Consider the following 144,179-nt stretch of genomic DNA (forward strand, 5'->3'; position numbering starts at 1 on the left):
CGCTTATATAGCCCTAAACCCCGCCCATTTCGGCGGGAATATTCGCGCGCTCTGTCGCCATAGGTCGCGCAGCTATGCCGCGCCATCATTGGTTCAACAACTTGTCTATGAGTGAACCAATGACGATGCAGTTACACTGCGTTATTGAAAAAGGCTTCAGTAATGGGGAAAAAGGAGACCTATCCCCATACGCAGTACTCGTTCCGTATCTCAAGGAACCGAGGTTACGTTAGTCACCGAGTACGTTATCACATATGCAACAAATGCCCCATTCTCATTTTTCAGGCAAGCCTACTTGGTGTTAGTTTTTAACTGGTCTTTTTCTCCGTTTGATGGTGTCCTTGATGAATTTATTACACAAAAGTTATTTGTGTCTCGCGAAGAGAAGCACAGACTGCAAATATTTGAAATAACCAAACAAAACCAACCAACCAAACAAAAACACTTTCTTTGTGTTGAAGTGTTTTCGAGAGACGCTCTCTCGCTGATGTACCTGATGATCAGTAAGTGTTCACTAAATAAAATAATTTAATAAATATCTTTTTACAATAAGTACTTGACTGAAGAGCACGAAATTCACAAGTGAAGAGGACAAAGTTTAAGCGTGCACACATAAGACTACTGTAAATTTGAGAGCATGCGAGTTTTGTATATTTTTATTTTTACAGAGTATAGAGTTTTTATTATTACAGAGATTTATTTGAGCGCCAGTTACATGGATGCGCTCTACACATTGTCATTACAATAATGTCACTATAAAATATGAACTATGAAAATAAAAAAAAAGCTGTAATCAAATTTTTTTTAATGTTTAAAAAAAAATGAATGGACAATATTTCATATTTTTCTGTGCGTGCTCAAGCCTATCAGCGCCTATGCATGTTACCATATGTCAAACACTTTACATGATGAACAGATTTAGTTTAAGATTTTAATTCACATATAAACATTGATCAGGAAACAGAAATAGAAGCTCAACAAAGCCTGCTTGAGATGCAAGAACAAACCTCTTGCTGAAGCTCAAACGTGCTGCGTAACACGAGAATGAACCTCATTGGTTCTTGAGGAAGCTCAAACGTGCTGCGTAACACGAGAATGAACCTCACTGGTTCTTGCTGAAGCTCAAACGTGCTGCGTAACACGAGAATGAACCTCATTGGTTCTTGCTGAAGCTCAAACGTGCTGCGTAACACGAGAATGAACCTCATTGGTTCTTGCTGAAGCTCAAACACGCTGCGTAACACGAGAATGAACCTCATTGGTTCTTGCTGAAGCTCAAACGTGCTGCGTAACACGAGAATGAACCTCATTGGTTCTTGCTGAAGCTCAAACGCGCTGTGTAACACGAGAATTAACCTAATTGGTTCTTGCTGAAGCTCGAACGTGATGCGTAACATGAGAATGAACCTCATTGGTTCTTGCTGAAGCTCAAATGTGCTGTGTAACACTAGAGTGAACCTCATTGGTTCTTGCTGAAGCTCAAACGCGCTGTGTAACACGAGAATTAACCTCATTGGTTCTTGCAGAAGCTCAAATGCGCTGCGTAACACGAGAATGAACCTCATTGGTTCTTGCTGAAGCTCAAACGCGCTGCGTAACACGAGAATTAACCTAATTGGTTCTTGCAGAAGCTTAAATGCGCTGTGTAACACGAGAATGAACCTAACTGGTTCTTGCTGAAGCTCGAACGTGATGCGTAACACTAGAATGAACTTCATTGGTTCTCGCTGAAGCTCAAACGTGCTGTGTAACACGAGAATGAACCTCATTGGTTCTCGCTGAAGCTCAAACGTGCTGCGTAACACGAGAATGAACCTCATTGGTTCTTGCGGAAGCTCAAACGCGCTGCGTAACACGAGAATGAACCTCATTGGTTCTTGCTGAAGCTCAAACGTGCTGCGTAACACGAGAATGAACCTCATTGGTTCTTGCTGAAGCTCAAACGTGCTGCGTAACACGAGAATGAACCTCATTGGTTCTTGCTGAAGCTCAAACGTGCTGCGTAACACTAGAATGAACTTCATTGGTTCTCGCTGAAGCTCAAACGTGCTGCATAACACGAGAATGAACCTCATTGGTTCTTGCGGAAGCTCAAACGTGCTGCGTAACACGAGAATGAACCTCATTGGTTCTTGCGGAAGCTCAAACGCGCTGCGTAACGCGAGAATGAACCTCATTGGTTCTTGCAGAAGCTCAAACGTGCTGCGTAACACGAGAATGAACCTCATTGGTTCTTGCTGAAGCTCAAACGTGCTGCGTTACATGAATGAACCCCAATGTATCTTGCATGTCATGGAAACATGCTTAAGCTTACCATAACTGCTATGTGAATTGATTAATTTTTATATGTGAATAAAAGCCTAAATTAAATCTGGTCATCATATAAAGCGATCAAATCTCTTCAGAAAATGTTGACTAAACTGCTCGATTCATATGGTTTCGTCTTACGATCTCTTTATGAACTTTTTGAAGTGTCAAAGTGTCAGTTGCGTAGCTGTCTATAGAGGGAGAGAAAGCTCTCAGATTTCATCAAAAAGAACTTAATTTGTGTTCCAAAGATGAACAAAAGTCTTACAGGCTTGGAATGACATGAGGGTGAGAAATTAATGACAGAATTTTCATTTGTGGGTAAACTAACCCTTTAAGAATAAACCCTGGGAGAAACCATCCCCCTCTGGGAGCAGACATTACTATAAATACTATCGAGTTATATAATGTGTTGTACAAATCATGGACGTAATGATTTATATTTATTTTGCTCCAAATCAAACCAACAGCTCTAAATGTAAATCATTATTGTATGTTTACCTTAGTGATTTGGGGTCAAAAAATAAGAAATCCTCTGTAGTGTAGCTTTAACAGGAATTAACAGGAGAGTGTGTGGAATTAAAAGCAGATGACACCAGGCCAGTGCCATTCAATACTTCTAATTACACATTCAATGTATCCTCTTTTAACAGGTTAAGCTGTCATGGCTACTGGGAAGACTTTCCTCACTATCCTTTATCTGCTTCTATACAGCTGTTTCTGCACAGCTGAAATTAGCATGAAACAAGTCAGTCAAGTGGAGAAGGGCATGGCATTGTCTAAAGAGTTCATCCAACGGGTCAATGATGTGGCTGAAATCATTTCAGAAAAAAGGAACACAGTCAACAAAGTCCTCCAAGTCTTTAGTTCTCTTGGCAAAGTCGCAGCAGGTTTTGGCTTTATCGGCGCATTAATTAGCTTCATCCTCGCATTCATTCCACAATCAAATCCAATGTTTGAGTTCATGAAGGAACAATTTGCAGAAGTCAACCGTAAACTCGACTCTCTCTCCCTTCAAATTTCAACCCTGCAAACAGAAATGAAATGGACGAACTATGCAAGCAGTTATGGCAAAGATGAGAATGTGATCAAGAACTCCTGGGCCAAGTTAACAGAATTCATAACGACCGCTCCTGCTGCCTCCACAGAGGAACAGAAGACCAGGCTGGCTGAGAGGTTCACCACTTTCTATGAAAACACTGGCACAGAAAACAGTGTTGCTAATTTCTACAGATACATCACTGAGAACAATCCTGTCAGCTTAAATAAGAATCTCTTACAGCTCATCATTGAGAAATCCAATGGTGACTTTAATGTCCTGGTGCAATACTCCACCTACTTCACTACTCTGATGGTCTCAGGACTAAAGTTAAATGTATTTTATTACAAACTAAAGGGCTATGATGCTGAGGTAAAGGCACAAGAAGCAGTTACACAACTGTCCAACACTTTATCAGCCATACAGGATGCCTTGATTGAGTGTGCCAATGACTTTGAGACATGGGCTCAAAAGGACGCTGTGAAACTTAGCACTGAACGATTCTCAAGTACTGAAAAGCTGGCTACAGATATTAAGAAACATTTGGAAAGCAAGTTCCACTGGTTCAAATGGATAGTAATTGCCCACTCAAATGATGTTAAAAATGAGTTTACCTTTGGACAGTCAATTAACTTTTATGCTCAAGAAAAGACATCAGTTCACATAATTCATCAAGAAAAGGGCTCTGTTGTTGATCAAAACACTAAGGACAGTATTAAATCCAGTTTGCAAAAAGAAATGTTAAGTTTGAGCAGTAACTTCCAGTGTATAACAATGAAGGATGAGCTGCTCAGCAAGTTTGGTGCTAAAGCTACCACCCACATACATTTTCTTCATGCTGTTACAAAACCATCAGATTATGCACAGACAGATGTGGCGGATATTGAGCTGGTTTGTAAACCAGAACTTCTCATCTTCAGAGATTTTAATATCTTTCTCAAAGGAAATAGTTTGAAGTCTCCCTGCTCAGACGTGAATTGTAACCATGGAGAATGTAAACCCATCAAGGACACCACACAAGGATTCTGTAAGTGCCATAAGATGTTCCACGGTCCAGCTTGTGAGGAAAGCATCCAAAGTATTATTGACTATGCAGCTCTTGAAGGTGAAATCGATGGCATGGTCTATAAACCAGTCCCTGATCTGACAGCAATTTATTTTAGCATCAAGGATCTAAAGGATTACACTAAAGAAATAGTTGAGTCTGTCCGAGATGACATCAAGTGGACACAAATCTTTGTGAAATACAACCTTGTGATTGAGAAGTTTCGCTACATCAATGCATTACATTCTCAACTTAAAAACAATGCAATAACCCAACGCCACTACGTTTCTGAAGTTGGAGCTCAGTTCACAGGGGGACACTCTTTTCAATTTTATCTCTCAGGCTTTCACGACATGATGATGGGCACTGGATTTGGAGTCAAACAAAATATTCTGGATATGTTTCGCAAGTCGCTGGTCCAGGACTCACAAAGTCAGTCTGGTGAGATAAAAGAGTGCTCAAAAAACTACAGTGACAAGATTGATTATTTTGTGCGCTACATGTTTGCCCTTGAAAAGGAAGCTGTTTTGGCTTGGTCAAAATACTTACTTGTCACCGAAAAATCAGAGAACATTGATTTTGTTCGGAAGTTATTTCAGAAGAATGTCTTACAGCAGTGGAAACTCTACAATAATAATGGATGTGGCCCTCTAATGGCTGCAGATCTTCAGAACAACTACTGCGAGAAGTCCTACCACAGCACAGCCGGGCAGCAGGTGAAAATGAAATGTGGTGGATTATACAAGCCCTTCCCTGAGATTGAGTTGTGCTCTGGAGGGAAGTGGAGTGCCCTACCTGTGTGCTACACTGAGCAAGTAAACGGACGAGTCGAGTGTAAATCTGAAGGTGGAGCCACTGTCTGCAAGGCCTCGTGCTCGTCCGGCTGGGGCTCCGCCACACACCCTCAGCCAGCTGAGTACAAGTGCTCACAGCCACCCTGCCCATCCTTCATACCACACAAGTGTAACGACTGCACACACAACAGCGTTTGTAAGGACAATGAGGTCTGCACTGGTACCTTCGGCACATGTCGTGACGCATGCCTGGTCAAACCGTGTGGTGTGAACGCCAAGTGCTCCTCCTTCAATCACGGCAGGAGCTGCACCTGTGTGAGCCCATGGAAAGGAGACCCATACCGGGGCTGCAGGAATCAGGACCTCCAGTGGATTCAGACCGGAGGAGTGCCTAGCAGTATGAAAACTCTTTTACTTTACACAAACTCACATTAGATTAGGCTGATTCTTTAATTTTAACATGTTTAGTCCACGCTTTCAAATTAATAGACAGCATCACAAATATTACACCTTGAAGCACTTCAGCACCGTTATGACTGAACTTCTTCTTACAGTTCCATTCCGTACCTGATCCCATTTAATAATGTAATTATAAAATCATGTAAATGAATTACAATGAAATTCACTGATAAGCACAGAAAACTGTAGGACAGGGCTGGGTTTCCTGATATAACTTTGTTTCTTAGCGTGCTATGAAGACTATACCTTAACTGAAGATATACCGTGTCTAGGCATATCTAGTTGCTTATATCTATATCTTCTTAAGTGCGACGTTACCAGGAGCTCTCCTTGAATTGGTTGATATCGACGGCTCAAGAATCGATAATTCACTCTATACAGGGGCTGCTTCACTGCATTATGTGAGAAATCAGTGTTCTTTATAAAAAGAAGCACTTCAGAAGTAGAAATTGCATTTATCAGGACTCATGGGATGTTATAAAAGTAATCCAAATTGCAAACTAAATCCATATTGTAATTTATCTATATTCTGGGGATGCTAGAGCCCCCATCAGCGTGAGTTTAAGGCGACCTTTATTTAGAACAAAGTTTTAATTATTGGAGACGCGTCATGCAGCTGACAGACATGCAGGTATCGCGTTTATATCGTTTATTTTCATTTTTTATTCAAAATATTCACAAACTTGTTAACTATATCATGAATTTTATGATATATTCCGATTGTAAAATATGTGGAAGTGAATGCGTTTTGTTGCGCGGTGAGTTTGCACGGCAATTCAGAGCTGTCGGATATACGAAATCTTCCACGAAATACATAAAAGTATGTGGCTGGTGAACTGGGAGAAGAATAGAGTAAACTTTATTGTGTATCTGATATAAATAAAACACTTTGTCAAATTATACAATTGAAAGGGTTATTGTTGCAGCCTCCGTAGACATCAGTGTATGGAATTTAACAAACTATAAATGTCTTTTTTATGCAGTAGCCTATTTAATTCAAATATGTATTTAAATGTCTGAAAACTAAAATAAACCTGATGAGGTTAAAAACACAGAATAGTTGTGACACATAACAAGCGCGGAGCGTGTCTGTCTCTGGATCAGCACTAAAGCACATTTGAATTTAGCGGTGAATCTTTGCATTTTATTCTTTGCCATAATCCTAATCGAACACTGGGTGTATTACAGCTTCAGAATCAACAGTCATAAGGTATAGTTAAGAGTGGTCCAGATCAACCTTACTAAATGACTCACAGAAGGTATACTTAAGCAAGAACGTTTCGGGAAACATATTTACGTTAAGGTACAGCTTAAGGAATAATTTAAGAACGAAGTAGAGTTAAGAAGGTTTCAGGAAATCCAGCCCAGATCATCTAGGGAAAAAAAGCTCTTGTGCACTTTGTGCTCACCTAACACAAGAGTATTGTATCTTCAAGCTAGACGAAGCTACTCTCAAATCATGAGGCTTGATTAACCCATAAATCCTTGTGGTTTACAGATGCTGTTCGTTCTAAAACACAACTTGTGGTATGCAGAGCCATCGGACCTGACAAAGGGTGGCACAGTGGATATCTAAAGGATCACTACTGCATGTATGAATGGAACTGGAGCGAGTATTGGGATAAAAGCTATGAGGTACATTAGGGCAGTACATTATATTAATATTTAAACACTACAGATAACAAATGCATGTGTAGTCAGGGAAATGTTGCCTCTTATCTTTTCAAAATGAATGTATTAATCTGCAGATTCTGGTTGATCCGTGTAACGGACGTGGTTGGAAATGGATGGAGGGGACACAGTCAGACATGGTCATGTATGAAAGAGCTCCACATTTGTATAATCATGTCAAATTCTACGTGTGTAGGTTAGTGCCATTACAAATACAATACATAATACTCATTTTTACAAAACTTTTATGAAATGTATGTTTGCAAACTAACTGAAAAAAAAATTAACCCATATCAAAAATGTTTTATTGAGATTAAAATCATGTCACAACTGTGATGGTGGTCTAATGTTCGCTTTTTTTGCCCAATAGTGCGAAGAGCAATGGATATGTAGGGAAGCTTTTCAACACACGACATGGCTTTCTGTGCCATATTCCCAAGAAGTATGATACCAGGCATGGAAGTTTCTATGTTCTGGTTCCACAACCGTGTATCTGAAGACACTTTTTCATGATTCCCTGTTTAGTGCTTAAGTTTCTCCAGTTCATTTTTCAAGCTGTGAACTGAGGGAGGTGCTGTATACTAGACCAAAATGCACACATGGAAAGGAGTTAAAACATTTTGCAAAACATTTAATCAAGTGGTATAAACACATGCTTTTTGTTAGTCTTTTTATTTGGTTGTTTTTCAGTGTGGTCTTTTTAAAAGTAAAAAAAGTTCAAAAAATGTATTAGACATTGAAATTTGATGAAAGTGAGCAAGTGGAGTACATTTCCACCTGCAGGATATTAATGTGTGTTTGCAGTAAAATTTAATGTTCTCTGCGCAGTCAATACTATAAACTCAATGCCATTATGTAAAATTTGAGTATGCAAATTCCAATGAAAAATAATTGCTTCAATAAACGTTACTAGATGCACATTGGATGTCTTTCTTCAGTGTTACAGCTCAAAATAATGATTGTGGCCTATATGTTTTGATGTTGACATAGTAAATGTTATTTTATGGAGTGTTTAAAGTGTACATGATGCAACAATTTACTTGATAGTGGTAGATGAGTAATTAATATTAGTAAAAAATAAAAAGTTAAATATAATAAATATAACTTGAATTCTTAATTTTACTTCTAAATTTACTTCTATCCCTTGCTTTCATTTGCATTAAAAAAAATAAAAAATAAAATATGGCATCAACCTGACTGAGGTCTATTGTACATCATTCACAGCAGATTCCATTATGATCCATCAATTTAAATATAATTTTGATTAGCCCAAACTGAATTACAGGTATCTCTAATTATCTTTCTTACCAGTCAAATTCTAAATGCAGATATCACAACATAGCATTGAGTCATCAAAATACAGTTATAGAGCATTAAATATAAAATCTGCTTGCCATATCCATGAACCCATATCTAATGTGTGGATGATCTCAAGTCAAGAGTTAAAATTAGGTACCTAAATTAAATCAGACTTAGAATTGTCTGTCAAAGGGTCCTCCATCTGAAACAAACACAAAAGTAAAAATGTTTTGGGTTTTCATATATGAAAATGTTGCGGATGGAGTTTAAAAGGATAGTTTACCCAAAAATGAAAATGTGATGTTTATCTGCTTACCCCCAGCACATCCAAGATGTAGGTGACTTTGTTTCTTCAGTAGAACACAAATGATGATTTTTAACTCCAACCGTTGCCGTCTGTCAGTCTTATAATGCATTGAAACGGTAACACCATCTATAAGAGTAAATAAAACATGCACAGACAAATCCAAATTAAACCCTGTGGCTCGTGACGACACACTGATGTCATAAGACACGAAACGATCGGTTTGTGTGAGAAACCGAACAGTATTTATATCATTTTTTACCTCTAATACACCACTATGTCCAACTGCCTTGAGTGTGTGCACGGCATCCGGTGCATGAGGTGTTTTTTTTTTTACTCTCATAGATTTTGTTCCCATTGCCATGCATTATACAACTGATAGACGGAAACGGTTGGAGTTAAAAATCATCATTTGTGTTCTACTGAAGAAACAAAGTCACCTACATCTTGGATGCACTGGGGGTAAGCAGATAAACATCAAATTTTTATTATTATTATTATTATAACCTTTATTTTACCAGGAAAAGAAGCACATTGAGATTAAGAATCTCTTTTACAAGAGCGTCCTGGCCAAGAGTGACAGCAACACATCTCACGTGGGTTTAACAGATAACATCCATACATACATATTTATGTATGTTCAAATTTTCATTTTTGGGTTAACTATCCCTTTAATGTATGAGGGTCAAAGACGAAAAAGGGTTTTCAAGCATGAAAACAGTAAGTGTAATAAAGCTTTGAATTGTTGTTTTTAAATACATCAGAATGGGTTATTAGGTTATTTTCTGAACAAAAATTAAATATCATACATTTTTACCATGATTTACAGAAGACACCCACTAAAATGTCATTCAATGTAACAATCTTGATATTTACAAAAAAAAAAAAAAACTATTTATGCCATATTAAAGACTGATTACTTTTACTCCAAATGCTAATTGCTTGTAATTTTACATTTTTAAACTTTGCTACTATCCTAGGTTTTGCCCATTTTTCAGCAATACAATAAAATTTAGTATGCTCACTTATTCTTTTATATATTTTAATACATATAATACATACATGTCAGAATAAGTATGTTTCAATCTTTACACTAATATAAGTGTTACACTGATTGACAATGGAACATTATTTCACCCTCATTTTGACATTTTATTCTCCCCAAACTTATTTGAAACCTTAAAAATAGACGTTTTATGTGCATTTAATGTGCTTTCTATGTACTGTATATAAAATCACTTTAGTAAATTTCTATTGATGCAGACATCTAAATGTCTTTGACCTATGGATCAAACTCACTAAGACTGCCGACTGTTTCTTTTCCACACATCATTTTATTATATGCAGTTACAGTCAAATCATATGAAACAATGAAATCGAGAACTGTCACTTGCCTGCACTCGAGATGGTGACATGAGGTCCACAGACAGTCTTCATTCCTATTGGTTGTCACTCTCGAAATTCGCTGCTAATTTGCATAGTTAAAATTTCTAAACTTCACATTGCTTGACAGGCCTAAATTCTGCCGCCAACGATCGTTTGAAGTCGCTAGCCCTCCACTGAAAATGAATGGGATCATGTTTTTTTGCTGCGTGTCACTGGTGGTGTAAATGGGACTAAAGACATCTAACTACAAGTAACTTTGAAACTAAATGTCAACCAATTCTCATTAGACTATTAGAAGACTGTTCAGGTTAGGTGTTAGTAGAATAAGTTGACAGTTTTAAAGTTACTTATAGTGAGTAGAATGTCTGTTGGGGAGCATCAAAATAAAGTGTTAGCAGATATTAGAAGACAGTCTACTAATACTCTTGACAATGGGGTAAGCAAAAACTCGCTTTTCTTTTCTGCAGAAAACAAGATATAACATCTTATGTCATTTTACTTATCTAGTAAATGCTTCTTTATTTAAAAATGTTTTATTAACAAATCAATCATCAGTAATAGATCAGAATAAATAGATGATCTAGTGTTTATTTTACTGTTAAAATTTTTAGAGATGTGGACCATAAGGCCAAATTGTTAAAAATCATAACCCATCCCTGGAAATAATACAGGATAAACCAAGCATCTGGGGAGAGAAAGAAACAAAGGGTCACCACACGTGCACTAATATCTAAATCATTAACAAATAACTTAAAAAAAGTGCAGTGAACAATGCTAGTCACTCTACAGTCTTATCTGGATGACCATGCGGTGAAGAAACCCTCACGCAACCATGCAGGGAAGACCCTGATAGCCTTAATAGAGATTTCATAATCCCTATGCAACAGAAAAAAGGGATATACATTTTAAACATTTGAAACTTTTTGCGCAGTTGTATATCTATGAATTGTGTTTTAAATTTGTAAAATGTATTTTATGAATATATAATTTTATTTTGCATGTGAATTGCTTTTTTGTGATTTTTTTTTTTTTTTTTCGTGCGCATTAATTTTTTTATTTTTTTTTTGTGAATGTGAATTAGGTTTCAGGTACTGGGGAGCTAAACCATTTAGTGCTTTGTAAGTAAGATTTTAAAGATTTTAAAATCTATATGATGTTTAATAGGGAGCCAATGCAGTGATGACAGAACCGGGCTAATACTTCCTGGTTCTAGTAAGAACTCTAGCAGCTGCGTTTTGGACCAGCTGGAGTTTGTTTTTTAAGTGTGCAGACCAGTGAAGTAATCATGAGGTTAACAGAGGAGCTGCTGTTACTCAATAGAGTTGTGGAAAGATAAGCAGATGTGTCTGAAAATGATTTTGCAAGGGAACTTTTGAACTGCCACACGTAGACGTCAAAATTCACCCTACCAAACTCAGCAATGGTGACAATCAACAAAAAGCAGGATACCAGCATAGAGCCAAACTCAACAATGCTGCCCAGCATGCATTGCAACATGGATCTTCTGATTTAAAATGTTTGAGTACCGCCATTGTTGAGTTTTGTATGATGAATATTTGTCTATACGTATAATAAAATGTTGCAAAATGTTTTTACATCCTTCAGAAGCAGTATCTGCTCACCTCATCAGTATTTCTTCACTGTAGTTCCACTATATTGTCACTAACTGTATTGCTACAACAACCATAGATTCAATCTATGATCTATAGATACAATCTGACTTGCATTCACATATTACAATTATGAACTGATGTTAAACAAATGTCCCTTATTTAAGGACGAAGGCAGCAAATGTTGTTCTGTGCTTTTCTCTCTGAAAACCTGAGTAAAATGGGTCGTTCCAGACATTGTTCAGAAGAACAGCGTACTTTGATTAAAAAGTTGATTAGAGAGGGGAAAACATATAAAGAAGTTCAGAAAATGATAGGCTGCTCAGCTAAAAAAGCTTGCTTTTTTGTGAATGCTTTAAAAATGGCAACCAAAATCAGAAACAAAACTACTATTCAAACGTGTAACGATGCGGGACTCATGGTAAGATCCATCTGCGAGCTTTATTGAAGTTAGAGTGGTCGTACAGGCAGGGTCAGACAGGAGCAAACAGGAATCACAAGGAACAGGCAGAATTGTGGTCAGAATACAGGCAATGGTCAACGGCAGGCAGATATCAATCACGGAACAGGATAACAAGGCAAGGGTCAAAGGCAGGAACAGACAGGATACAGACAGGATACAGACAGGATACAGACAGGATACAGACAGGATACAGACAGGATAAACAAACACAGGATAAACACAGGATAAACACAGGATAAACACAGGATAAACACAGGATAAACACAGGATAAACACAGGATAAACACAGGATAAACACAGGATAAACACAGGATAAACACAGGATAAACACAGGATAAACACAGGATAAACACAGGATAAACACAGGATAAACACAGGATAAACACAGGATAAACACAGGATAAACACAGGAATTGACACACAGGGTAATCAAGACTTTGCAGTGAGGTGGTGTGAGGGAAAGTCCTTTATAGTCCTGGTAATGAGCTGCAGCTGGGTGTGGTGATTAGTGTGGAGTGTGTGCATGTGACTGGCAGAGAGGATGATGGGGAATGTAGTCCGGGAAGAGACAGGAACAGACGGTTGTTGTCTTTCCATTCTTCTTTGTGTGCCCTATTTTCCCTGACAACTTTCCACTTTAGACTCTTTGAAAGTGCCATTTTCTTTCACCAGCTAGCTTAAATGTTAGCATCACTCTGCACACGACGTAATAGCGCACCTCCAGCACGCAAACAATTAAAAAAAATGCAGTTTAGTACGTGAGGATGCCAAGGAATAATTCTGAGTGTAAATGTAGGCTACGTCAAATAATTATTACAATAAGTTAGGCTCCATTGTGTAGCCTAACAAGCAAGTTCAAATGTTACACATTTATTATTCACAGTATGGAAAGAGGAAATAAAACATAGTTTGTTAAGAGCTTGACTCAAACATGCCATTAATGAGCTTATTCAAGTTATTTTTTTTCCATTTCTCATCTCCCACATGCGTGTGTTTTAGCAAGGCGGTCTGTGTTGCAAGTTGGTGAATGAAGATACTTGCCAGGTTACGTGTCACTACTCTGCTTTATTAATTTATCCAGTGTAAAACCCGGACACTGCCACACAATAGTGGCTTTTTGTTAATGACTGTCCTACTAGAGGATTTAACACAGAGTAACAGCTCAATACCAGTTACAAAAGACACTGTTACAGTCTGTCACAGGCAATTCTAGTTGCATTTTTCAATTAATTTCTTAAATTATACTTTGACTATGTTCTGGCCCACTATCTAGTGGTGAAAATTATTTTTGGCCCGATGCCAAACTTAATTGCCGACCCCTGGTCTAGAGAGTTTTTAATCACGCAACGTTTTGATATAGGAGAACGAGAAATTATTTCTCCACACAAGTAAGCTTTGAGCATTTCCCAAAGGATAGATACAGAAATCCCTTCCATAGAGTCCATCTCGAGAAAACTAGAGATCTTTTTGGAGATAAACTCAACCAAATGATAAGAGTAAAACATTCAGTCTCCAAACACGAGAAATCATACAACCACCAGAGAATTACTGGGGTGTGGTCAGAGATGACTATACTATCATAAGAGAAAGACTTTACTAAAGGAATAAGTTTGTTGTCAATGATAAAATAATCGATACATGTCTGCTCACTCCCCTTGTCAGTCAGCATTTCATGTTTTGCCCTAATTTTCCTGGTTTTGTCATTCTTCTTTATGAATGTTTAATAGAGTTGATTATTCTGTGTATATATATATATATATATATATATATATATATATATATATAATGTAACGGAGTTTAAAAATAATGTTAGTTAAATTCAGCATAAATTGGGAAACTCTCCATTGGCTGTGACGTCACTCGCGTTAGTGCACATGATATTGCGGGGCGGAGCTATTTAATCAGAATCTCATAGCTCGTCCTGCTGGTAACATAAATGTTTGCTCTGTCATAATAATAAGTTTGGATCATTTTCAAGCCCAAGTTTGAACTATAAACCACACAAAAGGTTACTAATTTTGTCTGTTAAGTCCTAGTTGTGGTAATTGAGTCAAATATGTGTTATTTGTGACTATACGATGAAGAGTGTGTTAATTGGCCTGATTGTAATCTCCAAACTTCTGTTTATTGCATTTAAGACGTTAAATGCGACATCGATGTGCTATATGCTGTTTGCTGATAAGCCATTTGGTGCTGTTTTCCCAGGTATGTGTTTTAATCGAGTTTTGTCATGTTCTGTGTTAAAATATTAGCCCCAGCTGAGTGTTAGCTATTAGCACATGTGCTGTATCGTCTCGCACGTGCTCTTTGCTGTGTAACTGCACCATCTAACGGCTGCGTTAATCTCTTTCTATTTCATTTATATAAAATATGTAAAATGATGGTTACTTGAGTTTATATTTTCACTGTATTAATGTGAATTGTCTGTATTAGTGTTTTATATTTTATTTTAATGGATGTATGCTTTATTTAGAATTTTTCCCACTATATGTTCACGATCACTGAGTTAAAATGTATATAATCAGAGTCTCGTAGCTCGTTGTATGCGACATTGATGTGCTATATGCTGTTTGCTGATAAGCCATTTGGTCCTGTTTTCCCAGTTTTCTCGTGTCACAGATACAGTAAAGCAACCCTGAGTGACCATCCACCTGTTCTCCGAGTGAATCTATTCCATCTACACACACAGTCACATTTTATATATATATATATATATATATATATATATATATATATATATATATATATATATATATATATATATATATATATATATATATATATGTGTGTGTGTGTGTGACCTCCGTGTTATGTCTTCTGCCTGATATACTCTCTCTGACACCGTCAGGTTTGTGGTAACAGCAGGTTTATTCCACATCTGCATTTATGACAAAGTAAAACAGTATTGAGTAGTCATCTCATGTGGATAAACAGCGCATGCTCTGTCTCAAGGGAAATCCTCCATTGCTTTGAGGATTACCCATAAGTACTACTCTTAAAGCTCTTCACAAAATTAAAATACAGTTGACACATTGATCGTATAGTGGATTTAAACTCGCATAAACAAAATAATTAAAACACATCAAATTGTCCCTCTTAATCTTGCAAGGAGGAAAACAACATAAAACTATGTAATTACACAGATTTCCTACAGTTACCTTTCCATTTTAACAGTCAGTTATGTGTAAACAATGATGTAACTTCGTTACAATTCAACATACTGGAGGCAGACAAACAGCATAAAATACCTCAATCTTATGTTCAAACATTATAACACTTTATAACAACATATGGTAACATACCTGCATTTATGACAAAGGAAAACGGTATTGAGTAGTCATCTCATGTGGATAAACAGCGCATGCTCTGTCTGGAAAGACGGCATCATGTTAAAGTTAGCTAGCTATACCTGAGAGCAACCAAAATAAATCTAGCTTAACTTTTACATGCTTTTCAAGTGAGTTAACATTGTTTATTCCACGGACATTCATAGACACGTTACCTCAAGGGAAATCCTCCATTGCTTTGAGGATTACCCATAATCCTTTGTCATTACTAGCATTCGCTGCAGGTACACTTTGTGACAGTAGGTGGTACCATACTCGCATTTAGTAGGATTTAACCTGAACCTTTTTAACTACGTTACATATATATGAAAAAATAAATGAATACTGCTGAAAAAAACAAAAGAAAGTTCACAGAGCGACTTCCACCACATCTAGTCACCACGAGGCATCCTGGAAGTCCCTGGTATCATGAAGGTTTTAATGGTATTACTACTCTTATCAATACTGCTTAACGATCCGTGACTTCAGTGGTATTCTTGTTGGTTACTTTTTCTTATATTTAACTAATTAAGAACATTGCTTAATACATCTGCAATGAAAAATAATTATAACAAAAGAAACAATAATGTTTTTAACAAAATGAAAACATGTAAATGGACCAGTGTGTGGGTATTTTTGTTTTAGATACATACAATAAGAACAAGAACAAAGAAACAAAGTACAAACAAATGGCCAAATACACAGTGAACTGTTCTCCTTGCATCTACCAATGCAATTTAACAGCCAGCCAAACTCCATCCATAAAGTACAGATGAGTCAGGATTCATCTTATTATTTGACGTTTAATAAGGTGCTGGGTACGTTATGAATTAAGAGTAAAAAAATGATGCTTTTAAAAACTCAAAACAAAGGATGGCATCCGAAAATTGAGGTGAGTGCATGAGCAATGTGATCACTTATTTTTTCTAGAAAACTGCCACTGGTGGGCGCCACAACTATACAACTGACAAGTAAACTTGGAGCAGAACACATACAATAAATATACAAAAAAAAAAACAGATACAAATGTAATAAACAGTGCTTTAATTTCAGGAAGATCTATTAACTTTACTGTTTAGGTAAGTAATATGGCCTACAACAAAAATAAAGTAATCAAATGTAAAATAACACTACTTAGTTTTCACTGTATAAATTGAGATTATTGCTTATTAAAGCTATAGCAATTTTCTCGTTGCTTTTTTGTTGTTTGATTCACATTAATGGTGCAATTGGCAATTGTTTATTATGCCTTGTTTCCACTGAGCGGTACAGGACAGTACAGTACAGTTCAGTACGATTTGGGATGGTAAAATCTGATCCGGCTTGCGTTTCCCCATCAAACAGTAACATTATAGGCATAGTGCATGCCGGAAATTAGTGATTGATTTCATTCTTGCATATATTTAGACATTCTCAAAGACTATTTCTTATCAAGTTTTAGATTTTTTTTTTGTTAGAATGATTTTAAGTGTTGGTTTTTGCACTATGATTACAGTCAAACCTAAACATTGTGTTAGAAAGAGAACACAAGAAAGCATATTGTTACCCATTTTTTTGAGTCAGAATTTGTAAAAAAAAAAAAATGCAGTTCATTCAATTTTAACAATATGTAAACATTTTATAATGAACATGTCTATTTTGTGTGAAAGTCAGTGAACAGTAACAAAACAGTGAACAGTAAAAAAGGAAACCGCAACAACGAACAAAAAGCTACAGTAATTAAAGAGAAACTACTATACTCACTATATACAATGTGTACATTTATATTATATTTTATATATACTATATTTATAATTACATACTATAATTAAATACTATACATTCTAACTACTATAATAACTATATGCTAACTACATACTGTAGTAACTCTAGATAACTACCCAATGGATTGTAGCAGAGGTCACAGATTAGAATGCAGTGTCTTTTGCAAACGGGATTTTGGCATTTCTTGCAAGGCATCTTGGGCATCTTTTCCTCTTGGCTGAGGAACTAGACAAGGAAGGACCAACCGTGGAGGGATCAGCCGTGGAGGGACCTGCTGTGAAGGGGCCAGCTGCTTCTTCATCATCTTCCTGCAGTTTTCTCAAGAGGAGCAGAGAGGCTGGTGTGCGTGGGCCATACTGCCTTGATTTTACATAGGGGGACACCAGCGCTCTCCCTAGCTCCTCCAGAAAAAAACTCCTCTTGAAGTTTGGGGCACTTCAAAGTTTCCCTCCACAGCACAAATGCATTATAGGCAGACACATCAAGCATATTATAGAAGAGTGCCAGCGAGCCGTCTTCCTCCCACATGAATAAGTTGCAACAATCTGGAATATTGCACACACACATACACTAAAATTTGGTATATCTGCTGTCATCTAGTGACAGTTCAATTCAGTTTATATGCTATTTAGCTTAGAATAGAATTTAACCATCACAATAATAATAAATACAAAGTAGCAAATACCTTGTCAAGAGTGTCCACCCCACTTTTTGTTTAGTTGTAATCCAAAATCATTTGAGGCTTCCTGTTCTCACGCTCACTGATTGTTGCCTCTTTGTGGACGGTGCTCATGAGAAGCACTTTTTTTATTTTTAAGCACCGTATGACACTATACAGTCCACGGTAATGAGAGAATCCTGGGCAAGCGAGTTGTGAATCAAATGACGCATGGCCTTCAGGGACATATCGCCACATGACAATTTTTTTTTTTTTTTACTTTTTATGTTCTTGACAGAGGTCCTGCAAAAAAAATAAACAAAAGGAATGTTCAGTAAAAAATAAAAAAAAAGAATGCTCAGAACGAATGCTCCACCCTTTACTACCGGACTATTGTGCTAGGTACCCCAGGGGAAGGGTCCCAAAGAAGTGGTACAGTTCATGATTTTGGTACCATTCACAATTTCTGACAATGGAAATGGAAAAAATTGCGTACCGTACTGAACTGTACCGCTCTGTAGAAATGAGGCTTTAGACTGCTGCCACTTCAAGACCAAATGCAGATCTAACAATACACATTATATTTCCTCCCAACTATTTACGCCCATTTAAGACATAAACTGTGTTTAAGTGAATACTCTCCATGCTGGTCATTTTGACATACAGCATTTTTGTGTGTATTTGATACCTAGTATATAGTATAATTTTCTTGTCTAGTTGCTGTTCATTTCAGAGCGCACACACAGAAGTTGAAGTTGGAAACAGCGTCTCTTGCACGGATTATTGTGCTTTTTAAGGTTTGGACGATAGATGATGCCATCTTCCATCACGGATGGCTGACAGACCAAAACCAAAATGGAAAAAAAAAAAAACATAACTTGATATTCATATTTTCATGTCTACACATAAAACGTTGTGCTAGAATCAAATTTTAAATGTAATTTTGTAGTTTTCTAATGATGACACCACTAGCCAAAGACAGATCTTGTCTTCAAAAAAAATGTCTTATTTTTAGTCCAAATATCTTAAAATTTATAAATAAGCATTTACTAGATAAGTAAAATGACGTAAGATATTACATCTTGTTTTCTGAAAGAAAAATCATAACTGAGTTGCAACTGTTGCTGCAAGTCGCTAGTCTCGGTACTGTAAAGACACCTGTGGCCGTTTCCAGTGCTGTTATTGTTAGACTTCATGTCTTGCTATATCTTTAGAAAAATGCGATCACAAGTGATATATAAAACTAAGATATTCTAATCTGACTAGAAGAGAATTAAATTCAAGAGAATTAAATTTAGCATTCAGCTGTTGGAGAGTGTTGTGATATAAACTATAGCAGTGCTCATTCACTGTAGCAGATTCATCGCCGATCAACAAATTAAACTCACTCATTCTTTCAAATATTACTAAAATGTCAAATAATCAATTTTCTTGTCCCTAATAATCAACACAAAGCAGGGGAAACTGTAAAATGAACTGCAGCAGTGCATCATGTAATTAATAACACCCAAACTATTAATGTATGAGGGTCAAAGACGAAAAAGGGTTTTCAAGCATGAAAACAGTAAGTGTAATACAGCTTTGAATTGTTGTTGTTGTTTTTCAATACATCAGAATGGGTCCTGTTTAACTTTTCTGTTTAAATATCATAAATTTTTATGATGATTTACAGAAGACACCCACTAAAATGTCATTCAGTGTAACGATCTTGTCAGGGATATTTACAAAAAAAAAAAATCTATTTATGCCATATTAAAGACTGATTACTTTTACTCCAAATGCTAATTACTTGTAATTTTACATTTTTAAACTTTGCCACTACCACTACTTTGCCTATTTGTCAGCAATACAATACAATTTTGTTTGCTCACTTTTTCTTTTATACATTTTAATATGTACAGGTCAGATTAAGTATGTTGTTTCAATCTTTATACAATTATAAGTGTTGCTCTGATTACATTATTTCACCCAAATTTTTGCCATTTTATTCTCCCCAAACTTATTTGAAACCTTAAAAGTAGACAATTCACTTGCATTTAATGTGCTTTCTATGTATATAAAATCACTTTAGTAAATTTCTAATGATGTGGACATCTAAATGTCTTTGACCCATGGATCAAACTCACTAAGACTGCCGACAGTTTCTTTTCCACACATCATTTTATTATATGCAGTTACAGTCAAATCATATGAAACGATGAAATCGAGAACTGTCACTTGCCTGCACTCGAGACAGTAACGTCAGCACCGCAGACAGTCTACTAATACTCTAATGAGAGTTGACATGTAGTTGCAGTTAGTTACAGTTAGTAAAATTTCTGTCGTCAATGAGTCATTCTACAAACTCGGCACAATTTGGACTTTTTTTTACCAAAATGTGTTAATTTTCTGAACACCCCACAACATTAATTAAATATTCCCACCTCAGGCATCAAATCCCTATTACTATTGGTCATTATTTTGAGATATGGGCACTATTAGTCTTTAACCCCATTATAGACACTATAGGAGCTCTCTGAATATGATTTTAAGATGTATTTGTAATGAAATCAACATTTTCCTATTAGATGTCCCTCACACTAATTGCAAATATAAAAGTTACATAAAATCTCACACTTTTGCTTTACTAAATCCTGAAATGATCCTTATCAAAGATGTGGCTTGATGAACTAAAATCAGTATTCTTATTATTGCTCTGAACATTTCAGACCGAGTTCAACAAACAAAAAAATTATAAAATTGTAGGTGTGACGGGGTTGAAGAGACAAATACAGCTACATGTGCTCTTTTGATATGTGTGTGTGTGTGTGTGTGTGTGTGTGTGCATGTGCACACACTTCGTGGTAATTCAATGTCTGGCCCACACCTCTTTCAAGATCAGGTACCAGAGGATATCATTCTGAGCCAGTCAGAAGAATTGGTTTGGCCCAACATGACGCATACACTTCACTTGGACATGCGTTTCATCTGTGCTAAGGATGATGCCTGGATACAGCTCTTGATCATATCTGAACATGCACCACCGTCCAAGCAGCTCTGGACTTCCCCACTGAATTCCCCTCACTGTCTGGCTGTGGCACAGCAGCTGGTACTTTCTGGCCAAAACTGAAACACTGTGTGTTGAAGCACTTGCAGTTAAACTGCTCCCGAGTTGCACACATGCAGCTGACATCATGGTGTATCAGTTTACCTGGAGCCAGAGTAATCACCTGGTGGATTCTCATTGTTCTGGGGACTGCTGGTATTTGCTTTGGCATTTTCTCCATTGCACTCTCAACATCCTCACTCTTCACAAAGAACAGTTTCACTGTCGTGTTTGTCTTGGTCAAGGCCTTGAACAGCTTGTGTGCATCCAGAATCCCAGGTGAAAAAAGTATTTCTATATTACACTTAAAGTGCTCTATTTTCGTGCGCTAATTTTGTACTTAATATACTAAACATTCTTCTTTAGTACTTTCTTAAGATAATCTTAAGAACATGTAAGTGTACTCGACTGTGCTATTTTGAGACACTGTGAAATATGAACTAAAATGTGCTTTTAATATACTCTATATCTCTATATTTAAAAAATGTGTGTAGATACCACGTATAGTACATTTGAACCCATAGTGTGCTAAAAGAGCACTTTAAGTATATTATAGAAGTGTACTTTTTTTCACCTGGGATATTACGTTCCTTTGCCACCATCATGTCAGCAGTTCTTTTTAAGGCTCGCACAGACACTTTTGGATGTGTGGCCTGAAGGTGATCCAGCACTAGATTGAGGTGTTGTCCTTTATGTCTGCAGGGGGAGATGGTACTGAAGCACACAGGCTCTGGTTTTCCACCAACATACACCAATTTGCTGTTTGCTCATTCACCTTTGACCATGGTGAATCGAAATGCTTCTTTAAATGTTGGCTCCTCTTTTTGTATTTTTCTTTCTTTGTGCAGTCCTTCCTGAACTTGTTCTATTTTCTTCTTCAGCCTCTTCTTTCTTCTTCAGTTTCTTTCTTAATTTTTTCTTCCACTCAACATGTTGCCTACAAACACAATCGATAAATTAGTCAATAATGATGAGAAATGGATATGATGGAAAAACAGAGGGAAGAACACAGGGAAAAGGATAAAAGAAATCAGGGCTCTGTAGATGGGTAAAAGGTCTTGGAAAAAAAGGAATCCGGTTGACCTGCCATCAATCGGATGTTTTTTTTTTACCTCTAAAACACTATTATGTCCAACTGCCCTCAACATCCAGTTAGTGAGGTCTGATCGCGCTCTGACAACAGAAGTAATGTCTCGCACTCATTGAAGCAAAGCGCGAGAGATCACTGCCGTCATAAGAATGTGTTTTCTGACCTCGCTAACTGGATGCTCAAGGCAGTTGGACATAGTGGTGTATTAGAGGTAAAAAATTATATAAATACTGTTATATAAATTATATAAATACTGTACGATCGTTTCGTGTCTAAGGACATCAATGTGTCGTCACGAGCCGCAGTGTTTAATTTGGATTTGTTTTTTTGACTCTTATAGATGGTGTTTCCATTGACATTATAAGATTATTATACACTATAAAGCATTATTTGACTGACAGACGGCAGCGGTTGCAGTTAAAAATCATCATTTGTGCTCTACTGAAGAAACAAAGTCACCTACATCTTGGATGCCCTGGGGGTAAGAAGATAAACATCAAATTTTCATTTTTGGGTGAACTATCCCTTTAAGTGTTGTGAACTAAGGACTACAATGATGTCAACTTAAAATGGCCGCCCTCAACCTCTGAATCAGCCAATAGCGAGCCTGCAAGGGTGAAGACACAGAAGCACAATGCCAAGCATCTGATGTTAATATTAAAAAAATATTTAAAAAGATACTGAAATATTTTAATATTTGAATTTATTTTTTAAAATAGCTTTGCATTGTGCAAAATTATCACAAATTAGTACTGATGGTGTGGAAACTTTTTGTCTTGCTTTTGCCACATGGTTTGATGGTCAGTTGGAAAGTCAATGAACTGCTATAGAGTAGTGGCCAAATGTGATGTCCAGTCTAGGAAAATTGACATCTTCAACTTAATATAATACAATATAATACAAATATTTTTTAAAAATGTGTTAAAAGATGTAAGCATGTTGTGTAGCTGTGCTTGGAGTCAGTTGTTTAATGTGTGATAATGAAATGAAACATGAATTTGTGCAGACATTATTTTTGGCTAGGCTGTCATACAAAGAAATTATGAACACATGCGGGGAAAAAAAAAAGAGTACCAATGAAATATTAAAAACTGATCATGTTGTAGTCAAGTGTTTTTTTCTGAGCTTTTTGGTATTTCTGAAACCTGTAGCTGTAATTTCTGTTTTTTTTTTTTTTTTTTTTTGCCAAAAAATTGTCAGATAAATACCTTTGCATAAAAATATAAATATTTTCCTCATATTTTGATGGTTTAAGCAAAATTGTAGGGTCATAAAAAAACCTTTGCACATCAATTTTGTCCACTATGTTTGGTGTGGTAAATTTAGCAATAGTACGATTTATGAGCCCGTTTACTGTAAACTGTTGTGCTCAAGTCATCACTGGTGCACTGCTGCATTTTTACAGTTACCAAAAAAGTAATTACTATTTCATTTACACAGTTAGAGCATTGATTTGCAGAGTGGGAGAAGTTATTACATTTAAAGTTATAAAAAGTGTATTCAAAGTCGTTAAATGTATTAAAATGTATTAAATGTGTTAATTATTGTTTAAGTAATATTTATTAAATTTAATGTTATTAAATGTCTTATTAGGTCAGTTACTAAATGAATTGACAATCAAGTTTATATCTACTCCATGTCATCATATTTCATATCTTCATTGGAAAGCGTGTGTTTCCTCATCTCTGCTGCCATCTTGATACTCTGAACTAGGTTAGGAGACTCTACAGCTCTCTCAAATAATTTAGGAGTTGAGACCAAGTCTTGACACTTAAGAGCCTTTATTAATCACACTTATAGGAATAAGAGTAAAATTATGTCATTCTTAGAATTTTGACACACTTAAGACTACAGTGTTACTCTTTATACACACCAGATTACTTTCTCTGGAGTGTCATTGAAAGCAACCAGACATCTTTGTCCTTCCTCTCAGAAGCATCAATGACCATGCACATTACATCTGTCACCCTAATGCAGTTTTCCTCAAAAGTTTCTCTTTCATTTTATAAGACTGCTGTTTCCAATATCCCATGGGATTTACTGGAAAAACAGAGCTGACCTTGGTTGTCTCCTGATTGGCTGATATCACTGCATAGCATTAGATCAACCTCATGATTACCTCATCATTACCAACTATATTTAAGGACCCAACATAACGTACCATTACAGCATCACACATACTGTTCAGTAACGGTCTCATCTTCAGTTGCGCAGGTTATACAGACATCGAGTGACGGCAAAGAACATTTATTTAGGAGATCAAGAGACTCTGGGACAACTTTCAGGTTTGATTTCATATTCTCATTTATTCATTTATCAGACAACAGCATTTCTGACATTTCGATAGCACTTAAGAATATTGTTCCATCATATTTCAAGAGATCTGTGTGTGAATGCAACTCATTAGATCTCCTGCTGTCTATGATGTAACAAACGACAGTAAACATGAGAAAGAAAACGTTCAGATACTCTTAAATACTGAAAACACTCTTTGTTTATTGCTTGTAATATGTTCATTGCTCCTCTTTATTATTTGCTACTTGCTTGTATGTTTTGAAGTTATTAGTTTAAAATTCTTAACATACAATTGATTTAATTTAATTAGATTACTGACTCAGGCAGAAAGATGTTAAAACTGGACAGTGTTGCTGATTTAGAGTCATTTATAGCTGCTGCATTTGCCAACAATGTACTTCCATTTTAACGACCTAAAGCCGGGTCACACTGTGATTTATAACAGTCCTTTATGATGGTTGCTTGTCAGACTGTATGTTCATGATCCTCATGTCACACTGGGATCTCAGCTGTCATTTATGTCAGACTGTACGACAGTCAAGACGCGTTAAAAATGGACACGCACATGAAAACTCGTCTAGCGTTTTACATGATCAACCCACACACATTCGGTGACTGTGAGCTGCATTACTCATGGGACTCAAATGGTGGCTAACAAAGACATCTCTTGTGTTAATTTTGATAATGGCTTGTCTTGAAAAACGAAGACAATTTGACTTTCATCGTAGGAGAAGTCACACTGCAGGACTGTTCACCAACAGCCGATTAATGACCGTTGCGATCAAATTTTACTTCAGATGAAATTCTGGCAGTGTCAGAAGATTTGGCCATAATTAATGCTGTTCAATTTGTTTTTAGTTACTTTGCATCACTATTAAATACTGACCAATGTTTACTGTTTTAATGTTACAGAATATCCTGAATAATGGGTGCCAAGCTTGTTACAGTTTACGTCATCAATCAGACTTCTGATACGTGGCAATTTGCCACACAGAACATCGGGGTAAGAAGTTTTGGTCCATTCACTACACAAGATTATTTAATTCTATACTTTAAATTCTGCTTAATAGTTTTTTCCCTAGTTAACATGTCTTTTGATTAGCCATATAATAACTGAGAGCATGAAATAATGTCTCAAAACAATGTCAGTCTGTTCTTTACATGTTAGTTTCTATAATGCTTTTCTGATGGAAACTGATATATAATTCTGCTCCCCAGTTTACACGCATCGATGCTGGCTGTTCAACGTCATATAAGGAGGACCGTAAGGTCAAATGCAACATCCACTTCAGACATGAAAATCAGAAATGTGAATGTTTTAAGTATGAGTTTGACACCAATAACCAGATCTACTGCAATGATGTCACTTTTATCATATTTGAAACCGACAATTGCAAGATTGCGTTGCGCTGCGTCAATGATGGTGTCACTCATTACCGTCCCAATGGTAAGTTCCTACAAACATCAGTTCTGCACCAATAGTATTTTCACCCCTGAAAATCACACCCATGTGTACCTTTGTGTCCCATTCCAGATTTATTTCTTCTTTGCTGTTTTAAGATGTGTATGATGTACAAGGAGTTGGAGGAATCTAAATTATAAATTAGTAGTCAGCTTTAGCCCTATTTGCATGGGATTAGTATTATCTGGGACATCGTGTGATTTAGAAATTACCCCCTGTGATGTGGCCTCAAAGAAACAAACAAACAATCTGGATCTATATGCAGATAAAAGATGTTTACTTGCTCCAAACATGAGAGGTATCCATCACTTGACCATGACACTGAACATGAAGGCTCTAGACATCCATATGATTAAATAGGCCTACCTGATATAAGAAACACCTGGAATTAATTAACAAAAACTACAATGACCATGACAAGAACTACAACAGAACAAATGACAATTACAAAATAAAAGACATGACAAAACAGAATCCTGACACCCCCTCGCATGATTGTGCATTATTTTGGATAGGCTATTGCTTTGAAATGTCTTGTCATTATAGGTCTAGCTGTATGACAGAGCTGCCGACAGTATCTTCAAATAATAAACAGAAGAATGTCTTACTGCATGCTGCTGTACATGTCATCCATCTAATCATTATTTCTGTTTTTTCTCTTCTGATAGTTTTCAGCTTCTGCAAATTGTATAGCTGTATATGGTGTATAGCGATATGACCCAGCACCCAAAATACTATCAAAACACTCCAACAAGAACTTAGTTCTTCGCAAAAGATGAATAAAAAGACGCACAAAAAACAAAAACCTTGAAAAAATGATAAACGACCCGCCAAATCACAGAGATGCCGATTCGCACAGGACTAATTTGCGGGGGAATTTTTACTTTACAAATTGCAAACATTACTGATTCACACGGGATTAAGATAACAGACGGCTTCCGTGATTATTACAAATAACTAGAGGTCCCTAAATAATACTAATCCCGTGCTTTTCCCGTTCAGAAGATGCTATATGTGGAGAATAACGCACAGCAGTCAATTCATTTTTTAAAAAAATGCCATTTATCGTTTTTTGCAAATTAACTCTTCATATAAAAAAATGAACAGAATAGCAAACAACGTGGTCAAAGATCGAAAACATATTGAGCAAATCAAATCAAAATGAATCAAAAAATGAATAACACTTTAAAAATAATCATGAATTCTAAGGCATAGGTAAGGTTGACGAGTTCGAGTGCCCATATAATCTTAGCGTAAGTGGTAAACAGGTTTGGCTTCCTGTCTGCTATAGAGGGGCTCAGAGAGGATATTCTGTTCCAGCTCTGATTGCCCCATAACAGAATTTACAAAAAGCAGGAAGAGGGATGCCGAAACAACAACGTGGCTGGTTTTTATACCTTGTTATAATTGGAAGATTAGATGGGCGTACTCCCCTGAAATTACGTTTAATAACTTCACTTCAACAATGATGTTAGTTAGCATGCAAAAACGTAGTTGGGCTAACAACATTAACTGAAGTCCTTTCAGAAATAGCATAATTATTTAAAATGATTTAAAATAAATGTCTAAAATTAGCATAATCTTATCAAACACACACAATGTAGAAACCTTTCTTTTCTAGTATGATTTTTACTTTGAAAACAGCTGTTATTTTTAAACAAGTATTAAATTAAGTATTTAACTGAGTTCAAGGTTGTCATATGTTAGCATGTTGTATGGCACATCATGGACTGCTTAAATCACCATGATGGCACAGCATGCATTCATACAACAATTTAAAAAAAAAAAAAAAAAGAAAAAAATTAGCATACCACAATGGCTTTTACGTTCATATTTAATTTATAATTTTGTTTTTATTTTCATGTTGCTATATTCAAAATGTTATATTTAAAATATTCTTATAGTAATATTAAATTATATAGCTTTGTAAAATCTCCTCTGTAACTCTTTAATTTTCATTAATCTGTTGTCAAATCTAGCCAGGCCAATGCAAATGTACCAGTTAAAGACTACATTGTACTCCAATAATTTTGCATTCGTATTTTTTAATTAATTAATTAAAATTAAATTATTGTTTTACACGTTGTGCAGATTAATTAATTCAATCATTCAGACATTCATTCAACTGATCTTTCTTTATGAATGGGTCACTGAATCATTGGCTGCTCTCGATTTAAAACATTAAAACATGGATTCATTCAGTAATGAAACACCACTGTGTTGCTCTGTTCACTTTTTCCCCCGTACTGTACCAAAATTTAACCGAACTGTGACTTAAAACTGAGGTACATACCAAAACATACATTTTGTGTACCGTTACATCCCAATTACATACATATTCACACATGAGAAGATGCACACCTTTTTTACTCTATTTAATTTTCTATTCCACAGTTTATACAGTGTATATTACATGTAATCTGTAAATTATTTCTAATCCTGTGGTGTCTGATAATGTCTTTGAACAGAAATTACTGAGGATGAATATCAGAGACAGGAAGAGGAGGGGAGAAGACTTCTGTAAAGTTTGTAACGTGAGCAAAGGATTCAACAGGAGCTGGACAGAGAGAATTCTTCACACTAAAGCTTTCTCAAGCGACTTCATGAAAAACAGCTTCAGAGGTCACCAGCAACAATATAAACACATGCAAGTTCTCCATCAGCAAATAGAAGATGACCAATTTTTGTTTTGCACATTTATTCACGTAGGTTACTGATGTTGAAGAAAAATTCACAGAACTTTTGTTAAAGTACCAGATCACAGAAGATAAAGAGATACAGCAGTACCAGATCTGGGACAGGATTAAGACGCTCCATATGAACTTGCAGTTCAATATTGTAGAGAAAGCATGTATGACATAGGTCACTAACAGGCAGACTGCGGTCCGGGTCCGGACCCAGAAGCCATCCCAGAAGCCCCCGGACCCTGACCTACAGCCAAAACAGAAGGTGATGATGATTTAAACCTGACGGGGCACTTCTATTTTACCAGCGCAGCTTTTGTAGTCTTTAAGGTAGTGGCAAAAGAGAAACGGGCGAGTGAGATGGAGAAAGTTGAGAAAAAGCAAAGGGAGATGGAGAAAGGGAGAATAACAGTGTTTTCTTATGTGTGTTCAATACATGATCAATTTTGTTAATCTTACATAGATTTCCTTACATGATCTTTGGATAACCTTTAATTAAATTTATTGCAATCGCTCTCACACTAATGCATTCATATTAATGTAATCTTTACTGTGCTACTTTATCTGTATCTGAACTAGAACAGAAATATGTCAGAAATGTAATGAATCTCAGACTAAAATGCATGTTTGAGCTGAATCTTGGCAGATCTTAAAATAAGTCAGTGCCATTGTTTTGTCTCAAGTACACCAGTAATGTTTTTATCTAAGGCATGTTTATAAAAGCTACTTAAGTGTTGGACCTGGTACCCATCACACATGTATGAAAAAAGAAAAAGAAAAAGCTATTAAATAAACACCTATATGTGCACTTGTGGAGTTCATGTCTCTGCATGCAGCCCCTTCAGGATTGGATGGTCCTAAGTATATTTTGCCAAACAACTCCTTTATTTAAGTGTGCATTCCCTCAGTGTGCACACTCGGTCACTGTTCATTATTTGGTCATCTTTCATGCTCATAAATCAAGACAGATTGAGAGCAAGCTCTCAACTAATGATTACCATTAGCCTACGTCATCTGGAGCAACTTCATTTTAACCCAAAACATTTGGCGGTGAGGAAGAGAGTATAAGAAGTAACCGTTATGCAGGAGCAGAACGTTTATGGCGCTGGGACAGTTTCTTTCAGATTGTAAATGGGTATGAGTGCCTCCAGTTGGCTCAAACAGATGATCAGGATGCTATTGAAGCAATAATTACAAGGTAAGGGATGTTGTTTTGTGGCACTGTATTTCCCCTAATGATTCTTGGCCTGAAGAAGTTTGGTGTTCGATTAATTGTTAAATGAACACGATCTCAATTCAAACACCCATAAGTGTGTTTGGAAAGTAATTTGGCACTTAAAATGAAATATAGATATTTGGTGATTATTTCTTTTTCTCCCTTTTTGATTTTCTCTAAACAGGAGCCAACAACAAACCTGACAACCAAATAAAGCCATGACCAAACCAAAAGTGTCTTTTAAGAGAATCCACATTAGCTCAAATTAACTTAATATGTCCACATTTTTAATATTGGTAAAAACACATGGACTCTTATATGTTATTTCAGGTCAGACACATGTATGAACTCTGTTTTATGAACTCATTCACTCATTGTTTTTTATCACATTTGTCACTATTTTAATTTTTTAATACAGGGATGATCTGGTAAAGAAATAATTATCTATGCACTTCAGTGATTGTACACAACAGAGTGTGAACAGGACTTTTATTTTGGTGTCGCGATATGACGTCATAAGGCTGCGCCGAGCTCCTGCTCGTGTTGTGAATATAGTCTAAAGAAAGGTTTGTTTTTAACTATTTAATCTGTCAAATCAATAGAAATATCTTAAGTGTCACTTGCAAATTAGTTGTTTATTATTGAATTAACATTGTAAAGTATACTTTAGGAAAGTAATCTAATCTTGCATCTCATTTCGCTCCTTATATCGTGAATCAGTTTATCATAAACACTGATTCGGTCCCTGGCGAGTTGTGATGGAGAAACCGAGATTTTAGACACTCCGAGTCAATTGAATCAAATAGCCTACTGGCGAAATGATTCAGTGATTCGAAGCTTGTTCGAACAACAAACACTAACATGAGTAACGACAACTTTTACTAACCAACTGCAAATATTTTTATTAAAGTGTAATAATCTAATTAATTAAATACCAAATGTAGATATTAAATACCAAATGTAGATCATAAATGCCTAAATATGAAGTGTCAACGTTTATTTTGAGTGTTTTTTGTCTAATCAGGTGATTTAAGTCCATTAATTCTCACTCTGAACTACTGAACTAGATCTGATTGAGACACACACAGATATTTAGTTTGGATTTATTTTTTTCTGTTTTATTCTCATCTTAAACAGGACAAACACACAGAAAAACTGTGAAGCGACTGAGATACACATGACACACTATGGCGTTTATTAAAGAGGAGATTGAAGAAACATTCAGAATTAAACAAGAAGAAACTGAGGAACAAACAAAGATGGAGTTTATTAAAGAAGAGATTGAAGACATGAAGATTGAAGAAACATTTAGAATGAAGCAAAAAAATACTGAGGAACAAACAAAGATGACGTTTATTAAAGAGGAGAGTGAAGATGTAAAGACTGAAGAAACATTCAGAGTGAAACCTGAAGATACTGAGGAACAAACAGGTTGGTTTCATTCTCACAGCTGAACTTTGAACTCCTGAAAATGATCAAAAATGTTGCTGCTTTAAAAATAAAAATAAAAACCTGTTGGTGAAAGAGTTAGAACTGTTTTCTAATCCAATCTTGATAACAATGTCAGGCAATGTTGACTGAGCTTAACTTGGAATGGGTTATATTTCTGAAAGTAGTTAATCAAGAAATTACGTTTATTTTGAATTGTTTTCCTCGAATCATGTTTATTTAGTGTACAAGGTAACGAAGACCTCAGTATAAAAAACAGGACAAATGCAATGTAAGAAAGATGCAAATTAAATAATCTGCGTTAAAATTTTCAGGTAAAGTAGTTGTATTTAACAGCCGTGTTCAAGTAAAAACTGAATAATCAAATATAAAAATAAAACTGCATAGTCTTTGCTGAATGAACAAATTATTTACAGATTCTTATTAAAGCTATAAAATTATCCATTCAAGAGCAGTGAGAGATTTTTTCTCTGTTTCATTTAATTTCATTTAACGTTAATGACAGATTTTAGGCTGCTGTCACTTCAGGACCTTCAGTAATGCATGGATCCAATACACTGATACACATTTCTTTGTTGAATGGGACTGGTGCACTATCAGGGGCTCAAGGGCTGGTTTTGTGTAATACTGTTGTAAATGGACTATATGCACGGAGCGTTCTTTAGAACTTCCGCATTAATATAAGCCAGCTCGATAACTTCCGGTGAGATGTCATTTGCTGGTGTGTTGAACATCAGTAGTGTAATACTTAGTTTATAATCAGAATATAATCACTTAAATAGTCAGGCATAGCATTAATTTAGTTATTCAAACGTAAGGCAGCTTAGAAAATAAAAAATAAAGACGTACCTCAATGTTCCTCCTCGGCTAAATTCAATTCGACCATTAGTTTTCACACTTTTATGTGAAAAAAAAAGCTTCAAAAATTAAATATTTATTGTGCACTTTAGTTAGATTAATTGAATAAAATGTGTGTTTTCACAAGTGTGCTGAAATCATTGATCTTGCGCTGCTCTGACTGACATCTGCTGTGATTACAAAGAGAGAGCACGGTGCTCGCTTTCGGTGTTACATTTTCTACATTTTTAAACGTTCGGTTTTACAATGGGGACAATCTCAGAAGGATGAACAAATTATGTTTGTGGTCATCGCATTAAAAATAACATTTGAAGTGCTGGGAAAAAATGTGTGTGTGTGCGTGTCTAATTACAGACAGGGCGTTTTTAAACAGTCCCAATAGCTTCGTCTTTTTTGCAATCAATAAAACTGGTTTATTGGCAAATTAGGTAAATGTGATAACTGCATTAAAATATAAATACAACATTAAAAAGTCAACCATTGATGGTTTTGTGTCGATGTACAGCGACTACAGAATGAACTGCTAACAGTTCACCGGAGCTGGCTTAACGACAACCAGGAAGTAACCCGTGCATATAGTCCATTACACACCTTCTAATGAGCTGGGTAATGCTGAAGCTGACACTTCATTTGTAGTGACGTATGCAAGGATTTTTTTGTATTTATTTACATACTTTTGCCGTCGAACTGTTGTAGATAAGCAATATCACTCATGCAGTCATGTGATATGACTCTATATCAGCACTGCTGTGATTACCTGCTCGTGTGATAGCACCCATTTATTAGTCATTTTATAATGTATAATAATAAATCGTTGTTTGATGCCAAATTAGGTCATAATTGTTTGAAAGCTCAGCCAAGATGTAGAAACAGCTGATCATAGCTGAACAGGGATAGCCAGAGCTTTATGACTTTTATTTTATGTCTATATACAGTTGTGCTAAAAAGTTTGCATACCCCTTGCAGAATCTGCAAATTGTTAATTATTTTAACAAAATAAGAGGGATCATGCAAAATGTGTGTTCTATTTTATTTAGTACTGTCCTGAATTAGATATTTTGCATAAAAGATGTTTACATATAGTCAAAAAATAGCTGAATTTATAAAAATGAGCAGTTAAACTGCCCAACATTCTTCAGAAAAATCCTTCAGGTCCTGCAAATTCTTCAGTTTTCCAGCATCTTCTGCATATTTGAACGCTTTCCATCAGTGACTGTATGATTTTCAGATCCATCTTTTCACAATGAGGACAACTGAGGGACTCAAACACAACTATTAAAAAAAGGTTCAAACATTCACTGATGCTCCAGAACATGATGCATTAAGAACCAGGGGGTGAAAACATTTGAACAAGATGAAGATGTCCAAATTTGTCTTATTTTGTTTAAATATCTAATTTTTTAATTTAGTACTACCCATCGGAAGCTACAGAAGATACTCACATGTTTCACATTTTGCATGATCCCTCTTATTTTGTTAAAATAATTAACAATTTGCAGATTCTGCAAGGGGTATGTACATTTTTGAGCACAATTGTATGTTGTTAACTGTTGTGCCGGTTGTGCTAGTTAATGCCGCTAGTGAATTAGCTGTTGCTAATTAGGCAGTGAAACTCTCATCATCCAGATGGAGCTCTTTGGCCCCGTTTACACCTGGTATTAAGATGCGTATTGGTCGATCGGATCACAGGTGGATGAGGACCCGTTTACACTTAGTATTTTAATCCATCTCTTTTGTCCACTTTCAACCACTTGTCCTGATTTCTTCAAGAGGAGGGTCTATGGGTGGGTAAATGTATGGGCTTCTTTAGAAGTTTTGATTTAATAGGCGAAATAACCGCATGCAATTTGCATATGAACGTGATCGGCAACAACAGGAAAACATGCAGAGAGCAGCTTGTTTCTACTCTGACAGCCGCAAGGCCGCGCTGAACATGGTAATTGTGTGTTTAGAGAACATTGTGTTATGTTTCGTCTTCAAACAAGCTTGTGGCTTCAGCCAGCAAGTTTAAATCCCATCTGGCTAGTGTGCTTCACATAATGTTTATTGGCTAATCCCAAATGGCACCCTAAACCCTCACGATCTTCCTCTGCGCACTTTTGTAACTTAATGCCATTTTGACTGCCGGGTAAAGTCCTCTGTGTAGCTCGCAAACTTGCAGGCTCAGCTGAAGTGTGCATCAACGGCCGCAAAGGGGGTGCTCCCAAGCACCCTTCTGAAAACTAAAATGATGAATGGGACACTCTACTGTCTCGTGGACTGAACGGACAAGCGTATGTGGTGGCCATTGTAAGTCCACAAGACCAAAAATGCATAGAAGTGTGCCATTTTGGATTCAGTCATAGTGTCAGTAGTTGAAGAGAAGGCGGACTTTAGAGGCTGTTTGAACACTTTCCACAACATGAGTGTCTACACTATAGCCCTATTCGGACGGGATTAGTTTTACATGGGGAGGTGGGGGTAAAGTAATTATTACCAGAGCTTCTCAGTGATTTTAGTCCCTTCCGAATGTGCCATCTCAGTAATCATTACGGACAATGTCAGTAAAGATTACGGTGACTTTTACCTTCTGTAAAAAGGTCTGGAAAAATTACCTCAGGTAACATTAATCCAGTTCGAATAGACCCGCTCTAAATATGTACGGTAAAATTCTGTCATTTCCTGTTTAAAAGTAGTTTTCTGCGCATTTTTCAAGCATGGAAGCACTTGAAGAAACATTTGTTTGTGTTGTAGGTGGTGGGACAAGTCTGTAGCAAACCTCAAGTATTTTCTACATACCATTCAGAGCAAAAAGAAGATCGAAGCAATTGTCAGAGGCACAAAACTAATTTCATCTTTAGCTAAGTGCCTATTACCATCATAATCCAATCAGAATTTAATTAATAAATCGGACCTAACTGTTATATATAGTTTATATATTTAGATTATATGTGTTTTCGCACATTGTATCAGGAAGTAACGTATACCCACATGACGACAGGGAGGTGATGGCAGTTCGTAAATCAAGTTACCCCTCCCACTTCTGCTAGTTTTACTGAGATGTCTTGTCCCGTGCGAATTGGCCAATTAATATTACAGACATCCTGAGGTAAAATTACTTTACTCCACCTCCCCACGTAAAACTAATCCCGTCCGAATAGGGCTTATGAAAGCAATCTGATTGAATGTGTTTTTGACTACCACTGGAAGTGGTCAAAAGTGGACAAGCTCAAAACGGTTTAGACTCGATTTACACCTGTATTTAGCATCATCCGCTTGTGATCCGATCAACCAAAACGCATCTTAATACACAGCAAAAACCCCAGAGTTAAATCAACTCTGCTTAGAGTACATATGATCCCTCTAAATAGTATTAAAGTAACACTGAATCAGATTTAAAGTCAGTTGTAGTTCTTATTTCTCTTTTTTTCTTCAGTGATTCTGCTTGTTAACAGCAGGTGTCCATCACTAATGCTCATTTGCTAATCATCATTTAATTAATCGCTTAATTATAACTTAATTGTTAACTGTTGCTTTGTGCCATTAAAGTGGGCTTAACTTTTCTCTTTTTTAGACCTGATGGCACTGAAAGAGGAGACTGAAGTACTGAATAAAATGGAAGAGAAAGATCAATATAATAATCATCATGAGTTCGTAACAGGAGAAAAACAGACTGAAAAGATTTCCTTGCGAAAAAGAGCTAAAAAGAAAGGGTCTAGGAGTCGCTTCACCTGCCAACAGTGTGGAACGAGTTTCAATAAAAAAGGAAACCTTAACAGGCACATGAGAGTTCACACTGGAGAGAGGCCCTACAGATGTGCTAAGTGTGGAAAGAGTTTCAATCAAAAAAGATACTTTAAAGACCACATTAGGATTCACACTGGAGAGAAGCCTTTCACTTGCAAACAATGTGGGAAAAGTTTTAACCAAAAAGGAAACTTTAATAACCACATGAGAACTCACAGTGACGAGAAGCCGTACATCTGCCCTCGATGTGGAATAAGTTTCACTCTTAAAGGAAGCTTTAACAGTCATGTGAAAATTCACACTGGAGAGAAGTCTTACAGCTGCAAACAATGTGGAAAAAGTTTCAACCTTAAAGGAAACCTTGACAGGCACATGAGAATTCACACTGGAGAGAGGCCGTTTAAATGTGGTCACTGCGAAAAGACTTTCAGATATAATGCAACCCTTGAGTACCACATGAGGTTTCATGTATGAATGAACTCAAGTCATCAGTGTGGAATGAGCTTCATGGACAGGAATCATGTAATAACTCACACCAGAAATAAAGCAAATATTGAGGTACACATAAGCATCTGGATGGATGTTTCGTTCCTTGTTTATGGGTTAAAAGAAGTTTAAAATACCCGAGAAGTGGACTTGATGAACATCCCTAGTGCCATCAGGAGCTGTGGGTATTAATTTTCACATTAGCATTAAATTTAATTGTCAATGACCATGTGGAGTGGTAATTACCCAGACTTATTCATAAATTGCTTAACGTTGTAGCCACTGTTTTTTTTTTTTTTTTTTTTGGTGAAATGGCTAAAATAGAACTCACATTAATTGTAATGTTACTGTTACTCAAGAAGCCTTCACTAGATCCCTCTGTTCTGAACTATATTCATCCTATTTCTGCTTTACCTTTTATCTCAAAGGTGTTGGAAAAAATTGTGTTTGACCAACTTAAGTCTTTTCTTAACTGCAATGGTATTTTTGAAACATTTCAATCTGGTTTTAAGTCTGCTCACAATACCGAATCTGCCCTTTTGAGAGTGCTAAATGACATATATCTATCTACTGGTGACTCTGTGGTTCTCATGCTTTTAGATCTATCAGCAGCCTTTGACACTGTTGACCACTCTACTCTGATATCTAGATAAGAATCTTATGTGGGGCTTAAAGGAATCGTCCTTAAAGGTACAATTTGTAGGACCTGCCACTAGAGGGCGCACTACCAAAACAATAACAATCGCATGGTTTGATGACGCTAAGAAGGTGCGTGGAATGATGGGATTTGTTGTCTTCTACCCAACCGCTGACGGCCATCAATCAGACGGAAAGATACATCATGGATTTAACGGATGAGGTAAAGTTTTATAAATGTATAAACTATGGATCAAACGCGATGCCCCGTGTTTGGCGTGTATGCCCCATAATACTAATCGTGTTGATCGTTATAATGGCATACGTTTTCTGTAAAGATACGAATCAAAACAACTCACCTGTCGAGTAAAACACAAGCGAGATCGGCATCTCTTTCTAGGTGAAGTTTGTCGCGAAGCTCTCTCCATCTAGAAAATGCAACACCGATATTGATCCTCGCTTTTTCTCTCCTCTTGTCCCAAACTCTTCTTGGGTCGTTTGGTTGGCCCGTACTTGTCGACAGAACCAGCGGCAGATGGTAAACAGTAATTATGTTCCATAAATAAGTAACACAATCCACCATAAAACATGCAAGAAGTAAATAAGGAACTGCTTGAAGCAAGCTAGTGGTTTGCTGGACGCTAGACACTACTTCCGCATTTGTCCACGACACTGTTGTCATGTGGTTTATACGTCAGTAAAGGCGGTAACAAAGGGTAACTGACGTCATTGACAGGTGACTGCACTGCCCCGTGTCACTGTTTAGAATGGGAATTTTCTCATGATTTACAAGTAGTTGAAAACATTAGAGATATTGTTAGTAATCAGCTGGACAAAATATATAACACTAGCCTAGTGGTTTTTGGATATTTTACTTCAAATATCTTACAAATTGTACCTTTAAGTGGTTGCAGTCTTATCTCTCTGACCGAAAATGTTTAGTCAAGTTAGGCAATTTTTTCTCATCTAACCTGTGGTCTTCCACAAGGTTTTATCTTGGCACCTTCTCTTTTTTTTTCCCTGTATATGCTACCTCTGGGCTCCATTCTAAGAAGACATGGGGTATCCTTTCATTTTTACCCAGATGACACCCAAATTTACTTACCAATCAAGGGAAATTATCCTTGTGCCTTTAAATCTTTATTAAGTTGCCTAGATGAAGTTATATCTTGGCTAGCCCAAAATTTTCTATTGTTAAACGAAAATAAAACTGAGGTGATTGTTTTTGGGCCCACTGATAATTCTCAGGCTACCAGCTTAGATCTGGGTAGACTATCTGGGTTTAGATCTTCACATGGACGGAACTTGGGCGTTCTGCTAGATGAGTCTTTAAACTCTGACAAACACATCTCCTCTGTAGTAGGCTCTAGTTTTTATCAACTTCATCTGTTGTCTAAAATTAAACCTTTCCTAAATCATAAAACTCTAGAGATGGCTGCTCATTCTTTTATTACCTCTTGCTTAGACTACTGCAATTCACTTTCTTGCAGTATTTCAAAGTTGCAAATTGCTCGTCTTCAACTAGTTCAAAACGCTGCTGCAAGATTTCTTCATAAGTTGTAAAAGCACCCATATCACTCCAATTTTAAGGACCCTTCACTGGCTGCCTATTAAATTCAGAATTGATTTAAAAATATATATATTTGTTTACAAATCCCTTCGTGATTTAGTCCCCCACTTATTTATCTGAACTGCTGAAACCTTATACTCCTTCCAGAAGTTTGAGATCTAGTGACCAGAACCTTCTTTTAGTCCCATATTCCAGACTCAAACGTAGAGGGGATTGAGCGTCAGATATTTTACAATCTAGTTGACGTTTATATTTTGAATAAGAAACCTTTTCTTTTCTTTTTATTTATCATAACATTTAATTTGATTAATAATTAAAGTAAAATATGTTATTGCTCTTGTATGTTTATTGTTCAAAAATTGCAATAAAAACCCAGGCAGAAGTTGAAATTTATCAGATAGTTTAGTATTTAACTTGTGTTAGTAAGCTATATTGTTACTGTGGACAGTGTTGTGTGAAAGTGGTTTGTCTACAGTCCATCACTAGAATTATATATTAACTACATAATTTACTATATAACTGTAGAAATGAACTATTCTGATACCTTTTGTAAATTTGAATAAAATTTTCAGTTTTGTTAACTTTCTGCAAGTAGTCAAACGAAATCTGGTTCTTCAGTCATAGTCTTGGTGTTGCAGAGCAGTGTGTCTTTGCACAGGAGCTGAAATCAATATCTTTTGGCTGATCCTTCACTTTCTTCCGATCGTGATCCAAATAGGCTTCATGAGCTCATCCACAACATTTCCAACTCCAAGACATATATTTTGCAGTATTGTGCAGGCAACTGCCACGTTTGTGACAACTCACCAATTCATAGGTAGAGTCTGAAGAAAGCTTGCTCTCCACCAGCACTTCATCCTGCCAATATATGTTTCAATGATGCACCTTGCCCTGGAATGGTATTTGTTGAATCAGGTTTGCACTGCTCCCTGGACTGATTCTCTGTAAGGGGTCATGATGCTGATGAAATTGTCGATGCATGGATATCCTCCATTCCCTAACAAGAAGTGTCCAGGTGGTGGGTATGCCAAGTAGGCAGCAACACGGGACTCATCATGTATTGATCCAGGGTATCTACATTGATAAACTTACCAGTGTGGTCACAGATGACTTGCAATAAAACAGATTGGACAACAGGACTGGTGTGAAGCAAAACCCGCCTCAATTCACTTGCTTTCCACATCCTAATTTCCATTGCCTTGTTTCCACTAAATGGTACTGTACCATTTTATTCCTTCCTTCCGTTGGGGTATCTAGCACAGTAGTCCGGTACTAAAGGGTGGAGCTAGACTTACTGCAGAATGGTGGGGAATGACAACATTAAGCGTCGTTTTTTTAATAAGGTTGAAACACAATACCGTTTCTTTCTGGGACAAACAGCTGCATGCCGAGAAGCAAGAGCAAGATCTGCTGTATGTCCTCCATTGTTGTTTACTGTGTAGCTTTCTTCTTCGTGTTGATTGCGCTACTCATCGACATTAATTGCTACTTTCCGGCATACACCACGCCTATCAAGTAAGGGTACTGTTGGCAGTGGAAACGTAAGCCTGATCAGAGTTTACCATCCCAAATCATACTAAACTGTGCTGTACCACCTGGAAACGAGGCTTAAGAGACGCTCTGGTTTCCTTGCAATTCCTGGGTAAGCAGAAGCCGTAAATGCTGAAATGATAGTGAGAATTTGAATGGATTGCCTGTATTTCAGAGGCCCTTTTAACCAACAATAAATCAGCATATACATTGTCCCCAAGCAGACAAAGTGCATATACTCAAGCACAAAACTTGAAACTAACCCCACACTTAACTCATATAGGGGAAAAATTCCTACTTGGTGCTCTTTGTAACCCATATCTTTACACATCTAATTTCATTTGCTCAGCACACAACTCAGTGAAACACATTCTTCTGTTTACATATACACCTTTTTGAGTGCAGCGCTCACATGCGTAATAGCCAGTGTGACCCTTCATACATTTGAGGAAAGCATGTGCTGAACATGAATGCCTGTGGGAGTAGCAACCAAAGACTATAGAATAACACAAGACATGTCACTCATATTGTTTTGAATGGGGAAAAGTGTAGCGCTCAATATGGCTGCGTTAGCGAAGAAAGCCACACCTTTTATACGATTGAAAGAACCAATCGTCAATCATTACAGACTGATGATTCTCCGGAGGAGGGGCTGTTTTGACTCGCCTGTTCTTTACGACAGTCTCTGCCGTTTCAGCTGCTCCTCACACTAAGAACAACTCCACTCTGGCATGGTGGTACTTTTCCAGACCTTTCAGATTGAAGTACACCCAAGTTAAGTGATGGAAGTAAGTGAGCACTTTGAGTCGATCCATTTCCTCTAAAAATCTGGCAGTGCGTGTAGCTTCGGTTAGAAGTTTCTGTTGGTGCTCCATGGTCTGAATGCCTGTGTTGAGTATGAAGTTGAGACAGCTGTTTAACAACTGTAACTTATTTTGTTCTGTTTTCGAAATTACATGATGCATACCAGCTGCAACTGAGTGGCTAAAGTCCTGTGTGGCCAGTTTCACCCTCATATTTGTAAAAGGGGGCAGGTGAATGTGCTTTTCAGTTAATTTTGGCACCATGTGGTTGGCACTTCTACAGTCTTGATTATAGAAGTCCTCTAGCTGCTTCCATGACACTTCATGGTCTCCAACCTATGAGGTAAGGATTTTATGAGGGAAAAAATTGACATTTTGTAAAATATTAGAATTAATGATTACACTTTATTTTACAGTGTCCGTTTTAGTGTAAATAAACATTTAAATACTCAGTAGTAACAATTAGTTACATGTACTTACTATCCACCTTTTTCCCATGATGCTTTGCAATGATTATACATGTTTATGGCTATAACTTCTTAAAACATAGTAGGCTTATCAGGAAAAAGGTGGATAGGATTAGGGTGTGGTTCAGAGTTAGTTGCATGCAATTAGGCATAATTTATATTAATTGCTATAGTAACTGCATATAATGTATAACAAGGACATACATTTAATCCAATGCTGCTCAGTTGGATTACTGCCTCCTCTATATTTTTGGCTATTTCCACACTTGGCATTGAGGACTTGCAGAGGAAGAATGCAATTGCCTAGTAAATAAGGAAATGTGTCGTTTTTGAGTACACTTAGTTCATTTTGTAATTGTCACCTGCTGAAAACATTTTGAAATCTCTGACCTGTTTCCATTTGCCACTTATAGCCCTAACCATGAAGACCATGGGCGACCATCAGGACACAGAATATCTATCGAGTCTGTCCTTTTGTTATAGTCCAGATGTTGTTTTATGGCCATTTCATCAAAGACAAGTGAGCATAGTCTCCGCTCTGCTGTCATTGTCTTCAGTTTTAATTTCATCCAGGCTAACACTCCATCAAAGAATCCAGGCTAGGGAGTTAAAAAAAAAATAGATTTTGGTTATACTATATTTATTGTGTCTTAAACATTTAAGACTGGAAGAATTTGGTGCTATCTTAAATTGAATGTTCATTTGTAGTGAAATGTTTTCTTACTGTAAATGTTCCCACACAGACCACTAGGTGCCTTCTCAAAGTTGCTGGTGATGGCAAGTGAAAGATCTGGGACTATGATGGTTTAGCTGGATAGCCCGGTCTTTTATTTGGTTACTGTATCTCTGACCTCTTTTTTTTATATCTATCTAGATGTATTTGATTTGTTATAAATGTGTGGGTTTTGGGGTTGACCAGTTCAGTTTCTGGACTTTGATGTATCTTTTGCTGCAAGCTATGTAATCTGTAAATAAAGTTTTCATGTTCAGATTTTAGTGTGATTGTAGTACATGAATGCTTTTTTCCACTGTACCTACGCTTTCTGTAGATTGCAGATTTTCTGTTTGAGGCGGTATCTTATTATTCTTGTCTGGACTCTCTCACTGCTCAGCAGCTTTTCAAGATCCTTAAATTTCTAGATGAAAATAGCTATTTAAAATTTAGTTTTAAAGGAAAGATCTTGGTGCAGATACTACAGCACACCTTCAGGGGTCTAGAGGAGTCCATGCCTCGATGGGTCAGGACTGTTTTTGGAGCAAAAGGGGGATCAACGCAATAATAGGAAGTCGGTCATAATGTTATGCCTGATCGGTGTATATCAATAAAGTGGCTTCATTGCAAAGCCCATTTACAACCCCCAATCTAAAACATAATCAAACTATCTGCAGAAAATGATAAAGGATGATAATTTAAAGCTAATACAATGTAAAAGACATGCACATAATCAGTATTTAGAACAGTTAACTTTATATATAAATGAATTGATCATCACATAACGACAGAAACTTTACAGACAACTCGCTGTAAAGCTATAACTCACTTTTTAATACCCTCACTTCCAGCTTGGATTGTGTGTCCTAAAATGTGTGTGGGGCTGCAGCCGGATACTATTTTTGCTGATTCCCAGTACAGATTTTTGTGTGCTAACACTGGCACTCAGGGTATTGTCTCTGATGGGGTCCTCTTTGGGTCCCACTCTTATCTTCAAAAAGATTTACAGTAAATGTTCTTCAGGTTGAACCACTGCCAGGCACAGATACTGAGATGCCTTACATGATTAATAACACCAATAAAATAGCTGAAGTTGACCAAAGTGCTTTTCATATAAAACCAAAAATAAAAACACACTTGAAGTCAAACAACATACTATGTTGTATAATCTGCCAACACTTAATGTGCTTTTATCAAGTTCTTAAACACTGGTAGAGATTTGACAGAACTAATGGATAAAGGCAGCTCTTTCCACAGTTTCAGCCCTGTTACTGCAAAGGCTTGATAAACTTTTAGTAGACGATTTGTCCTGGACACTACAAGAAGTTTCTGATTTTCTGAACGCCATGTTCTGGAGGGGTTGTATGGGTCAATAGATTTGCAAGATATGGAGGAGCCTGGTTATTTAGAGATTTATACACAAACATTAAAATTTTAAATTTAATTTGAAAATGGATGGAGCCAGTGTAGAGGAGCTAATACTCGAGTAATGGATTTGTGTTTCTTTACCCTCTTTAAGAGCCAAGAATTTCACAATAAATAAATAAATTAATTAATAAATTATGTTTTTACTCTCAAATTCTAAAAATGACCAAAGGCCAAAAAATTTGAAAAAAAGAAGAGTTGATAAACTAAATTTAAATTAAAAAATTATTCACACATACCTTCCAGTTGAACTGCATTATGAATGATCATGTACTGAATGAATTGCACTTATACTTGACTTATTTTATTACTTTGAAAGATGTTATTTATATATTTTATACCTATTTTTGAGTCTAATGAATTTTATATGTCCACATTTTTAATATTGTATTTTCTTTTGGACACATGTATGAACTCTGCTTTATGAACTTATACACTCATGTTTGTTTTCATCACATTTGTCACTATTTTAATTTTAATACAGGGATTATTTTGTTAAAAAATAAATTTATATGCACTTCTGTTATTGTAGACAGCAGCGTGTGAACGGTACTTTTATTTTGGTGTGGCGACCTGACGTCACAAGGCTGCGCCGCACTCTTGTTCGTGTTGTGATTCGTCTAAAGAAAGGTTTGTTTTGAACAATTTCATCTCTTCAAATCAATAAAACCGTTCAGTGTTTTACAGACGATGCTAAATTAGTTATTTATTATTGAATGTAACATTGTAATCTGTCATCTAACTTTAATGAGGGATATTTTGTTTTGGTTAAAGTAATCTTATTTCGCTCCCTATATTGTGAATCAGTTTATCATAAACACGAATTCGGTCATTGGCGAGTAGTGATGGAGAAACTGAGCCTGCGTCTCAATGTGCATACTATCCATCTTAAATAGTATGTGACATTAGTAATATTCAATACTATTTAGGGCAGATAGAGATGCCCTACACAGACATTGGGATGCAGGGAGAGATTTTAGTCAGTTGAATCAAATACTTTGCGAAATGATTCAGTGATTCGAAGAGCTCGAATCATGAAATGAACGAGAACAACAAACACTAACATGTGTAACTTTTACAAACCAACTGCTAATATTTTCATTAAAGTTTAATTATCTAATTAATTAAGTACCAAATGTAGATCATAAATGCATGACGTTTCTGTGTAGTGTGTGTTCTTTTATTAATTTGCATCATTAGTTTTAAGGTTTTTTTTTTTGTCTAATCAGGTGATGTAAATCCATTAACTCTCTTTCTGACTCGCTTACCAGTGTATGGGATTACTGATCTAGAGCTGATTGAGACACACCCAGATATTTAGTTTGGATTTATTTTTTTCTGTTTTATTCTCTTCTTAAATAGGACAAACACTAAGGAAAAACCCCTGGTGAAGCAACTGAGATCCACACAACACACTATTATAAAGATGGCATTTATTAAAGAGGAGAGTGAAGACATAAAGATTGAAGAAGTATTCAGTTTGAAACATGAAGATACTGAGGAACAAACAAAGATGGAGTTTATTAAAGAGGATAATGAAGACATGAAGATTGAAGAAACATTCAAAGTGAAACCTGAAGATACTGAGGAACAAACAGGTTGGTTTCATTCTCAAAGCTTAACTTTGAACTCCTGAAAATAATCAAAAATGTTGTTGCTTTAAAAATAAAAATAATAACCTGTTGGTGAAAGAGTTAGAACTGTTTTCTAATCCAATCATGTTAACAATGTCAGGCCGTTTGAGCTGAAGCTGAAGAGTGAATGAACACTGGTAAACCGTGCTTTGGACTCAACTAAACTTCTCCAGACTCAACTAAATGAGATTTAGATAATATCTTACATTTCCAGAAAGAGATAGCAATACACAAGATAACTCAACCTGAAGACCTCTTTGTGTTCATACTGTCACAATTTGGATCAAGTCCAGTTCAGTGTGTGATTGCTGAAAAATTTGGTCCCATTCACTTCTATTTTATGTGCCTCACAAACCAATATATTTAGTTGTAAAACTTAATAGACAAAAACAAAATGGCATAGTCTTCATTGTGTGAACAAAATATTTACAGATTCTTCATTTTTCATTCAAGAGCAGTGAGAGATTTTTTCTCTGTTTCATTTAATTTCATTTAACGTTAATGACAGATTTTAGGCTGCTGTCACTTTAGGACCTTCAGTAATGCATGGATCCAATACACTGAAACACATTTCTTTGTTGAATGGGACTGGTGCATTATCAGGCTCAAGGACCGGATTTGTGTAATACTGTTGTAAATTACACACCTTCTAATGAGCTGGGTAATGCTGAAACTGACACTCGCAGTCATGTGATATGGCTCAATATCAGCACTGCTGTGATTACCTGCTCATGTGATAGCACCCATTTATTAGTCATTTTATAATTTTTTAATAATAAACAGTTGCTTGATGCCAAAATAGGTCATATTTGTTTGAAAGCTCATCCAAGAAACAGCTGATCACAGATGAACAGGGATATCCAGAGCTGTGTGACATTTATTATTTTATGTCTATATATGCTGTTAACTGTTGTGCCGGTTGTGCTAGTCATTGCCTCTAGTGAATTAGCTGTTGCTAATTAGACAGTGAATCTCTCATCATCCAGATAGAGCTCTTTGGCTCTTTTTACACCTGGTATTAAGATGCGTTTTGGTCGATCGGATCACAAGTGGACGAGGACTTGTTTACACCTGGTATTTTAAAGGTGCTCTAAGTGATATCACATGTTTTTAGGCCAAAACATTTTTTGTCATATACAGCAAACATCTCCTCACTATCCGCTAGCTGCCTGTCCCCTGAACACACTGTAAAAAACGCGGTCTCTGTAGTCACCACAAGCTCCGAAAACGGCAACAAAAACAAACTGGTGCAGCCTGGACCACGAATCATAATAAACATGCTCCAGCCAATAACCGACAAGAATGATTTTAAATGCGCGTTCATGACTGTTTCAGGAAGCGCGGAGGGGAGGGGGAGGAGGAGGAGGAGGGAGGGTCTAGCTAGCCTCTGTTTTGTTTGACAACACTTCGAACGTCAACAGGAAGTTACTCCACCCAGGATCGCTTAGAGAACCTTTAAACTGTTTTTTTTTTTTTTTGGGGTCCACTTTCAACCACTTCTGTCCTGATTTCTTTGAGGGGATGGTCTATGGGTGATTAAATATAGGGGCTTCTTTATAAGCTTTGATTTAATAGGTGAAATATCTGCATTTAGTTTGTATATGAACATGACCGTCGACAACAGGAAAACATACAGAGAGCAGCTTGTTTCTGCTCTGACAGCCACAAGGCCGTGCTGAACATGGTGCAAGTGCATGTTTAGAGAACATTGTGTTTTGTTTTTCATCTTCAAACCAAACTTGTGGCTTCAGCCAGCAAGTTTAAATCCCATCTGTCTAGTGTGCTTCACATAATGTTTATTGGTTAATCCCAAATGGCACCCTAAACCCTCACGGTCTTCCTTTGCCGCTGCACTTTTGTGACGTAATGCCGCTTTGACTGTTGGGTAAAGTCCTCTGTTTAGCTCACAAACTTGCGGGCTCAGCTGAAGTGTGCATCGAGGGCACCCTCGTGAGCACCCTTCTGAAACATAAATGATGGATGGGACACCTTACGGTCTCGTGGACTTAACGGACAAGCGCACGCGGCAGCCATTGTAAGTCCGCAAGAAAGTGCATAGAAGTGTGCCATTTGGGACTCAGTCATAGTGTCAGTAGCTGAAGAGAAGGCAGTCTTTAGAGGTTGTTTCGAACACTTTCCACCACATGAGCATCTACACTATGAAAGCAATCCAATTTAATGTGTTTTTGACTACCACTGGAAGTGGTCGAAGGTGGAGAAGCTCAAAACAGACCCCATTTACACCTGTTTTTAGCATCATCCACTTGTGATCCGATCGACCAAAACGCATCTTAATACACAGCAAAAACCCCAGAGTTAAATCAACTCTGCTTAGAGTACACATGGCCCCTCTCTAAATAGTGTTAAAGTAACACTGAAGCAGATTTAAAGTCAGTTGTGGTTTTTATTTCTCTTTTTTCAGTGATTATGCTTGTTAACAGCAGGTGTTCATTACTAATGCTCATTCATCACTTAATTAATCGCTTAATTATCTCTTTAAAGGTGCTAAAGAGGATGTTTTGTTTTATACATTTTTGCAATATTACTTGAAACTGTCTTTACTAACTGATAAAAGACTATTTATTAGGTGCACTGAAAGGAATAATATTAATATACATCATCTGTGCACGAGGTAGGGCCTTAAAAACATCAGCCAATCGTTTACGCGATGATGGCCCTCTGGCTTGCCAATCACTGCCATGACGTTCCAATGCAATGTTTTTGTCAGGAGACAGGAGCAACAACTGCAGATTATGAGTTACCCACGGTGAGTCCGACATAATGAATCCACTAACACGACACAGCGAATGCCGGTGGTAAACACTCGTGTTCCAATACTCCTGCACGAGTTTTGGGAGGCGTTCCCTCGAAATGAGCTGTGAAGGAGGGGGGTTGTTCTTACGCATGCGCTCATTTCAGAAACTCACTAACAGTCTTTGGTTTCTCAGTCGACGAAATGATCCTCTTTAGCACCTTTAACTTCTGCTTCAGTGTTACTTTAACACTATTTAGAGACGGACAATATGTACTCTGCACAGAGTTGATTTAACTCTGGGGATTTTGCTGTGTACCAGGTGTAAACAGGCCCTTTGATTAGTTGGTGAAATTCTTCATGTTTTCTATGTGTTTGAAGGATGGGGTTTGCCCAAACACACCATTGTTTTTTCTCTTCTCCATAAATAAATCTAGTGGACCTCCAGGACCGAGTTTGCCCATCCCTGGCCTAAAGAAAGTGAAGATTAAGTAGTATTGAGAAGGCTTTTCGGATTACATGCAACACCTCTTTTAGAAGCTTAGTGTATAGGATCTAGTTGTGTTGGTTTTTGATGCTTTACATGTATTTATGTTTTGATAACTATTGCTTTGTGCCATTAAATTGGGCTTAACTTTTCTCTTTTTTAGACCTGATGGCACTGAAAGAGGAAACTGAAGTACTGAATGAAATGGAAGAGAAAGATCCATATAATAATCATCACGATTTCATAACAGGAGAAAAACAGACTGAAAAGAAAGGGTCTAGGAGTCGCTTCACCTGCCAACAGTGTGGAACGAGTTTCAATAAAAAAGGAAACCTTAACAGGCACATGAGAGTTCACACTGGAGAGAGGCCTTACAGATGTGCTAAGTGTGGAAAGAGCTTCAATCAAAAAAGATACTTTGAAGACCACATTAGGATTCACACTGGAGAGAAGCCTTTCACTTGCAAACAATGTGGAAAAAGTTTCAACCAAAAAGGAAACCTTAATAACCACATGAAAACTCACACTGAAGAGAAGCCGTACATCTGCCCTCAATGTGGAATAAGTTTTACTCAGAAAGATAGCTTTAACAGTCATGTGAAAATTCACACTGGAGAGAAGTCTTACACGTGCCCTCAGTGTGGAAAGAGTTTCAATCAACAAGGAAAACTTACAGTCCACTTGAGAATTCACTCTGGGGAGAAACCTTACACCTGCAAACAATGTGGAAAAAGCTTCAACCGAAAAGCAATCCTTCAAAGGCACATGAGAACTCACACAGGAGAGAATCCGTTTACATGCTTTCAGTGTGGAAAGAGTTTCACTCAAATAGGACACTTTGTAGACCACATAAGAATTCATACAGGAAAGAAGTCTTTCAGCTGCAAACATTGTGGAAAAACTTTTAACCTTAAAGAAAACCTTGACAGACACCTGAGAGTTCACACTGGAGAGAGGCCATTTAAATGTGGTCACTGCGAAAAGACTTTCAGATATAAAGTAACCCTCGAGTACCACATGAGGTTTCATGTATGAAAGAACTCAAGTCATCAGTGTGGAATGAGCTTCATGGACAGGAATCATGTAATAACTCACACCAGAAATAAAGCAAATCTTTATTACATAAGCATCCAGATGGATTTTCCTTCTTTGCTTAGTGGTTAAAAGAAGTTTAAAATACCTTAGAAGTGGACTTGATGAACATCCCTAGTGCCATCAGGAGCTGTGGGTATTAATTTTCACATTAGAATTAAATTTCATTGTCAATTTCATTGTTCGTTGTAAACTTATTCATAAATTGCTAAAATAGAACTCATTAATTGTAAGTAGTGTTTAATTTACTCTTACTGCATATTGATAAACCGTTTACCATTTGATGAAACTATCTAGTTGTTTAAATGAAGCACAAGTGCCACCTACAGGCCAAATGGTGACGTGAAAGGATTTGGAGCGATGATTAAAAACATTAATGGGGTAGATCGAGTCCAACACTCCCATAGCTTGCACAGTCTTATACGTCTTTGTGGGTATGGCGTTTCATTCGGTAACGTTAAAAATCTTTATACTATGGGGCAGTTGGATGCTTGAATCTGATTGGTTGACGAACGTTCTAAGGTGTGCAATTATTTTCAGGGAAACGCACGGCTAAAGTAGATCTAGGCAGGTCTTGACAGCATTACAGTTTCATATCACTTCACCAAATGATTTCAGTTATTTAAAAGATCTTTACAGCCTAAAACAGAGAAAGAAAGAAAACACAATGAGTGGAAACACTGTCAATGATTGGGAAAAGGGCCGCTATTTTTGCAGTCTGGAGGGCAATGAGGTTTTCACTGAAACATTGAATCTTTATGTCTTGAATGAAACACAATGGTACTGAATACCAAGTTGGAATTTGTTTGTTCTGCTGCTGAAAATGAAATGCCTATGTTTTATAAGATAGTTAATATTATTTTAAAGAATGAGCAAGCATTCCTTTTTACTAGTAAGATTACTACCATGTATTTTGATGAGCATGTGAATGCAGTCTGTATTGAGGAGGTGGATGATGTTTTTACTGTTATGTAGCTGATTTTAAATATAGACCAGGGTTGTGAGTCCCAAATTTGATGACTTGCGACTCGACTCAACATAAGGAAGAATTGCGACTCGACTTTGAGAACAAAGACTCAGTTTTGAGCCCTCTGACTTTAGAAGTCTTTATGGCCTACACCTTCTAAAAATTTATCACTTTCACACTTTGGCTGGCACTGAGCCAGAAAGAGACTCGCTCAATGAGCACTTGTCATATCACAGCTGTTTTGTTTTGTCAGCCACATAATGTTTGCTAGTACTTTTATAATAAAAAAAAACACTGATGTGCAGCATTAATAAACATCAAACATAATTTAAAGACGTTGTTTTTTTCATGTCAAATGCACATTGTATAATGTTTACTCTGTTCTTCTCCTTGTTTACCAGACACTCACTTTCATGCATTTTGGAAGAAACTGATGAATTTACACTCTAAATCCAACAGGCTTTGACTGCATGAAAGTGCACAAAAACACTTTGTGATCAACTATGATGATGACACAACAAATTCCCCAGAGAATCCACTCTGCTCAGAGTACATATGGTCCCTTTCTATATAGTGTTAAAGTAACACTGAAGCAGATTTAAAGTTAATGAGATAATTAAGTGATTAATTAAGTTATGATTGAGCATTAGTGATGAACACCTGCTGTTAACAAGAATCACTGAAGAGAAACACAATAACTACAAATGACTTCCAGCCACAGTCTTAGATGAAATCAACTGAAGATAAAATATATTAAATCTCTCAGGATCTGGTTAAACAACTCCACAAACTCCACAGCATATTATCTCATAAACTTTAACTCTCCTTAAGTGTTATTTTAACTTCATGTAGAGAGGGACCATATTTTCTCCAAGCAGAGTTTATTTAACTAGGGGGATTTTGCTGTGTATATAAACGTATGCATTTGAGAATCTGACAATCAGATATTTTTTACAATCAGAAAAATGTATAATTTATCACGGCTTAAACCAGCTTAATACGGTCTTGTACAGGACATTTTCGGTTTACTTTTTTTCTTTTTTTTTTTGTCGTAGCCACAACATATTAACTCAACCCTTGAATTATCAGGAATAGAGATGATTAAATATGAACATTTTATTTTGAATTAAAGGAACACTCCACTTTTTTTTTGAAAATGGGCTCATTTTCTGGCTCCCATAGAATTAAACAGTTGAGTTTTACCATTTTCGAATCCATTCAGCTGATCTCTGGGTCTGGCGGTACCACTTTTAGCATAGCTTAGCATAGTTCATTGAATCTGATTAGACCGTTAGCATCTCGCTCAAAAATGACCAAAGAGTTTCAATATTTTTCCTATTTAAAACTTTACTCTTTCTGTAGTTTCATCGTGTACTAAGACCAATGGAAAATGAAAAGTTGTGATTTTCTAGGCCAGGGTTTCCCAAACTAGGGTTCACGAACCCCCAGGGGAACTGCAGGGTTCCTAAGTTGATGACAAGCAGTTAATTAAAATATAATTAAATCATTAAAAATCAAACAAATATGCTAAATAATACTCGAATAAAAAAAATCTAAAAATTCAGTTGCTTTCCACATGCTAATTTCCATTGCCTTGTTTCCACCGAGTGGAACGGTACCACTTTTTTGGGACCCTTCTATTGGGGTACCTAGCACAGTAGTCCGGTACTAAAGGGTGGAGCTAGACTCACTGCAGAACGGTGATTGGTTAACAGAGAATCATCATTTGCGCGAGCTACAAGGGGAATAACAACACGAAGCTCCATTTTTTAATAAGGTTGAAACACAAAATACAGTTTCTTCCTGTGACAAACAGCTGCATGCAGAGAAGCAAGAACAAGATCTCGGCTTGTGCAGTTAAAATATTTGGACAGCATGGATTTGAAATCAGGGTCATATTTTGAGAAAAAGTTGCATATCCTCAAATAATTCCCGCTTGTTTCTGCATCAGCATCTTCACGGTGTCCGCGGAAAGGCAGGCCTAGTTTGGCCAGTAATATTATAATATTCACAGATTTGCACAAGTACTTGGTGCTCTTTGTAACCCATATCTTTACATATATGACCCTTCATACATTTGAGGAAAGCATTTGTTGAACATGAATGCCTTTGGGAGTAGCAACTCTGAAATGCACACCATTATATTGGATACTCTCCTTTACAACAACTTTAATATCTATAACAAAGCACACTCCACTTTGACAATGACAACACATCATAAGAAAATGTAAAAAGTAACTGGGAACTGAATCTGATTACAATGCACATGCCAGAAAACTGGAAAAAACCCTTCTTGTGTAGATCCACTATCACAACAGGGTGATAGTCACCACATGAATACTTGTACTCATGTTCTGTGAGGACTTCAAAGTGCAAATAGGCATATAGTACTGTGTCTGCTGGTGGAAACCTTAAACCTGTCAAATCTTGTAAAAAAAAAATCTACTGCTCTGATCAAAGCAGAATGGACCTGAAATAAACAAAATGTGTTTAAACAAACACAAATATATGCAAATTATATACACAATGTTCTTTCCAAAATCATATACAGTCATATCAAGTTTAAAGTTACCTGGTGAAGGCCATTCAAAGTTACTCATGAGGGCAGGTCATGTGGTCACTGAAATTATGCAAGCCGTTTTTCCATTCTTGATAGTGATAAAAGAGCTGTGATGGCAGTTCATAATTCATAGACATCGGTAGAATGCTGGAAGACAGCTTCACAAACAATTTAATGTGTTTTTATTTATTTATTTAAGGATACACCAGTATTATATTCAGTGATGTTTTCTTACTTCCTTTTATTCTTCTGAAAACAGGTCATTGTTTCTGAATTCTATTTGACACTTTCCAAATTCTCAGTAAATGTGCACACATACAATATAGGTATTGTATACATTATATACTTATTTTGACTCAAATTAATTTTAAACGTCTACATTTTAATATTGTATTTCTCTTGTATTTCAGTTCAGACACATGTATGAGCTCTGCTTTATGAACTCATACACTCATGTTTGTTGTTATCACATTTGTCACTATTTTAATTGTAACACAGGGATGATCTGGTAAAAAAAAAAACAAAAAAAAAAACACATTTCTGTATTAGACAGCAGCGTGTGAACGGGACTTTTATTTTGTTATGGCAACGTGACGTCATAAGGCTGTGCCGCGCGGCTGCTCCTGTTGTGATGTTCAGCTAAACAAAGGTTTGTTTTTAACCTTTAAATTTAATCTGTTAAAATCGATAGAAGCCGACTAGTGTATTTAACAGTTTTTACAAACGATGCTTAATTACTGATTTATTATTGAATTAAATAACAATTATTATTGTGTAAAGTAAATCTCTCTATATCGTGAATCAGTTTATCATTAACACGAATTCAGTCACTGGCGAGATTTTAGTCAAATGATTCAAATACTTTGTGAAATGATTCAATGATTCGAAGTGCATGATTCACGACTCGTGCTGCTCAAACAGTGTAAATGAACGAGAACAACAAACACTAACATGTGTAATGACAACTTTTACAAACCAACTGCTAATGTTTTCATTAAAGTATAATCATTTAAATGCAGTCTAATTCATTAAATACCAAATGTAGATCTTAAATGCCTAAAATGAAATGTGTCTGTATTGTTTGTCTTCGTTTGTTAATTTGCAGCGTAAATTATGAGTGTTTTTAGTCTACTCAGGTCATTTAAGTCCATTAACTCACTCTGACTCTCTTACCAGTGTATTGAACTACTGAACTAGAGCTGATTGAGATTTAGTTTTGATTAATTTGTTTTTCTGTTAATTATTTTCATCTTAAACAGGGCAAACGCACAGAAAAACTGCGACTGAGATCCACTTGACTATTTTAAAGATGGCGTTTATTAAAGAGGAGAATGAAGACGTGAAAATTGCATTTATTAAAGAGGAGAATGATGACATACAGAGTGCATTTATTAAAGAGGAGAGCAAGGACATGAAAATTGAAGAAACATTCAGAGTGAAACATGAAGAAACTGAGGAACAAACAGGTTGGTTTCATTCTCAAAGCTGAACTTCTGATGTGCTTTATTTTTCTAATAATTCAATGGCCTGGAGTCAATTATTCTGCTTATATAGTGTCTACTAATAGTGAAACAATGTTTATCTGCACCTCGCTAGTGAGAAAGTCATGTAACTTTTAAGTCGTTAAACTATTTTACTGATAAAATCAAAATTTTCCTTGAAAGGGACTTTGAGAATGTTCGCCAACCAATCGGATTCAAGCATTCAGCAGCCCCAAAGTAGAGAATAATACAGTAACATTTTAACATATCTAAACATAAATATTAGTAAATGAATATTAAATCAAGTTATAATTAAGGGATCCAGACTAACATAGGATAAAATTTTAATATTCTACTCTTATTAAATGTAACATTGTTCTTCTGTACTGACCAACAGCTTCAGTGATTATAGGATGAGCGCTTCATTCACAGTTGACCCTTCGCTAACCCATGCCTGAAAACCGCCACAGGCCAATCATGGTTTAGCAACCGTAACTAGGCGGTCTGTCAAGTTTCCAGCGAGGGAAACATGTCAAAGCGTTGTGCGTAGGGATTGTATAAATCTGATACCTGGTATCCTAAAAGTTTGGACGGGGTGGTGGAATGTTTTCCCTTCCTAATACCTAAAAGCCAAGGGGAGAAATGCTGGTGTTCTGACAATTTGTGCTACCCTGTCAGATTTTGCTACATCCCATTGAAACTGTGGGTAGAAAAATCTTTTTCTACCTTTTTCTACCCAAATCAGCTTTCCTGTAGCTCAGTGGTTAGAGCATGGCACTAGCAATGCCAAGGTCATGGGTTCGATCCCAGGGATTGCACATACTCAGATACAAATGTGTAGTATAATGCAATGTAAGTCGCTTTGGATAAAAGCGTCTGCCAAATGCATAAATGTAAATGTAAAAATCTGACAGCGAAAAATTCTACCTATCAGATTGTGCTTCCAGCGTGATATTAACGTGGTTTATGCCTTTATTAACAACTACACGTACCCCAACCCTAAACCTACCCTTATAATAATGCAAGTACAGTAGTGGGAGCACAATATGATATAGCATTAATCATTAGAACAAGTATAAATCAATAGCGAAAAATGCTACTTATCAGATTTATTATTCATTGCTTTATTAATGTCTACCCCAACACTAAACCTACCCTTACAATAATGCAAATACAGTCATTTTGTGTTATTTATCATGTATTATTGATGTGCGCGCATGCAGTAAGCCCAGGTAGGACAATCTGATGGGTAGGTTAGCTAGCACATCATTGCTTGGAAATAATGACGGTTCTTTGTTCATAATGCATATATATTTGAACGTAAAATAAGACGATTAAAGGCAAGACGGAGTAGTCTGGCGTGCTGGAAATATAAGCGGGAGAATGTTATCATTGCAAAGTGGTGAAGGCTAATGTCTTGTGTTTATTCCACAAGACTTATGGATAAGCTGATTTATAATTTGTAACGATTGGCCCAATAGGTCGATTTTTACATGAATTTAAACTGGGGTCAGATTATACTGTGTGAGCTTGTGGAGTGTTTAAAAAGATGAGACAGACAACAGAAATGAATAAATAAAGTGTATTTACAATTTCCACATGGAACTTAAAAAAAAAGTGAAATGAAGTGACTTGTGGCCAAGTATGGTGACCCACACTCGGAATTTGTGCTCTGCATTTAACCCATCCAAGTGCACACACACACAGCAGTGAACACACACACCGGGAGCGGTGGGCAGCCATTGCTGCGGCGCCCGGGGAGCAGTTGGGGGTACGGCGCCTTGCTCAAGGGTCTCACCTCAGTCCTGGTATTGAAGGTGGGGAGGATGCTGGACATTCACTCCCCTCACCGACAATCCCTGCCGGACCTGAGACTCGAACCCATGACCTTTGGGTTATAAGTCCGACTGTCTATCCATTAGGCCACGACTGCCCAACACAATAAAACTAGAATAACTTACTCTGTTAAAAGTGTGGAGTCCATACCCTAAAACAGTCCATAAGAATCCTAGTGTGATGTAAGTCCCAATGTGAAAGTGTCCACCGGTGTATATACAACGTCCTGAAAGTGATAATCCAATGGAAAAGTGATGTGGTTTGCTGGAAAGGCAAGTCCATAAAATGAAACTCCTCAATCCAGCTTGTGGTCTTTGCTTAGTGACCCTAGCTGTGTCCCAATTCAGGGACCGCGCACTTCGAAGTGCATGAAAGGGGTGGGGTTTTGGAGAGGAGGGTTGCCAGGTCTGCGCAACAAAACCATCCCAAAAGTAGCATAATCACAGCAAGTGTAAAAGTATCCCAATCCCAGACGTGGCAACAATGAGCCGAACGTTTTGACCTGCTTCACAACGGGACACTGGACCAAAATATGTATGATTAAACTTAGTTTGTTTTATATCGTCTGCAACTAGTTAACCTTGTTTGGTTTTTTTTATGTTAAATGAAAAGTTAACTGTGAAAATACATTAATATTTATACATTTACTCTGTATTTAGGCTGTAGCCTATTTAAGTCTAAATTCAAAGTATAGTTCTTTAGGATTTTATTCAACTGCACTCCATCTCAGAGACAAATTGTAGGCCTATTTATGAAAAACTGATATTACAGTTTGATTTAGATACTGGTGAACACGGGGCATATCTTACATTTATGTGAATTCACACCTGAACTCCTGTAGTCACCGGTGCGCAATGAACTGTGGGATAGTGTAGACCGCGAAGTGTCTTGAGATGGGAGCTTCATTCCACTGGGAAATGGAGAGGGTGCACTTGAAGTCGCTCTCGAATTACGTCATCCCTCTTTGCGCCGCTGTGAATCGCACTTCAAAGTCCGCTTTCCCCCCACTTTTCTCAAGAATTTTTTTTCTCTTATAATTTTACATGAAACATTAAACATAAACAAAATATAGTCATTTTTTCATCACTTAAATTAAATGTTTTTTACATTAAAATACATTGTTCTATAGCTACATAAAGTACCTTTTACAACTATTTACAACAGAACTAAGGTTTAACATCAGAAAAACAACATAACATTTTCACTTAAAGGGCACCTATTATGCCCCTTTTTACAAGATGTAATATTGGTCTTGGGTGTCCCCAGAATGTATTTGTGAAGTTTCAGCACAAAATACCCCACAGTTAATTTATTATAACCATTTGAAAATGTCATTTTTGGGGCCTGTTTTAAAAAGAGCTGTTTTGGTGTGTACCACCTTAAATATAAATGAGCTGCATATCCCCGCCCTGCCTTTGGATGAGGGCGTAACTTGCATACTTATGGCAATAAACAGTCGGAATGGCTGAGAATGAGAGACCTGCTGTTTTGTATGGCATTCAGCCGTACATGTTTGAACCGGAATCAGACCCAGATGATGAAGAGACTCCGGCAGAAGAAACACAACTGAGAATGGAGCAGGACGTCTCTGAATGGTTATTTGATACATTTATGTACTTATAGAGTTTTAATCGTGTCCCCTTTGCAATTATGGATGTGCAACACACACACACACACACTGTGATAACGTTCGCGCAATTTTTTGAAACTACAAACACAAATACTGTGATAACGTTTGCTAAGTACGTTAGATAAACATTATACAAACAAGGTTTAAATTATATACACAGACATTCTACGACGACGACAACAACTTTAGACGCATTTGTTATTGAATTGGCTGACATCGACTGAAATGATTATTTGCTCAAAAAACATTAAATACACTTACTTCTTCTGGAAGTGTCGTTGGATCACGAACAGTAGGCAACGATCCACACTTGAGGATTAACTTTGAAGCAAGACCTGCTTTGAATTGACCCTCGTTCTCAAAACAGTCAGTCAAAAAATGATTCGCCCAAACATAAACGTATTTTGGAATTTTGAGTGGCGCCTTTCCTTCGTAAATAAAATCCATCCACTGCGTTTTCAGTGGCTCTGATGTCGGAAGTAAGTGAAAACTACTATGTTCATTATTACATCCCACAACAGAACACTTATGTTTCTTAGGAGACATTACCGGCTGTCGTTGAAACAATGGAGGATGGTTGATAGATCACCGACGGTGGGGTCTATGCCAAAACCAGATTGTCAATCAAACCACGTGGGTGGGGCTTAGCGCAATTCTACGTCACAGTGAGAGCAATCTTAGAACAGGGCGTTCTGAGACAGTGCTTATGAATTATTGAGATTGTAAAAAAAACACTGGGTGGATTTTTCTCATTCTAGGGTGGTTTTGCTCACACACTGCCAACACACATTTATGGTCAAACACCATGTAAAAGTGAATTTTGCATAATAGGTGCCCTTTAACAGTACATAAAACAGAACAAAGCATATTTGTGTACACGTTCATTTAGCTGAGCAGGAAGACGGTGGTGGAGCTGCTGGACCTGGATGGGCTTCAGAGACTTGCAGGACTGATTCAATCGACGGCTGCCATAATATTTGAACATACAAACAGATCTATGGCCCATTCAGATTTTGTCTTGATTGTCATAGCTTTAAAGTTCTTGCCTGTTACAAATAGTCATGCATAGCAGGTACATTTTAAGATATGTCAGTGTAAGTTTCTTTTAGTTAAAACAACTGAAACATGAATTTTACTCTGGGACTAAACATTTGTAATGTTTCTTTCATAAAGTGTTACATAGTGTATTTTCACCAATATGTAATATGTAAATAAAACTAACATTACATAGTTCAACCATACATATTTTGGTCCAGTGTCCAAAATAGCATGTCAAAACCCAATAGAAAGTCATAAAACTTAAAATGCACACACAAACATCAACTGTCAGCTGCTGTCACACAGCCGCTAGCCATGTAAGGATGCTCGGCTCATTGTTGACAAGTCTGGGATTGGGATACTTTTACACTTGTGCTGTGATTTCTCTACTTTTGGGATGGTTTTGTTGCGCAGACCTGGCAACCCTCCTCTCCAAAACCCCACCCCTTTCATGCACTTCGAAGTACGTGGCCCCTGAATTGGGAAACAGCTCCTGTTTGTCATGCTGCCTCCTTTATGCTGGCTTACTTCCTTATTCCTGTCATGTGATCAGTCACATGATAGGCAGACCCAGACTCATTTAAAGACATACACACATTAAATAATTAAGAGGAATAAAATGGCTAACCCAACATGTAACCCAATTAAAACTCAAATATACATAAAATGTATGGTTTGAATGGTCACCGTGTGAGGCAGCTGCTGCTTGCGCTGGGACCTATAGGCTTTGGCTTCAATTTTGATCAAATTATTTTCTAATCAGTTGCATATTATGTCGTGGATATATCCATCGAATGCATACTGCAGTCCCTTTTGTCTTGCTTTCTCAGATATTTCACCTGTTCATCAAAAATGACTAATTATCTCCTTGGAAATGTCTGACATCGGTGCATATGCTGTAATTGACTTTTTTTATTGAGACTTTGTGACCAGATAGCACATGTACGTCTGTAAGATGTCTGCCAATGTCTGTTGGATGTGGTGGTTGCGATTTTCATTTTTGGGTGAACTAATCCTTTAATATTTCTGGCCAAATATCAAATATAATTTTTTGCCATATTCCCGTGCATATTAATATGAGCGGTACTGTTTTAAAATAGTTTTCTATATAACATTGGGGATGCAGAGCACATTAATAAGGCTGCTGTATGTAGAGCGGTAATGAAAGTGTGCCTCTGTCTCGTGTCCTTTCGAAGAATTTTTATGTTGTTTCCTGGGCAGAAACCCATGAGAGCCATCAAAGAGGAGTTTCACAGGATTGTAGGTCAGTAGTGTAGAAATCGTTTTACATGAGGCTAATATGATAAATAACTGTGATGAGGTTCAAAGGGTGGAAGGAAGAAGACAGGGTTGGCATGACTGGGACTTTTATTCAAACTTTTCTTAGATACAAACAAAAGAGGTTGCGTTCACTACGCTTTCAACAACTCATCAAATAACTCAGAATATCATTCAGCATATAACTCCAGCTCTGGCAATAAGTCCTCCAGTGTACAAGCTCACAGTCAGTCTTTCTCTCCGGTTCCCTTTTCCTGGGGCCAGTTGCACCAGCTGGACATAAAAAAGTTGGGTGTAAGCTCTATTTTGGACTTAGTTACGTCCAGCTTTCCGATGAATATTTACACGTTGCACCATCTAAAACTACGACTAGGCGTAGCTACACTTAGCGTAGACAACGCATGTACACGTACACGTAGGCATGTTCTACAGCACTGTTAGTTATATGCAACCTGCTGAAATGAAACAACTTTTCTTTCAATAAATTCTGTCTCCATATATATTTAGCATCTTTTATTGATCTTTATTTTCATCATGGAAAGAAGTCAAGACTTCTCACTTTACACCTACCTTTGACTAGGCGTAATATTTAGTCTCAGACGTGCGCTACGCACAGATGGTGCAACAGGTATTAATTCTACGCAGGACTTAAAACACATTTTACGTTAAGCTTAATCTTACAACTGGGTGGGTCGTCCAGCTGGTGCAACCGGCCCCTGGTGGCTTTTATCCCATCTCTCCACACCAATTACTGAAATGAGACACAGGTGTTTGTCATTTGCACTTGACCTACTTGCACACCGCTCGTCTCCTGCTGCAGACCTCACTGAACTTCGCCACAACAATGATGTTCGCTTGATAACATCTTGCTGCAACCTTTGGAAGTATCCTAATAATTAGAATTTGCTTTAGGATTTCCAATGGTTATAACATAAGTTGTAACAATTCAGCTCAATAGTAGATTTCAAGCAATCAAGAGTTTACCCCTTTTTTACAATGCATGTGTCTGCGTAAAGATAAAGATAAGCACCAAGATAGGCGCCAAGTGTATTTTTGACGTCCGAGCTGCGCAGCTCAAATACAGAATAAAGTCAAAATAATCACCCTGCGTAGACTCCCGCTCATATTTCACAAAGTTGAAAAATTTGAAAATCTTTTATCCTTGTCATCCATAACTGGACTTTTAAGTGGCATAGCAAGAGAGACAATTAAACCAGAACAAATATAACCATTAAGCCATTAAAAACATGAAAAATCAAGGAAAACTGTGTTGGGCAGACAAATCTTGTGGTCCTGTAAATCCAGGCACTTCGCTTCTGAAATGCTCTTGGTGCCACACAGACGTGTGCAGTGTAAATAAGGGGGTTAGATTGTTACAATTAAAGTCGCTAGACAGATTCTGCTAGTAGTGGGAACTCGTTCAAAGTAAACAATGATGCACATCTGAGTCTACTAAATGGAGGGAAGTTAGGGATAGCGAAGGAACTTGAACGCAGAGTGAATAATTTAATTCACTCGAGTACACTGTGTGCAGAATTATTAGGCAAGTTGATTTTCTGATCATATTTTTTTTCCAAGCACATTTTACCAATTCCAATCCACATCAATCTTAATAACTACTATTAATATTGTTTTTAATCATTTATAAGTGATATATAATTGTTCATGAAGGCTGGAAATGAAAAATGCCCTATATTCAGGTGTGCAGAATTATTAGGCAGGTTTACTTTTACAGATAAAATGAGCCAAAAAAGAGATTTAACTCAGACTGAAAAGTCAAAAATTATTAAATACTCATGAGAAGGACGCAATACTAATGTAATACTAGAAATTGCAAAGTTAAAGCATGACCATTGGACAGTGAAATGCTCATTGGGTCAGCGGGGTCATACAAAAACAGCTGGAGAAGAAAAGACACGTTAACTGCAAAATAATTAAGAATTAAGGTGAAGAGTTAAGTGTGAAACCATCAGGAACCCTTTAGTCTCCACCATTTCCCAGTACTGAAACCTACCTGGAGTCTTCAGAAGTGTGAGGTGTCAGGATCTCAGAGACTTAGGTTAGGTGAAGAATCCTAAAAAATGACCCGCTCTTAATAAGAATCACAAGCTGAAGTGTTATAAAGTACATGAAGACTGGGTTTTTACAGGCCTTATAGACAGACAGCTTGAGAGTGACTCCTGAAGGACCAGCACCACATCCTCTTGTACCACTGTTTGAAGAATTTATCTTCCAGAATCTGGCAGTAAGGTGTGGGAGTTCACTTTTAGTCCATCTCTTATCCTGAAATGTCCATCTTGCAGAGATGGACTAAATGATCTTCCAAAACTTACTGCCAGATTCTGGAAGATAAATTATTCAAACAGTGGTACAAGAGGATGTGGTGCTGGTCCTTCAGGAGTCACTCTCAAGCTGTCTGTCTATAAGGCCTATAAAAACCCAGTCTTCATGTATTTTATAACACTTCAGCTTGTGATTCTTATTAAGAGTGGGTCATTTTTTAGGATTCTTCACCTAACCTAAGTCTCTGAGATCCTGACACCTCACACTTCTGAAGACTCCAGGTAGGTTTCAGTACTGGGAAATGGTGGCGCTGGAGACTAAAGGGTTCCTGATGGTTTCACACTTAATTCTTCACCTTAATTCTTAATTATTTTGCAGTTAACGTGTCTTTTCTTCTCCAGCTGTTTTTGTATGACCCAGCTGACCCAATGAGCATTTCACTGTCCAATGGTCATGCTTTAACTTTGCAATTTCTAGTATTACATTAGTATTGCGTCCTTCTCATGAGTATTTAATAATTTTTTACTTTTATCTCTGAGTTAAATCTCTTTTTTGGCTCATTTTATCTGTAAAAGAAACCCTGCCTAATTATTCTGCACACCTGAATATAGGGCATTTTTCATTTCCAGCCTTCATGAACAATTATATATCACTTATAAATGATTAAAAACAATATTAATAGTAGTTATTAAGATTGATGTGGATTGGAATTGGTAAAATATGCTTGAAAAAAAAATATGATCAGAAAATCAACTTGCCTAATAATTCTGCACACAGTGTATATTCTGGGTTTTTATCGGGTCCAGTTCTCATCTTATTAATGAACAGGAATTGTAGTTTGCGATTAAAGCTGCAAATTCCCCCAATGTCAGCTCTCTCCTAACAAGCTGATGATCTTAATCAGAAGTGATAAATAAGGGAGACGCACAAAATGTGCAGTGGTGGGTGCCTTGGACTAGGTTTGAAAACCACTGGTGTATTGAGAATAAGATCTATAGTTTGGATGGACAACTCTGGTCCTGGAAGGCATTGGTGGTATATTATGCAGAGTTTAGCTCCATCCTTAATCAAACACACCTGTACAATTTAACCCTAAGTCTTCAAGAATGCTTTAAATTACTGGCAAGCATATTTGAATAGGGATTAAACTTCACTCTGCCAGACATTGGACCTCTAGGACCAAAGCTGTCCATCAGTGGTCCATAGGATAAGATGGGCATAGAGCATGCATGTTGTTGGTTTTGATGCTTTAAATATTTAAATTGTTTATGTCTATTATGTCTATTGCCCTAGACCTGATGGCACTGAAAGAAGCGAGTCATGAACTTATTAAAAGGGAAGAAGAGAAAGAACATTATGATAAACATCATGATTTCATGACTGGAGAAAGATCGACACAGGCTAAAAAGACTTCCTCACAAAAAAGAGTTCAAAAGACAGGAACTAAAAGTTATTTTACTTGTAAACAGTGTGAAAAGAGTTTCACACATAAAGGAAACTTTCAAGTCCACATGAGAATTCACACTGGAGAGAAGCCTTACACTTGCCAACAGTGTGGAAAGAGTTTTAATCAACAAGGAAGCTTTAATATCCACATGAGACATCACACTGGACAGGGCCTTTTCACTTGCCAACAGTGTGGAAAGAGTTTCGGTGGAAAAGGAAACCTTAAAGTCCACATGAGAATTCACACTGGAGAGAGCCCATTTGTCTGCCAACAGTGTGGAAAGAGTTTCAGACATAAAGGAAGCTTTAACGTCCACATGAGAATTCATACTGGAGAGAAGCCTTACACCTGCCAACAATGTGGAAAGAGTTTTAATCAACATGGAAGCCTTATTATACACATGAGACATCACACTGGACAGGGTCTTTTCACTTGCCAACAGTGTGGAAAGAGTTTTAGACATAAAGGAAACCTTAAAGTCCACATGAGAGTTCACACTGGAGAGAAGCCTTACACCTGCCAACAATGTGGAAAAAGTTTTAATCAACAAGGAAGCCTTATTATCCACATGAGACGTCACACTGGACAGGGTCTTTTCACTTGCCAACAGTGTGGAAAGAGTTTCGGTGGAAAAGGAAACCTTAAAGTCCACATGAGAATTCACACTGGAGAGAAGCCTTACACCTGCCAACAGTGTGGAGAGAGTTTTACTCAAAAAGCAAGCCTTAAAGTGCACATGAGACGTCACACCGGAGAGTGTCCATTAGCCTGCCAGCAGTGTGGAAAGAGTTTTAGTGGAAAAGGAAGTTTTAAAGTCCACATGAGAATTCACACTGGAGAGTGTCCATTCACTTGCCAACAGTGTGGAAAGAGTTTCATGCTAAAGAAAACCCTCAACAGGCACATGAAAGTTCACACTGGAGAGAAGCCTGCACTCTGTGCGGGAACGGCTTCATATGGGAACTAATCCTTAGAGAACACGTGAATATTCACACTGGAGAAAAACCATTGTCATGATGTTATGTGTCATGTTGTCCAAGACAAATTTCCCAGGACTGGAACATTAAAGTATATTATATTCTATTTACATGTGATCAGTGTGGAAAGAGTTTCAGACATGAAGGAAACCTTAAAGTCCACATGAGAACTCACACTGGAAAGAAGCCATTTATATGTAGCCAGTGTGGAAAGAGTTTCAGATTTAAAGATAACCTTAAGTACCACATGAGGACTCATTAGAGAGAGAACTGTTTAGATGTCATCAGTGTGGAAGGAATGTCACAGACAGAAAACACTATGAGAATCATGTAATAACTCTCACCAGAAAGAAGTTCCCATGTCTCCATGTCAGTGAGAAAACTTTACCATATCAAAGAGACCTCAAACGGCATTTGCAGACTCATTCAACTTTTATATTACAAACAAAATGTAAAAGAGACATCTTGGAGGAAAAGACATGTATGTTAACTTGTCTGTGAAAACAGTGAAAAAGAGTTATGAGAGATACCTTTTATATTGAAAAAAAAAAATGTAAAAGACATCTTGGGGGGGAAAGACGTATGATCATTTGTGTGAAAACAGTGAGAAAATGTATGATAACTGTTTTTATAAGTGTTCAATAAGATAAATTGCTTATGAAAAAAAAAACAAGACAGTAGTTTATAAACAAAAGAGAAAACACGCCATTGTTGTAAAGCTTTGTTAAGATGTTTATAAAGGAAGACACTACAACTGTTGTTTTAAGATTTTAATAAAGCATGCTAGTAGAATAGTAAGGACATAACATGTATTAGTAAGTAAGGCAATCATTACCATTAAAGAATGTCTTGAAGACGAAGCACAGGACACTGCAGAGAAGAGTCCGAGAACAAAGAGACAAGCCTTCATATATAGACTCAGATGAGGGGAATTCCAAAGAAGATGACCTCAAGAAGTCAGATAGTCTATAAAAGGCTGTAACGTGAAGAGAACAAGAGGGGCTGCTTCACACCTGAGGCTGCTTCTCCGACACCAGAACCAACGCTGATGAGGCCTCCATCGCTAATATTGCCTTGACTGAAGAACTCTGATATTTAAACTTTATTTAATTACTTGTATAGAATGTTTGTAGAATAAATGTAATGCTAGAAATACTAATGTAACAAATAAATGAACTTATAACTTTATAACTAAACTCGGCTTCATGTGGCATTAATTTAAGTCGTTGAGCCTGAACAGACCACCGAGATGTCTTCTGTCTGATTGTAAGTATATTAATTTGCTTATAAATTAGATCAGATTTTTACTTCCTTACCTAACCTAAGAATAATAAAGAATAAGTAAAGGTGTTTAGAGAAACACCATAAAACAATACATCCACACCTGACCTTCTGCTTTCAGATTAAAGCTGCAAATTCCCCAATGTCAGCTATCTTCTAACAAGCTAATGATCTTATTAAGAAGTGATAAATAAGGGAAACATACAAAATGTGCAGTGTTGGATGCCTTGGACTAGGTCTGGAAACCACTGGTTTATTGAGAATAAGATCTATAGACGGGATGGGCAACTCTGGTCCTGGAAGGCCACTATTCTGCATAATTTAGCTCCATCCTTGATCAAACACACCTGCAAAATTTTATCTCTAAGTTATCAGGACTGCTTGAAAATTACATGCAGGTATATTGGATTAGTGATGAAACTTCACTCTGCAAGACGTTGGCCCTCCAGGACCAAAGCTGCCCATTCCTGATCCATAGGATAGACTATGTTGTAGACTTAGTTATGTTGTGGTTTTGATTCTTAAAACATTTAAATTGTTTTATGTCTATTTTTACCCTAGACCTGATGACACTGAGTGGCACTCTTAATGAAAGAGAAGAAGAGAAAGGCCATTATGATAAACATAATTTAACAACTGGAAAAAGATCATCACAGGCTAAAAAGACTTCCTCACAAAAAAGAATTCGCACTCAAAAGAAGGCTTACACCTGCCAACAGTGTGGAAAGAGTTTCGGACATAAAGGAAGCCTTAAGGTCCACATGAGAGTCCATACTGGAGAGAAGCCTTACACCTGCCAACAGTGTGGAAAGAGTTTTAATCAACAAGGAAGCCTTACAATCCACATGAGACGTCACACTGGACAGGGCGTTTTCACCTGCAAACAGTGTGGGAAGAGTTTTGGTGGAAAAGGAAACCTTAAAGTCCACATGATAATTCACACTGGAGAGCGCTCTTTCACCTGCCAACAGTGTGGAAAGAGTTTCAATCGAAAAGAAAACCTTAACAGGCACATGAGAGTTCACACTGGAGAGAAGCCTTACACTTGTCAACAGTGTGGAACAAGTTTTGCTGAAAAAGGAAACCTTAAAGACCACATGGGAATACACACTGGAGAGAGCTCTTTCACCTGCCAACAGTGTGGAAAGAGTTTCAGACATAAAGGAAACTTTAAAGTCCACATGAGAGTTCACACTGGAGAGAAGCCTTACACCTGCCAACAGTGTGGAAAGAGTTTCATTTACAAAGTAAGCCTTACAGCCCACATGAGAAGCCATACTAGACAGGGCGTTTTCACTTGCCAACAGTGTGGAGAGGGTTTCAGTGTAAAAGGAAGCCTTAAAGTCCACATGAGAATTCACACTGGAGAGAAGCCTTACACCTGCCAACATTGTGGAAAAAGTTTCACTCGAAAAGAGAACCTCAACAAGCACATGAGAGTTCACACCGTAGTGAAGCCTTACATCTGCAGACCCTGTGGAATGAGTTTCACTGGAAAAGGCAAACTTGAGGTCCACATGAGAGTTCACGCTGGAGAGAAGCCTTACACCTGCACTTTGTGCGGGAACGGCTTCACACGGGAACTAAGCCTCAAGGAACACATGAATATTCACACTGGAGAAAAGCCATTTACATGTGATCAGTGTGGAAAGAGCTTCAGACGTAAACTGACCCTTAATTACCACATGCGAACCCACACTGGAGAGAAGCCATTCATATGTAGCCAGTGTGGAAAGAGTTTCAGATTTAAAGATAACCTTAAGTACCACATGAGGACTCATTAGAGAGAGAACTGTTTAGGTGTCGTCAGGGACAGAATGCTGGCAAATATGGACAATGATGTTCATCCCCTCCATAAAACTCTGGACAAACTAAGAAGTAGTTTTAGCAAAAGGCTTATTCAGCCTTATTCAGGAAATTGTTCCTGCCTAGTGCTATTAGAGTATATAACTCATCTGTCTAGGATTGAACTGTGCTAGTTTATTCTAAGTGCTTATTGACTGTATCAAGCTGCCATGACAATTTAATTTCCCTTCGGGGATTAATAAAGTTTAAATCAATCAATCAATCAGTGTGGAAGGAGTTTTACAGACAGGAAACACTATAAGAATCATGGAATAACTCACACCAGAAAGAAGTTCACATGTCTTCAGTTTGATAAGACTTTCCCATATCAAAGAGACCTGGAACAGCATTTGCAAACTCATTCTTGAAAGAAACTGCAGTGTTTAAGTGTGACAAGGTTTAAAGAAAGAGCAAATTCAAAAATCAATGGGTTTTTCTTTTGTCATCACTTACATATACACCTGTAAAGTCATTCAGATCTGAGGCTCTGCAATTTAAAATGGCACCAGAAAATATGCATCTTTGTGAAATTAGGGTTTCTCCAATGTCAGCTCTTTCCTAACAAACTGATAGATAAGGGAGACAAAATGTGCAGTGGTGGATGCCTTAGAGTAGGTTTGAAAACCACTGGTGTATTGAGAAAAAGATCTATAGACCAGAGGTCTCCAATCCTGCTCCTAGATGGCCACTGTCCTGCAGAGTTTAGCTCCAAACCTAATTAACCACACCTGAACATGCTAATCTAGGTTTTACTATAGGAAAGAAAATTCCAAGCAGGTGTGTTGAGGCAAGTTGGAGCTAAACTCTGCAGGACAGTGGCCCTCCAGGAGCAGGATTGGAGACCCCTGCTATAGACAGTATGGGCAACTCTGGTCCCAGAAGGCCAATATTCTGCAGAATTTAGCTCTGTCCTTGATCAAACACACCTGTAAAATGTAACCCAACCCCAAAATTTAACCCTAATTTCACTCTGCTAGACAGTGGCCCTCCAGGACCAAAGCTGCCCATCCCTGATCCATAGGATAGGGCAGAGGTCTCCAATCCTGCTCCTGGAGGGCCACTGTCCTGCAGAGTTTAGCTCCAACCATATTTAAACACACCTGAACAAACTAATCTAGGTCTTACTATAGCAAGAAAATTGCAAGCAGGATTGTTGAGGCAAGTTGGAGCTAAACTGTAGGACAGTGGCCCTCCACGAGCAGGATTGGAGACCCCTGGGATAGGGTATAGAGCATACATGTTGTTGGTTATGATGCTTTAAATTTCTAAATTGTTTTATGTCTATTTTTGACCTAGACCTGATGGCACTGAAAGAGGCGAGCCATGAACTTAATGAAAGCAAAGAAGAGAAAGACCACTATGATAAACTTCATGATTTCATGACTGAAGAAAAATCAACACAGGATAATACGACTTCCTCACAAAAAAAAGCTCAAAAGTCAGGAACTAAACATTATTTCACCTGCCAACAGTGTGGAAAGAGTTTCACACATAAAGGATACCTTAACATTCACATGAGAATTCACACTGGAGAGAGGCCTTACTCCTGCCAACAGTGTGGAAAGAGTTTTTATCAACAAGGAAGCTTTAAAGTCCACATGAGAGTTCACACTGGAGAGAAGCCTTACACCTGCCAACAGTGTGGAAAGAGTTTGAGTGGAAAAGGAAACCTTAAAGTCCACATGAGAATTCACACTGGAGAGAAACCTTACACCTGCCAACAGTGTGGAAAGAGTTTCCCTCAGAAAAAACACCTCAACAAGCACATGAGAGTTCACACTGTAGTGAAGCCTTGCATCTGCAAACTGTGTGGAATGAGTTTCACTGAAAAAGGAAAACTTGAGGTCCACATGAGAGTTCACTCTGGAGAGAAGCATTACACCTGCACTTTGTGCGGGAACGGCTTCACAAGGGAACAAAGCCTTAAGGAACACATGAATATTCACACTGGAGAAAAGCCTTTTACATGTGATCAGTGTGGAAAGAGCTTCAGACGTAAAATTACCCTTAATTACCACATGAGAATTCACACTGGAGAGAAGCCATTCACCTGCCCACAGTGTGGACATAGTTTCAGACTTAAAGGAAACCTTAAAGTCCACATGAGATCTCACACTGGAGAGAAACCATTCATATGTAGCCAGTGTGGAAAGAGTTTCAGATTTAAAGATAACCTTAAGTGTCACATGAAGATTCACTCGTGAGAGAACTGTTCAAGTTGACATTGTACCTGAATCTGATTTTTTCTTTCACAAAAAATATTAAAACTTATTTCCACCTCTCTACTGTATTTTTTGTTTCTCGGTAGAGACTCTTATTTAGATACATTTTCTGTTCTTTTGTTTCAGTCAGGAGTGTCGTTAGGGGGGGGGTTGCAGAGTAAGCCAGGCATATGGGCCCACACATTAGGGCGCCACAAATCACAACTTTGGATTTGTGTGTGTGTGTGTGTGTTATTTTCCCTTACATAGCCTATACAAACATGTTAACTAATAATATTGTAGTAAAATACAATTTAAATCTGTGAATTATAGAATGTAAGAAGTGAATGTGAGCATGCTCTCTCATCACTTCAAAATACAGTGCATGACGTGTTAACTGCACAAAAACAATAGGATGGATGGAAAGAAGCACCTATCAGGAACAAGCGAAAATGTGAGAAAAAAAGTTTCCCTTACGAAATGGGCCCTTACAAATAAATGAAATATTGGAGATGATTGTTGGTGGCGGATGTGTCGAAAGACCTTAAAGAAGTCTATAGTGCAAGTGGTCTTCTGTGTGGGTGGAAAAGGGGAAGTCTCTATATTCTATGAGCTCTATATAGGCTATTGTAGCCACCAGCGTGAGATATTAAGAACATTTATTTATTTATTTTATTAATTAGTGATACGTCATTCAGCCACACAGGCAGATATGTAGCCTATCGTGTTTAATTCCTTTTTATTCAAAATATTGAATATATAAGCCTAACTTGTTAACTATATCGTGAATTATATGATATATTCTGATTGTCAAATATGTGGAAGTGAGTGTTTTGTGTCGTTTAAACACCCTAGGCCTATTTATCAAAATAAAATTGATAAATGAAAGTGGAGACAATACCTCAAAAGTTCATTATTTTTATCACTTTTCCAACATTTATTATTCTTAAAAGTAATGTTAATTATGTTTGCAACAATAGCAGTAGGTTTATTGGCCTCGATGAGTCTGAGACTCTCGGCCTGAGATTGTGTCCCAGACGAAATTAAATAATTCGTAAATATTTGTAAATATCTGTGGCTTAAACAGATGAAAAATTGACTATAATGCAGTTCTGTGGATGTTTTGCCCAGGCAGGGTAAAACTATTATAAACATTTGTGCTAATCGAAATAATCCTGAAATATAAGAAAATATAAATATTAATCGAAAAACAAACTAAACGAAAATTAGAAATGTTGCCTTGTCAAAATCAATTCCATGACTTTCATCCGACGTGATCATTATCTTTTCATTAAACGTCAAAATTATTAAATTTGAATTAAACTAAATTAGAATGGATAAGTGTCTGTGACCCATTAATAAAATCCCAGGCCTATGAACAAATAGGATAAACAACAGAACACGAGAAAAAATAGGATTAAATCATATAAAAAAAGAATAAATAGCCTATGTCTACACAACAAATTTATTTTACTTAAATGATTAACATATTAACAAAATGAAAGGGAAAAAATTTGACAAAATCGGTTTCACAGAAGTTTACGGAAAGGAATTGGCAGAAAATTCTTTTTGAGTTTTATTTTTATTGTGAGTGTGCAAAAATAATAGACATATGTAACCCTTCACAGATTCATATAAATAAATGTGACCATACATTTTTTTCCGCTTTTATAAGAAAATTCAAGTGATCGTGCCGGCGCCTCGTGCACAGACAACAGTTTTATTAACTTGACATTGCAGCCCGTTAATTGTCAAAATAACATACAGTGAACCAAATGTAAAAAGTTACACTACTCCTGTTGAGTATGTGTACAATCAAAGCATTTAAATAATAAATATAGTTTACCATCCAAATACTTTGTGAATATGGAAACATTTGTATTTGTGCCAAATTATAACGCCAGTTTCTGGTTCAGTTTAGCTTTAAATTAATTAGTTTTGACTTATCGTTTATATTTTTCATAAGTAAAATAGCCTATGTAGTGGTGCCCTTGTGGGATTGAAATGCATTCATTTTAATGTCTATTTAAATGTCTGAAACCTCAAATAAACACTGTGTACTTGAGAACACTGAATAGTTGTAATATATGAAAAGCACTAAGCGATTTTTAATTAAATGGCAAAAGGGGAAAAAAAGAAAAAGAAAAAAACATTCATCTGGAAGAAGGGGGCCCAAGATTATGTCCTGCACACCCCCCTTAAAAATCTTAAAACTACCCTGGTTTCAGTTCACATTTCTTGTGTCTATTGGGGTCTATAATTTCTATCATGTTTCAGTTCCTTGTTTATCCCTTTATATTTATGATATATGATGGCACCAGTGTGTTTGTAAACACAATACTAACCTACACACTCTTCTTAAATCTCATTATGTTTATGTGATGGCAGTTCATAATTCATAGACATCAGTAGAGCGCTGGCAGTCATCTTCACAAACAACACAATGTGTTTTCTTTTTATATTTATAAAGGCTACACCATATTCAGTGATGTTTTCTTCATCCTTTTCTTCTTCTGAAAACAGGTCATTGCTTCTGAATTATTTTTGACACTTTCCAAATTCTCAGTAAATGAACACACCTATGAAATATAGATATTTGGTGATTATTTCTTTTTCTCCCTTTTTGATTTTCTCTAAACAGGAGCCAACAACAAACCTGACAACCATGTAAAGCCATAACCAAAACAAAAGTGTCTTTTAGAGAATCCACATTGCAGAATTTGAATCACTACAAAGGCAAAAACTCACACAAATAACCCTTGACATTGAAGACTTGACTTGTTATTGATTTAATTAAAAACCTACATGAAATAATTTTTTTAATTGGACTGAATAAGTTAGCAATAATTATTGAATGATTTACATTTATGCTTGATTTGTATTGCTTTTACTTGTACTGATTCTTGAAAGATTTTTTTTACATTTTTTACTCAACTTTACTGTTGTGTCAACTTTGTGTCAGCTCAATGTTTTACATTTTTAATATTGGTAAAAACACATGGAATCTTATTCAGTTCAGACACAAACTCTGCTTTATGAACTCATACACTCATGTTTGTTTTTTTATCACACGTGTCACTATTTTAATTTTTTTAATACGGAGATGATCTGGTAAAAAAATAAAATAGTAAATTTCTATGCACTTCTGTGGTTGTAGACAGCAGCGTGTGAACGGGACTTTTATTTTGGTTTGATGACGTGACGTCATAAGGTGGCGCCGCGCTCCTGCTCTCGTTGTAATTCGGCTAAAGAAAGGTTTGTTTTAATAATTTAATCTTTTAAAAATAAAAAATAAAAACTATTCCGTGTTTTACAGACGTTGCTAAATTTGTTATTTTTTAAATTTAATACAACATTATAATGCTTTATCTAACTTTAATGAATGATATTTTGTGTAAAATAAACTTAAGTCAAGTAATCTTGCATCTCATTTCGCTGAATCAGTTTATCATAAACACTAATTCGGTCACTGGCGAGAAATGATGGAGAAACTGAGATTTTAGTCAAATGATTCAAATACTTGTGAAATGATTCAGTGATTCAAAATGCGTGAATCACGACTGCTTAAACCGTGTGAATGAACGAGAACAACAAACACTAACATGTGAAATGACAACCTTTACAAACCAACTGCTAATAATTTAATTTAAGGGGAAACATTTAAATGCAATCTAATTCATTAGATACCAAATGTAGATCATAAATGCCTAATATGAAGTGCCTAGGTACAGTTTGTTCTTTTGCTGTAGTTATATAGCTATAGTTTTGTCTTTTAGTCTAATCAGATCATTTAAATCCATTAACTCTCACTCTGACTCTCTCTACCAGTGCACTGAACAAGATCTGACTGAGATTTAGTTTTGATTTATTTTTCTTTCTGTTAATTATTCACATTTCAAACAGGACAAACACACAGAAAAACTCTTGGTGAAGCGACTGTCTGAGATCCTTGTGATACACTATTATAAAGATGCTGTTTATTAAAGAGGAGACTGAAGATATGAAGATTGAAGAAACATTCAGAATTAAACAAGAAGAATCTGAGGAACAAACAATGATGGAGTTTATTAAAGAGGAGAGTGAAGACATGAAGATTGAAGAAACATTCAGTGTGAAACATGAAGAAACTGAGGAACAAACAGGTTGGTTTCATTCTCAAAGCTGAACTCAGTCATTTGACCCTTATTAACTTGGACTCAATTCGCACTTAAGTCGCAAAAATAAACGACTTGCGACTTGACTTGGACTAACCTGAGACTTGACTTAGACTTGAAGACAGAGACTTGCAAGTCTTTTGGCGTGACATTCCCGATTACATTCTCTATTTACTACCCCACACGATGGCAAGAAACACCACATTTTCCTATCTATTCATTCTCAAATATATGCTGCAACAGCAAATATCACAAATAATCTCTAAACACACCAAGCCATCGAGCATGTGCCGCATCCTAAGGCACTCAAATTCATTACCCATTAGAAAACTTGTTAAATTAGCAACACATAATAACAATATAGCCAAGCCTTACCTTGCAATAAACTTTGTCATTTAATTTGAAAAGCAATCAATTAATCTGAAGGGAAACTGCGGTGTTGCACAGTTAAAAGGCTTGCTTATGGTCCTTTGTCAAGAAGTACTTGTCCTTTTCATTTTTTTTTTTTTTTTGCCAAGTTTTTAATTATGCATATAATATCCAGATTTACCATGTTAAATTGTATCCGGATTGGACGAACATGCGCATTTTATGACCCTGTCTGCCTGACTCATTTCCACAGATCTGTTTTGATATTTAAATACACTGTTATTTACAATAACAACTAGCTGAAAAAATATATTGATAAAAATAGAACAAAGACTTGATTTGAGACTTCGCTTGGACCCCTAAAGACCTGAGACTTGACTTGGACCTCAAAGAACTGAGACTTGACTTGACTTGGACCTCAAAGACTTTAATACTTGACTTGGACTTGGACCTCAAAGACTTGACTTGACTTGGACCTCAGAGACTTGAGACTTGACTTGGACCTCAAAGACTTGAGACTTGACTTGACTTGGACCTCAAAGACTTGAGACTTGACTTGGACCTCAGAGACTTGAGACTTGACTTGGACCTCAAAGACTTGAGACTTGACTTGACTTGGACCTCAAAGACTTGAGACTTGACTTGACTTGGACCTCAAAGACTTGAGACTTGACTTGGACCTCAGAGACTTGAGACTTGAATTGGACCTCAAAACTTGATACTTGGACCTCAAAGTCTTGAGACTTGACTTGGACTTAGACCTCAAAGACTTGAGACATGACTTGGACTTGACTGCAGGGACTTGTGAACATGTCTGGTTGATGCTGTAGTAACAGTGCAGCGCTTCCAGGTTCTGCATCTGAACGCAGCTCATTATTGGCCGAGTCTGACGTTCTGACAGAGATGTGTGTACTCACATCTGATAAACGTCCTAGAAAAAGCAGTTTTACACACATTCTTAATCATTAATATCTTAAAGGCATTTTGTAAGTCTATTTACCATCTGGCAGAAAATGTTTAAGAGACATATTGCAGATGTAAATGCAGACCACATATAGACATCTCTGTGATGTACATGTTCTGTCAGTGTTAATACTTCAGTTAAAAAAAAGGTGTCAAAGTTGGACAAACATTTTTTTGGTGATTTATACGCAAAAAAATTTAATATCAAATTGTTTGGAAAAATAGATATATTAGGGAGTGGAAATTGCTAATAAACCAAAGTGCTCCTCTGCTGCCATCTACTGGCTGTATTGGTAATTTTATGTCTTTTTTTTGTTTTGCTACATCTTGAAACTTTTTTTTTTTTTTTTTACAAATTGGGGCAATCTCAGATTGAACAACTAATGTTTTTGGTCATCACATTAAAAACAACATTTAAACTGTATAATATTTAGATATTTAAAGTGCTGCAAAAAGTATGAAGCTGCTGAAAGTCCTTAAAGTGCTTTAATTTCGCTCTACGAACCCTGAAATGAATAATGTAAAAACTGACGACTATTTCTCCCACAATACAATGGTTACTCAATGTTTCTCCTGGTTTTCACGTCAGTCCTGTTTGATCTGATATCTATGATTTATAACAGAGAATTCTGCACTGAATTTGAATGCTTATCACTAGATCTTGCAGTGATGTTACTAATGCTCATGCGAATTCAAACATTTTCTTCACTGGATCTACCAGCACTGTGTAGTAACTGTGTCACGTGATCGAGATTGGGCCGCGAGCCGATCTCTAAGTTTGTGGCCTTGTGCAGATAAACAGTCCGCACTGCGCAGAGTAGCATGCTTTTGTTTAGCTTTTGTTTGCTGTTTCTCATGCAACAGAAAGAGCAGCTCTTATCAGTTGGGAAATGTGGTGGTCACAATTTAATTTTTGAGTGAACTAACCCTTTAATATTCTGGCCAAATGTCAAAATTTAGTTTGAAAGTGCCCCCAAAAAAATCTAAATTAGGAGCATTTAACATTTTTTTTGTTTGTTTTTTTTTAAAATATGTTTTGATTTTCACTTTTTCTTTTACACAAATTCTAAAAACATGATAATATAACAACAATTATAAAAAAAAGGGAGAAAGAAAAAACAAATAAAAAAACATTCAGCTCACATGAGTTTTTTTGTTTGTTTTTTGTTTTGTTTTACATATTAGATTCCAATGTATATGTTTATATATACAAGTCAGGAAAGAAAAGTAATAATAATGCACAAACATTAAATAACAAAATCAACCAGGACACCCATAAGCCTTCCCTACATCAATCCTCTCATCAAAATGGAGGTAATGTCACCATCAAATGCCAGAAAAGGTTCCTAGTTCCTAAATTTTATGAAATACACCACTCTTATCATGTAATATACAAGTCAGATAATCCAGTGACACATATTCAAGAATAGTTCGATGCCACATCTTAATAGAGGGGGCTCTATCTGAGATCCATTGTAGAAGTATACATTTTCTGGCACAGAAAATTAGAAGATTGAAAAGTTTAATCTTATTCATATCAAGGCCTATAGGAGAAGACATTCCCAGTAGGTAAGACGCTGGATCTGGAACCAAGGAAACATCCAGTATTTTATTCAATTCTACAGAAACATCCAAACTGCCTGGCACCGTGGAGCTCAATTGGCATCACCTGTGATTTTCAGATTAGAGCAGTTTCACCCTGAGCACATGTGACAGACGTGAAAGGGTCTGGAAAAGCCGTTGAAAATGTTATGGTGCCTGTAACATTGTTCAGCATGACTGGTTTGGTGGTGGGTCAGTGATCAGGTCTGGGGAGGCATATCCATGGAGGGATGCACAGACCTCAACAGGCTAGACAATGGCACCCAGACTGGTATCGGTATGAAATCCTTGGACCCATTGTCAGACCCTATGCTGGTGCAGTGGGTCCTGGGTTCCTCCTGGTGCATGACACTGCCCGGCCTCATGTGGCAAGAGTATGCAGAAAGTTCCTGGAAGGAATTAAGTAATTGATACCATTGAATGGCCCCCCACTCACATGACCTAAATCCAATAGAACACGTCTGGGACATTGTTTCCCCATTTAGATCTGATGTGTTAACAAAGTGTTGCTATAATTTCTTTTAAGCAGTGTAGATTTTTGATAGAATATTTTTTTTTAAATTAAACAAATCTTGAAACAAAAATTCGAATGTACTCACAGCAGGCGACCTTAACCGTGCCCAAGCACATTTGACCCCCAAAGTCTGGTTCATTTGATTAGTGAGATAAATAAGAGAGACATACTAAATGTGCAGTGGTGGGTCACTTGGAATAGGTTTGAAAACCACTGGTGTATTGAGAATAAGGTATGTAGACGGGATGGGCAACTCTGGTCCCGGAGGGCCACTATTCTGCAGAGTTTAGCTCCATCCTTGATCAAACACACCTGCAAAATTTTAACCCTAAGTCTTCAGGAAAATTACAGGCAGATGTATTTGATTAGGGATGAAACTTAACTCTGCAAGACTGTGGCCCTCCAGGACCAAAGCTGCCCATCCCTGATCCATAGGATAGGATAGGGTATAGAGCATACATGTTGTTGGTTCTGATGCTTTAAATGTTTAAATTGTTTTGTCCCTAGACCTGATGGCACTGAAAGAGGCAAGTCATGAACTTAATGAAAGGAAAGAAGAGAAAAACCATTATGATAAACAGCATTTCACTACTGGAGAAAGATCGACACAGGCTAAAAAGACTTCCTCACTAAAAAGACCTCGAAAGACAGGAACTAAAGGTTATGTCACCTGCCAGCAGTGTGGAAAGAGTTTCACACATAAAGGAAACTTTAATGTCCACATGAAAATTCATACTGAAGAGAAGGCTTACACCTGCCAACAGTGTGGAAAGAGTTTCAGTCGTAAAGGAAACTTTAATGTCCACATGAGACATCACACTGGAGAGAAGGCTTTCACCTGCCAACAGTGTGGAAAGAGTTTTACTCAAAAAGGTAGCCTTAAAGTCCACATGAGATGTCACACTGGACAGGGTGTTTTCATCTGCCAACAGTGTGGAAAGAGTTTCGGTGGAAAAGGAAACCTTAAAGTCCACATGAGAATCCACACTGAAGAGAGCCCATTTGCCTGCCAACACTGTGGAAAGAGTTTCAGACATAAAGGAAACCTTAAAGTCCACATGAGATCTCACACAGGAGAGAAACCTTACACCTGTCAACAGTGTGGAGTAAGTTTCGGTCAACATGCAAGCTTTAAATTCCACATGATAATTCACACTGGAGAGCGCTCTTTCACCTGCCAACAGTGTGGAAAGAGTTTCAACCGAAAAGAAAACCTTAACAGGCACATGAGAGTTCACACTGGAGAGAAGCCTTACACCTGCCAACAGTGTGGAAAGAGTTTTTCTGAAAAAGGAAACCTTAAAGAGCACATGGGAATACACACTGGAAAGAGCTCTTTCACCTGCCAACAGTGTGGAAAGAGTTTCAAACAAAAAGGAAACCTTAAAGTCCACATGAGAATTCACACTGGAGAGAAGCCTTACACCTGCCAACAATGTAGAAAGAGTTTCAATTGCAAAGTAAGCCTTACAGCCCACATGAGAATTCACACTGGACAGAGCCCTTTCACCTGCCAACAGTGTGGAAAGAGTTTCACACATAAAGGATACCTTAAAGTCCACATGAGAATTCACACTGGAGAGAAGCCTTACACCTGCCAACAGTGTGGAAAGAGTTTCAGACATAAAGGAAACCTTAAAGTCCACATGAGATCTCACACTGGAGAGAAACCATTCATATGTAGTCAGTGTGGAAAGAGTTTTAGATTTAAAGATAACCTTAAGTACCACATGAGGACTCATTAGAGAGAGAACTGGTTTAGATGTCATCAGTGTAGAAAGAGTTTCACAGACAGGAAACGCTATGAGAACTGTGTTATAACTCTCACCAGCGAGAAGTTCCCATGTCAGAGAGACCTGAAATGGCATTTGCAAACTCATTCTGGAAAGAAGCTGCAGTGTTTATCAGTATGACAAGGTTTAAAGAGGAGCCATTTAAAAAATCAATGGGTTTTTCTTTTGTTATCACTTACAGATACACCTGTAAAGTCATACAGATCTGAGGCTCTGCAATTTAAAACAGCACCAGAAAATATGTATCTTTGTGAAATTAGGGTTATACATTTACATTGCAGCTGAATCTGATTTTCCACTCAAAAAATAAACTTATTTCCACCTCTCTATTTTTCAGGCTAATAATTTCTTATTGTGTTCATCCACACCTGACCGTCTCCTTGGCTTTTGTCACATTCCTCCTGTATTTTTTGTTCCTCGATAGAGACTCTTATTTAGATATATTTTCTGTTCTTTTGTTTCAGTTCAAATTTCTTGTGTCTATTAGGGTCTGTAGTTACTAATCATGTTTCTATGGTTTCAGCTTAGTTTCCACTTGTCTTGTTTAGTTTCTTGTTTATCCCTTTATATTTATGATATATAATGGCATCAGTGTGTTTGTCAGCATGATGTCAGGCATTGGAGTTTTTTGTTTGTTAATGTACATTTTGTACCTGTTCAGCTTTTGGCACTTTTTTTTACCAAATGTTAACTCCATGTTGTTACAATCATTAAACTCTTGTTATCATTCAGATGTCTTTATCGGCATTGGGTCCTTGTGGCTTCACTCATCCTGCATTTTTGCTTAAAGGCCGGAACACACCAAGCCGACGCTGACGAACTAGTGGAGATGAAAACAGACTGTGGGGTTAGCTCACGCCGGCGGCGTCTGTGTCCAAAGTTTCCCTGACACACCAAATGTACGCTCGGCAGCCTACGGCCAAGTATCACGTCCATTCTGCACCTGCATAAGATGAAATGCCTTTCCGAGCCAACAGGTGGCAGTATCTGAACAGCCAATCAGAATGATCAGATGGCCCGATGAACCGACGAGCTTTGACGCTGATTCAACATTTTGAATCGACCGGAAAAAAAAACAACGAGGACCAACTTCAGCCGACGGTGCGGAACACACTGAGAGAACTTTGTTGGCCAATGAACAAAAATTGCCTGACAGCCAACTATCGGCTTGGTGTGTTCCTGACTTTAGGTTCCTATGGAGCTGCTTCAGCGACATTGTTTCTAGCAAAAGAAGAATGATCATTAGAAATGTGAAACTCCCTGTTTACAACTGGCATTAAGATGCATTTTGGTCGATTGGATCATAAATAGACGATGGAGACAGATACCCGTTTACACCTGGTGTTTTAACGGTCTCTTTTTTTTCCACTTTCGACACATCTGTCCTGATTTTTTGGAGGGGAGGGTCTATGGGTGGCTAGGGGCTTTTTCAGATCTTTCGATCTGGTGGACGACATAAGCTCATGCAATTTGCATATGAACACAACTGGAGAAAACATACAGAGAGTGTCAGCTTTCGTTTCTGTTTTGATCTCATAAGAGAACATTGTACTTAGGGCATTTTTCATCTTCAAGCTAAACTTAGATCTTCAGCCGACACACATTTTAAATCCTGTCTGACCAGAGCTTTCCAAATTGTTATGCATTAGATAACTAGGTAGTCTTTTGTGGCTGTTCGACCACATGCACGTCTACACTATAAAAGCAATCCGGTCAAATGCGTTTTTGACTACCTTTGGACATGTTTGAAAGTGGACAAGCTCAAAACATTGTAGACGTTTACAGCTGTGTTTAGCATAATCCACTTTTGATGTGATTGACAAAACTGCATCTTAATACCAGGTGTAGACAGGGCCTAAAAACTCCAGCGTTTTGAGTGGTAAGACGATTCTAACAGATTTACCATTGCGTCTCAAAAAATCAACATATGTCTGTGATTGGCTACATTGCTAAACAATGCAAACACAAGTTATAAATAGAATCTCGCATGTGCTTGCGTCTGTAAATCATTTTTTATTTGACATTAGTTGCTCAATAGTTGTGAATAATTTATTAGTTTTTAGATTTTATGTTTAGCTTTTTCTATTTTGCGGGAGTCCCACGAATCATGTGATTCTCCCACAACCTGCACACATGCGCGTCTTACCACACGCGGCCATCCATTGCGTTGGGAGTGCAGGTCTCTAATTAAAAGTAAAGGATTAGCTCAATCTAATTGTAAATCGTCCTGAATTTGCTCAAACTCATAAGTCTAATCAATTTGCTAGTCACCCCTAGTGATGAGAATATGGTCATTGAAATTGTGACTTCCATCACTCCATTCTTGATACATCAATGCCCAGCACATTCCACATGTGACGTTTCTTTAGGACCGACTTGGAAGATCTTGAAAAGATTTAAGGTAGGTAGACCTTTTTATGGAGTAAACTACTCTCACAGCTGCATCTGACCTGGCACCACTCTCTGCGGTCCTGAACAGATTTCATTCCATTTTGCAATTGCTTTATGGAGACACGATTGTCCTGCTTTAGCACATGGAGAGTGCCAGGACTTTTTTTTTTTATATTATATTTATTGTAGTATTTTCAGATTTACAGACAGATGGACAGTACAATTACATAACAGAAACAAACACGACTACACAAAAAAACTCCTTCCGTTAGAAACATGTTTGCAGTTGACGACAACGCTAAGCAGGCACGGGAAATCAAAACAGATTTTTGCCCAGCATGGAATGGATAGAGGTCAAATTAAAGACAGAGGTTAACAAAAATTACAATAAAATGACAATAAAAAAATGAAATATTAAGTTGTTTCATCATTGGTTTTTAACAGGTGATTGAAAAGAGGCCTCCAAGAAGTTTCAAATTTATCTATATTACCAGAGATACTATATCTGAGTCTTTCCACATGCATAGTGGAGGAAAGTTCTGACAACCAGATCTTGAATAGTGGCGAATTTTTCTTCCACACACAGAGTATAGTTTTCTTGGCGATCATCATGCCATACTGTATAGGCAAACGGGTAGCATAATTAAGGCGCTGCAGGGAAGCTGACCAGCCAAGAATGACAGTCGCAGGGTCTACTAGGAGCTCACATGTATAAGCATCGGAAAGAAATTGAAAAACTTCTGACCAGAATTCACCAAGTTTTGGCACAGTGGAACGAACATAATTTCTAATTTGTAAGTATCTGAAGAAGTGTGATGCAGGAAGGTCAAATTTCTCTGTAAGTTGAGTAAATGTGGCAAAAGTATTGTCAATATATAAATCTCTCAAGGTTATGATTCCTTTTCTAGCCCAACCTGTGAACACTGGATCTAATAGTGAAGGTTTAAAGGCATGGTTACGACAAACAGGAGCAAGAAAGGAGGTATTGTGTGCCAGGACTTTTTTTTTTAAATCACATGCAGTTATTACCCTGCTCAGTCTGCTGTGGTATGATACCTTTGAGCTATCAGACACAAAATCTTACTACAAAATCTGTCAGTGCTGGGTGGAAGCGATCTGGATGATGTATTTTAACATCATTCTTAAATGTTTATTCAGAGCGTCCCTTCTGATTCATGTGAATGTGCAGTAGTAACAGTGAAAATGTTGTTTGTCTGCATTTTAAACCACACTTGATGATGACAAAATCTTAAATGTTAAAGGTGCCCTAGAATCAGAATTTGAATTTACCTCGGCATAGTTGAATAACAAGAGTTCAGTACATGGAAAAGACATACAGTGAGTTTCAAACTCCATTGTTTCCTCCTTCTTATGTAAATCTCATTTGTTTAAAAGACTTCCGGAAAACACTTGGATCTCAACATAACACCAACTGTTACGTAACAGTCGGGATCATTAATATGTATGACCCCAATATTTGCATAATGCCAGCCCATTCGACGCATTAGACAAGGAAAGGCAGTATTAACGTCTGGATCTGTGCACAGCTGAATCATCAGACTAGGTAAGCAAGCAAGAACAATAGAGAAAAATGGCAGATGGAGCAATAATAACTGACATGATCCATGATATCATGATATATTTAGTGATATTTGTAAATTGTCTTTCTAAATGTTTCGTTAGCCTGTTGCTAATGTACTGTTAAATGTGGTTAAAGTTACCATCGTTTCTTACTGAATTCACGGAGACAAGAGCCATCGCTATTTTCATTATTAAACACTTGCAGTCTGTATAATTCATAAACACAACTTCATTCTTTATAAATCTCTCCAACAGTGTAGCATTAGCCGTTAGCCACGGATCACAGCCTCAAACTCATACAGAATCAAACGTAACCATCTAAATAAATACTTTACTCACATAATTTGATGCATGCATACAGATCCATTTGAGGGTTATATTAGCTGTGTGAACTTTGTAAATGCAATGTATAGTCGAGAGCTCGGGGCAGAGGGAACGCATCTCTTAAAGTGGCCGTGCTGAAAAAAATCAGTGCATAGTTAATGATGCCCCAAAATAGGCAGTTAAAAAAATTAATTAAAAAAAATCTATGGGGTATTTTGAGCTGAAACTTCACAGACACATTCAGGGGACACCTAGGACTTATATTACATCTTGTAAAAAAAACTGAAGACCCCATGGCGGATCACCACAGCTGAGTAGTGTAGCGATATTAGCCCAAAGGGGAAATATTAATAATTATTCAAAACTTATTAGGATGATTTATTATGAATATTTGAATCAGTTAATTTGATGTAGCTAAATTAAAATTACATTTAATCAATCAGTTTCATACTGTGAACACTCCATATTGATTATTAATTAATTCTAAGAAAAGGGTATTTTTCATGGCCATAGAAAATAATTCATAGTATCATGATGCATTTTACCATAACATGATATATATTGTTAATTAAAGCAGGGGGGGGGGAGGAGTCCATGTTCCTGAGTCTCCAGTGCCCCCTGTACCTCACTTTGCTTCCTGAAATTCCACAGCCCTGGTGACCCCCTGAGCACATAGCATGTCCCTGGCTTCCTGAACTGCCTGCTGCTCCCTAGATCCTTTGGATACCGCCCTGGAGGCTTCTCGTTGTGCCTAAGACCCTCCTAGCCAGCCTTCAGGGCACCCACCCTCCCATCCCATCGCATTTTTTTATGTTATCAGCTGAGGAATCCAATAATACGCATTTGAGGTAACGTAGTTAGCCTACTTTATTGAGTATTTCCATTTTATGCAACTTTACACATTTACTATAAATAGTAAATTAATAAAATAATAATTAACAAAGTTAAGATCATCATGTTTGTAGTGTGATCCAGGGGGTTAAAACATACAATATATATTTCAGACCTAGTGGAGTAATAGTAATTATCAGGGCTTGACATTAACACCCGCCAACCCGCCAAATGCGGGTAGATTTCAGCTGTGGCGGGTAAGACAGCCACTCCCACTAGCCACTTTGGCGGGTTGAATATAATTTCAGTTTACAGCCAAATGAAAAGTAGCCAAGCTCGTCGTATCACAAAATTACAATTCAGTCACAATTCTTTATCGATTAACTTGCGGTTATGAAGGTGGGATAGGCGGAATCGCGCTGAATGATACAACAGAAGCGCTCGCGTGCACGATCAGTTCTCCTTGCGCCTGAATACATGCACACACAGATGTCAAAATGCATCGTGTGGAGTATCTCGCGTGAATACAGTCGGCTATGGCTTACGGCTAAGTGGACGTAAACAGGTGGGTAAAAACTGGATATGTGTCAGTATATGACGTGCATTCAGCAGCCCCCAAATAAATACCCCTCTGTCATTAATGTTAATCAAACATCAAAAAATGTTAAATACATGTTTGCTAAATAAACATATGTATCTGAATTGTTTTTTAAATTACTATTTGTAATTTGCTTCTTTGTTCTTTTTATATAGCCTAACAAAAATAACTGTATACCTCATGTATAGTCTTGATTTGGGTGGTCAATCTGCATTTGTAAGTTTGAAAGGGTTTTAAATCTTGCAAATCAAGTAAAATGACACAAAATCAAGTAATTTAAGAATGCCAGAGTCAAATTTAATCATATAAAATGTAATTTCCCAACAGCAAAATTGTGGCCAGTGAAAATGCTGAGTTGCTAGTAACTTTGGAAAACCACTAGCCACATTGGCTGGTGAGCAAAAAAGTTAATGTCAAGCCCTGGTAATTATAGTAAATTACTATTACTTACTCGGTGTAAGAGTATCACTAGGTGTGAAATATATATTGTACATTTTAATCCCCTGGATCACACTACAAACATGATGATCTTATAAAACATGATGCATTGCTGTGTCTGTTATCCCATAATTCCCACTTTTGGACACAGTGGCTGTGTTGTTTTGTTTACATAGTCTTGCTTTAACAGACATTAATATAAGACAACACTGCAAAAACAGTTTACTGTCAAGCTGTTATATATTTATTGTCCAGTGGAGGCGTGTAGAGAAGCACACAACAAAGAGAATCCCTTTCAGGAACTTTACTTCACTTATTAAGACACACGGTACAACAATGGAGGATTTATGCTCTCGCCCAGCGCTGATGGGTTTGAACACAACCATCCACACCAGAGCCTGTGAGCATACTGATGTTAAACATAAACAAGCTGTGAACTAATGCCTGCATAATGACGTAGCCACATCTGATTGGATGAGAACTCAGTTATTTTATATGTACAAATAATAACACAAACAACTTCTAGTAACTAACACTATAACAATAGGCTGGTTGTTCTCACATCCTGCGGACACACATCAGTGTTCAAACACCTTATAAAAGTGAATTTTGCATAATAGGTCCCCTTAAAATAAATGCTTTGTTTATAATGAGGAAGATATTTTAAACTGAAACTTGCACTATGTTTTAATGGTTCAAAGAACTCTTATATGTCAAAAGATCAAGGCATATTTGCCTTTTGGTCATTCATGTTGAGAAGCTCTTTTGGAAGTTCTAATTATTTTATAATATGGTTCACATCATGGTTAGTTTCATCTTAACTATCTTTAGATTGATGACATACTTCACTCACTTGCTAGGCATATACTGTACTGTCTAAATGAAAATGGGATTAGCCTTTGATCTACTGTTACATTAGATGCTGGATTGTATACTGTAGAGGTGGAAGACCTTCCCTTTTTGTCCCACAGTTCCCTTATGGAACCAGGCTTTTTTGATTCCTTGTTGTAACTAAATGAAAACTGCATGTCATGCATTACATGACAGTGCCATTGTTATAACACACAAATATGATATCATGACTTCAAAACAAACATTGTTGTCCTAACATATTATTGTACAGCTGGTTTGATGGGGAAATGTTCATGAAAATATGAGGAAAAGAAAATGCCATAATGTCTCTTTATTCTCTTATTTATGTAGGATGAAGAGATACAGATCAAGGATCAGTAACAAGATACACTTAAAAAAAAAAAGAACATTCTAGATTTAAGGCGGCGTACACGGTGCGATTTTTGCTGTTGTACGAATTCGCATGCGATTTTTTTCAATCGTGTGTAAATCGTGTATGCTCGCATGGTCGCGGCTCGTATCATGTGCGAGGAATTACGAGCCGAGCAGAGTGCCTTACGAGCGCTTCCCGACCTCCCGATTATTTTTAAACATGTCAAAAAAGTTCGGGAGCTATCGGTTTGAATTCGTGACGTGTGCGGTTAAACGAGCCAATTTTTCAATCTATTTGAAGTTGACCAATCAGGAGCTAAAAAAACACAGAAGAAGAAGAAAGATAGAGATGACGATGACAGCGCCAAGGCGAATTTGAAAAGGAGGATAAACTCGCTGAACTGCACAGTATGATGTGTCAAGTGTGTACATGGGTCGTCTGAGATGATATTTTACAGCGGATCGCCCAAGAGCTACAGTTATCAGGTTAAAAAATAAATGATGGTTGATACGGCTCGACTCATGATCCACTCTTGATCACGACATGAAATTTCTCTGAACTACTGTACTGTACGTGTTGGTAGCCATTAAAGAAAATATATTTAGTTTCATATTCATGGTTAAATATGCCTATATTTTTTTATTTTATCTATTTGATTAAGACAAGTGAACAATACATCATATGTGCAATAGCCTACATCTGGAGACATGGAGTGGGTCAGACATAATTTTAATCACTTCATTAAATCTTGTTTTGTAGAAAGCCTTTCTTTAATGTGAATTTCGTTTTGTAAAAAATGTATCTTAATTTTAATCAATCTTTCATCAACCAATTGCCTGGATTTAATAAATAAGAAGCAAATATATTCATGGATGCGCGAGCGCGATCTTGCACTTGATCTGGAGCGTGTCTTATAGACTAAATAAACTGAAACTCAAATGAACTGTTTGCCTCACAGACACGAGAAAAATAGGCTATCTATAGAAAGCTTGAAATGTCTTCTTTTAAACTAAATAATTCCAAACGAAAAGAAATGGGCTACTCTCTGATTATGTAGGCCTAATAATCCAAATGAAATGTGCATTCTGCACATCCACTGCGGAGATTAGAGTCAGCAATGAATCAACTTCATCTTTGCAGCCATAACTGATTTAGAAAACATTATATTGTTAAAAAACAATTAAAATGTCTACTTGCTGTTTTTTTTTTGTCAAATTCATAATCGTTTCTTTTGCCGGTTCTTTATGGCAAGCTTTATGCGTGAGCTTGAGTGCTATAGTATAAATGCTAATTAAAATAGTTTATTATCTCCAGTATTTAAGAAATTGAATGTGAATAATCAACTAATCAATGTGATTACTCAACTAATGGCTTGAACAACTATAGTCGATGAGAAAAAAAAAAAAATTTCACATGTGCCTATTTTCTATCCAGCATGTCACAAAGGGTATGATTTGAGCTCGCGCTCTGCTCTCATGCTCTCTCTCTCACTCGCCTCGGAAATCGGCAGGTCGAAAAATCGTGTCGTATATCACCTTGTCCGTGCGATTTTCAGATAAACTCGTGTGCCGTGTGCGTAGACATACGATCTTCCGACCATCAGAATTCGCACCGTGTACGCCCGCCTTTACTACTTTAACAAAACACTTTTGAGTCACACGTGATATTCATGGGTCCTGTCTGTCTCAGTGCTGAAACTCTTTATACAAACTTACATGTATAGACAGATCAGAACTTATGAGTATAGTGTATTATACTGACTTTATACAGTAATTTACTGTAAATTTCAAACACACATTAGTCCTCATTAATACAGGTTCATATGTTAATGATTCTTCATGATTTTCATCATTAATCATATGTTGAAGGTTCAGAATTATTAGAATCACATTCTTCAAATCTCCTGTTATCTTAAGGGAAACAATAGATAAGCACTGAAAGTGTTGTGGTTATTATAGCTATCATATATCCTCCTGCCAGTCCAAAGTCTCACATAGACAACATCTCCAACCTCCAGGATCAACACAACTCCATTTGAGGCGTTTAAATCATTCTGAGGCCTATTATCATGTGCAATAACCACCTGCTTTCCATTCTTAAAAATGGCTGCAGTTGCTGCAGTTCCGCCATGACCATATACAGAGACTCTGAACATGTACGCTCCTTTCAGTGGGGCTGTGAAAATACCTAAATCAAATAACAAGAGACACAGAATCAGCTGCTTCCTGTATGATTGATCAATTACCAAACACACTGTAATACTTCTGACAAACAGCAGATCATTTAATTCTCTTATTCACATTACACAACTGCAGAGAGGTCTGAATGGAGCAGAAGGTTTTCATTACTATAAACTGAGTTTTATGACTCCATTTCATTGATAATTACCTGTAATTGGGTTGTAGGCGTTCCCTATGTTTGTGAAGACGTTCCTGTAGGTTAGTGTGGTTTCAGTGGTAAAAGGACCAATATATCCACTGCCAGATTCCATCAGTGAAGCTGAAAAAGCTATTTCTCTGTCTGTTATTGAAAAACATAATCAATATTGTGATATATTACTGTATTACACTGAGAATGAATACACTGAATTTAACATCATTCAAGCACACTTTCACCTCTATTTTCCTTTCTCAACTCCACTTGACTCAGAGTAAGATTTGAAATTTCTGTGAAGGAATAAAGATTCTGTTAAATGACATTTACACTGATTATTGTAATAGATAACACAATTTACACAGTATACACTAAACTTTACACTAACATTTTCACTATACAATGTATTGCATTGGTGTTTTACTTTGAGGATCATTGATAAAAGAGTGAATGTTTTGGTGAGGTACCATCATTTTTCTTGTTCATCTCATCTCTCAGTTCTCTGTTCTTTTCTTTCTGCTCTGTAACGGTGGCGGTCAGTTCTCTGATGTTTTCTTTCTGCTCTGTAACGGTGGCGGTCAGTTCTCTGATGTTTTCTTTCTGCTCTGTAACGGTGGCGGTCAGTTCTCTGATGTTTTCTTTCTGCTCTGTAACGGTGGCGGTCAGTTCTCTGATGTTTTCTTTCTGCTCTGTAACGGTGGCGGTCAGTTCTCTGATGTTTTCTTTCTGCTCTGTAACAGTGGCGGTCAGTTCTCTGTTCTTTTCTTTCTGCTCTGTAACGGTGGCGGTCAGTTCTCTCAGTGCTGCATGGATGTCAGGGATGCCCAGATCACAGTATTGTTGTCTGTCAGTTGAAGCTTCAGCTCTCAAAGTGTCTGTTTGAGGTGGATTCTGTCTTCCGTTCTCAGAGCTGATCTGTTGACTGATCTCATTCTCATTGAGTCCTCCATCTACCTGCTGCTGGACGACAAACACAAAGGTTTCCAACAGCAGCAGTATACATACTAAAGCCTTCATTCTTCACTGATGTTTGTTTCCAGCTCTTGCTCTGTCATCCTCACAGCCTCTCATGTTCCTTTTATAGTGTCCTGATTCACTGTCTTTTGTACTTGATTTATATTGCTTCAGATAAATAAGTAGTTCAAGTTAATTGTTAATCATAATCAAAGGGATGGTCCAGACTCAGTAGATGTTTATCTCTGTTCACAATATTTGTGGCACTATGTTGATGTCCACATAAAATAACTCGGACTCAGTTCTCTCTCTCTCTCTCTTTAAATTTTTAAGCTTCTTAAAGCATGTGAATGGATTGTCGGATCTGCACACTAGCACAGGTTAAAATCTCACACTTTAATAGTATTTATTGGACCTAACTTAATAAAATAGGCTGTGTGACTATGAGGAATGATTACCTCAAAATGTACATCCATATGCAAGTTTGAGTGGCTTTATTTAAATTAAATACATTAGTTATTGTCATGTGTCAGTGATCATACTGACCTCTGTTATATTTCTGACCTCTAATATAGATGGTCACTCCACTCTCTGTTATTCATGTGAATATCTTACAACAGTTATCAGGTTTACTTGCTTTATGCTATGGAAAAAAGGTAAAGATTTGATGTTAATTTACACACAAAAAAATTGTAAGTGATGTTTACACATATAACGTTGAAGCCTTATGTCTATACTAATAAAGCAAATGTTGCTGATGGAGTTTAACTTGTGTTGAATTCCTTTAAATGCAACAACTTCCTGTATCAAAAGATATAAAACTGAATAAATGCATGGATTAATAAACACAAAAAAGTAATTTGAGGACAAAATCAATTTTATTCTTTTCTTGCTGTTACTGTTCAATTATACACAAAATATACTGAAGATAACAAACTAAATGTGGAAAAATCACTATTATTCAACAAAAAACATGTGAAATTAATAAATGTAGTGACATGTATAAAAACATTAAATGTAATTATTAACCTGATTTACAACTTTTCCTGTACAAGAATGTTCTAGATTTTGGGATTTATGCACTTAAGATAAAGTTGACATGAACTTGTTTTATGGTATCATAATGTGAGTTGTTGTTTCGCGGTGTGTGCTCTGATCTTAACAACTTATCTTGTTATTCATTATTCTCAGGTTAGGTAAAATATGTCGAGTCTGGCCTAAATTATAAGCAATTCAAAGCTTAAATAAATCAAAGCCTCAGTAGTGTCATGCTTTAGCAGAGTGTGGTGTATACAGGAACACGATGAAGGAGAGTAAGATTAACAGGCTTTATTACAGAAGACAAATGTAACCAAACTGAGCAAATGTGTTACCATGAACCAACACCAGAACAAACATAACGGGATATTTATATGCAGGGTAAAGAGGAACTAAATCATGAACATCTGAATGTGATGAATAACAAATGACAAGGACTAATACAGACATGACTGAACTAAACTGAACATGAATTGTTGGCCGTTTTTGTAATCAATTAAATTTATTTTAAATGGTTACTTTTCTTTTTATAATAAAGAAAAATGTAATTGGCAAAGGTGTAGTCAGCCCTGGGTTTCTTGTCTTCAGCTCTGGGCTTCTAGACATCAGGGGTTTAATGACATATCAGTATCTAAAGAGGCAATCAACTCTTTAGTCTTTTATACTCTGTTTACTGCTGAATTTGGTTTAATCTTCTTTATTGGTGTAAGTTGTAACTTTTCCAAGACCCAAGATCCTGCTCAAGGTCTTGCAGGTGTAAACTGTCTGCCTTTTTTATGTCCTTGAACTCCAGTAAACTCAACCAAGATGGCTGATTTCCTTTTAAGGTTCTAGGAGTTCTTTTACATGTTTCCTAGGTAAAAACTGCACATGAATGCAATCCCATTTCTCGCAATCACAATTCAGAAGTGGGAATTAACAAATGTCCGATAGCATGTGAAGGCAGCACTAGTCCTTGAGCACAAACACTTCTGCTCTTCCTTCCTTACACTGTATAGAAAACTTAGCTGCAACAAATAATGAACTGCTGTGAAGGAGAAGCCGTTAAACACTGCCACTAAGTCCCAGGCAGGGTTGCCAGGTTTTCACAACAAAACCCAAAACCACCATGGTAAAAATCACGTTCCGGAGGGTAAAATTTGTGTTTTTGGCAGGGCTTGCCTGGTAAAATCTGCATTCCAGGGACTATATCACGTTATTTTGGGTCAATTCAACCCGCGGACATAAAATCAACCCACAGTAACAATGTAAAAGTAGCCCAATTCTGCGGTAAAACCACAGACTTGGCAACACTGGTCCCAGGCTTCATCAAGGGGGTGCCAGCCTGCTCAAATGGCCACACACACTGTAAGGCCCGTCCAATCTACCCAGTGACAGTTTCCCATAGGATGGGCAAGGTTTCTTGGATGTGTTTTTAGCACGTCCAATTAAAATATTATCTGACTCCATTTTATTATGACCTTGAATTTAGATTAGAATTTAAATTGATTATTGGAGATTTGTATAATAGTTTAGCTACACATTTGATTATTCTTTGATTATTCTATTTAATTTCTTATTATACAAATCATCAAATGCTCAAAAAATAAAGAGTAAAAGATAAATACCTGACATCAGAAAGATACATACTGCTGAGCATTATGGGCCGATTTGGCTACAGAATCGCACCCTGAGCCTTCTGCAACATTACTTTAAATACTCAGACCATGACAGAAACTTCTTTGTAATGGAAACATGAGTTCACAGTGGGAATTTTAATAAGGGGTCGACTAATAGGTTTCTAAATTCTTTGTTAAATTCACTACTAAGCCCATCTGAGCCAGGTGCTTTCCCAGATTGTAAACTATGTATGGCCTCTAGAACTTACTTCTTAGATATAGGGGCATTGAGAATGGAAGTGATCTTTTAATAAAGTGGGAAGGTTGAGGGTGAAAAAAACAAACAAACTCTGGACTGTCTGGTATCCCTATATAATTCTGATTTATATTGATTCTCAAACCATTCTTTAAATATATTATTAATAGATAGACTGACAAAACACTACTATCCACAATGGACTGGATAGATTGAGAGTCTGATCTTTTCTTTGTTAAATATGCTTAATATTTCCCCACCATATCCCCATGCTCATTCAGTTTCTGCTTGGCATAACAAATTTGCCCTTCTGCAGGATAAGTTCACTTTCAACACAGCCGAGCTTTATAATGGCAGTGAATAAGGTTCATGAGTATGAGCTGAAGAAAAAGCTTCCATCCACATTCAGTGCAGCAGATACTGGCTTATCCAAGCTTCTTCTCCAGATATTTGCTGCAGCCACAATATTGGCACAATTGTCATGTACAACAGCAGTGATATTCTCCGCATGTTCTCCTCCAACCTTTCTTCAATTTTCATTGTCTTTGAGTGGCATGGTAGTGAGGCAGACACTCATCATCTTCCACTCCCCATGTAATGCCAAGGTAGGCTTCTGTTGCTACACTTGTCCTAAATCTGCTCTCAGTATAGTTGGTGTCACACTTTACCTTCTAAGATGCCTCCAGGTGTATCCTGGATTAGGTACACTGATCATGCTTTTAAAATCTTGCCTGTTTTTCTCTGAACAAACTCACTCATTGTGCGCTGTTTCTTTCTGAAATGAAAAAAGATAATAGAAAGATAGCATTTATGCATTATTTTTGTGTATGAACAATAAAACACTGATGTTTAAGTTATGCAATATATATGCAGTTTTTGTGGATGCACAAAAAGCACTGATAATTAAACTGCTTTTAAATTAATAATACAACCTCAATCTCACTGTACCGCTCAATGTATTTTACTTATGGTTTATATTAATGAAATTAGAACAAATATTAAAAAGAAACATTTTTTACATTTATTTTGATCAAAAAAATTGACATTACTGATAGTTCTTGCACGCATTTCTCGAACGCGGCGCACATTACAACTCTCATTATATCTCTTCCATTTTAATAAACAATGAACACTGTAAGCATTCAAATTCAGCAGAAGCATGCATGCAAATACAGCATATAATGACAAATCTGAATTAAACTTTATTACAAAAAACTTAGCAGATTATTTATAAAATAATTATTTAAGTGTCTTCAACAGAGACCAAACTTAGGCCTGTATACTAAAAAGTTAATAAATAAAAACCATTCAGTTTGGATTTACTTTTCAAGTCTAGGTTAAAAAAGTCATAAAAATAAACGAATAAATAATATGTATAATAAAATGAATAATAAAATATGAACAGATTTTCTTATAGCAACTGATCTGTCAAAATGAACACTATTTCACAATCTTGTGTGTGTGTGTGTGTGTGTGTGTGTGTGTGTGTGTGCCACTTTAAAATTAATCTTAATATTTTCAGGAAAACACATTAATACAATACAATACAATATGAAGAAATAATTCTTTGCATAATTTATAAACAGGATATTAATTGCACTGGCAGATTTTAATACTGCAGGGTTTTCTGTGTAGCAGGTGTGAATTGTGTTTGTGTTCACTCGTTAGTGAGTGATTTGAATCACATAAATGACCCTTGACATTGAACACTTAACTTATGATATCATTAAAATATTTTGAAATATTACTATTATTATTTTTAATTGGACCGAAGCATTTAGCAATAGTTTTGCAACTGAATGAATTACATTTATACATGAAAAATATATTGCTGCTTTTATTTTACTTGTACTAATTCTTGAACTATTTACACATTTTTTTTTTTTACCAATTTTTAGACTAAAATGAACTTTATATGTCAACATTTCAAATATTTTATGTATTTCAATTCGGACACATGTATGCACTTTGCTTTATGAACTCGTACACTCTTTTAACATGCTTGTTTTATTTATCAAATTTGTAAATTTTTATTAAAAGGATTATATGGTTAAAATGGTACATTTGTATGCAGCGTGTGAACAGGACTTTTATTTTGGTGTGGTAACATGACGTCATAAGCCTGCTCCTGCTCTTGTTGTGATTCGGCTGAAGAGAGGTTTGTTTTACGAATTGGTTCTGTTTAAATCGATAGAAATGCAGCGCTGTTGCTTTATCCAACTTTAATGGAGGATATTTTGTGCGCATTCACACAGTAAAAATGCGTCTCGTTTAGCTTGAATCGGTGTATCATAAACACGAATTCGGTCAGTGTTAAACAGTGATGGAGAAACTGAGCTTTTCGAAACTCAATTTCATTTCATTCGAGTCAATAGAATCTAATGCTTTGCAAAATGATTCAGTGATTCGAAGCGCGTGGATCTCAAACAGTATAAATGAACGAGATCAACAAACACGTGTTATGATAACTTTAACTGCAGATGGGTTAGTCAAATCTGTTCAAAACCGATGTAATGCATTTTTTGAGTCATTAACAATGTGTTTTAACAGGTTTTAGTTAAGGTAAATATGTTAAATAACATTTCAAAGTATTATTTATTTGTGTTTATTTTTACTTTTTATGTCAGGCAATACAACCAAAACAGTAGTTTTATAGTACCTGCCATGGAAGGTGTACCAACCCACAGATACTTGAAATTATCTTTAGTTCAAAATTAATTCGTTTTTACCAGTATTTGAGAGATCCTTTTCACTACTTCGGTAAAGTTGGTTTTATATTCGCACATTCGGACATCCGTATTCAATAGCCTTGTTAATCACACTACATTGGACATTCAGTGGACATTCACAAGTAAATATGCCATTAAAACAATACTTGCCTATTTTGATCGACTCTGAAAAATGTTGTAAGTTGACAATCGTTGGTTGTCAATATCATGTCGCTGCTTAAAATTCACAAACATTAATTTATTGCACATTTATTGGAAAGTCTGAATTTATCAGAAGTCCGAATGTGCGAATATAAAACCAACTTTACCGAAGTCTTTTCACTCCTCTGGATGCTTCATTATCATGTTTGCAGTTAAACAGTTTGTGGGACAAAAGTTTTTCCAATGATCTCAACAACTTAGCTAATATTTGTAAAATTTGTTTATATGAATGTTTTCAAACCTAAAAAAAAAAAGAAACCATTTTAATTAGTTTTCTTATCGGTTCATTTGTTAGGACAGTTGCAACACCAGACATTTTGAGGAAAACATAAAATATGCATTTAAATGTAATAAAAATGAATTAAAAATAAAGTTATATGCTATTTGTCATGAAGATAATGTCAGGAAATAATGCACTTGGACGCACAAATGCATGTCATGTTATTGACTAATATTTCATGAAAGTGTAATCTTTTAAATATAATCGATAAGTCATTATATACCAAAAAAAGTTCATAAATGCCTAAATATAAATTTAGTAATTTGCAGCGTTAGTTTTGAGGTTTCTTTTTTGTCTAATCAGGTTATTTTTAAGTCCATTAAAGGGATAATTCATCATCTGTCATCAATTACTCGTGCTCAGGTTGTTCCAAACCTGTATAAATTTTAATTTTTCTGTTGAGATGTGTTGAAGAAAGTTTGTAACCTCCATTAACTTCCATAGGGTTTTGTTTCCCTACAGTGGAAGTCAATGCAGCCTGGTTAGAAACTTTCTCCAAAATTTGCAAAAAATCTTTTGCATTCAGCAGTACAAAGATATTTATACCAGTTTGGAAAAACCTGAGGGTGAGTAAATGACAGAATTTTTATTTTTGGGTGAACTATCTCTTTTAACTCTCACTCTGACTGACTCTCTCTCAGTACTCACTGAACTAGAACTGATTGAGACATACTCAGAGATTTAGTTTTGAGTGTTTGTTGTTTTCTTCTGTTAATTATTCTCATCTTAAACACAGAAAAACTCCTGGTGAAGCGACTGAGATCCTCATGACACACTATTATCAAGATGGCGTTCATTAAAGTGGAGAGTGAAGACATGAAGATTGAAGAAACATTCACCGTCACACATGAAGACTTTAGGATTGAAGGAACATTCAGCCTGAAACAGGAAGACGCTGAGGAAGAAACAGGTTGGTTTCGGTTTCTGCTGAACATTTCAGAGCAGTGGCCACTAAGATCTACACAAGGTGGCGCCCGCACCTGACGACTTAATTCAGCAATTTTTCCTCTTCAGTATCCTACGCAGTTGGCGCAGTGCAGCGCTTCCGTGTTTAAGTCTAAACGGCGAATCATTATTGGCTGACTCCTGCGTCAGCATCACAAGATGAGTCGTGCTGATCATGTGAACAGAACCATTACTGAGCCGCCATTCGGATATAGATCATGGTAGCGCTGCACTGCGTCAGACAGCGGAGAGGAAAAATAGTTGAATAACACAAAGTATTCTCGTCGCTTCATAACATTAAGGTTGAACCACTGCTGTCACTTTGACTATTTTAACAATGTCAGTGTCTTCTCTGGACATTGAATGTGGTATATAATGTTGCTTTCTATGGGAGATTAAAATAAAAAAAAACTTCAAAAATTTCATCAAAAATATCTTAATTTCTGTTATGAAGATGAATGAAGGTCTTTGATGTGTAGAACGACATGAGGGTGAGTAATTAATGACAGAATTTTCATTTTTGGGTGAACTAACCCTTTAAGACATCCTTGCTGAATGAAAGTATTAATTGGTAACACTTTACAATAAGGTTCATTAGTTAACATGAACTAATAATGAACTCTTTCAATCATTAACATAAATGAAGATTAGTAAATACAGTAACAAATGTATTGCTCATGGTTAGTTCATGTTAATACATTAACTAATGAACCTTATTGTAAAGTGTTATCTTTTAGTTTCTTTCCTAAACAGAAAAAAAAAATTCTTACTGACCCCAAACTTTTGAATGGGAGTGTGTAATATTATAAAAGCTTTGTATTTCAGATAAATGCTGTTCTTTTGAACCTCTATTCATCAAAGTGTACAAATTGTACACAACTGTATTGAAGTGTAGATATATACATTTATATTAACTGCCTCTTGTCTTACAGTTTGTTCTGGTGTGTGGCGTAAGAATTGCCTCAAGCAAGCGTCACCTGAGGTATGTCAGATTTCCTTTTGTAAATACTATTTCATTTGTTAATTTTACAGAATACTGTATTAGTCAAACATGTTGTATATTTTTAGGATAAACCTGATTTCAGCTCGGAAGCTGATAATGAATCAGATGAGGACATGCGTGAAGATAAGGATAATGTACTAGACAGTGACTCTGAATCAGATTTGGATACAAGTTCTGTGGTTGGCTCTAGTCTGTCCCAGGGTCCAACAAAACCAAAAACCACAGGTGAAACGACAGATGAAACAACAGATGAAGTAACAGAAGACAAAGCAGGTGTTAAAGGGATAAACTACTGTTACGTTTGTCAAAAACCTCAGTCTAAAATTGCCAGACATCTGGAGACACACAAGAAAGAAGCAGAAGTGATGGAGGCTCTCAGTTATCCAAAACGTTCAGAAAAAAGAAGACTTCTACTGGAGAAGTTACGAAATCGTGGTAACTTTCAGCACAATTTAGGCGTTCTCAAAAATGGAACAGGGCGAATCAAACTAAAAAGAACCTCTAAGCAGTCTAAATTTATTCACTGTGTCTATTGCAAAGCGATGTTTTGCCGCAGTGAATTGTGGCGACACTCTCGCAGATGCCACTTCATGCCAGAACGACCTTCTGGTGAGTCTAAAAAGGCCAATGTCTTGGGCTTGGCCACAACTGCTCAGTCTGTGTTCTCTGAAAGCATCTCTCAAGGCATTTGGAAGCTTGTCGACCCAATCAGACAGGATGATTTAAGAACAGTTGTTCGCAATGACTTTGGCATTTTGCAGCTGGCACAAACTCTGTTCAAGAAGCATGGAGATGACACTACAAAACATGACTACATCCGTCAGAAGTTAAGGGAACTTGCACGGGTGCTGTTGGTTTTGCGTGGAGATTCTATATACACCATTGAAGATGCTGTCATGCCTGGAAATTTTCACAAAGTTGTCAAAGCTGTGAAAAAAGTGTCTGGTTTTGATGAAGAAAACAACTCCTACACAGCCCCAAGTCTTGCTCTAAAAATAGGCCATTCTCTGATGAAAATAGCCGACATAATTCACTGTAGGGCTTTGATGACGGAAAACGAGGACTTGATCAAATCAATCGAAGCTTTCAAGTCACTGTACTCCACAAAGTGGTGTGAGCTTGTGTCACACTCTGCCCTGATTACAATGAAGAAATTCAACAAACTATCGACCTTGCCTTTTACCCACGATGTACAGCTTCTTCACACTCACCTTGAAAGGGCTGCAAAGGCTGCCTTTGACAAATTGAAGAAAGAAGCATCTCCCCAAAGTTACTCTGACCTTGCAGCAGCCACTCTTGCTCAGGTTATAGTTTTTAATCGAAGGCATGCAGAGGAGGTGTCCAAAATGTGCCTCAAGAACTTCTATGAAAGAGACAAAAGCCCACTCCATGTTGATGTGTCCTTGGGATTAACCAAGTTTGAAAAGAAGCTCTGTGAGCACTTCAGTCGGGTGGAAATCATGGACGAAAATGGACGAGAAGTTGCAGTTCTCCTAACACCAGACATGGAGGACTCCCTGAATCTGTTACTTGTCAGAAGAGTGGAGTGTGGTGTGCAGGACACCAATATCTATCTTTTCGCTAGACCAGAATGTTCAAGTTACTACAGTGGTCAAGCCAGCTTGAGACTTCATGCAGAAAAGTGTGGAGCCAAAAACACTGAATATCTATGCACAACCCAACTTAGGAAACATATTGCAACCCTTTCACAAATTTTAAACCTCAAAGACAATGAGTTGGACCAAGTGTCTGACTTTCTGGGACATGATATACGTGTCCACCGCGATTCCTACAGACTGCCTGAGGCGACAGTTCAGCTCGCGAAAATCTCAAAACTACTTTTAGCAATGGACCAAGGTTGTCTTGGAAGCATTCAGGGAAAGTCACTCGATGAGATTCAAATTGAAGGTATTTTGGATATCTATTACGATATGTGCTGTAGATGCTTTTCCCCAAAATTTTCGTAAAAGACTATTGCACTTAAATTTTTATTAACGTTATGATTTCAGATGAGATCCAGTTAACAGATACTGAAGATGACGAAGCTGATGATGAACCTGCTGGCACCAGTTCATTTTGCAGACAAATGTCAACGTCAACACAAGAAGCCTGCCAGAATGGAGGTAATTATAATGTATCAGTTTTCTTTATGGTGCGTTCTCACCAGACGCGAATGAAGCGTTAAATGCAAGTGATTTACATGTTAAATCAATGCAAAGACATGAATAGACATCCAGCAGCGAGAATTGAGTGTTTCGGGCGAATCGCTCAAGTTGAAACTTAGGCAAAAATTCAGCCGCGTTAACCAATCAGGAGCTTGCCGTGGCGTTCTTTGTGAGAGACGCTCAACTTTCCACACTCCACAGGTGCCGCATGCAATGTTTTTGTCAGGAGACAGGAGTAACTACTGCAGATTTTGAGTTACCTGCGGTGAGTCTGACATAATGAATCCACTAACACGACACAGCGAATGCCGGTGGTAAACACTCGTGTTCCAATACTCGTGCACAAGTTTTGGGAGCTGTTCCTTTGAAATGAGCTGTGAAGGAGGAGGGGCTGTTCTTACGCATGCGCTCATTTCAAAAACTCAGTAACAGTCTTTGGATTCTCAGTCGACAAAAAAATCCTCTCTTTCACCTTTAAAGGAGAGGGAGAGCCCCTCTCATGATGCAAATTCACATCTGTTGTGAAGTGAATTTCATGCGCCAATGAAGCGAGTAAACTCAATGTTCAAGCCTCCAACTACGAGCGAATACAACGATTTATTCATACAAGTCACGTCTGGTGTGAACGCCCCATTAGAGCCTTTAAATAAGGCAGTGGTGTTCGGACCGAGAAGTGTACTACGGTACTGTACTCGAGACTACCTGTAGTAGCTGTGATATGATAAGCAGGAATGTGAAAGCAACTCTGACTCAGGTCTGTGCTCATTTAGAAAGTAAAGTAATGTGACTTAATTAAGTTTTTGATGTGTTCAAATTTGAGGTGTAACAGTTCAAATTACTCAATTTTTGGGTTATTTAGGTACATAAAAGTAGTCTTTTTTTATGTAATGAAATTGATTTATCAAATGTAAAATAACATTACATATAATCTTCACTGTAGAAATTAAATAAGGATTAATCATTTTTAAAGTTATAAAAGCAATTCAGTCAAGAACAGTGAGGTAATTGTCCTTTTTATTTTGTCTATTGTTTGATTAACATTAAAAACGTAATATTAGGCTGCTGTCACTTTAAGACAATGCATGGATCAATATACTGATACACATGCATTGTCATTTTTGACTGTTTACGTTCACTTAAGACATAACGGTCTATGTTTGCTAAGATACTCACCAAGATCGGCACGTTGACAATTTTTGTGTGAATCATCTGAGGATGCTGCTGGTAGCAGATCATTTATAGCCTTTTCTCACAGCAGCAGAAATAATTAAACTTATCATTTGGGTGGTGGATTGTAACCCAGAAAGGTCCAAATGACAATCATCAGTAACAACTGGAGATTCACCCGTAGTCAAAAGCAAAAAACTTTGGACTGTGGAGTGGCTACAGAAATTGAAATCTACTGGTAACGCTAATACATAGTCACACAATGCTGATGTTGTTAACATTAACAATTTGAGAACAATATAACAGTAATAATAATTTGCACGGTTTGGCATGATCCGAGCTAAGCTATCGTTAGATTTAATCATTGGCAGTGCGATTTATTGTAGGCCTAATGCTTTTTTCCTCAGTTGGTAAAAGTGGCAGACATGTTAGTTACTTGTTCAGACTATATTTTCCTGTGAAAATTCTTATATCGGTCATACTTTCAAGACGTAGAATCTGTGATTCTGAATTTCAGTATCCACACGGTGCGGTGACTGACAGCAAACATTAGATTCATCAGCGCTGACGAGCTGTGCCGAGGCACAATGCACGTACAGATAACTGTTCCGCATATGACTGCAATCGCATGTTTCAAACAAGAGATGGCGACAAAGAGGAAAAATCGCGAACTGCAGCTTTAAATTGGCAAGAATTGAATAAGCTTAAACATAGATAGCAATGTGAGCTGTTTAGGTCTCATCTGCGCTTGTGCTCTATCAATACTCTGGTGATGACGGTGTAAATGACTGGTCATGTTAGAGGATACAGCTCTCCTATTGGCCAAAGTTAACAAAGAGTGACTTTTGTCCATTTTTTTTTTTATCTTCGCAGTTGTAATGTTTTGGGAAGTCAGGATGTATATCCATTGACTCTGTCTGTTTTATTCATTGTTATTTTCAACAAACCATATTATAGGTGCGCTGTCAGATTTAACCCTTAAATGCATACCTCGGGACATCATTTACTACCCTCCTCCTCGTTCATTTTTTAAAGTTAGACATCAACCTTCTTTGTATTCCTCAATCAATTCATTATAAAGAATATAACAAGAAAAAATCATAAAATTATAAAAGAATGGCTATTTTTGTATTCATTTTTTGTAAAAATTGTATAGGGTCGCAAACGACCCGAGGTGTGTATGAGTGTACATATATTTTTTTGCACAACAATAATTGAATCTTAGATGATGGAATAAGTGCAATTCACCTTTATTCCACCAGGTGGCAATGTCTGAAACACAATGCTGAAGTGACGACTCATTCAGACAGAAAACAAAATAATAAGAGAAACATGAAATGGTTCAGCGATTTACTGCAGAGCAAGTACTGAACGCAATGAAATTTGACTGTAACTGTTACCGGATTGATCTGGTGAAGCTGTTAGCGATCGAAATATTGATTTTGAAGATGTTAAATTATATAGTTTTGAGAATACATTTGAGATCGCAAATGGGCTCATATTCGTGAACTCAAACATAAAACTAGCCCATTATTTGCTGAATTTACTGGGAAATGAGCTCTGACGAGGACAGTGATGATGGCATAAAACATCTGCTCAAACGGAGCCCTTTCAAGCTCCAAAAGGTAACAAAATATGATTTATTTTATTCTTCTGTAATAGAGTGCCCCAGGGATGACGCGTTTTTGTAGGCCAACCCGGAAGTTAGCCGCGCACGGGTTCCCTCGATTGAAAGCCTATGCATTTTCCCCATAGACTTTTGGAAAATCGCAGAAAATAAGCTCTGTGTTTAACAAAGGGTTATGACACTTACACGATTTGTCTATCAAGATGATCTTTACAAGTTAACACAACATTTATAGATTTTGAAGCCTAAATAAAGTCGTCAGATATAAAAGGCTAACAGCAGGCTATAAACGGACTACAGCACACCATGGTCGCGGATCAACGTCGTCACCACCAAGCTTCCTCAAACTTTATTTAAAAAACAACTTTATTTAAAAACATGTTCGCTGATTATGATCTGCGCTGTGTATGAATACTTTTCCACTTTTTCATGAGAAATGCTGTCCAAATGTCCTGTTTGTTATGATGACGTCTAAAGTCCTCGCCAAAGGAAGTAGTCCCTTTTAGCAATTTGTTAGCAACCGCCGATTTTAAGAAACAGTAAAAGTTTAAAAAATCACAAGTGGGTTATAACTGGTGTGTTTTATGTCATAGATCAAAACATGAAAATATTTAGAGGCTTTGTTAACCACAGACCTTATTTCAGGCGATTTAGCAAAAACCCATTAAAAAAACCCCATAGACTTTACAGCGTTAGAACCGGAAGTCCTAAAATGCTAACTCGCTTCCGGGTTTTGCCTACAAAAATGCGTCATCCCTGGGGCACTCTATTGTTACTCTAATATCAGAGGAGGTTTATATTATCGCGACAGGTAGAGATCCTTCCGTGTTAGATATAGATCCGGGTCGATAAAGACCCGAATATGTAAGAATGATTGGTGAAACAGTCATGCATTTAGGGGTTAAGATGAACCGAGAACCGTTACGCCTGTTTCATGCGTTAACTGTTTTTTAAAATATTAAACATTTCACAATGCAGTATTCTCTTGTTTTTTTAGAGACTGAAAGTGTTGAACATCGTGGGACTACCAGTAGGAAGAAACGAATGTGGTCGAAAGCAGAAGTTGCTGCTGTGATTCGGCATTTTAAAGTCCACATAGCCAAAGGACATTTGGCCACAATATCAGAGTGTCTTAAGTGCAAATCTGCCGAAGAGCCTGTGCTACGAAACCGGTCAGCCCAAAACATCAGGGATTTTGTGAGAAACAGAGGTGTAGCAGCCAAAAGGAGTCAGTATGAAAGTACTGGTTGTACCAATAACTACTAAGCTGTCGATGTTCATAAAATGCAGCCATAAAATTTGAATTGCTGTTGGTTTCTTTCCAGCCTAGTTAGAATTTCCTAGTTTATAATGACAGTTTTACAACTCTTGTTGTAAATATTTTTGTAAAACTGTTTAAGTAAATGTAAATGTTGCCTCCTTACTGTCTTCTGGGTTATATGCACATGTTCCAAATGTTCTGTATTCAATGTAGCTGCTTTCTCAATCTTTTTTTTTTTTTTTTTTTAAGTTTTAAAGGGACAGTTCACCCAGATTTTTATTTTTTTTTTTTACTTGCCCTCAAGTTCTTCCAAAGATGAAAAATAACTGGTACAAATATTCTTTTGTCCCCTTTGCAATTTCATTGTTAAAATGTTTTAAAGGAATTTATATTTAGAATGTATGATATACTTTTTGTTTTTTTTATTATTTTCAAGAAGAATTTTATGTATCAGTTATGTGTCTATTGTACTGAATCCAAATTGCCTGTAAGAAATCTTAAAGCTTGGTCTTGTATGGATTTTCAAATTCATACTTGCAAAGCTGTACCTTGTGTCATCTCCTCATTCAGACACTAAAGGCTTTACTTTTAGTCAAACATGGTATAACCTCTCTACATGACTCCCAGTGTAATCAACAAAGATAGTGGCTGCTGACTAAAAAAAGCATGTGTCATGACTCTACTCTTGGTGATATTGATATGGGTCCATTCTCTTGCGTTGCTTCTCTTTTACTGTCTGTAAAAAATTTATAGGAACACAAAATGGGGCTGATCTCAGTGCAGGAGGCCGCTTTCATTTGGTTTGGCAGTCCAGCGGTGGGTTATGTGGCTGGATATGTTTATGAGGGGGTGCACTATTACTCCTATCAGTGATTCCAGCTGCTATCTCGGCAGCGAATGACCAGCAACCTTGTCAGCATGCTATAAAATAACCAAAGTCCCTTTCAGGGAAAGTCTGTTCACTCGGTGGCCATATTTACAACACTTCTGGGCAGCTATTTTGGGCATCCAAGGCCAATCTATTTGAATGGGGGAATCGTGTAATATCAAAAAAATGCTTGCCGAACTCACAATTAATTAACATATTTCAAATCAGCAACAAAATCTGACATAAACTGTCCCCATAAATGTTGTTTCTTATGCTCAAACAGTGTTAAAAAGCTTATTTTTCAGGCTACACGAGCCAATGCGCATGTGCAGTCCTAAGTGCTGAACTTATAACCAGCTACCGTGGCTCAATGACTTTATCAATCAGCGATTGGCTCTTTTACTTAGAAGGCAGGACGTATTCCGCCACATTGCGTGTTGCAGTTTCTCCCATTCATAACTAATAGGAGCGAACCGTCTTTCTATATCTATAGCCTTTGAAACAACCTAACAAAAAGGACTGAACCCAGCACATATATTACATATAAAACCCATACAGTTTTAAGTGTATCATATAAATAACCTTAAAGCTAAAAGCCTATTTTGAATTCATGGGTTACATCTGTGCATATACTTCTAGAGATATATTGTTTAATAATAAACTGGTTATTGCATTTTGTATCTAGAAACTGAACACCATTCACTCTTAATTCAAAATGTAAACCATTCAGTTTGGATTTTCCATTTTCAAGTTGAAAAATTAAAGTAAATTGAATGAATAATAAAACATGAATACATTTACTTACAGCAGATGATGTCAAAATGAACGCAATGTGCATTTCTCAATTTTTCTTGTGTTTGCCACTTTAAAATAAAAAAAAAATCAGGAAAACACATTAATACAATATGAAGAAATAATTCTTTATTTGTATATCATTTATAAACAGGACATTTATTTGAACTAGCAGATTTTAATGCATAAAATAAAAGCAATTTGAAAAAAACATTTAGATGAAGACATTTAAATGACATTTAAATAAATGTAATTGCTGCTTTTATACTGATTGTTGAAAAAAATATATAATATTTCATACTTTATTTTAGACTCAAGAACTTTATTTGTTCATATTTTTAATTACTAAAACACTGTTTCAATTATTGAGTTCATTCATGCCAATTTCGTACACTTGTTTTAAAACATTTGTAACTATTTTAATTTTAACACAATGATTATTTGTTAAAAATAGTTACTATATTTCTATGTGTCTATATGTTAATAACAGTAGCGTGTGAACGGGACTTTTATTTTGGTCTGGATATGTGACGTCGTAAAGCTGCGCCGCACTCCTGCTCGTGTGGTGATTCGCCTGAAGGTTCGTTTTAAGGATTTAAGCAGTTTAAGTCGATAGAAACAGTTCAGTGTTTTTTTAGTTTTGTGATGTGAAGTGATGTGAAATTTGTTTATTTACCATTGAATGTAGCGTTATAATGCTTTATCCAAGCTTAATTAAGGACATGTTGTGTGAGTAAAACGGATCCACACACGAATAACATGAAATGTGTATCTCATTTCATATAAATAAGTTTATAATAAACACGAATTCAGTCACTGAAAAGAAGTGATGGAGAAAGTGTACACTGCTGAAAACAGTGCAAATACAACGAGACCTTTACAAACTGCCAACGTTTTAATGAAACTCTAATTATTTAATAATACTCATTATAAAACAAATGTAGATCATGAATGCCTAAATATTAAGTTTCTGTAAAGTTTGTGTTCTCATTGATTTGCAGTGTTGGTTATGTATTTGATTTTTGCCATCTGATCAGGTTATGTAAGTCTATTGAAACTCACTCTGACAGACCAGTGCTGAACTACTGAACTAGAGCTGATAGACACATCCAGAAATTTAGTTTGGATTTATTTTTCTCTCTGTTAATTATTGTCTCTTCTTAAACAGAACAGAGTGTTCAAATACAGGAAAAATTCCTGGCTAAGCGACTGAGATACACATGACAACTTTATTATAAAGATGGCATTTATTAAAGAGTTTGAAGACATAAAGATGACGTTTATTAAAGAGGAGCGTGAAGACTTAAAGATTGAAGAAACACTCAAAGTGAAACAAGAAGATACTGAGGAACAAACAGGTTGGTATCATTCTCAAACTGAACTCAGTCATTTGATCCTTAAAATGTCCATCTGATAATAATCATGTTTCTTTCAGGAACCCAAGAACACTGACAGATACAAACATACAATCAGGATACAACAACATGAACAGGCAAACAGATCATGTAGATACATAGAAGACAATACCAAATCAAGCATGTACCTCAAATTCAAAAGATACAATCAGTTAACAGAACATAATGTAAATAAACGAGTTTTGAGATTGGTTTTAAAGGTCTGGAGTGAGGAAACCGTGTGAAGACATTGTGGGAGTGAGGCTTAGGAGCTGAAATGCTGAATGTCCTACCACCAACAGTAGATGGTTTGAGCTTTGGTACTGCAAGCAAGTTCTCTGAACATAATCTCAAAATTAGCAGACATAAGTGTGTATTTATTCTGTGAGGTAAAAAAAGTGCAAAATCTTGACAAGTATTTAAAACTGAATGCAGTTGGTAACAGGGAGCCAATTAGGCATGTGACTATCAAATTTTCATGTTGCGATCTGTTACTGAAGCTTTTATCACGGTATACAGTATTATCATGTTATTGAAATAAGTTGAAGGAAAAAGTGTTGTCATAGTATAACAGGTTTAAGAACTCTTTTTGTAATAAAAAAAACTATGAATGTTTAAATACAATAATACAGTACACAAAAAATATATAAAGTGTAATTTTCAAACAGATTTAAGTGCAAAAGAATTCGGCTTTAAAGACCAGCAGGTAACACTTTACAATAAGGTCTCATTATTTAACGCATTAACTAAGATTGAGCATTTACATTTTACATTTTATTCATTTGGCAGACACTTTTATCCAAAGTGACTTACAAGTAAGGAATACAACAAGCGAGTCATCATGACAAGGCGAATAGACACATGAAGTGCTCACAATACAAGTTTTAGGCAGTGCTCAGAGTAGTGTTGTCACGGTACCAAAATTCCAGTAGTTGGTACCGATACCATGAAAATTTTACGGTTCTCGGTACCAATTTCGGTACCACAGCTAAATGTATTGGAATTATTTTACTATTTTATATAGTTTTAAAAACATTAAATATGATTTGGAGTGTGTGTGAGTGTGTGTATGTTTGTGTGTGTGTATATATAGGCTACCTCAATGAAATACATTTTGAAATATAAAAAATAAATAAAATAAATGCTCAAACATCCATTCTGTACTGTTGAAAAAAACAGCATATGCTGGTAAGGTAGGTTTTGAAGCTGGTCAAGTGCTGGTCCTAAACTGGTCCTGCTGGTCCATGCAAGTCCTAAGCTGGTCCTGGACCAGCATAAACCAGCTCAAACCAGCATACCAGCTTCAAAACCATACCAGCATATGTTGTCGTGTTATTAGTCTATGATAAAGCTTACCGCTCTGCGCTTTGAGAGGGATGTGGGACACGAGCAGGAAAGAGACCATTTCTCTTAATAATATCTTCGTTATCTCCTGAAGTTACAAACAACTGACACTTGTTGTAAAAGGTCTGAAGAGCGAGTTTTATCCTCCGCAGGAGAAAGACATTCAGGCTATGTTTGATTTTGCGCTGCCAGAAAAAGCGAAAATAAAAATTACCGGCTTGTGTGAAACGCGCTATACAAATAAACTTGACGTGCCTTATAAAGTCTAAAATTTAGCACAAACTTTTAAATAGAAATTGACGTGCAAGCAAAAAGGTTTCTGTCTTACAGTGTTTCTTCTACTTTACCACAGTAAGAAATGCGAATAGCCTAATAGCTAAATGCGGAAAAAAGAAAGGTTTATAATCCCCTGCATGAGTGAAGATTTGGGAAAAGAAACAAAGATTCCATGTTCAGTGGAATAACTATTGGAATATTGTTAAATTCTCTGATAATCGGGTGACCAGATCGTGATTCGCAAAACAGAATACAAAGTTTAAATAAATTGACTCACGTACCTCTCATTCATCATGAACCAAAATGTTTCCATGGCTGAATCGCCTTGAATTTGATGCGAGCAGCAAGTGGTAGCCAGTGTAGAGAGATGAAGAGAGGCGTGACGTGGGCTCGTTAAAGACGAGACATGCTGCTGCGTTCTGAATCATTTGTAGAGGCTTGATTGTGCATGATGGCAGTCCAGCCAGAAGTGCATTGCAGTAATCAATCCAAGAAATGACCAGAGCCTGGATGAGAAGTTGAGTTGCATGTTCTGTTAGAAAGGGCCTGATTTTCCTGATGTTGAATAGTGCAAATCTGCATGACAAGGTTTCTTTGCAACGTGGTCTTTGAAGGACAGTTGGTCATCAAGGATTACTCCAAGATTTCGGGCCGAATTTGATGGAGTAATTGAGGATGTGCCAAGCTGGATGCTGAAATCGTGATTTAGAGTTGGATTGGCAGGGAAGACGAGAAGCTCAGTATTAGCCAGGTTGAGCTGTAGATGATGTTCTTTCATCCATGCCGAGATGTCCGCCAGACAGCTTGAGATTCGAGCAGCTACTGTAGGATCGTCTGGATGGAACGAAAGGAAGAGTTGTGTGTCATCAGCATAGAAATGGTAGGAGAAACCATGTGCCTGAATGATGGGACCAAGTGATGTAGTGTAAATGTAGTGTAAATGGAGAAGAGGAGGGGTCCAAGAACTGAACCCTGAGGAACCCCTGTGGTCAGTTGATGAGCTTTGGATACCTCCCCTCTCCAGGCAACCCTAAAAGACCTTCCTGTGAGATAGGATTCAAACCAGAGAAGTGAAGTACATGTGATGCCCAGTGATGAGAGGGTGGACAGAAGGATCTGATGATTCACAGTGTCAAAGGCAGCAGATAGATTGAGCAGAATGAGAACTGATGATTTGGAATCAGCCTTTGCAATCTGCAAGGATTCAGTGACCAACAGTAGTGCAGTCTCAGTCAAGTGGCCACACTTGAAACCAGATTGATTGACATCCAATTGGTTGCTCTGTGAGAGGAAAGATGACACCTGGTTGAAAACAACTCGTTCAAGTGTTTTTGCTATGAATGGTAGGAGAGAAACAGGTCTGTGAAAAAGTTAGCAAAATTATCAGCAGTTAGAGATAAGGTGGGTGGTGGTGGAGCGGGACAGAGGAGAGAGTTGAACGTTTTGAAAAGTGAGCGTGTGTTTGAGGCTCTGTTGATTTTGTTGTGGAAATAGAAGATTTCCTATTGTGGAAGATTTAGCAGCATGAATTTCAGCAGAAAAGGATGAGAGCAGAGATTGATAGCTACTTAGGTCAGATTGGTCTTTTGATTTGTGCCATTTCCTTTCTGCAGCCCTGAGTTTGGTCCGATGTTCACGAAGAACATCGGATAACCAGGGATTAGAGGGAGTAGCACATGCAGGCCTGGATGACAGAGGACAGATACTATCAAGAGATGAAGTTAAGGTGGAACATAAAGTGTCTGTTGCTGTATTCACATCCAGGGATGAGAACAGTGTGGGTGAGGGAAGGGAGGATGACACGACAGAGGACAGATGAGAAGAAGAAAGAGCGCAGGTTTCGTCTGAAGGTAACTGGTAGAGGGGTTGGTGGGGAACAAATGGGGAGTTGTAGATTAAAAGTAACAAAGAAATGAGAGATGTGAAGAGGTTTTACCAAAATGTTGTCAGTGATGCAGTTGCGTGTGTAAATGAGGTCAAGCTCGTTGCCAGATTTGTGTGTACTTGTGGTGTTGAGCCGATTGAGATCGAATGAGGCTACAAGACAGAGGAATTCTGAAGCATATGGCTTCTCTAGATGAATGTTGAAATCGCCAAAAACTACAAGTGGGCTACCATCCTCTGGGAATGAAGACAGCAGCATGTCCAGTTCCTCTACAAAGGTACCCAGTTGGCCTGGGTGGCGATAAATTACTACGATATGAATTTTGACAGGAATTGAGATTGTAATAGCATGAAACTCAAATGAACTGTAGCTGCAAAGAGAGGAATGAGTCGAGTGTTTCCAATTGTCAGAAATGAGAAGACATGTGCCCCCACCCCTCCCAGACTGGCGAGGGGTATGAGAGAAAGTGAATTTGTTAGAGAGGGCAGCAGGGGTTGCTGAGTCCTCTGGACGAATCCAGGTCTCAGTCAAGCCCAAGATATTAAGAGAAGAATTAGTAGCAAAGGCTGGAATGGGGTCAGCTTTGTTAACTACTGACTGACAATTCCATAGACCCACAGAGAGAGGAGTGTTAGTGTTAGAAGAGGAGTAAACAGAGCGCAGGTTAGAAACATTGCGCTGCTTTTTACGTGGGTTACTGGAGCGTTGCCGAGAGACAACAGGAATGTGTTGAAAGCACATGCTGAGGAAGAAGGAAAACTGTGAAAGGAAGGGAAAAAAAACTTAAGTGCCTACCAGTGTCGTTGCTCGGTGGAGTCGCACAGGTAGAGTCGAAAGTCTTTACCCGAGTCGGTCTTCACACAAGGAGGCTGAACGTTCCCACTGACGCTTCCGCGATAGCACGCACACGCAATAATATACTGCTTATTAACATGTGATTGACACAAGCTAGGCCCGCCTTGCAAATTAGCACTGCAAAAGCCTAAACCTGTGAATGGCTGCAAACCGAAACTAACTAAAGCTTAAGCGCAGACACTAACACCAATAAAGTCTGCAAACGCGCCCATTATTCTAAACAAGTACAATTAAAAATACAATTATAGTCAAGGTAGAAAATAGGACAAACAGATACGAAATAAATCCTTCCTAGCAGCAAAGAATAAACTAAGCAACTGACCCAAAACAGATATTAAGCAAAACACTTAAGCTTTTTTGCCGTCCGTCGCCACTGCCAGCTTGCTTGTCCTGCTCACTTCTGAATTACACGAGTTTAAGAATGCTTTCCCTCGCCAGGCCCATTTAATTGCTAACCTATTATTTCTTTTGTAAACAAAGCTTTGTGCTTCACTCGTGTCATATTTACGTAACATACTGGCACAGTCCTATTAGTGGGTACTGAATATACCCGGATTCTCGGTACTACCGGTACTACAGAAATGCTGGGATCGTCACATTTTCAAAATTTCAGTACCGACTTGGTACCGAAGTACCGGTACTTTTGAAAATAAGTTTGAAAATAAGTAGCCTATTAAATATTTGGTGCTGTGATGAACAACATTGAGATTACAAAAAAATAATGGCTGTTTGAAGCATTTTAAAAACTTCACTAGCGCAGCTGCTTTGTTTGTGGGGTTTCCGGGGTAACTGCTGCATTCTGCTGTTCCATCAGTGCCCTCTGATGTCAGAGAGTGAACGTGCACTTTCATTTAGCGCGTCTTCTTCACTTGTTCCACCATGTGCTTCTCGTGCACGTTGGGCTTGTTTACATCTGAGCGTGTGTTCTTTTGACGCAGAATACAGCGGTGTTGTGCAATTTATATGGTTGATGTGGAAAGTATTCTTAAATTTATTACCAATTGTAATTTTTTATAATACATTATTATTTACAGTATTTTGAAATGCCCACGATAACAATATTGTGCATATTCATTAACGCGATATATCGCAATACCAAATATTGGAAAAAGTAGCTATTATGACTGTTTTTGAAGCAATTGATGGTAAAATTTTGGAAGAAACAGTACAGCACCTTAAAACATCAACCTGCACCCTTGACACACTTCCCACATATTTTTTAACTGTTTAGAAGCGGATCCCCTAGAAGTGGTAAATGCCTCAAAAGCCGACACCCAGATTTACCTAGCCCTATCACCTAACGACTACAGCCCCATTGACTCCCTGTGCCAATGCATTGATGAAATAAAAAATTGGATGTGTCTAAACTTACTTTAGTTAAAGACAAAACTGAAGTCATTGCATTTGGAAACAAAAATGAAGTTCTCAAAGTGAACACATACCTTCACTCTAAGGGTCAAACAACTAAAAATCAAGTCAGGAATCTTGGTGTGATTTCAGTAGCCATGTAAAGACGATAACAAAATCAGCATATAATCATCTCAAAAATATTGCAAAAATTAGATGCTTTGTCTCCAGTAAAGACTTGGAGAAACTTGTTCATGCTTTCATCACCAGCAGGGTGGATTATTGTAATGGGCTCCTCACTGGCCTTCCAAAAAAGACCATAAGACAGCTGCAGCTCGTACAGAACGCTGCTGCCAGGATTCTGAGCAGAACCAGAAAACATGAACACATCACACCAGTCCTCAGGTCCTTGCACTGGCTTCCAGTTGCATTTAGAATTGATTTTAAAGTACTGTTACTTGTTTATAAATCACTCAATGGCCCAGGACCTCAATACATTGCAGATATGCTTATAGAATATAAACCTAATAGATCACTCAGATTATCAGGATCAAGTCATTTAGAAATACCAAGGGTTCACTCAAAGCAAGGAGAGTCTGCTTTTAGCTGTTACGCCAGCCACAGCTGGAACCAGCTTCCAGAAGAGAATCAGGTGTGCTCCAACAGTAGCCACATTCAAATCCAGACTCAAAACACATCTTTTTTTCTATGCATTTGCAGATTGATCACTGTCCTATGTCCAAACTGTTTGCACTTTATTTTATACGTATTATCTTTTTATTATTTTAATCACTTTTCCTGTTTTTATTTCATTTTTAATGTATTTTATATATTTTATGTATTATCTTGTTATTTCTGATTTTTAATGCATTTTACAAATTGCTGTCTGGTTGAAAGAGTTGGGAGAATTAGGAAGAAAGCATTTGTGATTAGGTTAAAATTAGGTAAATTTGGATAAGGGTAATTTGAACTGCGTTGCATAGATAAGATATCTCCGGAAGGGGGATTAGGGCTGTGTGGCGCAGTTTTGGTGTCTTGGCAAAAGGGGAGATTGAAACTGTTTATCAGTTTGAAGTGCCTTAACAGGTTGTTAGACAGCGGTCCTGTCATGTGAGGTTTAGATCCACTCTGATGGACAACAACAACAAGACTTCCTAGCTCTTCTATCCAATTCTCTGTTTTTACTGTTATTCCTTATGTTTTATTTTTTATCATTCTTCTTTATGTAAAGCACTTTGAATTACCATTGTGTATGAAATGTGCTATACAAAAAAAATTGCCTTGCCTTTAAGTGCTCTATTTTCGTGCACCAATTTTGTACTTAATATACTAAAAATTCTTCTTTAGTACTTCTTAAGATCTTAAGAACATCTAAGTGTACTCAACTGTGCTATTTTGAGACAGCATGAAATATGAACTAAAATGTGCTTTTAATATACTATCTCCAATCCCAGGGATTGCACACACTCAGATACAAATGTATTTGGATAAAAGCGTCTGCCAAAATGCATAAATGTAAATGTAAGCGAGACTGTTCTGTAGTTTTCAATTGCTGAAGGACTGAGGATTGTCCTGCTTAAATGTGGTGGGAAATTTGCCAGTAGTACAGGATGTGGTGATGAGTCAGAGCAGGTAGCAATGTTGGTGAGATCTTCTGTGGAAGGTGGGATAGGATTGGGACTAAGGGACATTGGCTGTATTATGGCTGCCACCTAATGGGTCAAATGATGGACAAATATGCTCAAGTATTTCGAAAGACGTTGTTATGGACTAGACATTGATATGGGGCCCTATGCACTGTGGGTATAGGAACTACTTGTTGGTTTTGATGTCTTGCATGTCTAAATGTTTTGTGTGTTGCTTTGTGCCTTTAATCTGGTATTAATTTACATTTGTCTCTTTTTGCCTTAGACCTGATGAAGCTGAAAAAGGAGAGTGAAGTACTGAATGAAATGGAAGAGATTGATCAATATAAGAATCATCATGATTTCATAACCGAGGAAGAAACTTTTATTTGCTCCCAGATTGAAAAAACTTCATCACAAAAAAGTGCTCAAAAGACAGGAAGTAGAAGTTATTTCACCTGCCAACAGTGTGGAAAATGTTTCTCTCATAAAGTAAGCCTTAACAGACACATGAGAGTTCACACTGGAGAGAAGCCTTACACCTGCCAACAGAGTGAAACGAGTTTCGATCAGCATGAAAAGCTTAAAGTCCATATGAAAATTCACACAGAGAAGCGTCGTACCTGCCAACAGTGTGGAAAAACCTTTGCTCAAAGAGTAAGCCTTAACAGACACATGAGAGTTCACACTGGAGAGAGGCCTTACACCTGCCAACAGTGTGGAAAGAGTTTCACTCAAATTGGAAACCTTAGAGTCCATCTTAAAGTTCACACTGGAGAGAAACCTTACAGCTGCCAACAGTGTGGAAAAAGTTTCAACCGAAAAGGAAACCTTAATGACCATCTGAGAATTCACTCTGAAGAAAGCCTTTTCAGCTGCCAAGAATGTGGAATAAGTTTCACTCAAAAAGAAAGCTTTAACAGACACATTAGAATCCACACTAGAGAGAAGCCTTACACCTGCAAACAGTGTGGAAAGAGTTTTGATCAACATGAAAACTTTAAAATCCACATGAGAATTCACACTAAAAAGAAACCATACACATGTACTCAGTGTGGAAAGAGTTTCACTCAAAAAGGACACTTAAAATACCACATGAGAATTCACACTGGAGAGCAACCCTACACATGTCCTCAGTGTGGAAAGGGTTTCAATCAAAAACGACACTTTGTGGACCACATAAGAGTTCACACTGGAGAGAAGCCTTTCACCTGCCAACAGTGTGGAAAAAGTTTCAACCGAAAAGGAATCCTTAACAGACACATGAGAGTTCACACTAGAGAGAAGCCATTTACTTGTGGTCACTGTGGGAAAAGTTTTGGGTATAAAATGACCCTTAAGTACCACATGAGTATTCACGTATGAGAGAACAGTTTGTATATGCCGTCAGTGTGGAATGAGTTTTACTGTTCTGCAACTAAATTAATTGGGCCAAATTCCCAATTATAGTTCACTCAAAAATGTTTACTTACCCTCACGTTGTTCCAAACCTGTACAAGTTTCTTCTGTTGAACACAAAAGCAACTGTTTGGTTATCAACATTCTTTAAAATATCTTCTATACATGGGTTTCATGTGACGTCACTGTATTCTATCGCCGCCATATTTGGGACCGGTCACAGCTGCGCGCCCTGTTTAAGTCTATGGTGACAGCAGCTACAACTACCAGAGGAAGGCCAACAAAACGCTCTCAGAAGGTTCACAACAAGTTTAGAATATATCTTGGATATGTGGTGCTGTTAGCTGTTTCAACAGTCGTCAGAACTACAAATTTATTTGATCCCAAAGTAGTTAGATCGGCAGAATTATTGGCTTCATGCAGAAGGGACCACACCACTGGCAGCCAAACAGCAATGCACAACATTAATAACTGCTGGGACTGTCATTTACATAACATTATAACGAGAACACTATTGTAATAAAATGTTGTGAATTCTCTGTGTTGTTGTTTCAGCGTGTTGTTGTGGTAAGAGCGCGTCGACTGAGTTTGATTACATTACTTGTTCAAACTTCACTTGTGCATTCGCGTCATTTTGTACAGATAAAACTTATTAATTTTATTAAGTATAAATATCTGATTAAATAAAGGATGTGTTTCGTTGAGGTAAATAACCCACAGAGCTGATGATCATCTATAGCTTCAGCGCGAGCGCTCAAAAAGTAAGACAAAACATTAATATGATTGGGACTGTCTTCTTCTTATACATGATATTATAATCGTATATACTTGTAAAATAATGTGAATTATTTGGGCTTATTTGCTGTGTTTCGGAGTTTCAGTGACGTTAGTTCAAGTTCATCTGTGTGTGATTTTGTGTAAATACTAGTAATATTATTTTTATTTTGTATTGAGTTAATTAACTTTCAGTTTATGGGTTTTTTATTCTCTTCAGCTTCAGCATGCGCAGCTCAAACAGCAATGATTAAGTCATTAAAATGTTTAACGTTACTACACAGTAATATTAAAACTTTAATATTTCTTTTAGAAAAGAACAATAACAGATTTTTTTTGTATACAATAACAGATTCATTTTGATAACAGTATTATTTGAGCTGCGTGCGCTGAATGAACACCCATAAACTGAAGCGCTTTGCTAGAAGGTTAATTAACTCAACGGGACACATCCTATATAGGGTAATTCATATATATTTATACAAGATATACATAAAATTACAACTTGCCAGTTGCATATTTATAAAAAAATATACAAATATTTGCACAAAATCATGCACGCATGTACTTGAACTAAGTAGCCTAATGTAGTCAGCTGGTGTTGTGAATTTGTTCATCCTGTAATAACACGCCGAAACACAGCAACTAGAATTCACAATATTTTCAAATAAATTTGTAGTTCTGACGACTGTTGAAACGGCTAACAGCACCACATATCCCTGATATATTGTAAACTTGCTGTGAACCTTCGGAGAGCGTTTTGTTGGCCTTCCTCTGGTAGTTGTAGCTGCTGTCACCATAGACTTAAACAGGGCGCACAGCTGTGACCAGTCCCAAATATGGCGGTGGGCATAGCGGAAGGGACGTCTTTGAAACCCATGTATTGTGTTCAACAGGAATCTTACAGGAACAGCTTTGGAACAGCTTGAGGGCAAGTGATTTTTGGGTGAATATCCCTTTAAAAGGAGAAGAGTAAAGATGCCAGAATCAAGAATTATGTTCACTTCATATTATTGATTAGTCTAATGAACAATTAACTAGTTTCTCAAAAGAGGTCTAAATCTGTATCAAATAAAACACAAAAGATGCATAGTGCAAAATAAACAATACAACAGAAATGTCTGGGGTCATGATATGCTGGATGTGATCTGATGTGTAATCCGTGATGGGTGTGCGTGTGTGTACTAACCATGGTTGGCTTGATAATCATGGTTCTATAATAAAAAATAAAGCTTAATAAGTCTCTGATAGCATCCATATAGCGTAAAGCACGGACTCATTGGCTGCGTCCAAAAACTGTAAAATGCTGCCTTCTGAGGACACATTTCAAGGTAGGAAGGCATCAAGGCACGTCCGAATCCAATGTTAGCCTCACGTCCTGTTTCCTGAGATACCTTCATCTGATTGATTTTTGAAGGAAGCATAGATGTATCCTTAGCTGCCTTTGATATCCCACAATCCTGTGCTCTCCATGTAATCTTATGGGATGTGAGACAAACTAAACAATCAAATTGCATTATTTACATATGTACATATTGGTTTAGTAATCAATGGTTTAGTAATTAACTTTATATTAATCCAAATCAGAAGCTGTTTGTATTTCCATATCACTTGCCCAAGTTCAGACATATTTTATGCAAATATCCTCCATTTTGAAAATTACATGTCATCACAGACTATTTTACTTACAGCAATTTCAACTGTGTGCAGATCTCTACTGCTCTGTCCATAACTAGATTCTTTATTGCTTTTTGGCAAACATACTCCCATTCCAGTGACCTCAGATAGAATGTTCATTCTATCAAATTTAAAAAAACAAAATAACTCAAGATTGATGTAATAAGCTACATAGCTTGTTGCTTATGTGTATTCATGGCCAATAATTTAACTTGATACATGAGAATCTACATTACAATAACATATTTCTTCCTTGATGACTGCACAAGAATTAGCACAGACTCTGTGGCCTCGTTCAGACTGCCAAAAATCACATGAAATTGCAAACCCCTCCATGTTGCGATTGACGAAAAACGAAAAACTTGCGATACACTGTGTGGACATTAAATATTTAGATCAGATTCCAATCGGATACACAAGTAATTGGATTTGGACTGACAGTCTGAACAAGGCTTATGTGTCTTTTGGCAGATTCTGACATCCAGAACCCCTTCTCCCCCGGCATGTAGAAAATATCATCAAAAATATACTTTATCTTTTCTGAAATTCCAAGTTTCCCAAAACTACAAATTCACATTGTAAACTTTTTCTCTTTTTACATGTCACATTTAAACGCACTACATTTAAACAATGTTTTATTAAATTAATTACTTTATATTTAGATAAAGTAACACTTCACTAAACAGAAAAACAGGCTCTTTTATGTGTAATGTCATTTGCTTCATTTATTGTCTAAAGTGACAGAACACACATATTTTAATTAAAGGGATGTGGCATGTAGCCAAGCAGTTAAGCAAAACAATAAAAAATCTCTTTACAATTTAGTCCGTCTCCCCTATTTTAAAACCCACCGGCCGCCACTGCTCACGATACCAGTAAATCAGTGTCATCATTGAAGTTCTGTGACAGACCTAAAAGCTCTAGGAAATGGCCATAATCCAACTAAATTTTTCAGTTCACCTCAATTGAACACAGAATTGATTTTAGCCGTCTTACAGAAAGTGTCACATTGGCTGCATGATTCATTCAATGTGTCACTGTTTACTTTGTCCATTACATGGTACTTTGGACACAGATGATTAACCTTTAATTTAATACCAGTAATCTCCCCAATAGTCACAATCTCAGAATGAGGTGTCTCAACACAACTGCCACAATCCTTCAACACTTTCACCTTCAAGAGAGACATGCCTTTCTATTAAACTGCCTCACATACACATTTAGAAACAGATACCATTTTCCAATTTGGAGATGCCCATCACCCCACAACGTTAATGCCATGATAGAGGTCTTGAAACCAATGGAGCAGGTCTTCCTTTGGCTGCAAGTCACAGACTCCTTCTCAAATAAAAGACAGACCTCCATCACCTGCACAGTCACAAAAACACCACCATTTACAACACACTACATTTTTGCATACACTAAAGCTTAAAGATCACAAATCTAAGAACAAATAGTTGAGTCACTCACCTGTTGTCTTACAGGCTAAATGAACCGAAACTCAGTGTATAGGCTGCACAGACATGAGAAATATATCTATAGAAAGCTTGAAATATTTACTTAAATGAAAATGAAATAATTCAAAACAAAAAGAAATATGCTACTCTGATTATGTAGAATAAACTGAATTGTGTGCATTCTCTCTCTAAGCGTGTCCATGAGGAGATGATGAGAGTCAATGTCAACATCTTTTCCGCGGACACTGATTCAGAAAACATTAGTTTATTACTAAACAATTAAATTGTCTCCTTGCTGTTTTGGTCACATTCATAAGACCCATATCGATTCGTAAATCCCAGTCGATCTTTTGGTAGGCTTTCTTCGTGATGTGGAATCGCGTTACAGTCACTGGATTACTGCTGCTATCTCTGGGTGTTTGCGGATCACTAACCATCATTTTATGCTGATGACACCCAGATATACATTCACTCAAAACCTGATGTAAATGATGTAAATGTTTCATTTCTTTCTAACTGTATCACAGAAATCAAAAAATGGATGTCTGTTAATTTCCTATGTCTAAACAGTGATAAGACTGAAGTGATGCTCATTGGTTCACTTCACCAGTTATGCAGAGTGGAACCTGTAGCTTTACATGTGGATGGCTCGGTTATTCAGTTCCAAAACAAATTAAAAAAACTTGGGAGTAATATTTGATTCCAATTTAACATTTGATCTTCACGTACGAAATACTGTTGAAGTTTCTTTTTTTCACCTCAGAAATATATCCAGATTACGGTCCATGCTGAGTTTTCCTGTAGCTGAAAAATTAATTAATACCCTGGTTTTCTCTAGAATTGATTATTGCAATGCCTTGTTAGCAGGAGCATCAAAATCTACTTTGAACAAACTACAGTGGGTTCAAAACTCTGCTGCGCGTATTTTGACTAGGACAAGACAAAGAGATCATATAACACCTATTTTAGAGACCTTGCATTGGCTCCCTGTCAAATTTCGTATTGATTTTAAAATTCTTATGTTAACCTACAAGGCATTAAATGGACTTGCTCCTCAATATCTTACTGAGCTTTTAATACCCTACATTCCGACACGTGAACTTTGTTCAGCTGATGCTGGTCTTTTAGTTGTTCCGGTAACACAGTTAAGAACAATGGGCGTTCTCTTCAGTTGCCCCAAAGTTATGGAATTCTCTGCCTTCCTAGATTAGAAATGCAGCATCCCTAAAAATGTTTAAATCATCTCTTAAAACTCATTATTTTAGGGAAGCATTTGGGTGAAAAAGTGATTCTTGTGGTTGTCATGTGGTGTATTTTATGCATTTTTTTTTTTATTTCTTTAAATTTTTTCCCCCATTGTTTATAAATACCTTTTGTAATGTGTTTTTTATGCATATTTTATGTATCTTAATTTTACTTATGTAAAGCGCTTTGAGAAATGACTTCTAGCGCTATACAAAATAAAGTTATTATTATTATTATTATTACAAAATCATGTCTGACCCACTCCATGTCTCCCGATATATTGCGCATCTTATGATGCATATTACTCATTCACTTTTCATAATCAAATAGATGAATTTAAAACATAACACAGGACTATGTAAACATAAATATGAAACTACGTTTTCTTTAATGACTACCAACACGTAGCCTATTAGTAGGCCTACAGTAAAGAAGAAAATTCACGTGTGAATTACCCGTCATTTTAATTTTCATATTTTAATTAAGATTAAAATTAAAATATTAAAATATTCTGGTCGCTTTATAACATTAATATTGAACCATTGAACTCACATGAACAAATTTAAATATGTTTTTAGTATATTAATGGATCTTGAGAGAGGAAATGTCATTGCTGGCTATGCAGGCCCCACGGAGCCATCGGATTTTTATCAAAAATATCTTAATTTGTGTTCTGAAGGTTAACGATGGTCTTACGGGTGCGAAACGGCATGAGGGTGAGTAATAAATGACAGAATTTTCATTTTTGGGTGAACTAACCCTTTAAATGATTTTTAAAAATGTAATGTCATAAATATAACTACCTGTCTCAGACTAAAGGGTTCCTGATGGTTTCACTTTTAATTCTTCTTGAATTCATGCAGTTAACATGCGTATTTTCTTGTCCACCCATTTTTGTCTGACCCTGCTGACCCAATGAGCATTTCACTGTCCAATGGTAATGCCTTAAACAAAATTTCTAGTATTGCATTAGTATTGCAATCTTAATTCAAATAAGAATTTGATCATTTTTTACTTTTCAGTTAAAATTGATTGGCCCATTTTATCTGTAAAATAATTCTGCACACACTGTGTATGTGTGTGTGTGTGTTATATACATATGTTTGTGTGTTTACATATATATATGTGTGTGTGTGTGTGTAGTTAACACACATACATAAAGAACACATACATGTAAATATCTAAAATATACTATATATATATATATATATATATATATATATATATATATATATAAAATTTTGTTATGCTCAGTTATTTAACTATACCTTTGATAAGTTATTTTATACAATCCACAGCTTGCCATTGTCAGCTCTCTATCCAGTTCGTCAAGAGCAAAATCTGAGGACGAGTCTGATGAAACTTGGGGAGAATTCCCCAAGTCTGTTTCCATCGAACACAAGTACAGCTGTAGCATTCTGAGTTTACTCTGCTCATACAGTTCATTCACTGTAATATTTAATGGCATTGTGGTCTGACTGAAATCACGCATCTCAAAAGTATAGCTTTCTGCGGGGCCTTTTAAAGAAATTCCTTTAGGAAAAAACAAATCCTTCCCTATCGTCATCAATTCCTCAACTGAAGTGTTCTTTTTAACCGTTAGATGTCGCGTTCCTCCTCCATGTCTTGTCCGAATTTGTCGAAATTCTTCTTTATGGCAATGAAGCCAACCAATTTCCAATCGTCTGGTCTGTTTAGATGCATGTTTATTGCCGATACCTGATAGTTTGTTTAATAAACTCCCGTCATTTGCAGGTGTTCTGCCACCATTTTGCATTTTGTCACCATTGTCTCTTAATCTCTGTAGTACAGTGGACTTGGTGGGTTCACATGCCGCGAGTCTTTGACAGCAAAATGCTCTAACTGCAAGACGATCCCCATAACTGACAATATATTTTGCAAGATCGTCATCAGTCATAATTGCAATGACACTTATGTTAATCTAAAAAGGAAAGGTAAACTATAAATACATGCGCAACAAACACATATTCGTGTCATGACAAGGCCTCGTGAATAATTATAACTACTGTGACACAATTTACCTTTTCGTCTTTTAGTTTCTCAATCGAATGTTGAGGAATATGTTTTTTGACATCAAAAAAAAAAAAAATCAACAAATTCTGCTTCCATTTTGCAACCTTACGAAAAATAAAGCTCCAAACACACTCTCATCATCCCACGTTTGTAGTAATGGCTACTACAAACAACTATACCTAAACCGGAAATTGTAACAAATGCGCACGCGATACGTTTCTCGTGCGCACGCGAAACTGTCAATTTTTTTTTTTTTTGCAAAGGTCCCTTTAGAGGCTCTGTACACACCGGATATCACATTTTGCACAAAATTAAAAATGGACTTTTCCTCCTATATATATATATATATATATATATATATATATATATATATATATATATATATATATATAAATAAAATTAAGCACTCTGGATCTACATAATACCTAATTGATATTAGAAAAAAATAAAATGTTAAATTTTATTGAAAGTTGAAAGTTGATATGTTCTTCATGGCAGTAAATTAATGGATTTCGAAATCCCTTCTTATGTCATGAAAGAGTTGAGCAATTACTCCTTGTGTCAGAACACAGACAGAGGCAGACAGGTAAGTGTATAACAGGATGTTTATTTAGAACAGAGGCACGGAAACTGGCAGACGGAGAATGCAGGTGAGTAATGGCACAAGCACTTTCAACAATCACTTAGCTGAAATGGTAATAGTAGAACGTCTCTTTGCAGGAATGGAATCAACGATGGAATGGAGAACAGACGAAGGAAGATGGGAGGAAGAAGATCTGGATTAGGGCTGGACGATATGGACAAAATTTATGTCACGATATAATTCTTAATTTCGGTCGATACGATATAATTCCGATATCGATATGAACTATATAATAGCCTCAGAAAAACTGCCAAGAACGGCCACAATGGATGTCTGTACCTACAAATGTCTGAAAAAAGAATTTGCCAAATCTATGAAATCTCTTCCTATAAAACTATATAATATTTTAGAAAAAAAAAACAGTACAAATAAATTTATGTTCAGCTTTTATTTGTATTTAGCCTTCATACAAACATAAAAAATAAACATAAGACTCAATCACTTTAGTAATATTAATATCTTTAACATTAAACTATAATGTAGGCTGATTTTATTATCCTTAATATAGATTAAAACAAAAGTGCTTCAGCCAAGATAAAGATTGTGAACAGTAAAAACAGAAAAAAACAGTGAGAAACAACAAAAACACATTGCTGGGGCAGGGACGCTGTTGAGTGTTGATGACACTAGGGGTACAACGGTTCAAATTGCTCACGGTTCGGTTCGTATCACGGTTTTAGGGTTTTACCGTGACCATAAAAATAGGACTACTGTCAAATAAAAATAAAGAAAAATATAGCTGCAAGCAGCAATTATGGGGCCAAGCACAAAAACGGCACAAGAAACCAGCCAACACGGCTGGGAGCATCAGACCAACTGCAACAGTGAACAATTAAAAGGCCGGAACACACCAAGCCGACGGCGACGAACTAGTGGCGACGAAAGCAGACTGCGGGGTCGGCTGGCGTCGGCTGGCGTCGGCAGCGTCTGGGTCCAAAGTTGCCCTGACACACCAAGCCGACGTTCGACAGCCGACGGCCAAATAGCACGTCCGTTCTGCGCCTGCGTGAGATGAAATGCCTTTCCATGCCAGCAGGTGGCAGTAGTTTGTGTTCGTTGCTATGGTTCGTTGCTAGGGAGACCGGAAGAGCTACAGGGATACAAAACATAAACAAAGGTGCATGAAAAACCAGTTCTCGCTCATCACATACGGATTCGTGTTATTTCAAAAATGTCCGACACGTTGCAAATGGCACTGGCTTTGTCAGCCCTTGGTCTTTTGCTTGTGGAAGAGGAAAAGAAGAAGCGGATGAGAAAAATACGGAGAAAGCGCACTAAATGGGTGAAACCATGGATACTCCAGAGACAGGCCCAAGGTGCTTTCCCGAACCTGTGTCGAGAGCTCGAGTTACAGGAAACTTGTGGTTTTAAAAATTTCGCTCGGCTTTTTCCCACTCAATTTCACATGTTAAAAGAACTTATTAGTCCAATCATACAGAGAACAAACACGAACTACCGGGATTGTATCTCCGTGGGGAACGTCTGATGATTACACTACGGTTCTTGGCAACAGGTAAGGTTATTCGTTGTTTGAACATTTCATTAAAACACCTTTTCAGTTGTGTTTATTTTGGTGTATTATGAAGCATTATAAAAGTGAAAAGAATTTTATTATTTTGTATCCAGTTGTAGCCTACTTTAAAAAGACACAATGTATAAAACATTATTATGGTTGTTTGTAGCACAATGTCTTTAATAACTGATAAAAAAAATATTTGCTTTAATGTAGTGTAGTACAAATGCATTAAAAGTGTTAGATTTGACTCTGTAAAAGGTGTGGAAAATTAATAGTGGAGTTATGTGTTTGTAATCTTTGCAGGAGAAAGCTTCAAGAGCCTTTCTTACCAATTCCGGGTGGGAATGTCCACAATTCAGCAATTTGTTCCTGAAACCTGTGCAGCAATCTACCAAGTCTTAAAAGAGAAATACCTAAAGGTATACATGTATCTGTTTAATGTTTTTTGTTTTAGCCCAAAAATGAGCAATTTTTTTGATCTCTCAGATATTGTTTTAGGAGGCCTCTGATGTAGAAATTAAAGATTTTTCAGTTTTTTTACATTTTAATAAGGGTAATTTTAGGGTCTTATATTGTAGTAGATAAACTGAAAGAATAGACAGGATGGTAGACCATGTGTCGAGGGCAGAGATCTAAGTATTATCCATCAAATTATAATTTCAATGCAAATAAAATTCCACTACTACATTCAAACAATACAGTCTGGCTGGCCTATTATGCTCTCTACTTATCATACTAAAAGAACACATTCATCCCCCCCAGAGCACTTACAGGTTCATATTCAAGACCATTCATACCTGTCCCTGAACAATGCAACAGGCATCTCCCCAAAATCCAAAACATAAAGAGCCTAATGCTGACCTATAAACACTTCTTCAACCCAATAGCATTGTGAGGACGAACAATAGAACCCATTAACTATGTAAATGTGATCTTGAGAGAAAAAAACATTTGCAGGCATTTTTTTTTAAATTTTTGAAAGTGATGTTGTAATTCTGCAGAAGTGGGCTTTGCAGGGTTAATTCAAGAATGTCAAAATCACTGAGTTATTAATGGTCTGACGAGTTAAACTAATTTCTTTTAATTATATTGTTTTTTAGTGCCCAGACACAGTGGAAGAGTGGCAGCAAGTAGCCGTTGGATTCCAGAATCAGTGGCATTTCCCAAATTGCCTGGGTGCTCTGGATGGAAAGCACATTAACATTCGTCCCCTCCAGGATCTGGATCTAAATTCTTCAACTACAAGCATACATTCTCAATAGTGCTTATGGCACTGGTAGACAGCAACTACAGATTTCTGTATGTTGATGTGGGCTGCAACGGGCGCATTTCAGATGGTGGAGTGTTTGGGGGATGCTCATTGCAGGATGCCTTGGAGAAAAGAACATCCAACATTCCTGCACCTGCACCACTTCCTGAATCAGACCAGCTGGCCCCTTACTGCATTGTGGCTGATGAGGCATTCCCCTTAAAGGAATACCTCATGAAGCCATACCCGAACCGCAAGCTGTCTGTAGAGCAACGCATATTCAATTACAGACTTTCGCGAGCTCGAAGGGTGGTTGAAAATGCATTTGGCATCCTGGCAAATCGTTTTCGCGTCCTACTAACCACCATTAATATTCAAAGCACTGCCAAAGTGGAGGACATTGTTTTGTCTTGCTGTGCTCTGCACAACTTTCTGCGCAAAGAGTGCTGTGAAGTGTACATGGCAGGAATCGACCAGGAAGAACAAGATCATGACACTGTCCCTGGAAGATGGAGAGAAGACCCTGGCCTACAGCAGGCCTCTCTGCCACGCACAACCAACAGTACAACACACGCCAAACAGCTCAGGGATAAACTGTGCCAGTACTTTAATTCGGACACCGGTGCAGTGCCCTTTCAGTGGGGCAAAATATAAGCATGTAGCAAACTTGTTTCTTTCCCCCTTGACCTTGGTTTATGTTTTATAACAATGGTGTGAATTTGCAAAATAAAGTTTATATTTTTACATCATTGTGTTTTGTGATTTTTTTTTTACATAAAGAACAGTGAAGTACCTTTTACACAAAGTCAGTGTTTTATTTTCAAATGTGCAAAAATAGCATTAAGGTAATTTACAGAAAAATATCAACAGTTGGTATTTAAAATAAATAAAATGTACAGAAATATAAACTTTGCATAAGTACTCTAATATAACGTACAACTAAGCGTGACATATTTACTAAATGCTACAATATCTGTTTACAATTTTGCTACATAAAAAATTACAAGTGTGTATACTGATTGGAAGATGCATCCAGTGCATGGTTGTGGCCCACTGAATATTTGAAAATGCAATTATCAACCTCATGCTGGAAATGTGGCAGTAGATGTGGTGGCAAATTCCGCATTCTGTGTTCAAGATTTTTGCAGTAAGCTGAGATGGCATCATTGGTGTTTTCCTGTGATGCCAACTTTTCCAGAGTTTTGCCGATGGTGCGCATCAAGTTTGTGGATTCCTCGCTGGAGGATTCGTCTTGCATCTTCCTGCGCTTCCCTGGAGGCTTTGGTTTTATGTTGGAGCTTTGCAAATGGTCCTTTCTCATGGCTGTGGACTCAGTTCCACAGATGGTGGATTCAGCCAAGGGTGTACTTGACCGTAGGTCAGCATCACTGAAGCTGGGGTCTTCATGGGTGCCAGTCCAGGTGTCACTGTTGGTACCATCTGAGGGTGAACAGGAATCACTATCAGCCGCAGGTTCCTTAAAAAACATAAGATACAAATGTGACAAGTTAATGTAATGGCTTGACTTAATATGCGGAGTTACTTGTGAATAGACTCTTTTAAAGAAGCACTTGCCATCTTACAAAAAGCAAAATGTTTATTTTATTCTGAAATTAAACAATAAATAAATAAATAAATATAAATATATTTGTTTATTTACCATGATCATTAGATTTGAAGTGCTCTCCTTCCTTTTTGTGTGAGGCTCTAGAAACTGCAGGCGGTTCAGGATCCATTGCTGCCTGCCAGTCTTCTGAGCTCCAGAACTTCCTGAGGGTCCTTGTTTCTTATAACGCATGTATTGGGTTCGCAATGAATCCCACCGCTTCTTGAGCTCTTTTTCTGAGGGACAAAGTAAAATTTTGTAAGCATTAAGTGTTATGGCTGCTTATTTTGTCACTTTAATGAGTATTTGTTATGCCAACAAATGTTACTTTTTGCTGTATTGTTAATTATATTATTAACAATTTGATTAACTTTAATATTATTATGAAATATGAGATGCTAGCACAGCACATATTAATTACTGTCTGTTTCCATAAACAAACTTAGTTTGGTACACACAAAACACTAAAATGGTTATATTAGTTTTACTATGGACTATTGAACAATTACAAACAAGCTTTCTCAATTGCCAAAAAGGAAATCTTACCTGATATGACGAGTTTATTTTCGATCTCACGCCACAGTTCAGCTTTCAGCACACGGTTGACATAACATTTTTCCGTAATGTCATACAAACCCGGCCTTTCCTGGATCATGTTGATCAATTCGTCTTCACTTGCCTCGTTCCAGATAGCCATGTCTTTCACGTACCTAAGGTAAACAATGTGTGTTCCCTCTTGACTTCGTCGTTTACTTGCTTCGTCACTTCCGTTTTTCTTTTCTCATGCACTGGTTCGCTAGCTGAACAGCCAATCAGAATGATCATATGGCCCGACGGCCCGACGAGGTCCAACGCCGATTCAACATTTCGAATCGGCCGAAACAAAGCCGACGAGGACCAACTTCAGCCGACGGTGCAGAACACACCGAGGAAACTTAGTCGGCCGACGAAGAAAAACTGCCCGACGGCCGACCGTCGGCTTGGTGTGTTCCGGCCTAAAGACGTATTAAGATAATTTTAGGCATAAGAGCTGAAAAATTATCAAAAATGAGGATTTACTGGTTCATAACTTTCGACCAATAGGTGGCGCTGTGTCCAAATTGTTGTGGTATGGTCAGAGTGAGGTGACAATGACACTTCCAAAGTTTGGTGTCAATATGTCAAAGCACTGAAGAGATACAGCTTCAAGAGTCATTTTTGAATCATGCCTCAAATTCTTTGCTCTGGTATACAAAAACGGTTTGACATATGGACTTGAAATCCATAACTTTTTGTCGGCATGGTCTGAAGATGACACGGTTCAATTTTGGTGAAAATCGGAGCAACGGTCTAGGAGGAGTTCGAAAAAGTAGGTTTTTAAAGAAAAACAATATGGCGGACAGGACGTTTAGCTGACTATGGCAAATTTGATATCTATGTTCTCAGCATAACCCAAGGAATCTACAGAGACCAGTTTCATTACAATTGGTTAATATAGACAAAAGTTATTAGCATTTTTGTAAATTTTGTTATAACTTTTGACCACGAGGTGGCGCTGGTCCGAAACTTCTCAGGCTCCTTCAGGGCATTGTCCTGATGACCCATACCAAATTTATGAATTTTGGTCAAACTCATCAGAAGTTATGAGCAAAATAACAATTTTTCATATCTCCACTCCAGTAGGTGGCACTGCACCGAAACACTGTATAATGCCTCAGGTCATGCTTGTGATGACATGTACCAAGTTTGGTCTAAATATGTCAAAGCATTGTAGAGATACAGCTTCAAGGGTAATTTTTGCATCACATCTCAAATTCTTTGCTCCGGTATACGAAAACGGTTTGACTTATCGACTTGAAATCCATAACTTTTTGTCGGCATGGTCTGAAGATGACACGGTTCAATTCTGGTGAAAATTGGAGCAACGGTCTAGGAGGAGTTCGAAAAAGTAGGTTTTTGAAGAAAAACAATATGGCGGACAGGAAGTTTAGCTGACTATAGCAAATGTGATATCTATGTTCTCAGCATGACCCAAGGAATCTACTGAGACCAGTTTCATTACAATTGGTGAATACAGTCAAAAGTTATTAGCATTTTTGTAAATTTTATAACTTTTGACCACAAGGTGGCGCTGTGCCGAAACTTCTCAGACTCCTTCAGGGCATTCTGCTGATGACCCATACCAAGTTTTGTAAAGATACGTTAATGTGTTCGTAAAATACAGCATTTTAGCACAAAATTCAAAATGGCCGACGGCCAAAATGGCCGATATGGGAAAATTGGATATCATTCGACTCGGCATGATTCCCCGAATCCAACGAGAAATTTATGATTTTTGGACAAACCCATCAGAAGTTATAAGCAAAAATACCCATTTTTCATATCTCCGCACCAGTAGGTGGCGCTGCGCCGAAACACTGCATGGTACCTCAGGTCATGCTTGTGATGACATGTACCAAGTTTGGTCTGAATACGATAAAGCGTTGCGGAGATACAGCCTTACTTCTGTTTTCGCAAGCACTACGTACAATTCGTTCGTGAGTTTTTCGAAAACGGTTTGAAGAATCAACTTGAATTCCATAACTTTTTGTCAGCATGGTCTGAAGATGATCTGATTCAATTTTCATGAAAATCGGAGTAACGGCCTAGGAGGAGTTCGAAAAAGTAGGTTTTTCAGAAAATTCAAAATGGCGGAAAAATTTTCATGACGGAAAATGACGTCATAGGGTGCGATCGATTCGTCTTGACCCAATCAGAGGAAAAAAGAATTTTGTTTCTAGCCCTTATGGTTCAAAAGCACATAAACATAAGTGCAACTTTGGACAGCTGGTGGCGCTAGAGGGATTGAGATAGAGACTCCAAATTTGCTGTGGACAAAGGTCAGACTGTCCTCTAACTGTGTGCCAAATTTCACAACTTTCCCGCAAGCGGTTCTATGGGTTGCCATAGACTTCAAGAGCGGAAGAAGAAGAATAATAATAAAAAAAAATAAAATAAAAAAAAAGAACGCCAACAATAACAATAGGTGCCTCCGCACCTTCGGTGCTTGGCCCCTAATAAGAACAAACAATCAAACTACAAGCAACATCACAAATAAGTACAATAAAGCAAATATTCAAATAAAATAAACAGTGCTTTTCAGGTTTTTCAGGTATCTTACAGTAGTTTTCAGGTACAGAAAATGGATAAAGTAATCAAATATAAAATAACACTGCATATTATCCTCACTGTATAAAATAAATAAAGATGAATCATTATTGAAGTTACAAAAACTATTCAGTCAAGAGCAGTGAGTGATTTCTTTGTTATTTGTTGTTTGATTTAACATTTAAAAACATATTTTTTTCCCCTTTAAGACATGCACGATCCAGTACATATACTGTTACACATGCGCTGTCTTTCTCGACTAATACACGTCCGCTTAAGTCTTAAGACATAACTGACTATGTTTGCTAGGATACTCGCTAAGACGGGCATGTTGACATAATTTTTGTATGAATTTGTCCGCTGAAGCGCAAGACTTGAAAGAGAACTCAGTATTTGCGCGCTGACTGGAATAAGCGTGTGCGCGCTTCAGATGAGCGCACACAAATCTTCTCACAGCGCGCGAGTTCTCTTTCGCGTCTTGTTCTTGAAAGTTTAAATCAGCAAGGCTTAAATTAGTTAGTTTAAACACAGATAGCAACGTGTGCTGTTCAGGTCTCACCTGCACTCGCGCGCTATCAACGGGTGATGACGGCGTAAATGACTGGACATTAGAGCAGACGGCACTCGCAGTCAACAGTTTACAAAGAGTGACTGTTTTATCCACGCTTTCTGATTATCGTTGTTGTAACGTTTTGCGCATCCATCGACTGAAACATACATTATCTGAACTCTGTCTGTCTGTTTTCCACGTTGCTATTTTAAACAAACCATATTAACCAATAGATATGCTGAGCACTGGCTGATGGCTGCCTGTCTATGTAGTGTACGTCATCACGCAAATAGCCAATCGCGTTCTGCTCTTTCTAAAGCTGGGGACACACCTAACGATTGTAAGTCCGATTATGAATGTAATTTGATACTTAGAACTGATCATGTCCAATCGGCCCGAGTCAGAGCCAGTTGCGTTCAGTCTGTGTTTACAGTTGGTGCTTAAAATCGTGCAGTGTGCTGTGTCTAACGATTCTAGTCTTAGAATTTTAGAAACAGTCATTGCCAGTCCTCCTCACAAAGATTCTTCTCAAATTTGATAATTCCCACTTCTGAAGTAGTGATTGAGCAAATCGCATTCAAGTTTCGTTTTTTTTTTTCAAGGAAAGTCATCTTTACAATAGCACTGAGAGCACGTGAAGGCAGCATAATATTTGCGACCGATGACGTCTCTGTTTCCTTGGAGACTGTGTCAGGCGATTGTAAACAAGCGGCGAAATGGCGTCAAAAAAGTTTGAAACATAAAAACATATTGGACAACCGGTATGGAAGAAAAACTGGTTGAACTCTGGCAAGAGTACGAATACAACATATCTTCGAAGGAATACCATAATAGAAGCGATAAGGAAAGAAGCTGGGCTGCTATTGCGGAAGCTTTGAACGTGTCAGGTAATGTACAGGGCCGGATTATCCATAGACGGCATTGGGCGAGTGTCCTGGAGCACCAGCCAATATTATTTATCTGATACGGATACAAAATTAACAGTTGATACAATATATACAGAGAGAATATAAAGAGCCCTGCCCCTTTGATCGCAAAAGTGAAAGTGCCCTTTGAGGTCGCATTGTGGTAGTATAAAGTTAACGTTACTTCTGTGGTAATTTAATGGTCTGTACAGTGCCGTTTCAAGTCGAACAAGCTTCATTGAGGATCGCAGCTTATCGTTGCTTAACAATGGCCGACACCACTGGAGTGCAAGCCCTAAAAATAGATTTAAGCATATGAATTACAAATACCTATTATTGAGATTTTGTTTACTCACCTCAAATTCTCTCTGTAGAGAACAAATCCATGTTGCCTCTCCAGCCGGGACCTCACACATATCCTGCGCGTTTTTCCTCTTTTTTAGTTATTTTCCGCACAAATATAGCTGCAGATGAAGAGCGCGAGCTGTTTGTTTACATCCATTTTCAAGATCCCGCGCACAGTGTGTTGCTTAGCAGCGGTCTCAATCATAAACGTTTGTGTTCTTCTCCGACTGTCAACGATTAAAATCGGCTCCAGTCGAAGGAAACAATCGTTATGTGTGTTCAGTTCAGTCTTAGAGTGTTTCAGCTAATCGTTAGGTGTGTCCCCGGCTTAACCGCTGCGCCTCAGAGAAATGCAGTAATGTACATTATATATCGAAATACCGGAAATGTGTTTAAAAATCATATCACCGTTATCGAAAAAAAATATATCGTGATATATATTGATATTGAATTATTGTCCAGCCCTAATCTGGATGGATCAGGTAAGTAGCAGGTAAGTAGTCCAGGTACATAAGACGAGACCAGACACAGAAGTGCAGGGAATGTGAGTCTTTGTAGTGTGTCTGATGATGTGCAGGTGATTTGAACTCGGGAGACTGTGAACGAGTGGGTGGAGCGTGTAGATCTGGTGACGATGTGTTGGTGCTCATGAGTCCTGGCTGTGACTCTGTAACACCTTGTTTGTTTTGTTTGCCTAACCAATGATACCACTGAATACATTTCAAATGCTCTTTCAAGAGCGGAGTGCTTTTGTTGCCTCTGTGCTTATTAACCTGTGACTTGATGCTTTGCCATGCACGCTCAATGGGATGTGTATGGCAACCAGTTTTGGATCAACAAAGTTTTCTGAATAGTTGAGAGTAATATGCCTGTATCCATGTCTAGGAAGAGCCGGAACATATGCTCTACAACTGTCACTGAAAATGGTGGATCCTCTTCTCACGTGCCTTCTGATAATGGGTATGAGAGAATTGTCTTGAGTGGTTTTTGACAATCTTCAAAATGGGCAAACGTCTATGTTACGACCTGCTTTCTTGTATTTGGTATGTGTTTTCTTTTTCCTTTTGCTTTGCCTGTGCTCCAATAGGTTGTCCAATGATGATCTTTCCTCTCTCTATTGGTGGTTCAGAAGAGGCGTGGTCTTTATAAGGACGCTGCTGGCCTTCACCGGGGAGCTCATTTCTGGTTCGGCTGCGTTTGGGTTGGGAGCTCCTGGATCCCTCCTCCGGCCGATGATCAAACTTTTAGAGAAAGTGTGCCTTTTGAACAACCTGTTGACCATGTTTTATTGTTTCTGAAGTTACTCTTTAAGAACGTGGAGCGTAGGGGTGTCCTGCCTATTTATTTTGATATCTTGGTTTGTACTTTGTTTTTCGTTAGGGAGTTAGGGAAGGTAATTGTATCTTATTTTTTTATATTCATGTAGGTTACTTAATCCCTTTCCCCTTTTCTTTTCTAGAGTTGTTTTGTTTGTTATTTTGGCCTTTGGACACCCTGAAGAGATGCTCTCTTTTCCCTGTTATGTTATCTTTAATAAATTTAATTATATACCTTAATTAGCTTTGTGTATTTGTTTGATTATCGACCGGAGTGATATAAAACTGGGATTCCATTACCACAACCTTTCTATATTATTATGCCCGCTTGGAGTTATCGACTGCCCTAGACGCGGGGCGTAATAGTCTATGGTCCTTCATTTCCAGTATTCTAAATTCTAACATTATTTAAAGGATCAGTTCACTTTGAAATGAAAATTAGGCCAAGCTTTACTTACCCTCAAGCCATCCTAGGTGTATATGACTTTCTTCTTTCTGATGAACATAATAAGGGATATATTAAATATCCTGATGCATCCGAGCTTTATAATGGCAGTGATAGGGATCAACAAGTATGAGCTGAAGAAAGTGTCTTCATCCACATCCACCCATCATGTACTCCACACAGCTCCGGGGGGTTAATAAGGGTCTTCTGAAGCAAAGTGATGCATTTGTGTAAAAAAAAATATCCATATTTGGTTATGAAGTAAAATATGAAGCTTCCACACTCAACATATGAAAAAAGTGTAAACCAGTTCACAAAGCTTATGCTACATCTACGCCTTCCCTATTCAACTTATGGAAGAAGTGTAACTGACGTGACACCAGTTTACACTTTACTTCATAACTTGTTTAAATATGGATATTTTTTCCACAAATGCATCGCTCCGCTTTAGAAGGCCTTTTTTAACCCCCCGGAGCTGTGTGGAGCATATATTTATGATGGAAGGATGTGGATGGAAGCACTTTATTCAGCTTCATACTCATTGATCCCATTCACTTATAAAGCTCGGATGCATCAGGATATTTATTAATATTTCTGCAATTATGTTCATGAGACAGAAAAAAGTCATATACACCTGGGATGGCTTGAGTGTGAGTAAAGCTTGGGCTAATTTTCATTTCAAAGTGAACTAATCCTTTAAGTATACTTAATAAAATGAACTTGAAGGCCCGGTTTCACAGACAGGGATTAGCCTAAACCAGGATTAAGCCTTGGTTCAATTAGGGCATTTAAGTAGCTTTTATAAGTGTTCACTAGAAAAAAAACATTACTTGTGTACATCTTGAGACAAAACAATGACACTGGCATATTTTAAGATCTGTCAGTACAAGTTGCTTTCAGTTTCACCTCTATTGGTAAGGGCTCATTCCACAAGAAGTAAAGCCTTATTGTCAGGGGTCTCCCATCGGAAAGTATTTGATGCTGAAGGATGGGACGGGCCTCCCCAAACACCTTTATAAGGTTTTACAGTTTGGACCTTCCTTTTACACCTGGTGCTCAAGTGCTCTCGTCCTGAGTTATTCCTGAACAGTTTCACTCTAGGACAGAAATTAGTCAGTATAACACAGTGGGCATCTCCTTCCACACAGTGTCTTCATTTGATGCAGAGCAAGTTCTTTTGAAAGGAAACATCTCAGGTTATGACTGTAATCTTTGTTCACTGAAAAGGGAACAAGACACTGAGTCCCTAAGGCATACTTCATGAATGCCTGTGAGGACCTTGCTTCTAATATGTACCGGCTTCCCTATGTGGCTTCTGTGGTGCACCATCACACGTCACATGGTGATGCGGCACCAATCAGAATTGGACTCGTTGCATACATGCTTCAGGGTGCATTCACAGTTGTAGTTTGGTTTGTTTGGTCCGGACCAAAAAAGAAAAAAAAAACCATTTAGTCCTGGTCCGATTAGCGTTCAGATTGGCAATTTTATCACCGAACCAAAAGATACAGAACCTAAAGGCATAGGGATACATTCACAACCTGATTGGTCAGATTTTATGATGTATTGCTTTTTTTGAGACGGAACTTACCGAACATCCAAAACAATGCTGTGTGCTGAAATAAATGCGCTTGTTGTGTGTGTGTGTAGCCTGTATGTGATGGTATTTTGGCCAGCTTGGAACTTGTCAAGTGCCAAAACAGTAGTGGGAATCTATCCGTCACACACACAAACAAACGATCTGCTGTGAGGATGCCTGTGATGGGCAAACTTGCGTCTATGATGAGAAAAAACGATATGCGTGAGGATTGTGTACTTTTTAGGGTCTCATCTTCCAGTTTTTGATTAGTTTACATGTCTTTGGTCTGTGTTGCGTTCATATATAAATCGAACTGCACCAGAGTTCGTCTCGGTCCGCTTGTTTGGTGCGCACCAGGGTTCGGATGGCAGCATTCACATATGTTCAAATGAGACGCACTAACTGAGCAATCGCACCAGGGTTAGTTTTAATCGAACCAAACATGACAAGTGTGAACGCACCCTCAGATGCAGTCACGCAGAGGCGTTCCCCATAGTGTCCTCATTTGACACATCTCATTCCCTCCTGAGGGAACAAAGGTTACAGTCGTAACCCAAAACATATTTGCAATCTAAAGTCTATTGGACAGTTTAAACAATTATGCAAGTTATCTTTAAAACTAAGAGAACGTTAATTCAGCTGATTCAGTACATCGCTAGAAACCGAGAGCACAATAATGATGATTTTTATAACTGTTTTAATGCTCAATATGTGGGCTATATCGGCAGATGAGGTACTTTCATCAAACATAAACATCCTTGAAGAACTGGGGAAAATAAAGAGCATGGAAACAAAACTGAAATCTCTGGAGACTGAAATGGATCAACTAAGAACAGAAAACAAAGGTAATGTGACGGACGCTACATACATGACAGGGTAGTCCCAGAATTAAATGAAATGCAATAATCTGCATATTTATAACACCATATTGCTCATACTGTGATGTCAGCTGTCTAATCTACTAGTTTGACAAAGATTAAGAAATTGAATCTATATTTCTTCAGCTCTTCAAGAACGCTTTGAAATATAGACACAAGTTTGTTTTAAAGAAGATACTCAGCAGATTATTGCTCAAGTGAACACACTTCAAAAAATTATGAAAAAGTTATGGAAGTTTAAATTTACTGTAAATCAAATGTACTGTACTAAATATTTTATATAAAATATATATTTTACAAAATTATTTTACTATTATTTTTAACTCTAAAATTACTATAAAATCAAAGCCATATATCTAACCAATTTGTGTTTGAAATTGTAAGTTGATATCACAAAAATGTAAGTTCCTATGATATTTTGTTTAGGCGCTGTAACAAAAATAGCTAACGGCTGTCACCGACATAGTATTGATTTTTTTATGCATTCTCTAATAATTCTCTAATAAATCACTACTAAGTTCAGTACTTACAGAAATGACCACCACCATTACAGAGCAGAAGGAAATCAACAGAGCTTTAGAGACGCAACAGATGTTTATCCTGGAAGAGCTGAAGAAGAAAAATAAAGGTACCTCACCAAAACATTCACTCTTTTATCAATGATCCTCAAAGTAATACATTCAATGCCATACATTGAATAGTGTAAATGTTAGTGTAAAGTTGAGTGTATACTGTGTAAATTGTGTTATCTATTACAATAATCAGTGTAAATGTCATTTATAACAGAATCTTTATTCCTTCACAGAAATTTCAAATCTTACTCTGAGTCAAGTGGAGTTGAGAAAGGAAAATAGAGGTGAAAGTGTGCTTGAATGATGTTAAATTCAGTGTATTCATTCTCAGTGTAATACAGTAATATAACACAATATTGCTTATGTTTTTCAATAACAGACAGAGAAATAGCTTTTTCAGCTTCACTTATGGAATCTGGCGGTGGATATACTGGTCCTTTTACCACTGAAATCACACTAACCTACAGGAACGTCATCACAAACATAGGGAACGCCTACAACCCAATTACAGGTAATTATCAATGAAATGGAGTCATAAAACTCAGTTTATAGTAATGAAACCCTTCTGCTCCATTCAGACCTCTCTGCAGTTGTGTAATGTGTATAAAAGAATTAAATTATCTGCCATCTTTCCAAACTATTACACAGTGTGTTTGGTAATGGACTACTTGCACTGAGCTTTGTGACACACTGCTTTGAAATACAACTCATTTATCTCCACTTAGGTATATTTTCAGTGTCATCTAGTCACTAACTTTACTAAACGGCACGTAAAATATATTAGACATAAAAGATTTAAAAATCAGAGACAGGAAAAGATATATTTTGATGATTACTGTGTTACAGATTTTCCAAACTCAACCAAACATGAAGTTTTAATCAACTCAAGTCGATCTGAGAAAGCAGCAGCTGTTAAACACACGATTATTTCAGCACAGGGTGTCAGTGCTCGTCTAAACTAGTGACTGTGATGCTGAAATGTGCGAGACCTGATGAATACGAACCTTTATTAATTTGAATTAAATAGTTTAATGACTATTCTGTGTTATTTTTTCATTCTTTAATTTCTTAAAAGACTGGAGTAAGAGCACCAGCGCAATCCTTTTATCAGTCAAGTTTAAAAATGTGAATTCAGCAGGTATGAAATATGATCAGTAAGAGAAAAACACTGTTAATGAGAAAACGAGCACTGGACTGCTGCAGGTTAGTCGGGAAATATATGGATTTATTATTCAAAATGCATAGCTGGAAAGAAAATATATTTATAGGAACATTTCAGCAGGTTCAAGATAATTCATGTGAACTCAGAGAACATGATTCATTGTTTTAATCAACTGACAGACATAAAACAGTAATAATCTGCATTCTCATGTATGTAGGTGCGCTGAACACTGTTACCAGAAACTTCTGAACTATAATAAGTAGAACGAGGAAGTAGTTGTGCAAGTAGTCCATTCAGCAATCATACAGGAAACAGCTGATTCAGTATCTCTTGTTATTTGATTTAGGTATTTTCACAGCCCCCCTGAAATGAGCGTACATGTTCAGAGTCTCTATATATGGTGATGCCGGAACTGCAGCAACTGTAGCCATTTATAAGAATGGAAAGCATGTGGTTATAGCTCATGATGATCACCTTCAGGCTCATGAGCGCTTAAACTCCTCGAATGGAGTTGTGTTGATCCTGGAGGTTGGAGATGTTGTCTATGTGAGACTTTGGTCTGGCAGGAGGATATATGATGACCAGAGAAACTTCAACTCTTTCAGTGGTTATCTACTGTTTCCCTTAAGATAACAGGAGCTTTGAAGAATGTGATTCCAATAATTCTGAACCTTCAGTGTATGATTTAAGATTATTTTAAGATTAACATATATGAACCTGTATTAAAGGGATAGTTCACCCAAAAATGAAAATTTTATGTTTATCTGCTTACCCCCAGTGCATCCAAGATGTAGGTGACTTTTTTTCTTCAGTCGAACACAAATTATGATTTTTAACTGCAACCGCTGCCCTCTGTCAGTCAAATAATAGCAGTAGATGGGAACTTCAACTATAACAGTAAATGAAACTTAGACAAATCAAAATTAAAACCTGCGGCTCATGACTGCACATTGATGTCCTAAGACACGAAACGATCGGTTTGTGCGAGAAACCGAACAGTATTTATATAATTTTTTACCTCTAATACACCACTATGTCCAACTTCGTTCAGCTTCCTGTTAGTGAGGTCAAAAAATGCGTTCTGGTGCCGGAAGTGATGTCTCGCCCGTATACTTCAATGAGCGCGAGACATCACTTCCGTTGTCAGAGCGCGATCCGACCTCACTTGCCGGAAGCTGAACGAAGTTGGTCATAGTGGTGTATTAGAGGTAAAAAATTATATAAATACTGTTCAGTTTCGTGTCTTAGGACATCAATGTGCCGTCACGAGCCGCAGGGTTTAATTTGGATTTGTCTATGGAAGTTTTTTCGACTCTTATTGTTCAAGTTCCCAATCACTGCTATTATTTGACTGACAGAGGGCAGCGGTTGCAGTTAAAAATCATAATTTGCGTTCGACTGAAGAAAAAAAGTCATCTACATCTTGGATGCCCTGGGGGTAAGCAGATAAACATCAAATTTCCATTTTTGGGTGAACTATCCCTTAGTCCCTAAATCCTGTATATTATGATCTCTTACAAAAATCTAATACATTTTAAAGGCTCATTATAATGATTTATGGCTTATTAATATAAACGTGATTAGTCGACTAATGGCTTAAATGAAACGACTACTAGTCGACAAGAAAAATCTTTAGTCGAGGGCAGCCCTAGTCAAAAAATATGCGTTCATAAAATGTACGGGGTGTATGTGGACTTATCGTGAGGTCCTTTTTTATCATTTATTGTATATGTGTGGCCTTTTTAAACCGTTGGGCTTAAACTGTAATGTCAACAGATTAATAAATGCAATATCAACTCAAAAGGTTACACATTTTTTCCATAAAATTTGGTACACACTCATTTTCACTCTACGTATAAATATGTAAATTTTCAAGGTGGACCATTCAGATTTTATGTTATTAGTTCAGTGTTCAGTTACAGTGTTAAGGAATTTCAGTTGTAGCGCCTCCTATAGGTTCAACTTTGTTGCGCTCAAAAGGTAAATACCAATTTCTGAAAAAAGTTTTAATTCACTGATATTGTCACAATGCTTTAAATAAACAAAATTAGTTTGATACATTTTTGCAAGCAACATCTGTAACTGCAATGTGCAAAATTTAGTGAAGATTGGACCAACAAGGACACCAAATCAGGCTCCTTTTGTGGATGATCATTCTCTGTATTTCTGGAGTTTTTCTTCATATTGAGAGTAGGGTGCTTTCTTGGGTTGTGTGCAGCCATCTGCTGCGCCAGATTCCTGATCTCCACCTCAGTCGTGCCGTCTCCCCACAACCTAAGTAGGAGCATGATCTCCTCCTGATCAGTGCAGGACTTCACCACAGTAATTGAAAACCATGTCCCTCGTTGCCTCCATAACATCCCGGTATAGCCGAGTCCTGTCATCATATAAGGTGCTTATCCTTGCCGGGTACATAATCTGGCACTTTATTTGTTTTTCATTTGACACTCTCTTGGCTTCGGTGTACTCCCTGCATTTCTTAAGCACTTCAGGAGGGAAAACATGGTCAATGACGTCATTGCAAAACACCTTTTTTCTGCCAAACTCTCTGAAGCACCTCCTCTTTCATCCGGTAGCTCCCAAACTTCACTACTATAGACCATGGCTTTGCTTGCAGATTGTACTTAAACTGTATCTGCATGCATGGCCTTCCTGATCTATCAACCTGGCTTCCCGTTTGGCCTGGCGCTGTGTTAGCCACTTAATTAACGTTGATGTTGCTTGAAGTGCGATCTCTGTTTCCTCAATTCTCATCTCTGCCTCCTAGTACTTCTAGTAGTAACACCTTTCTCTATTTTTACGCAAATTATTCACTAGGTTTCACAAAACGTCTCGGGTTACGAGTGTAACCCCTGTTCCCTGAGTAAGGGAACAAAACGCTACGCCGAATGACGTGATGGGAACCCTAAATGGGAACCTATTTTGTGTTCATGAAGCACCTCTGTATCCAACCAATGAGAAAGACGTGACGTCAGAGGCGGGTGACGTCACGGATCAGGAAGCTATAAAGCATACCCAGAACAAAGCACACTAGCTTCTGTAATATGTCTGAAGCAAGCGCTCCAGGTATGTAGGAGGTATGGCAACGTGACGTAGCAGCTCATTCCCTTACTCAGGGAACAGGGGTTACACTTGTAACCCGAGACGTTCCCTTTCGTGGGAACTATCGACGCTACGTCGACTGACGTGATGGGAACGCTGTCCCAACTACGCCGTGTCTCCAAGTGCCTGGCTGTTATCTTGTAGAACTCTGGCACCCGGAGTAACACTTAAATTAAGATTATAAAATCTGACGAAGGTGTGCTGGGATTACCATCCAGCCGCACCACATATGTCATCCAGAGAAACTCCTGACAAAAGAGCTTTAGATGCCACCATACCTCTCGTGTAATGAGCGCGCACAATTAAGGGACATGGGCGCCCCACTGTTTTATATGCGAGTGAGATGGCCTCAACCACTCACTTACTCATCCTCTGCTTAGATGCTGGGCTCCCTCTCTTAGGGGACCCATAACACACAAACAACTGGTCTGTTTTCCTCCACAGGGCAGCTCTGTGGACATACGCATCCAGTGCCCTTACAGGGCAAAGCAGATTCTTCCTTTCCTGATCTGAATTTGTAAATGGAGGCGGGCAGAACGCCTCAAGTATAATGAGACCTGGGACCCTCGTTGGTACTTTCGGGACATAGCCCGGTCTGGTGTGTAGAAAAGCCTTAATCATACCCCGCGCAAATTCTAAACATGATGGAGTGACTGACAGCGCTTGTAAATCACTGATCCTCTTTAAGGATGAAACAGCTAACAAAAGCATGGTTTTTAGTGTAAGGAACTTATCCAACACTTCTTCTATTGGTTCAAAGGGAGCCTCGGCTAACCCTTGGAGCACAATAGCTAGATCCCAGGTCGGGGTTTTTGTGCACACTGCAGGTCTCAACCTGAGTGCACCACGGAGGAAGCGTATAACTAGGGGGTCTCGGCCCACCGAGGAACCCCCTACAGGGTTATGATAAGCCGAAATGGCTGCAATATAAACCTTCAGTGTTGAAGGAGTTAAACCTTCTGAAAACTTTTCTTGAAGGAACTGTAGCACGTAGCTGATAGGAGACTGGACAGGGTCCAAATTATGTTGTTCGCACCATGTAGTGAACAACTTCCATTTGTGAGAATACAGCTAACTCGTGGAGGGTGCTCTGGAGTGAAGGATGGTCTCCACAACCTCGGTTGGGAGACCAGATTCTATGAGCCTTGCCCCCTCAGAGGCCAGGCCCACAGTTTCCACATTTCTGGACGGGGATGGAGAATCGTGCCGCCCGCTTGAGACAATAGTTCCTGTCTGAGAGGAAGCTCCAAAGGAGAGCCGTTAAGTAGTGACATTATGTCTGAAAACCATTTTCTGGTCGGCCAGTAAGGGGCCACCAATATTAGGTCGACCTTCTCCTGGCGAACCTTCTCCAGAACTCCCGGGAGCAGTGCGACTGGGGGAAATGCGTACAGGCGCAGCCTCGGCCACGTCTGTAGCATAGCAT

General features: G+C 37.4%; 8 protein-coding genes across 18 annotated transcripts in view; 6 read left to right on the forward strand and 2 right to left on the reverse strand.

The window, feature by feature from the left end:
- LOC137024033 (SE-cephalotoxin-like) overlaps positions 1-8,347 on the forward strand; it is an 18,495-nt gene extending 10,148 nt beyond the window's left edge. The window contains exons 2-5 of the mRNA XM_067391189.1: positions 2,961-5,582; positions 7,143-7,279; positions 7,393-7,511; positions 7,686-8,347. Of these exons, the coding sequence (XP_067247290.1) occupies positions 2,972-5,582; positions 7,143-7,279; positions 7,393-7,511; positions 7,686-7,812 (2,994 nt within the window). The 5' untranslated portion in view covers positions 2,961-2,971 and the 3' untranslated portion in view covers positions 7,813-8,347. The remainder of the gene's footprint in view (positions 1-2,960; positions 5,583-7,142; positions 7,280-7,392; positions 7,512-7,685) is intronic.
- Positions 8,348-30,469: 22,122 nt separating this feature from the next.
- LOC137025182 (gastrula zinc finger protein XlCGF7.1-like) lies at positions 30,470-36,464 on the forward strand. Its single transcript, XM_067393212.1, has 3 exons — positions 30,470-30,523; positions 31,095-31,388; positions 35,818-36,464. Exons 2-3 carry the CDS (start codon positions 31,145-31,147, stop codon positions 36,462-36,464), a joined length of 891 nt encoding a protein of 296 aa, XP_067249313.1. The 5' UTR covers positions 30,470-30,523; positions 31,095-31,144.
- A 7,750-nt stretch (positions 36,465-44,214) lies between these two features.
- On the forward strand, positions 44,215-50,817 carry LOC137024034 (zinc finger protein 501-like). 2 transcript variants are annotated; one of them, XM_067391190.1, is made up of 3 exons: positions 44,215-44,249; positions 44,982-45,217; positions 48,656-50,817. In XM_067391190.1, the coding sequence occupies exons 2-3, from the start codon at positions 45,046-45,048 to the stop codon at positions 49,525-49,527; spliced, it is 1,044 nt and encodes a 347-aa protein (XP_067247291.1). In that variant the 5' UTR covers positions 44,215-44,249; positions 44,982-45,045; the 3' UTR covers positions 49,528-50,817. The 2 variants fall into 2 exon arrangements, with proteins under 2 accessions (XP_067247291.1, XP_067247292.1); XM_067391191.1 differs by lacking the exon at positions 44,215-44,249 and adding an exon at positions 44,296-44,514.
- Positions 50,818-53,707: 2,890 nt separating this feature from the next.
- Positions 53,708-80,132, forward strand: LOC137025183 (zinc finger protein 721-like). The gene is made up of 6 exons (XM_067393213.1): positions 53,708-53,760; positions 54,371-54,577; positions 66,924-68,081; positions 69,504-70,409; positions 74,374-74,550; positions 78,518-80,132. The coding sequence occupies exons 2-6, from the start codon at positions 54,421-54,423 to the stop codon at positions 79,753-79,755; spliced, it is 3,636 nt and encodes a 1,211-aa protein (XP_067249314.1). The 5' UTR covers positions 53,708-53,760; positions 54,371-54,420; the 3' UTR covers positions 79,756-80,132.
- A 6,426-nt stretch (positions 80,133-86,558) lies between these two features.
- Positions 86,559-90,629, reverse strand: LOC137024035 (golgin subfamily A member 6-like protein 26). The gene is made up of 4 exons (XM_067391192.1): positions 90,032-90,629; positions 89,807-89,857; positions 89,580-89,711; positions 86,559-89,378 (listed from the first exon to the last, which is right to left on the reverse strand). Exons 1-4 carry the CDS (start codon positions 90,579-90,581, stop codon positions 89,098-89,100), a joined length of 1,014 nt encoding a protein of 337 aa, XP_067247293.1. The 5' UTR covers positions 90,582-90,629; the 3' UTR covers positions 86,559-89,097.
- A 4,919-nt stretch (positions 90,630-95,548) lies between these two features.
- On the forward strand, positions 95,549-106,275 carry LOC137024827 (uncharacterized). Of its 6 annotated transcripts, none has more exons than XM_067392725.1 (7): positions 95,832-95,894; positions 97,083-97,186; positions 97,357-97,530; positions 98,498-98,547; positions 98,634-100,476; positions 100,578-100,691; positions 104,525-106,275. In XM_067392725.1, exons 3-7 carry the CDS (start codon positions 97,407-97,409, stop codon positions 104,791-104,793), a joined length of 2,400 nt encoding a protein of 799 aa, XP_067248826.1. In that variant the 5' UTR covers positions 95,832-95,894; positions 97,083-97,186; positions 97,357-97,406; the 3' UTR covers positions 104,794-106,275. The 6 variants fall into 6 exon arrangements, with proteins under 6 accessions (XP_067248827.1, XP_067248828.1, XP_067248826.1 ...); XM_067392724.1 differs by lacking the exon at positions 95,832-95,894 and adding an exon at positions 95,933-95,972; XM_067392723.1 differs by lacking the exon at positions 95,832-95,894 and adding an exon at positions 96,132-96,261 and having other exon boundaries at positions 97,065-97,186.
- A 704-nt stretch (positions 106,276-106,979) lies between these two features.
- LOC137024829 (gastrula zinc finger protein XlCGF57.1-like) lies at positions 106,980-118,047 on the forward strand. 5 transcript variants are annotated; one of them, XM_067392730.1, is made up of 3 exons: positions 106,980-107,028; positions 107,617-107,806; positions 115,461-118,047. In XM_067392730.1, the coding sequence occupies exons 2-3, from the start codon at positions 107,689-107,691 to the stop codon at positions 116,537-116,539; spliced, it is 1,197 nt and encodes a 398-aa protein (XP_067248831.1). In that variant the 5' UTR covers positions 106,980-107,028; positions 107,617-107,688; the 3' UTR covers positions 116,540-118,047. The 5 variants fall into 5 exon arrangements, with proteins under 5 accessions (XP_067248831.1, XP_067248832.1, XP_067248834.1 ...); XM_067392731.1 differs by lacking the exon at positions 106,980-107,028 and adding an exon at positions 107,046-107,177; XM_067392733.1 differs by lacking the exon at positions 106,980-107,028 and adding an exon at positions 107,884-108,211 and having other exon boundaries at positions 107,670-107,806.
- A 9,817-nt stretch (positions 118,048-127,864) lies between these two features.
- On the reverse strand, positions 127,865-129,702 carry LOC137024036 (transcription factor Adf-1-like). Its single transcript, XM_067391193.1, has 3 exons — positions 129,320-129,702; positions 128,828-129,009; positions 127,865-128,644 (listed from the first exon to the last, which is right to left on the reverse strand). The coding sequence occupies exons 1-3, from the start codon at positions 129,468-129,470 to the stop codon at positions 128,168-128,170; spliced, it is 810 nt and encodes a 269-aa protein (XP_067247294.1). The 5' UTR covers positions 129,471-129,702; the 3' UTR covers positions 127,865-128,167.
- Between the last annotated feature and the right edge of the window lie 14,477 nt (positions 129,703-144,179).

Source organism: Chanodichthys erythropterus, chromosome 8 (genome assembly GCF_024489055.1).
Source record: "Chanodichthys erythropterus isolate Z2021 chromosome 8, ASM2448905v1, whole genome shotgun sequence".
NCBI lineage: Eukaryota > Metazoa > Chordata > Actinopteri > Cypriniformes > Xenocyprididae > Chanodichthys > Chanodichthys erythropterus.

Excerpts from the sequence above, each read along its gene's own strand:
- LOC137024036 (XM_067391193.1), bottom strand. The coding sequence starts at position 129,470 with ATGGCTATCTGGAACGAGGCAAGTGAAGACGAATTGATCAACATGATC. Across the intron at positions 129,010-129,319 it reads AAATAAACTCGTCATATCAG|AAAAAGAGCTCAAGAAGCGG; the intron begins GTAAGATTTCCT and ends TTTGTCCCTCAG. Across the intron at positions 128,645-128,827 it reads CTTCAAATCTAATGATCATG|GAACCTGCGGCTGATAGTGA; the intron begins GTAAATAAACAA and ends ATGTTTTTTAAG.
- LOC137024827 (XM_067392726.1), top strand. The coding sequence starts at position 97,407 with ATGGCGTTCATTAAAGTGGAGAGTGAAGACATGAAGATTGAAGAAACA. Across the intron at positions 98,548-98,633 it reads TCAAGCAAGCGTCACCTGAG|GATAAACCTGATTTCAGCTC; the intron begins GTATGTCAGATT and ends GTATATTTTTAG. Across the intron at positions 100,477-100,577 it reads CGATGAGATTCAAATTGAAG|ATGAGATCCAGTTAACAGAT; the intron begins GTATTTTGGATA and ends TTATGATTTCAG.
- LOC137024829 (XM_067392730.1), top strand. The coding sequence starts at position 107,689 with ATGGCATTTATTAAAGAGTTTGAAGACATAAAGATGACGTTTATTAAA. Across the intron at positions 107,807-115,460 it reads AGATACTGAGGAACAAACAG|ACCTGATGAAGCTGAAAAAG; the intron begins GTTGGTATCATT and ends TTTTTGCCTTAG.
- LOC137025182 (XM_067393212.1), top strand. The coding sequence starts at position 31,145 with ATGGCGTTTATTAAAGAGGAGATTGAAGAAACATTCAGAATTAAACAA. Across the intron at positions 31,389-35,817 it reads AGATACTGAGGAACAAACAG|ACCTGATGGCACTGAAAGAG; the intron begins GTTGGTTTCATT and ends TCTCTTTTTTAG.
- LOC137024035 (XM_067391192.1), bottom strand. The coding sequence starts at position 90,581 with ATGAAGGCTTTAGTATGTATACTGCTGCTGTTGGAAACCTTTGTGTTT. Across the intron at positions 89,858-90,031 it reads GATGAACAAGAAAAATGATG|AAATTTCAAATCTTACTCTG; the intron begins GTACCTCACCAA and ends ATTCCTTCACAG. Across the intron at positions 89,379-89,579 it reads CGCCTACAACCCAATTACAG|GTATTTTCACAGCCCCACTG; the intron begins GTAATTATCAAT and ends TATTTGATTTAG.
- LOC137025183 (XM_067393213.1), top strand. The coding sequence starts at position 54,421 with ATGGCGTTTATTAAAGAGGAGAATGAAGACGTGAAAATTGCATTTATT. Across the intron at positions 54,578-66,923 it reads AGAAACTGAGGAACAAACAG|ACCTGATGACACTGAGTGGC; the intron begins GTTGGTTTCATT and ends TTTTTACCCTAG. Across the intron at positions 68,082-69,503 it reads TGGAGAGAAGCCATTCATAT|ACCTGATGGCACTGAAAGAG; the intron begins GTAGCCAGTGTG and ends TTTTTGACCTAG.
- LOC137024034 (XM_067391190.1), top strand. The coding sequence starts at position 45,046 with ATGGCATTTATTAAAGAGGAGAGTGAAGACATAAAGATTGAAGAAGTA. Across the intron at positions 45,218-48,655 it reads AGATACTGAGGAACAAACAG|ACCTGATGGCACTGAAAGAG; the intron begins GTTGGTTTCATT and ends TCTCTTTTTTAG.